This window comes from Schistocerca americana, chromosome 2 (genome assembly GCF_021461395.2).
Source record: "Schistocerca americana isolate TAMUIC-IGC-003095 chromosome 2, iqSchAmer2.1, whole genome shotgun sequence".
Taxonomy (NCBI): Eukaryota; Metazoa; Arthropoda; class Insecta; order Orthoptera; family Acrididae; genus Schistocerca; species Schistocerca americana.
This window is the reverse complement of record NC_060120.1, coordinates 1,335,592-1,448,738: the sequence shown is the minus strand read 5'-3', so window position 1 is coordinate 1,448,738 and position 113,147 is coordinate 1,335,592. Positions and strand designations below refer to the sequence as shown.

Below are 113,147 nucleotides of genomic sequence, written 5' to 3'. Positions count from 1 at the left end.
GTGTCACTTAAAACAAGTAACCGTGTAAACAAGTAACATTATCGACATGTCGGCTTGTATTGCGAGGTCTCGTTCTTCACGCTGGCCCGTTTTGCACGTGCAATGGCTTCGGCACGGGTTTCGTCGGACTAAACGGTAGGGGAAAGGGTTAGTTGGAGCTCAGTTGTGGGAGAAGTCATGAGCAATATTGAAAACTTTCATTAACTCTCTTGATAAATGTGGACAGTTATTTGCCCATGTAAAAATTTGTTATATTTAGATATAATGGAGTTTACTGGATTGTTGTATTTTCCTTGCGTGATGTATGACTGGCTAGAAGACTTCTTAGGTAACACAACCGAAAACGGTGTCCTCGAAGGCCAGGGTTAATCGGAGTGAAGAGTAACATCAGGAGTGCCCCAGGTAACAGCGTAGGACCGTTGCCATTTTCTATATAAATAACTGTAATGGCAGATAGAGTGGACAGCAGTCTGCAGTCGTTCGTTGATGTTGCTGAGGTGTGCAGCAAGGTGTCGAAGATAAGTGACTGTAGGTTGCTGCAAGGTGACGTAGACAAAATTTACACTTGATGTGATGAATGACAACTGGCTATTAATGCGGAAAAATGTTAGTTAATGTGAGTGAGGAGGAACAGCAAACCCGTAGTATTTGGATACAGCACTCCCTTCGTTCAAATCTCTGGGCGTAACGTAGCGAAGTGATGTCAAGTGGGACGAGCATGTGGGTGCGGTAGTAGGGAAGGCGAATGGTCTATTTCGGTTTAGCGGGAGAATTTTAGGAAAGTGTGGTTCATCACTAAAGGAGACCGCGCGTAGGCCGCTAGTGCGACCTATTCGTGAGTACTGCTCGGGTGTTTGGGATCCGCATCAGGTCAGATTGAAAGAAGACATCGAAGCAATTCAGACGCGAGCTGCTAGATTTGTTACCGGTAGGTGCGATCAGCATGCAAGTGTTGCGGGTGTGCTTCTGGAGCTCAGGTGGGAGTCCCTGGATGGTAGAAGACATTCATTTCGAAGAACACTTCCGAGAAAATTTAGAGATCCGGCATTTGAAACTGACTGCAGAACGATCCCGCTGCCGCCAACATATATTCCGCGTAGGGACAACGAAGAGAAATTAGGTCTCGTATGGAGGTATACAGACAGTCTTTTCTCCTTCTCTCTGCCTGTGAGTGAACAGGGAAGGGAAACGACCAGTTGTGGTGCAGGGTACCCTCCGCCACACACCGTATGGTGGCTCATGGGGTATGGCTGTAGATGTAATGAAATGTTTCTCTGGTAAGAAGAGAGATGTTCTGCCTGCTATCCGAATCACTTCAACAGACGACTCAAACCTCCAGACTTCCTGTACTTCGTTCCCTCGACAGCCGTCCACACACAGCCTTTTCTGCATGCTCTGTTCAACTAGCAGTCTCCGCACCAGTAGTAACAGGACTTAAGATATATCCGCTGAGTAAAATCGGTTTTATAGAATGAACGCTCTGCGCGACCAACATCTAGTTTGCGGTTACACCATCTGCCCTTCCTCTCAGGAATTTAACACAGTAATGTACACATATCAAAAAAAGTTTTGCATCACCTCGCTTCCGAGAGTTCCGGAACCTGTACAGCAAACTGCAATAGAGATCATCATAAACATCATTTCCGCCCTTTTTATTGCTCATGAAAACCACACATTGGACGTTGTACCACCATACAGCGAGACCTTCAGAGGTGGTGGTCCAGATTTCCGTACACACCGATACCTCTAATACCCAGTAGCACGTCCTCTTGCGTTGATGCATGCCTGTATTCGTCGTGGCATACTATCCACAAGTTTATCAAGGCACTGTTAGTCCAGATTGTCCCACTCCTCAACTGCGATTCGGCGTAGATCGCTCAGAGTGGTTGGTGGTTCTCGTCGTCCATAAACAGTCCTTTTCAATCTATCCTAAGCATGTTCGACAGGATTAATGTCTGGACAACATGCTCGCCACTATAATCGAGGGATGTCGTTATCCTGAAGGAAGTCATTGACAAGAGGTGCACGATGGGTGCGCGAATTGTCGTCCATGAAGACGAGTGCCTCGGCAATATGCTATTGATATGGTTACATTATCGGTCGAAGGATGGCATTCGCGTATCGTACAGCCGTTACGGCGCCTTCCATGGCCACCAGCGGCGTACGTCGGCCCCACATAATGCCACCCCAATACAGCTGGGAACCTCCACCTTGCTGCACTTGCTGGACAGGGTGTCTAAGGTGTTGAGGGTGACCGGGTTGCCTCCAAACATGTCTCCGAAGACTGTCTGGTGGAAGGCATTTCCGACACTCATCGGTGAAGAGAATGTGACGTCAATCCTGAGCGTCATGTTGTTGGGCCCATCTTTACCGCGCTGCATGATGTGGCTGCGAAGGTGGACCTCGCCATGGACATCAGGAGGAAAGTTGCGCATCATGCAGCCTACTGCGGACAGTTTCAGTGGTAACACGATGTCCTGTGGCTGCACGAAAAGCATTATTAAAGATAGTGCCAATGCTATCATGATTCCTTCGAGCCGTAATCCGTAGTTAGCGGTCATCTACTGTAGTAGCAGCCCTTGGGCGGCCTGAGCGAGGCGTGTCACAGACAGTTCCTGTCTCTCTGTGTCTCCTCCATGTCCGAACGACAATGCTTTGGTTCACTCCGAGACGCCTGGATACTTACCTTGTTGAGAGCCCTTCCTGGCACAAAGTAACAATGCGGACGCGATCGAACCGCGGTATTGACCGTCTAGGCATGGTTGAACTACAGACAACACGAGCCGTATACCTCCTTCCTGGAGGAATGACTGGAACTGATCGGCTGTCGGACCCCCTCCGTCTAATAGGCACTGCTCATCCATGGTTGTTTACGTCTTTAGGCGGGTTTAGTGACAGCTCTGAACAGTCAAAGGGACTGTGCCTGTGAAACAATATCCACAGTCAACGTCTGTATTCACGACCTCTGGGAACCAGGGTGGTGCAAAACTTTTTTTGATGTGTGTACAAAGAAGAAAACCTCTAATTTTTTTGTGTCATCAGTCTTCTGACTGGTATGATGCGGCCCGTGACGAATTCCCTCTCGTGTGCCAACCTCTTCATATCAGAGTTGCATTTTCAATCAAGTTTCTCAGTTATTTGCTGCTTATATCCCAATTTCTGTCTTCCTCTACAGTTTTTACACTCTACAGCTCTCTCTAGTACCATGGAAGTTATTCTCTGATGTGTCAACAGATGTCCTACCATCTTGACCCTTCTTCTTCTCAGTGTTTCCCAAATATTCCTTTCGCCGCCAGTTCTCCGGAGAACCTCCTCGTTCCTTACCTTATCATTTCACCTAATTTTCCTTCTGAATCACCACATATCAACTGCTTCGATACTCTTCTGTTACGATTTACTGTGCAATGCTGTTCTCCAAACGTACATTCTCAAGAATTTCTTCTTCAATTTAAGGCCTATGTTCGATACTATTGGACTTCTCCTGGCCAGGAACGCCCTTTTTGCCAGTGTTAGTCTGCTTCCTATGTCCTTCTTGCTCCATCCATTATCGGTTATTGCGCTACCACGGTAACTTAATTCCTTCATCTACTTCATGATCGCCAATGCTGATGTCAAGTATCTACTACTTGTCGTTACTTTTGCCTTTCTTAGATTTACTCACAGTCCGTATTCTGTACTCATTACGTTGTTGATTCCATTCGGCAGATCTTGTAATTCTTGGTTCAAATGGCTCTGAGCACTATAGGACTTAACTTCTGAGGTCATCAGTCCCCTAGAACTTAGAACTACGTAAACCTAACTAACCTAAGGACATCACACACATCCATTCCCGAGGCAGGATTGGAACCTGCGACCATAGCGGTCATGCGGTTCCAGACTGAAGCGTCTAGAACCTCTCGGCCACAGCGCTGGGGATGTGTAACGTGTTACCCATTGTGGCAAGCAGGTAGATAAGCACATACGAAAAAGAGAGGGGTGTGATGGATTGATTGAATAAACGGTACATCTATTACTAGTTTATTGATAACGGAACAATTTAATTTGATCCTAGCAGCAAGCTACACTTACTGATCTCACGAATACAATAACCCAAAACATAACAGCAACGAAGAGCGAATATTAAGTTTTGAAATTTAGCACTGTGTACAGTATTATAGGATAAACCAACCAACCGGTGTAGCGAGCAATTAATTCCATGAATAGCATTACTCGAAATCGAAAGATAACAAGACACTCAAATAACGTTTAGTTGGATTTTAGCACCGTGTTCAGCATGGTAACATAGGACACATACCAGCGTGGCAAGCCATGGAGCCGGCCGGAGTGGCCGTGCGGTTCTAGGCGCTGCAGTCTGGAGCTGAGCGACCGCTACAGTCCCAGGTTCGAATCCTGCCTCGGGCATGGATGTGTGTGATGTCCTTAGGTTAGTTAGGTTTAAGTAGTTCTAAGTTCTAGGGGACTGATGACCTCAGGAGTTAAGTCCCATAGTGCTCAGAGCCATTTGAACCAGCCAAGCAACGGACAGCACTGTATTCATTTTGTGAACACTCATTCAGCTAAAACAGTAAGGTAATAACAACAGTAAAGACAATAAGTAGGAATGAAACGTCCCTCTGTCGTGAAAACGCACTAACGGTTTTGAAATGTGCTTGGGTGTCAGGCTACGTCTTGCTTTTAAACATTTTCGGCTAATGTGGACGGAGCGACTTTTTTTACGGTGAAGGAGGATTAGAAATATTGGACTCAGCGTGAAGCTGTCTATCCGCAACATTTGAGCGAAGGGAAATAGCGACTGCACTGAGTAAATGTGAAACAGAAAGAGCAGTTTTCCAAGCGCCATATTGGGTGAACTAGAAAATTAGCTTCAGACCATAACATGTAGACGCGATAGCGAATAACGAACTCCCGAATTCGGTGGTCGTACTCTGGAAAATATGTCACACGTTAAACGCGGTAAGCAGGGAAGCAGTGACAGCAGAAAGGGTCAGACCTCAGTGATCTGGAAGGTGAACTAGTCATTGGATGTAACATGAGTAGAAATCCATTAGGAAGGTTTAAACAGTTCTAAAGATGCCCAAGCCGACTGTGGGTGATGTCAGTGTGAAGTAGAAACGCGAAGGAAGGACCACGCCTAAATCAAGACGAGTAAGACTTCATTTTACTGACGAACAGCGATTATCGAGTATTGTGGAAGATGATAGTAAAAAGTCGCCTGAAACCAGCGGAAGGAACCACTTGTGAGTTCCAGAGTGCTACTGGCAACCCAGCCAGTGCAATGGCTGGGCGCGCTGGGAGTTAAAAGTATTGGGGTACGTACAGTGGTCGAGCCGCTCCCCATAAGACTCTCACTCTTGTTGTTAAGTGACGCTTGATGTGGGCAGTAAATGACTGGAGGCGTGTGACTTGGAGTGATGATTGTACTTACTTCCAACATAAGACATGCCTTCACAAGAATTTGAATAGTTACCTGCAGTACGCAGCGTAAATTTCGTTTTTTGGTAGGGTCTTAAAATAATATTTTTGAACACAGCAACTTAAAAAATAAAACAAAGATTGCTCATGTCGTTCCAGCAATATCGTGATTATTAGCTGCGGAGCGCTACTTAAATTCGGTAAGGATAGGAAATCAGTTTTTAAAAACCTTCAAATAGAATTTGTTTTTTTTTTTTTTTTAATATTTTAGCGTACATCTTGTATCAACAAAAATATCAGTTAACACAAGGTAGTGGGAGACTTAAAAAAATTTAAAACCACAAATCATGATTTATGCTCCTTGCTTACAAATTAATACTATCAAAACATGTCATTTTTTTGTTTTCGATTCTTAAACATTAAACTGCTCCATCTAAGAGCGTGGAAAAATTTGCTGGTATAAAACAATGTATATTTTATTGGTAAATAATGAAATAAATTACACTTCATCACAGCTGTAATACAAAAATTAAATCAGTTGTCTTTTAGATGTTGTTAGCAACCCAAGTTTTACAGTGATGTCAGCTGTGAAGAAAAATCTTCTGTTACAATAGACAGTGCATTTAAGTCATATCTGTCCTTACAGCAGTGCTCTTAAACTATGACTTCACTGCATTTGCGATAGCAAATCAAATGTTTGAGCGTTGGTCAGGATACAGAAGTCTATTAACTACGATTCTGCCTGTTTACAGTTTTTAGTGGGAAGGCAGGAGATTGACAGAGCACTGCAGCGTTGTCATTCCGCTGAGAGACACAGCACAAGATGAAAGGTACCGTGGAAGTCTGTGCATTCTGTGAAACTCAGTAGACTATTACAGTCATAATTTAACGCATTAGTAAGTTACGTCACATCTTCCTCTGAAAGCCACTGGCGCATGTACCCCACTGCCAATATCGGTCAGGCAGTCGCATTCCATATGGCGTCATATCAATAGTGTACTGCTAGCACTTTGGTTCAGATAAAGCCGTCACCTCAGTCTTATTTTTCACAGAATGATGACAGAAATAATAACTGGACACGACAAGGCTATTCTCACAGCACAAATCGTGACCAAAACAGACACCATCCGTATGAAAACCATTGGCAGAATAGTAGTTACAGAAAAAGACCGCTTTTCCATAGTAATGAATGTGACAGAGACAACCATAGAAACAGACAATATGGGATCCAAAACAATTATTATCAAGGGAGACAGAATAACTTCAGACGCAACGGTCCACCACGCAGTTACTATTCCGGGAGAAATTCTCCACCACATGACCGACAAACAAGAAACTATGTAAACCACCGACAAAACGACAGACCTGAATTCCATCAGAACTGGTGAGCTTCAAACAGGGCAGGGCCCTCTCGTCAAGGTGAATTTGTAGAAGTTAGATCTCCTAATCCCAATAACGACGCGCGCCAACAAAGGAACAGACAATGACTCGCACCGCAGACAGCCGCGTGCGCCGGCTGGCTCAGAGAAAAATAACATAGACGCTAACCTTGAGAAAAATTTTAGCATTCCTCACCGACGTATACCGCATGATAATTCCGTTCAAGTTGAACCTCTGCGTACTAGGAAGAGTAAAGGTTTACACCACATTTCACATGTAAAATCGTTTATTGAAAGATAATTTGCTTTTTAACTTTGTCTTTGACATAAAACTTTTCACTTCACATTTCCAGTATGCTTTGTCAGACTTAAGAAATTGTTAACATGCAACAATGTTTGAAATTAAATATCCAGTCAAGAACCAAGAAAACTTATTTCAACAGAAATTATGAATGCATTGTTATAGTGAACAGACGACACAATGTTGTTATTTGTACATTCTTGCTTGTTAGTTGCACGATTACGTAACGACTATAAGGCTCACATACTTAGAACATTTGCCCGCATCTCGTGGTCGTGCGGTAGCGTTCTCGCTTCCCACGCCCGGGTTCCCGGGTTCGATTCCCGGCGGGGTCAGGGATTTTCTCTACCTCGTGATGGCTGGGTGTTGTGTGATGTCCTTAGGTTAGTTAGGTTTAAGTAGTTCTAAGTTCTAGGGGACTGATGACCATAGATGTTAAGTCCCATAGTGCTCAGAGCCATTTGAACCATTTGAACTTAGAACATTTACCAATACTGCTAATGAGATTTTAATGCAACATTTTGGTTTACTTGAAATTTGGTGTATCATGAGGTAAATACATTGGCTTCTGCAGAACTTAGCTTTCAGAGGACGATAACTACGACACTTCCACAGAGATTATCTTACAGCAAGACGCACATTTAGCGCTACAGGACACGTATTTGAGTGATTAATTTTGTACTTAAATCATTTATTTTTAAAGATATTTGAAGTACAATGATACAAAGGTTTTCTGTGATACATTTCATTCCATTGCTGTAATCTGTAACATCTGAGGGTATAATTACATTAATCCTCTATTTCTCCAACACAGAATTACACAGCTATCTGATTATTTAACAGAGAAATAAAAAAAAAAATTTTTATGTCAGTGACACATGTTTACGTAATTTCACAGTTGGATAACTTCACACTTATGAAATTGTATTTTGTCAGTACTTTGTGAACTCTTCATATTTTTTCAGAACCATTGTGATACTATGAGAGCTTTGAATGATGTATTTGGTATGGGATCATGATTTTTAAAGTACGTTTGAGGCAGATGACACTTTTGACATGAGCAGAGAATTTTTTTTAAGTTTTGAAATTATTGGAGGAAGCTACGACGATTTTGAGAGTTGACTGAGGTGTTATGATGTTATTATTACGATGACTATGTGTATTATGCTGTTGCGGTATGTTTATGATCAGTAAGCTGATGCTATATGAGTTATTTGATTATGCTACATATCTGTTATGATGAAATATTGAAGAAGTGTCGACAAATAAGGTAAGGAATAATGAGTAGTGGTTAGGGACTCTGGTTTGTGAAAAAGGTTGTTGGAAACCAAGAATCGTACTTTAAGAGTTATGAAATGCATGTAAATGCGTGAATGTATTACAATGCCAACGAAAATTTTTTGGACACTGTTATATCAATAGGATTTCGTTCCTACGGGTTTGTAACGCAAATTCTTGCCCTGTGAAATATTTTTATATGAGACTGTCACTGTAGCTGAAACTGCTGTCGTAAATATTTCAGGAAGAAAGGTAGGTCTCTGTAAGCACCCAGCTGCATGACAGACGCCTGAAAAAAAAAACCATTAGTGTGTGTGTTTCAGAGGCACAGGTGGAGAAAAAAAAAGGGAGGCCATTATCCTCGCTACTAACATTCCTTTGTAGAAAGCATCGTAAATACGACACGCTCAAACTTGAAAACATGATTACACTGTAGAGTTCTTAATTTATGATATTTACTGAAATGAAATGATGAGAAACATTTCACATCTATTGTCTTGCTAGTTGAAAGATTGTTTACTGCGTTATGAAATGCCATATGGCTAGTGAATGATGTTTCATGCCTTGCTTCACCTATTTTGTTTAATATCTAGTTTCTAGCTGCACTGCAGCAATGGTTAAATATAATATTTTATAGATGTACTAATATAAATATTTTCTGTCTACAGATCGAGTAAAGAATAAATTTTTTCAAACAAATGAGGGAGCACAAAAAGACCTTTACCTTCATAGGAACTGCATACATAATTTTCTTTTCAAGTACTTGCTAATTTATTTTGTAGAATAAGTTGTGGTGCACCACTTTAATGATATAGATATTAAGATGTGAATAGACATTTCCCTTATCTGCATTGTTGTCTTTAGTGTAATATTTTTTCTGCTTGATCTTTGCCATACTTAGGTATTAGTTATAGCATTTGCTGCTGCTGTTTGCCATGCATAGTGCTACTGAATGTCACTTTGTATTACTCTGTTAAGCTAGTTTTACTACTGATTTATTTTTCTTGCTGATGCACATTGGCTCATATTAGTGGTAAAGTTGCATTGCTTGGTAATTTAGATTTACTGTAGCTTGCTTTGCCATTTGAATATTTTGTCATTGCTGTTTGTGTTAATTGTTTTGTGCTGCTGCATTGCCTCGTCCCTTAGTTTAGCATCTGAGCTCAGTAGATTTAAGTTAGCTTAAGAGGGGGTAGACTATAAGAAACTAGCTATGATGGATTGGAAGAAATGCATTGAGAAGCTATAAGAAAATGGTTTGGCCAAAAAAAAAAAAAGCTGGTGTACAGTGGAGAAAAACTATTTTTGAAAGAGGATGTGAACAGAATACAGAAAGCAGGCTTAGATAGGACTTTTTGGGAATAATGATGAACGAAGGGAGATCTCCATGCAAAATACTGCAGTAAAACAAATCCTGTCCTTTCCTTTTGTGTCATCCCTCTATGTGTTATTACGCTATGTGAATTTGTGTTTTTCCTGTCTTAATGTGTTTAGCTAATAAGAGTTATGTTGTAGAATTTTTCTGTTAGTAAGTTATTTTCTTTGTAAAGATGTTTAGACATTATTTATTCTGTTCTGTTATAGTGCTCATGCGTGAAGTTGATGTTTCGAAAGTTATTCTGATCTTTTATGTAAGTACTCATGTCATAATTCCTGTAACACTGATGTATATGTTATTTCGATTCTTTTGTAAAGCCTGTACTATAAATGTTATCTGTATTGGTATGTTCTTTAATGATGTATTTTGTGCCTTTGTAATTGTATTCTTATGTTATAAAATTGTAATTGACACCAGTTCATCATGTTATTAACTTGTAAGTTCCATTTCACTGCACACGTTTCTGTTGGTCATAGTATATGGACAATATGTGTGAAGTAGGGACTGTTAGTGTTTGCACGTGTGTTAATAATTCAGCAAGGGACTGGATAACAGCATTGCTGGCTCTAAGGACAATTCCAAAAACTTTGTGAGTGCAGAAGCGGTGGTTATGGACTTGCTATATTGTCCGCAAGACTCTTCGATGGTGATTGTGCACCTGCACAGTCGCAGCAGATGGCTGCTGGCCATCTCTACAAGGACTGCAGTGGGTCTACACCTTTGATGATCCACCAATACCATTATTTCTACAAGGACTACAGTGGGTCTGCACGTTTGATGGCCCACCAATACCATTATCTCTACAAGGACTATTACACCTCTGGTGGCCCACCAATACCGTAATCTCTACCAGGACTACAGTGGGTCTACTCTGTGATGACCTACCTACCAATATTCTTCAAAACTTGGACTGACTCTGCTGTGGGTTTGCTCTGTTGTGGCCCATTACCTGTCTGCATGTCAAGAGTCAGCACTGTCTTTCCGTTGGAAGGACAACACTACTTCTTCAAGACAGCATGGAAATCCACTACTTCTGTGTGCATTTTCTTTTACTGCTCAGACTTTGAGAAAAACACTGCTATTTTACTGTGATGAACAATCAGGACTGTCTTTATGGACTGTAAAAAATTTTTAGCATTTCACCAACATTATATCAATAAGTGTGTGCATTTGATTTCTCTGTTACTGTAATTGTGGAAATTTTTTAACAAATACGTATTGGCCAGTGCCCAAAACAATTTGTAAATTTTTTTGTGGGGAGCATGGGGGCTATGTAAGTAGGCTGTTTCTATTTTCTTATTGGTAACGCCACGTAGCGCTCTGTATGAAAATCACTGGCTGTGCTGTGTGCAGTCTGTGGCTGGTTTGCATTGTTGTCTGCCATTGTAGTGTTGGGCTGTTGGCTGTTAACAGCGCGTAGCGTTGCGCAGTTGGAGGTGAGCCGCCAGCAGTGGTGGATGTGGGGAAGTGAGATGGCAGATTTTTGAGAATGGATAATCTGGAGGTGTGTCCATCAGAAACAGTACATTTGTAAGAAAGGATGTCATGAACTGCTATATATATATTATGACTATTAAGGTAAATAAATTGTTTGTTCTCTATTAAAATCTTTCATTTGCTAACTATGCCTATCAGTAGTTAGTGCCTTCAGTAGTTTGAATCTTTTAGTTAGCTGGCAGTAGTGGCGCTCGCTGTATTGCAGTAGTTCGAGTAACGAAGATTTTTGTGAGGTAAGTGATTTGTGAAAGGTTGCGCTAAAGAATATTGTGTGTCAGTTTAAGCCCAGTCACGTGTGTAATTTTTCAAAGGGGACGTTTCACTGCGTTCAGTTTTTCAAGGCCTATCCATTGTGCCAACTTATAACTAAATCTGAGGGGGGTGCGATAGGGAGGTTCCCTTGTAAGATAAATCGTAGGGTCAGCATTGCCTCACGTGTTCCAGCATTTCTATGGAATCCAAACTGATCTTCCCCGAGGTCGGCTTATACTAGTTTCTCCATTCGTCTGTAAAGAATTATGAGGAATAAATTCACTTGATTTTTTTGTCGTTCCACGCGGAAATTGCAGCTAATCTCGCTTTACACATAGCGATTTATCTGTCCTAGATACCACTGCGGCAATAAGCAAAAGACAAACACCCCACCATTTCGCTACCCCTGAGGTAACGTGGTCGCCTGTAAAGTAAACGCTCCTTTGACTCCTAGTTCCAGTTTGTCTGAGCGACAGATTTTTAGCTGTTCCATTGTAGAGATACAAGCAGGCACATTGAAAATCAACAAGGACATCTTAAGAAAACTTCTCCATGAAAAGAAGTTTCGCTATTTCGTGTATGTAATAGTGTAAGGGAGAAAAACTTATAATACTATAGCTTTCCGCTTCTGTCGACAAAATTTGCGGCATTTGTGAAAACACAATTTTGTTTATGAAATGCTGTATTTCCATACTGGTAGAGAATGACACAGGACAGCAAGTAAACACAGACAGTTTGGAAGCCGAAAGTAACGTCTTACTAGTTCATACCAATGTAGGCACACTTGTGTTACAGATACTTTGTTTCATTAGGATAGACTTTCGTCGTAACGTTACCGTGGGGAGTTGTACGGCCGGACGAGGTGGCCGAGCGGTTCTAGGCGCTACAGTCTGGAACCGCGCGACCGCTACGGTCGCAGGTTCGAATCCTGCCTCGGGCATGGATGTGTCTGATGTCCTTAGGTTAGTTAGGTTTAAGTAGTTCTAAGTTCTAGGGGACTGATGACCTCAGAAGTTAAGTCCCATAGTGCTCAGAACCACCTGAACCATTTGAGTTGTATTAGTACAGTGCTTATTTTAACAGCTTCCTTCATTACTTTATTAAACATAACAGTTAACATCAGAGAGAAATTAATCATCAACAACATATTTTCTTACCTTATATAAAAGTCTGACAATGGCCTGCCTGTTTACAGATTCCACACATGTGGAAACCTATGGTCCTGAATTAAAGATGTTGTCGAATTAGATTTGAAGTAGATTTTCGTCTAGAAACGAATTTTCTTGACAATTGTTGGATAAGGAGGAGGAAAGGTAAACATCTGAGAGCATAAGATCAGAAGGGTAAGTGCGTGAGGGATGACTTCCCAGTCTCCTGCATGGTTTTGCTTTTGAAAGCAGAATGTGTTATCGTCTAGTAGCAACAAAACAATACGTGATGCGGCTTTGTCGGTCATTTTTGTTACATTGCGACTGAAAGCTGTTGGCAACAAATACCAGCTGTGATGGACCCACGCCTGGGGAGGAGTTCCTAGTGCATTACGGCCTTCTTTAGTCAGCAAACGTGAAATATTTTGTACCCATTGACCACTGCTCGAGTATATGCCTATTTTTAGGGTCCGTCGCTAACTCATTCGCGAGGTGTTAGCACAATGGCATCATAGCTTATCACCAGTCACAGTATTGCATAGGAATGCTCAATGGGTTAACTGACGATGTTCAAGCAAAAACGCAGTAATAGTCACCCTTTTAATTTTTTTGTTTAATTTAATTTTAATAGCATGCATTTCTGTAACCTAACATCTTAACTCTGCCTATTGCATCTAAATGAAACAAAATGTTGAAGCCAAATCGACAATATGTAAAAAATTGTAGACCTTTTTCCACTTGTGATTCTATTTCTTAATGCTTAAGGGGAGCCGGATCGATGAAAATGACAAAATTAACGTATAAAATTATTTGGAGTTTTCTAAATAAAACAAATCAAATTTCACCTTTCTAAGTGAATTCTAACTGTGTTTTTTATCGCTGCATAGTTGACGCGCCACGTAAACGGTTGTAGTGACCCGGTGTGTCACCTCTGTCGGCGCCGCTTGCTGGCTGCAAGCAGAGTTAGACAGTGTTTTGTTTTCCAAAGTTGTATGGCTTTATCTCCGTGACAAGTGACTGTTCATATCGGTAAACATAAACGCTATACCGTGTGTGTTGACTTGTGGAGTCTGCTTTGTGTTGTTTAGCTGTTCAGTTTTGCGTATTTGACGAATTTTGCTCGTACCTGTTTTACGTATTAGGTTTGTGGATATCAATATGCCCCGTTTCAGCAATCGAGTGTTTAAGAAAAGGCATAGTGAGTGGAAGAACAAATATTTTGTTGTTTTGACGGGAGATGCTGGTCAGACTGCTTCACTGATTACTCCAAATGAATGTGATAGAACTTCTTCCAGCAAGAAACTTTGTGACAGCAAAGAAAAATTTGAAAACTATGAAAGTGACAGTAATGACGTGAATGAAATAATTAAAATTTCCTTGCTCTCTAATCTGTTTGAAACATAATGTATTATGCCAAGTTTGCAAAGAAAGAGAACTGGAATTGAAAATTACATCACACATTGGTTTCGCATGGAAAATGATATTGAAGTGTAACAAATGTGTTGCAGAAGTCTCGTTTTCTAATTCTAACAGTATTCCTCCTAGTGGTAATAGTGGAAAGAAGGTGTATGATATAAATGTTAGGCTAGTGTATGGCTTGCGTTGCATTGGCAAGGGCAGTGCTGCAGAGACAATGTTATGTGGAATTATGAACTTGTCAAAACCACCAACCAAATTTGGATTTTATAATGAATTGGTGTGGTCTTCTGCTGAAGATATCGACTAAGCAACAATGAAGAAAGCAGTTGAAGAAGCTGTGACAGATAATGGGAACTGTAGAGATTTAACTGTTGCTTTAGATGGATCATGGCAACGTAGAGGTCATAAATCTCTAAATGGAGTTGTGACAGCTACCATTGGAGACAGCTGCAAGGTAATTGATGTTGCTATTCTCTCAAAACATTGTAGATGTAAGGCAATACCAAAGACAAACATAGTGAAAGCTGTGAAGCAAATTTTCACGGCACGAGTGGAGCGATGAAAGTAGAGGGAGTGAAAGCAATTTTTTCCAGATCACAGGACTGCTATAATGTACGAAACACTATCTAGGAGATGGCGATTCTAAGGACTACAAAACTGTAAAGGAACTCAAATCTTGCGGCAATGAAATTCACATTAAAAAACAGGAGTGCATTGGACATGTGCAGAAGCGCATGGGGGCTGGCTTGCGCAAACTAAAGCAGACATTAGGATCCCAGAAGCTTAGTGATGGTAAAACCCTTGGAGGAAGAGGAAGACTGACAGATGAAGCAACTGATAGATTGCAGAGGTCTTATGGGTGTGCAGTTAGGCAAAATACAAGAAGCACTGAGCATATGAGGAGAGCAGTATGGGCATTAGTTTTTCATACTGCATCAACAAATTAGCACCCACAACATGAACTGTGCCCCACAGGTGAGTACTCACGGTGTAAGTACCAATCAGGAAAGGAATATGCCCATAAAAACAGTTTGCCAAATGCTGTAATTGATGTAATTAAGCCCATATTCAGAGATTTATCACAGCCAAGTTTATTGGAAAAATGTTTACACGGGAAAACAAAAACTCTAAATGAAAGTGTAAATAAGTTGATTTGGATTAGGATCCCCAAAACAGTGTTCGTACAGATAACGACATTGCATTTTGGAGTGTATGATGCAGTGGCAACACACAATGAAGGAAACATTATCAAATGCGATGTGCTGAAATGTTTAGGTTTCCAACCAGGACACAACACCATTTCCACAATGCGCCTAATTGATGAAGAGAGACTAAGAGGTGCAGGAAGAAGAGACAAAAGCCTACAACATGCAGCAAAAGGGAAGAAAAGACCAGTGGAAAGGAAACAAACACTGGAAAAAGAAGAGGGTGCTGATAATCCATCATATGCGGCAGGAATGTATTAAAAAACTTTGGAAGCCCTTTCCTGTAACTTCAAATTTTCCATCTTTGAGTAACATTTTCACAAAAACTGCTAATAGTATATCTATGAAATTCATAAACAATATTGTTTACTTCTTTTATTTCATTTTATAACAAATTGTAAAAGATATTGTATACTTCAAGAGTTATAGATAAAAAAGTACAAAATTTTAGAGAAAACAATACGCATCTGTTAAAAAAAAATTATATAAAAAAGCTATAAATATTTCTTGTATGGCATTGTAGCTTTGTAGATAAATATTCACTGAACATGTAGTCCAATTTTCAGAGCAATATGTTTAATGGATTTAGAAAAAATGTTCCTTCTATTTGCTAAAATTAACATGGAGGAGATGGATCATTCCAGCTCCCCTTAAGCAATGAAGTTTCAAATATGGAAACTGCAAGGTAAACACTAGAAACTCAAATAAGAAAATGGCACTTGATAAACACACTCACAGTGCTGTACCATGGGCGCCTGGTTGGACGGCACCTGACGTCAGGCAATGGGCGGTGTGTGGTCGGTGGACAGCCGCCACTGTAGGGCGAGGAAATCTCTGGTATGGACCATTCTGATCTTGACGCATCCATGAGGTATTTTGTGGGATTATTTGTGGAAGTGTTATACTGTTGCACGTGGTTAGAATTGCAGCGAATTATCCATAAAGTTACATCAGCCAGACTTAAGCAGACAGCCAAAATGCCGTTTAAAATCTAAAGAAATAAGTGACTCCAACGTGTGGCATTTTGTCAACATTGTGCGACGTTTTCCACTGGACAATAAGCTGATACAGCTCTGTAATATCTGGAGAATAAGACAATACTTGCTCTAGACACTTGCAGACCCTATAGTGTTACCAAATTAGGCACGTGGCTGGACTTGGAATTCTGAAGGGTGGCTGGTTTTATGGACCACCTTAAGTGAACACTCGGTCTTATGGCGGCCAACTAGCGGCCAAGTTTTATGTCTAAAACTGTACACGGAAAAGGTTGCCATGTCACAGACATCAGCGTTCCAATATAAGATTCCCTTACTGCAGTTTTGAACATCATACATTAATAACATTTACTTAAATTATCATGCATTCATTTAAAAGATGATACATACCATCTTTCATAATACCACCATTTCTTAAAAAAATAAAAAGTGAGACATAGCGTCAAAGACTAATTTAAATTTTCTAATATTTCCCAAAGAAATAATGTGACAGCAAAGGGAAGAGTATGTCAAGTCATAAGAATGGTACTGATATTTCTATTTCCAGAGCCACAGCCATCAACAGGGTGTATTTCCGATACTTCACTCATTGTCAAATATCGTTCAACTCAGACCGCGATCGTAACATTTAGTTGTAAGGTCAGGGATAAAATACATATGCGACCGATTTGTTAGGAGGATGATTCTACCTGTGCGTGCTCGGAGTGCAGCGCCAGTGACGGGAATGATTCAAGTTTCCCATTAACGGTAGAAGCTGTCCGAATGGAGAAGCCTGTTGGAGTGTAGGAATGTAGACGACTTAACCATATTGTCCTCTAGAAGACTGAATAGCGAACTAATACTTAGAATGTGTTGGGCAGCTTTCGTGATCAATTGGAAATTTGACAAGATTCAATACGGACATGTGTTTGCGCTGGGCCATTATTCCCTCCAACGTAAATTGTTCGGTTGACTGCATCTTAGCACTTTACTTTATTTAGTTGAGAGAAGACCGATTGTGGTGTATGCATCTAGCAGATGGAAGACAGTTTTGCTGGTTCTTTAGACATGAGAAATACGTTATTTGACTTTGTAAAGTATAGGGATACCAACATCAGTATTAGCAAGTGGAAATACCAGTTTTCTCTATTTTTCTTTTGTCGAGATTTTTCAAGTAAAGGTCTTCTCAGATGGGATAAGCTCCTATTTGCTCTACGGATTACAGTACACTCCACCTAGCTAAAGTTTCAGGTTTCTAGAAAAATAATTTCCAGTCTATATCTTCGGAATTATATTGCACAAGTGGTACTGCTATGCAAGCGATATTGATACGTGTTTGATATCGAGAAGTATCGCGAAAATGGTATGATGTTCTAGCAAGCCATGCGAAATTAGATATGATATTGTAATGACAGAGTCTGGAGATGTGTGTAGAAAAGCAAGCAAGCAAGCAGGTTCAGACCAGAAACAGGGAAAAACGAATCAGTCTTTGCACAACAGTTCTGAGAGTGACTTCTGCCTCGCAGAAAATATCTAGTGCCACGAGCATACCTACAGTGCATGTGCTTATGCTATCTTCGTGGTATATGTACGAATGATGTAAAAGGGGTGATTTTTTATGGCGCAGGATACGAATTGTATGTTTACTGCATCGACACGGTAAGCGGTGATATATTGCTGGGTTGGAGATTGGTTTCATGTTCTAATATTCAACCTCCTTTCCTCAGTCAGTTAGCAGTGTAATTGAGTAAGAGTCTTTCCGTATTTGACGATATGCAGGGCACTTTGCACGGTTTAATTGTGGGTGCAATATGGCTATCTGTAAAGAATAGTTTTTTGCAGCTGAAAGTCTCGTCTGCAGAAATTAAAAAAAAAGTGCACGGTTTTTCCACACTACTGGCATCAGTAATTCTGCTGCTAAATTCGATAAGAACCAATCATAATCCCCATTCATTCACAAGACATCCTTTGTGCTGGGATATAGGAGTATCTACATAGCGATGAAAAAGTTTATGTGTGTTGAAAGTAGGAAGGGTAAGACGTGATGGACAGGGTGCCAGGTTAGGACCATCAGGAGGAATGCATTCGGAGTTATTCCGCTATTTTCGTGAACAGGTTCTGTCAGGACAAGAACTTCCTTGCGGACAGGCTGAGAGAGCATAAAAGCTCCTACAAAAGCGACCGTTAACTATTTGTGGGGCACTATACAATTTCCGAGAGGTCGACTTGGCTCTTATTTTAAATAGCCATGTGATGTTAGTGTAACATTGAGAACCTTTTAGATGGTGAGTCGCCACGCGGACGTTTCGCAGCGATGCGTCAGTCAAGCTGGGGCGGGTAACCGTGGCTGGACGCAGCTCGTATGTCCCGTTAGGATCGCTAGGGAGAAAGCAGCCTGTACCATTCTGGAGCAGATTTCGATAGCGCGAACTGTGACGTCAGCATCTACAGGTAGAGCGTCAGCGACAGTAAACACACGTGCTGCCCAGGGGCAGGTCACCGGGCGAGGTGGCGCAGTGGTTAGCACACTGGACTCGCGTTCGGGAGGACGACGGTTCAATCCCGCGTCCGGCCATCCTGATTTAGGTTTTCCGTGATTTCCCTAAATCGCTCCAGGCAAATGCCGGGATGGTTCCTCTGAAAGGGCACGGCCGACTTCCTTCCCTGTCCTTCCCTAATCCGATGAGACCGATGACCTCGCTGTTTGGTCTCTTTCCCCAAAACCAACCAACCAACCAACCAGGGGCAGGTCACGTGTAGGACGAGTGTGAATCTGCCGTGGAGTTCTGTGCCGAGGTGGACAGAGATGTGTGCTGTACCTCACCTGATTCGCGAGGACGTGACGGCGGAGGAGGAGATGCTGCGGAATCGGGCTGCTGCGAGCAGCCTGGTAGCTGCAGCCCTAAGGCCGGGAACATGTTTAGCGTTTTTGTCCGACCGGAATACTTACCGTCGCCACTCTAACATTAATGTAGCGTTTACACACTGAGCGGTAAAAATACCGACGCCACATCAGTCGATCACTGACCACCGTGCAACAAGTGTCTATTTAACTGTCGATTTATCATGTTATAAATAGTGTTGTGTACAACATGAATAGAGAACAACTTTTTACATTATTGTTATATCGTCTATTGAAGAGGAAGCGAAAAAATAGACTTATTTGGGTTCGTCCAATTAATGAAAGGAGAGAGGAAGTCGACCCTTCTACACTTTGTTTCCTGATTTAAGAAGCGATGAAGAAAAGTTTTTCAGTTATTTTAGGATGTCAGTCTCGTCATTCGACGAACTGCACAACCTGCTGAAAAATCATATACAATGGAAAAACACTAGACTGAGGAATTGTATTCAACCGGTGGAAATGCTGGCAATAACTTTAAGGTAAGTAAAATTGAGAGTTGGGAATTAATTCACCACACAACTTTTATATTACAAAACCTCATATTTCTGTACAGAATACGCTAAAGCATTTTATTAAATGTTTCGCAATATTTGATCATTACGAATTACAGTTCAGAAAAATCAGTAGTGTTCGTTGAAGATAGTGAAGTTACTAAAGGGCTGGGAGATTGAATATTACATCCCTGGTCATTTCAGAATAATTTTCGTAATGATGAGGAGCAGAATTTATCTGCTGAGGTACGTTTGGAATTGGCTGGAAAATTGTGATTGGAGAGCAGGTCATTTGTTGTAATGGAACTGGACTATTTGTTAACTGCGATGAATGTATGTTATTCCTAAATGCTTGTTGAGGCGTCTGGGGAACACTGAAAGGTTGTGTAAAGTTAAAATTTGATGGCTGATTAAACTGCTGGATCTGGGAAGTAGATTAGTTGTGTACATTATGGGTTTGAGGTATAGAGGGGTATGTATTTTTAATTTTCGAAATGACTCGAAGAAATTCCATTTGGGATGGAAGCCACTGAGTGTCATCAAACCTGTCTACATGAGGCAACAAACTTTCGAAGAACGACATTCTGCCGTTTTTTTCTCAGGTTCTCTTTTCTGTAATGTGTATAAAATTTTTAAGTCGACTTCATCCATTTTTTTTATGTTGCCTTGCAGGTGATTCTGCTTTTGAAGCAAATGTTTCGGCTGTTCCTTCAACTGTAGTCACTGCCGGAGATACTGGTGAAGCACTTAGCTCTTCACTATCCTAGTCTTCATCTCCTTTGTTATACCTTTCTTCTGTTTCTCTTTCGTCGTATATTTTTTGCAGAAACTGTAGCTCATTGTTGAATATGTACTGTTTTTTCTTGGAGGCATGTGAACCACTTCATTTTGACTTTTTGTATTTTTTAGGTGATTTGATAAATGCATCACGTAAGTGTTTCCACCTTTTCATGACTTCTCTACCTGAAAATAAAATATTTATAAGGCGAAATAAGGAAGTATATCGAAAAAGTACAAGTTGTTAACTATAATATACGTGTTGCATAAAATAATGTTTTTAATGTGTGTGAAATCCTGTGGGACTTAAATGCTCAAGTCATTAGTCCCTAAGCTTACACACTACTTAACCTAACTTATCCTAAGGACAAACACACACACCCATGCCAGAGGGAGGACTCGAACCTCCGCCGGGACCAGCCACAAAGTCTGTGAGTACAGCACCTTAGACCGCTCGGCTTATTCGCACAGAATTGGAATATCTACAGCAAGATTAATTGTTCAAGGGGTCTGTCAAGCTCTATGGCTAGTTTTGCAAAGTGAGTGCATACCACCACCCACTAAAGAGATCTGGGAGGAATCAGCAAAGGGATTTGAATAAATAGCAAATTTCCCTCATTGTACAGGTACCATAGATGGAAAGCACATCCGTCTCGTGTGTCCAGCGGGAAGTGGCTCTATGTTCTAATATTATAAAGATTGTTATTCAGTTGTGTTAATGGCTATCACGGACAGTTCGTAGCGATTTACGTTCGTGAACATTGTAAGTTATGGAAAAGACTGTGACTATTGTATTTTCAAAGGCACTGAGCTGTGGAAATCAACTGGAAGACATGTGCCTACCAGCAACAGTAAGCCCGAAAGTACCTTATTTCTTTGTTCCTGACGCTGCATTTGGCTTAGATAAACATTTGTTGAGACCTTAGTCTGGTAATCACTTGACTGTTGAAAAGAGGATATTTAACTACAGACTGCGTAGAACAAAAAGGTTCATAGAGTGCGCTTTCGGGATACTCGGAAACAATGGCGAATTTCATCGTACCTCGAATGTACAACCTGATTTTGCTACTGATATTGTCAAGGGCTGTATTGTACTTCACAATTATGTTAGAGATAGAGATGGGTACGTAGCTGAGGATGCTATGTCAATTACAGGACTTGAAAACATCCAAATAGCGTGCTGTTCAAGAGGAGGTTTGAAAGCCAGCAACGTGAGAAACATTCTGTGTCAAGTGTTGGAAGCATTCTCTGGCAGATTTCAAAGATCTGAGGACCAGATACGTGAAACCAGGAAACATAATCATAACTACATACACTGTGGACAGGTTTGACACCGTTTGGCATAAAAAATACCTCCAATCTCACTTGACGACTCTATGGAGTGATGTGTGCACAACGACCATATATGTTAAATTAAAAGGAAAGTCAACAGTTGCCGTAATATTGATGTTTTATTGATGGCAGAATCACATAGTGATCATCTTCAGTGCTGATATGTACAAATTATTATTGTCATCGCTTCTCAGTTTTGGTTATTGATAACCTGATACCAGTGTCTGAGTTTAATTTACACACAATGTGTACGTTGCAATACTACCTTACGCGACACTACTGGTACGGCGGCGACGGTGAAAATTCCGACCGACCAAAAACGCCAAGTGTGTTCCCGGCCTAACCCGCTAGCCTGAGGGAGATCTGTCCATGGACGTCAGAGGCAGCCGCGGCTGGGGTATAGGGTCGGGGACAGGGGCAGTGGCGGGGACGGCGGCGGCGTCAGGTGTCGAGTGGCGGGATGCGATTTTCACTAGCGATCATTTGTTTAAACTGTATTACATTGATTTCACCGACCAATAGGATCTACGATTTAAAAAAAACTGCCCCATACATGTGAAAGATGTTGTTGTTGTTGTTGTCTTCAGTCCTGAGACTGGTTTGATGCAGCTCTCCCTGCTACTCTATGCGTGAAACATATCGATTTAATTAATTTGCACACATTTTTTATATCAATGTGGTGTTAGCGGTACAATAGTTAAGGGGAGGGTGTGCGTGAGTGGGTGACATGGAGCAGAATAGAAGGATAAGTGCAGAACGCTAGGTTAACTTTCATAATTTTTATGCAAATCGCAGTACAATAGTGTAAGGGGATGGGCGCAAAGAAGAACGCGCCAGAAATGGCGTTTAACAGCATGTGAATTTCGAAAAGTGTACCGTATCAGAAAATGGTGGGAGGACATAACTAATTACTTAATTTGGTATCAAAGGCGGTAGAATAGTTTAAGTAAATGGGGTGACATGGAAAACAACTTAACAGAACAATAGGTTAAGTGCCAACAAAGGGCCAAACATTAGATTAAGACACCCAGAACACAGTCCCAAACATTAGGTTATGCAACATGTTTGCTCCATATAATTACTTCTTCCAGGACCTACATGTTTCCATACAGCAGAGAACGATGAGCAAGAGAAAACAAACACCCACAAACCGATTTTTTTATAGATAAACAATATAAGGGCAGCATGATACGTCTCTTGTCTCCGAGCTCTTGACCGACACTACTTAGGATCATGCTTCCATGTTTCACCCTTAGATTGTTACTAGTCTCACAACAATGCTTAGAATCGCCCTCCCATGTTTCGCCCTCAGATTGTAACTATCGATAGCTGAGTGATTATTTATCTCCAATCATACACAATGCAAAGAATAGCGTTAAGTTCGCTATATTGTTTTTAATCTGATGGAGAGTTCCGACACACTCCTTACATAGTTAGTTTATTTATGTGAATGTTTTCACTGTGTCTCGTGGTCTGAGTGGTTTCATTTACATACTTTTCAGACTTTTCTATTATCTCTGAACTATGACTGACGTTGCCAAATTTGTTTACAGACGGAAATTGAATAAGTATGTGAATTGTCTTTGTCCTCCCGAAAGAGCATACTTCCATGACGTTGCTCAGATTGATTACAATTAAATCTTCGTTACGTGAGAGGGTCCCCATGAGAAACGAATAACCTTAGGAGAATGAAACTCCGAGGAAAAATTTGCTGGGACATGCAGAAGAGAAATAACGAATAAACCATCGAAACGAACACATTTTAATCCCCATATGAGAAGGTTCAAATCTGGTGATCTTGGTGGTTATGCAGATTGGAACCAACGGGCAATGGTTGTCCTCAAACTGAAAATCTTTGATCGCCCCTTATACTATCTATCTAAAACGTATGCTCGTGGGTTTAAGAGAGAATGTTCTGCCACCGCTCCCCTGTCACTGCGACTGACTGACTCTGGCGTAGAATTGAAGTTGCATGGAATGACGTACCACTCGTATCTAACACTCACACTCACTTCGACTTGATGCCCAGGGTGGGTTATACCCGTTATTACTCAGACGATTGATTGTTCCCAATTGTCCCCAAGTTACCTACAAATTTAACAATCTTTTGTTCCATCTCTATACATGGAAGAAGCCTGGAGATACTGACAGGTTTCAGATAGATTATATAATGGTAAGACAGAGTTTAAGAACCAGGTTTTAAATTGTAAGACATTTCCAGCGGCAGATGTGGACTCTGACCACAATCTGTTGGTTATGAACTATAGATTAAAACTGAAGAAACTACGAAAACGTGGTAATTTAAGGAGATGGGACCTGGATGAACTGACTAAACCAGAGGTTGTACAGAGTTTCAGGGAGAGCATAAGGCAACAATTGACAAGGATGGGGGAAAGAAATGCAGTAGAAGAAGAATGGGTAGCATTTAGGGATGAAGTAGTGAAGTCAGCAGAGGATCAAGTAGGTAAAAAGACGTGGGCTAGTAGAAATCCTTGGGTAACAGAAGAAATATTGAATTTAATTGATGAAAGGAGAAAATACAAAAATGCAGTAAATGAAGCAGGCAAGCTCGCATCTCGTGGTCGTGCGGTAGCGTTCTCGCTTCCCACGCCCGGGTTCCCGGGTTCGATTCCCGGCGGGGTCAGGGATTTTCTCTGCCTCGTGATGGCTGGGTGTTGTGTGCTGTCCTTAGGTTAGTTAGGTTTAAGTAGTTCTAAGCTCTCGGGGACTTATGACCACAGCAGTTGAGTCCCATAGTGCTCAGAGCCATTTGAACCATTTGAAGCAGGCAAAAAGGAATACAAACATCTCATAAGTGAGATCGACAGGAAGTGCAAAATGGCTAAGCAGGGATGGCTAGAGGACAAATGTAAGGATGTTGAGGCTTATCTCACTAGGGATAAAATAGATACTGCCTACAGGAAAATTAAAGAGACCTTTGGAGAAAAGAGAACCACTTGTATGAATATCAAGAGCTCAGATGGAAACCCAGTTCTAAGCAAAGAAGGGAAAGCTGAAAGGTGGAAGGAGTATATAGTCTATACAAGGGCGATGTACTTGAGGACAATATTTTGGAAGTGGAAGAGGATGTAGATGAAGATGAAATGGGAGATATGATACTGCGTGAAGAGTTTGACAGAGCACTGAAAGACCTGAGTCGAAACAAGGCCCAGAAGTAGACAACATTCCATTAGAACTGCTGACAGCCTTGGGAGAGCCAGTCCTGACAAAACTCTACCATCTGGTGAGCAAGAAGAACATAATACTTCCAATCCCAAAGAAAGCAGGTGTTGACAGATGTGAAAATTACCGAACTATCAGTTTAATAAGTCACAGCTGCAAAATAGTAACGCGAATTCTTTACAGACGAATGGAAAAACTAGTAGAAGCCGACCTCGGGGAAGATCAGTTTGGATTCCGTAGAAATATTGGAACACGTGAGCCAATACTGACCCTACGACTTATCTTAGAAGCTAGATTAAGGAAAGCCAAACCTACGTTTGTAGCATTTGTGGACTTAGAGAAAGCTTTTGACAATGTTGACTGGAATACTCTCTTTCAAATTCTGAAGGTGGCAGGGGTAAAATACAGGGAGCGAAAGGCTATTTACAATTTGTACAGAAACCAGATGGCAGTTATAAGAGTCGAGGGACAAGAAAGGGAAGCAGTGGTTGGGAAGGGAGTGACACATTGTCATAGCCTCTCCCCGATGCTATTCAATCTGTATATTGAGCAACCAGTAAAGGAAAGAAAGGAAAGTTTGGAGTAGGTATTAAAATCCATGGAGAAGAAATAAAAGTTTTGAGGTTCGCCGATGACACTGTAATTCTGTCAAAGACAGCAAAGGACTTGGAAGAGCAGTTGAACGGAATGGACAGTGTCTTCAAAGGAGGGTATAAGATGAACATCAACAAAAGGAAAACGAGGATAATGGAATGTAGTCGAATTAAGTCGGGTGATGCTGAGGGAATTAGATTAGGAAATGAGACAATTAAAGTAGTAAAGGAGTTTTCCTATTTGAGGAGCAAAATAACTGATGATGGTCGAAGTAGAGAGCATATAAAATGTAGACTGTCAATGGCAAGGAAAGCATTTCTGATGAAGAGAAATTTGTTAACATCGAGTATAGATTTAAGGGTCAGGAAGTCGTTTTTGAAAGTATTTGTATGGAGTGTAGCCGTGTATGTAAGTGAAACATGGACGATAAATAGTTTGGACAAGAAGAGAATAGAAGCTTTCGAAATGTGGTGCTACAGAAGAATGCTGAAGATTAGATGGGCAGATAACATAACTAATGAGGAAGTACTGAATAGGATGGGGGAGAAGAGAAGTTTGTGGCACAACTTGACTAGATGAAGGGATCGGTTGGTAAGACATGTTCTGAGGCATCAAGGGATCACCAATTTGGTATTGGAGGGCAGCGTGGAGGGTAAAAATCGTAGAGGGAGACCAAGAGATGAATACACTAAGCAGATTCAGAAGGATGCAGGTTGCAGTAGGTACTGGGAGATGAAGAAGCTTGCACAGGATTGAGTAGCATGGAGAGCTCATCAAACCAGTCTCAGGACTGAAGACCACAACAATAACAACAGCTATTCGCTAACATTCTTGGCGCTGCAGTTATAATGTCTAGCAACGTGTTTTTGCACGCCACATACCTTAGGTCGTCATTACTAGGGTTCTGTTTTTCCAGTTGCCTGAATCGGTAAAAATGAAACCTTACAGGGATCACTCTGCTGTCCGACTGTTAAGACACTTTTTTCGCAGTGGCGGTTACACGTATTAAGTTGAAATTAATGTCACGTACTATGGACAGCAGTTCCTTGGCGGTGTAAAAAAATTAAGATTCTACATCAATGAAATAAAAAGATACGGCCATTTATGTCGCATATTGTGATACAAACTGACTTGTCAAAACTTGTGTACTTCCCTCTGACCTAGAATCATGAAATTTGGCAAGACGTAAGGATTCACAGTACAACTGAAGGAAGTACTTCGATAATTTTTAATTTGTTATTATATAACACTAAAATAAATTGTCATTTGTTATCCGTCTCCATGACTGTCTGTCTGTTAAGACATCTTTTTCTCCGAGTGGGTTGACATACCACGTTGAAATTTATGTCACATACTGAGGTCTACACTGCTTTTGCGGTGTAAAGCATTTAAGCTTCTAAGTCATTACTGTCAAGAGATACGGCCATCTGTGTTACAGATTTGGATATCATGTTAGTATCGATGTCGATAAAAGGTAAAAGTCATCGAAATTATCGATTACCGGGACGGATGAACCATGTATATACAGTATATAGATAATTAACTGTGTACGGGACTCTTACTGCGCGAACCTCACTCGCACTTACCGAGACCTTTCTTTTCTTTTACTTTAGCGTTTTTCTGCCATACTCAGCACAATTGGGTAATCGAGATACCTGTAGCGCAGAAATTTCCGTTTTCCCACAGTTTACCTGTTCTTTATAATGACGCTTACCTTCTTTGTATCTCGACACGCCTTACCGACGAAGATGTGGCAGCCCAGGCGATGATATTCTTCTTCGCCGGCTTCGACACCGTGTCCACTGCACTGACGTTCTGCAGCTACCTGCTGGCCACACACCAGGACGTCCAGAGGCGGCTGCAGCGTGACGTGGACGAGCTGATGCAGAAGAGCGGGGGGCAGCCCAGCTACGGGCAGGTCCTGGGCTGCCAGTACCTCGACATGGTGCTCTCTGGCAAGCTGGAACCCTCTTCATGGAAATAGGAATCTATTGCATTGTCGGGAGTACACACTTTCACTGGCGGTTTTCGTATGTGAGGTGTTCCATGTTCTACATATGTTACTGAAACCAAGAACCAGTAGTTATATTTCTCCAACGTGCGTCAAAGGTTAAAGCAGCTACGCAAAGGAATCCTGTATGATCAGTCTCCATTGTCGGGTTTGACAGTGATCCACCTCGATAGCAGGGTGTGTTAAAGCGCTAATTTCAGGACATGGAAGTCGGTCGGCCCCAGATCGAATCCAGATGGTAAATTAACGAAAGGGTCGGTCTGCCACACAGCCTGGATATGGTTTTCAGACGGTTTCCCACATTCCACTATCTCAGTACCGGGCTGGTATCCAGTAACACAACTCATTCCACAATTATATACCTTTCACACTTCCCACAAACAACATTGTACACAGTTAGGGTAAACCCATTCCGCTCTAGGGGAAGGGGACAGAGGGGGGCGCAAGGTAATGGTATTTGACAGTAAAGACATCCACCCACCCCTTAGATTAATCGTGCCAAATCCGTTAATAACCATACTGACCCTGTGCAGATGTGTACAGAAGTCCAGGAAAAATAAGAATAAGGATTGTTGACAGTGACTGCTTGAATGCCTGCCATATTTTGCCCAGTCCCATTTACACTGACATGTGCCACATGATTAACATTATTGTATTCTGTTCTAATTCCCCTACTGTGTTTCTACCATACCCTAAACAACTGTGTAAACGAGGCTACTCATTACGCCGGCCGGAGTGGACGAGAGAGGTTCTAGGCGCTTCAGTATGGAACCGCGCGACCGCTACGGTTGCAGGTTGGAATCCTGCCTCGGGCATGGATGTGTGTGATGTCCTTATGTTACTTAGGTTTAAGTAGTTCTAAATTCTAGGGGACTGATGACCTCACCAGTTAATTCCCATAGTGCTCGGAGCCATTTGAACCATATGAACCTACTCATTACAAAGACATGAATGGCTTATCGAGCTCACACTATACTCCAGTTCTGAAACAACAGACTGAAGATATGATCTCCTTTTTAAAGCTAGGGTATATGAAAGAATGAAATGATTCTTTTTTTCTTGAGATAAATGTGTTCAGTACCGGTAGTCATTTAGACTGCTGCAGTTCGTCCACAGTCCTGCAGACCTGAAAAGACGTTTTTCTTTAAACAACTCCAGTTAAGTCACACAAAAGCAGTCAATCTCAAAGTACACTCCATGATGTACTATTCCTCATGAATGTGATGTTTCGTTATAGATAAACAACCAAGGTGCAGAAGGATCCATTAACGGATACCTGGTTTTATCGAATGACCATATATTTGATTATACTGCGGGTGTTTGTTGGTATCTGTATCAGTGCCATGTGGAGGCACCAGTATGCTATGAGGATGGCGATGTGGACCTGTCGAATGTCTTTCGGCACCGCGCGGAGTGGCCGCGCAGTTTGAGGCGCTATGTCATGGATTGCGCTGCCCCTTCCGCTGGAGGTTCGAGTCCTCCCTCGGGCATGGGTGAGTGTGTGTTATCCTAAACGTAATTTAGTTGAAGTTAGTTCAAGTCGTGGGTAAGTCTAGGGACGGATGACCTCAGCAGTTTGGTCCCTTAAGAATTCACGCCTATTTGAACTCTTGAATGTCTTTTGGCGCTAATAAGATGCCATTAGCATACAAACATATATTGGTTCAGATTTAAAGTTGAACGTCTTTTCATCAGCCGCAGCTGACACTTTGTACCAGTGACATGGGGGAATTCACCATGCTACTGTTTTCAGCGTTGCTCGGCTGCTACTCCAGCAATTTGGCATAAGTCTTGCAACCTGCCATCTGCCAGTTTGCAGGCGAAACCGCTGTGTGAGAATATGACCACACTTTTACAGTATCCACAATCCCACTCTGGATTATGACCATTACCCAAAATTACCCGTTGAGATGTAAGGCACTGCTGGAAGCCATGTAGCCGGCCGCGGTGGCCGAGCGGTTCTAGACGCTTTAGTCCGGAACCGTGCGACTGCAATGGTCGCAGGTTCTAATCCTGCCTCGGACATGGATTTGTGTGATGTCCTTAGGTTAGTTAGGTTTAAGTACTTCTAAGTTCTAGGGGACTGATGACCTCAGATGTTAAGTCCCGTAGTGCTCAGAGCCATTTGAACAATTTTTTTTAATTGGATGATTCTGGCTCCATCTGACAGTTAGAGACTAGCAGCTGGAAGTGCCTGCAGGGAGACACCAAAAGTGAACAAACACAAATATCTCACCTAGTGTCCTATCAGCATTTTTTTCGTTTGAGATCACTTACTGCCAGTGAGAACACTCACCCTTCGTCATTACGCTGTTCACAGAGACACTGTACATGTATCCAACGCTCTCTGCTTTGGACCGACAGTGCATGCGTCCCTACCAAACTGCCAGCGACTGAGACCCTGGCGGGGAATCGACCTCCGACCTGGAGACGTCATATGGCTAGCCATCCATTGCCACCCGAAATACTACATAGCGAAATACTACGGAGCGTTTCCACCCGGAACGCTTCAACCCAGAGAACAAACACCTCATCAAACCTTTGACGTGCTGCCCATTTGGATCTGGGCCTGGCATTTGCATCGGTAGGTATTTATCCTAATTTTCTCGTATTATGTAGCTTTTCTTTTTTATTCCTCTCACAAGATCGAACTCTGTTGTTCATTACATGCATTACTACACTGGTGCATAAAATTTAAGGATGAAAGTAGTTTTCATATGATGTGTCAGTTCCAAGTAGCATAGCTGGATGACACTTGGACCATACATCGAAAAAATCTGCAACAGCGTAGTACGCAAGCTAACTGAAAGTTAAACACAATGAGACGAACAGAAACACAAGTTGTATTCAAAGACAGTAATTACACTGTAGCCAGAAAGACTGATGATGGTCGCCTGGATATTATAAAAGCCGGGACACGGGTGTGTGACCACCACAGACGGCAGTGCATGCTCAGCAAGGCACTGCCGAGCTCGCCACAACATTGGTAAAGAGTTCTTGCTGTAAGGTGCAGGATTGCTCCACCAGCGTCGTTGGCGTTCACTGGATGGTCGCTGGTGCATGTGGGCGGGCTGGGCCGAGCGGTTCTAGGCGCTTCAGTCCGGAACCGCGCTGCTGCTACGGTCGCATGTTCGAATCATGCCTCGGGCATGGATGTGTGTGATGTCCTTAGGTTAAGCAGGGTTAAGTAGTTTCTAAATCTAGGGGACTGATGACCTCAGATGTTGAGTCCCATAGTGCACAGAGTCATTTGAACCATTTTTGGGCGTGCTGGAATACGCTTCCCCGACGTATCCAACACGTGCTCGATGGGATTTAGGTCGGTGTGATGGCCAGGCCATTCCATTCGCTGAAAAGCCTCTCATTGCAAGAAGAGTTCCACCATCTGCACTGTTCTCGGTCACTGTCATCCACAAAAATGAGGTCAGGGCCGAATGCATTTCTGGCACGTCGGAAACTAAGACAGTGTGGCAATAAAGTTGACTGGTGAGTGTAACATGTTCAAAGGTTTGGAGGTCAGTAAGCCCGTGCAGCATTATACATTCCCACACTCCAACACCTGGAGCACCCAGCCGGTCATGGTCCACGACGCTTGGCGTGCCCTCATAACCCCATATGGCGAGAGGGGGGAACGGGTAGCACGTAGGAACTCTTCAAAAAAATCACTTGCCAAACACAGGCACATTAACAGCATGAGTCAAGAAACATTTTGCAGTTTGTTCCGTATTTTAAAATCTTGGTTCAGTCATCTCTCCCGAGCAGTCCTTACAGTGTATTCTGGCTTGCAGTTCACCAGCGTCTTTTGTATTCTAGACTTGTAAAATAATGTTAGATGCTAGTTTCTTTCGTTCCAATATTTCATTATCTCCTCTTTCCGAGTAAACATCTTTCGCCTTTGTCTAACATCTTATTTCTCTTTCAAACTAGAGGTGTATTTTTAGGCACTCTTCTAAGGAATCTCGTCTATATGATCTCGAAAAAATTCTGTTGAGTTGCTGTTCAGTAGTCACAAAAATGAAATGAGCGTGTGGCACTGCTGGCCGGGAGGCCCCCGTTCGAAGAAGTTCGGCCGCCAAGTGCGAGTCTTACTTCAGTCGACGCCACACTGGGCGACTTGTGCGCCGGTGATGAGTTTGAAATGGTTATGAGGACAATACAACACCCAGTCTACCAGCAGAGAAAATCTCCAACCCGGCTGGAAATCGAAGCCGGGCCCGCTTGCATAGGTGCTAATAGCTTCGCTGACGAGAACCATAAACCAAATCCATCGACTCACTAACATACAATGTTAGGTCTTCCAGTAAAATAAAATTTGCCACCGATTCTTTACGAAGATTTTCATCACACGTTCAAGCCTACTTTCAAAAAATGTTCAAATGTCTCTGAAATCTTATGGGACATAGCTGCTAAGGGCATCAGTCCATGAGCTTACACACTACTTAACCTAAATTATCCTAAGGACAAACACACACACCCATGCCGTACCTTACTTTCCCAGTTACTCCCGCTCAGTTCGTTAAGCAAGTTTGAATTTAGATCAAGAACGATTCTTTTTCTGTTAGTGGAACTTGAAATTTACGGAAGTTCTGCTGTTCCAGGCCAGAGGTTCGCGCTCATGGAGTTGAAGGTGCTGTTAGTGTACCCCCTGTCCCGCTTCAGTTTCCAGATGGTCACCAAGACACCGATGCCCCTCGAGATCAAATCCGACAGCATCTTCCCCGCTATCAATGGTGAGTCCTGGCTTACAGTTCCGACACAAGTCCTGAACAGATTCTACAGCGCTGGAGGAACTATCAAGAAGAGATGTGCCAACTTCGAGCAGTTGTGGAAACCGACAGGCCGGCCGAAGTGGCCGTGCGGTTAAAGGCGCTGCAGTCTGGAACCGCAAGACCGCTACGGTCGCAGGTTCGAATCCTGCCTCGGGCATGGATGTTTGTGATGTCCTTAGGTTAGTTAGGTTTAACTAGTTCTAAGTTCTAGGGGACTAATGACCGCAGCAGTTGAGTCCCATAGTGCTCAGAGCCATTTGAACCATTTTTTGAAACCGACAGACAAATTTGTCCTCGAAGTGAATAACAGAAATGTATTACGATGTACTGTAGCAAAGATGAAATTAAGCACTTCTACTCCTTTGTACACTGAGTATGACATAATGACTACTACAGCCTTAATTAAGCACTACATAGTGTCTGGGAGATTGATTCGATGTGTCTATTTTTAAATTGTTCGTTGCTGCTTATTGATATTAATGGCTCTCTATAAGCCCTCCACAAATAGTATGCTACTGGGAGATGAAGCCCTAAGTCTTTAGGAGAGGGCGCTTTACATTTATGACGTGTTTAGTTGTGGCACTTACGGATATCTGGAGGATGGTTGTTTTTCGCAGACACAGATGGCAGTAAGAGACATGGGATAGGCGAGATTGCTAGGATGATAGAGAGTCCTGAAATACGTGTATTTTAATAGCGATGTTACTTTAGCTTGTTTTAGTTTACGCACAATTATCGAACAATTTAAGAGGCTGTGGTCTTGATGTCCTGCGACGTCTTGAAACATTAGCCAATTACATGGTGATATTCCACCTAAGACGATTGTTATCTTGTGTACAATTTCGTTGTTTCACGTGACATACCGTTCAGTCTTTTATTATTAGCTTACCAGTATGTTAACCGTGACTGTAAGTAGTCAGTTGCATTTTGTCTCTCATCATCTTTTACGTAGTAGTTACAGAAATGGCTTTTTCATCGTTTTCTGTTATGCATATCAATTGGGTGTCCTAGCAGTCTTAAAATTTGCTACATGAGAGCCCGTTAGACGATACAGAATAGTGTTAGACGCTAGCTACAAAGCTGCACTGCCGTTTTGACATTTAAGAAAAACTGACCTAGTCAAGGGCACACCTTGTTTGACAAGCACCCCAAGGGAAACGTGACTGTTCAAAAGGAAGCAGTAAGATGAAGCTGCTGCTTCATGTCGGCAACAAGAAAGACTGCTGTGTCATGCTACGTCATTTAATTGCATAAATCAGTCCTCGCAACACGGCAAACTGTGTCCCGACCTGTGAACGGTGATTTGTTTCATTTTGTTGCCACCTGTTACATTAGAAGCGGAAACGAATGCTGTACAAAAAAAAAAAAAATAAATAAATAAATAAAAAAAAAATAAAAAAAAAAATAAAGCCAGGAGCAGGTGTCGCTGCAAAGTTACAACAGAGCCCAGCGCCTAGGGTTTTCGCAGTATCCTTGCAATCTCTTTTACAGAGAAGACAATAGTGTTCTGTCGCTTTATGTAGTCGGTTCTTTATTTTTCAACTTCGGTAATGCATTAAAATTAGAGCATTATAAAGTCGGCATTCAATTATCGTTCCAAGTAAATCGTCCATACCAGATTATATGTTGCTTATTCTTCACATTGCCTTTAACGTGATGTTTGCGTCTTTTCATATAATTCCTGTGTTGTAAGTCTCCAGAACTGCTTAAATACGTTACCTTGTTTATGACAATAATAATCTTACTTTAGACAGTTAAGAACGCAATCCATTGCAGTTTGCCCCGATGTGAATGTAATGTGCAGTAGTTCAGTTACACTCAGTAAAAAAGTGTGACTGTATTTGGAGACCAGTTAATTACTGTTGCCTCAAAGAGAGTGTTCGCGCAGTGGTTCTGCTTGTTGTTTATTGGAGAACATGATCTCCGACACATCGATTGTGGTGTTACTTTCAGATCTCCCGAAAGTATCTAATTGTTTTAAGTGCTTTGTTGAAAGCAGAATATACTAATGAGTTAAATCACTGTTGACATACGTTTCAACAGACTTATCCTGAAAGTCATCAGTAACTTCACCTGTACGTGGAACTTTTGAACCTATGAACATTCATGTATTTTTGCTTATGATTTAAAGATATACTGATGAATTATTTCTTAGATACTATTTTTTTAAATAAAATGTTCTTGTAATATTTTGTACATGAATCTTCTGAACATCTCTTTACTATTGGTATCAGTTCTACAATACATTTGCTCTGGTAGTGTTACGTCTCCAACGACTGATGTTAAGGTTTCTACTGTATTATCTAGCTCCTTTTTTATAACACAATGTGTGGACTACGTCTTTTCTTACTAAATTATGGCAGCATTTCCTTCAAGATGAAGGTGTCTTTGCATGAACTTTCTGATTCTCGGAAGGTAGTTTGTCATGCTCTGCAGTGGATACCAGCACATCACTGTCACAAACTACATAGATGTAGTCAGGGCCTAGGAATGAGTGATAACTAATACGCATACTTATGAGGACTGGTATGCGATTCATACATTCACCATTGGATAATAACCTGGAGAACTGCATCCAATCTCTTTCAAACAGATGAAGGGCAAAGTGCAAACCGTCTGCCTTTGTCGTAGATGGATATGGTTTTGGACAAAAATACTGTACTTGTTGTCAATTGGATCGAGTTCCAGTAAATGTATGGAGTTGACTGTGTGGCAGTCGTATACTACCCCCATTTACACTAAAGTGCTCACTGGCCAGCTCTGTAGCGTTTTGCTCATTTCTATTCGCCTACTACAGACGGTTGTCATTGTGCGTCAGTAATGTTTGTATTTCTTTAGAGTACAGTTCGGTAATCAGAGTGGTATCAGAGTATAACGTTCCAAGGTTCGGTGTTCAAATTTCAGTGAGACTGTAACGCCGGAAATGCATATCCTCCTATTTCCATCTATTGTACTATAAAATTTTTCCTTATTTTGTTATCTGAAGATATAACATTTCTGTGTCTTTGTATATTGTAATTGTTATACTATTTGTATATATATATGCATTTATGTCGATGTATAATTGGTTTGTTTGGTGAATATTATTTGTATTTATACGCTGGGTCTGGCCTAGGGAAAACTATGCTATCGAACGAATACATCGATAGGTCGTGTGGAGAACGAAAGTGTTTAGGATCTTTGGTAGTGTTAACTCAGTCGCGTGGAGCGCGGGCTGAGCAGAAGGGGGTCTGACTGGGGTGGTGCAGTGGAGCAGGTGTGTTGTGTGAAGCTCCCGCGAGTTGCCGCGCTTTCGGGGTTGGGCAGCATGTAATTGCGCTCGACTTGCTATGATAGTTTCTGACACGGTGTCGCGACGGGAAGCATTAGCTGGCGCACATCAAGAGCCCGTTTCGCCTGGTGACCGTGTCGAGAAGAAGGCGCGCCAACATCCAGCTTCTGCAACAGCGACGGCCGACAATGAGTGACTGTCGCCACCTCCTCGATCGACGGCTTCAAACCTTCAATCAGCCAACAAGGAAGACTGGAAGCACGTAAAGTTTTAGAACTGTATGGCAGACCTCAGCTTTTCAAACTTTTAAAATTGTTGCATCACAAAATTACAGCAACTTAGCATGAACCTTTGTTGCTCATTGACCCAATTGCATTGCCAAGCAGGGTCCCTTCCTTTTCCGAAATGAACCCGAGTGTCGTTGAAATTCAAACGCCAGCATTAAAGTAATATAATTAGATTTCACTGCTTTAATTTCAAAGTTCAGTTAAAGTATTCATAGCTGGCTACAATATTTAGATTACACAAGCACAAATTAAGAGTGCTTCAGAAACAAAGTTCACTGTTAATTTCAGTCACTAAATTAACTTTCAGTTTTCCCTTTTTATTAATTCTTTTGCTAAATTAAGTCAGAGTGTAGCGAAATTTATTACTTCTGACAAACTTTCAGTTTTCACACTATACGTGTCAACCTTCAGTTGCCACGCTTCTAGTGCTAATTATATGTGTAATAACCTTTCTTTTTCAGTTACTGTAGTAATTGTCCTTAGGACTGGCGACCGTGATTTTACCCAAATCTCAAATTACCGCTAGTTAATTTTTGACGTAACGGCCGCACATTTACTTTCTTTATTAAATTTACCCCTTTTCAAAATTAATTTCCACCAGTTTCATTTGCATTTTTCCTTTCATTTAGATGTAACCCTTTCCTCCCTCTTTACCGACAGATTAACTTCGGTGAAGATTGCTTTTCCCAAATTTCCATTAGGTACACGCGGTTTAATTTTTCACTGTCATTAAGGTCGATAAGCGAGGGGAAGGTTACAAGTCCTGGGGTTTTTTTCTGCCACTTACCGACTCCTCTCAGGTTTTTATCAACCACTCTGTTTTCAGGTGGCTGGTGGTAAGTTCTTACGGGCCCAAACTGCTGAGGTCATCGGTCCCTAGCCTTACATACTACATTAAAAAAAAATCTTTATTAATACAATGCAATAATGATGATACAAAATAAATACAAATACAGTAGACGATACAATACAGTACAACACAGTACAATTCTGTAAGATGATACACAATAACCCACCACCTAATTAATTAGTAGGTCTTTTTATTATACAAAAACCAAAAGCAGTTTGTACTTAATTGAGCAAAGTTAATCTAATCCATTAATCTACTCTAATGCTAATCTACTCTACACCGTTACAGTTGTGCCAGACGATCGACAAACATACTTTTGTGGCCTGCTCACCGAGCTAACCCCAGTGAGCGTGCCCCGGGCACTGGGCTGGCCGAATTACTTAAAAACCGATGCAGTCCTTACCCGTGCTAGTGGCGTTAGTGTTCTGAGTTCTACCTACAGCTATTAGTAACTACTACCTAACTGGAAGTGCAGATGTCTCTTTTGGGAATTGATACACCTGCCTGCCTGATCCCGGCGGTTCCCGGTCGTGAGAACGACCGGTCAGTCCCACACCCGGCGGTATTGGGCGGGTGCACCTCAGTCTTCGTTGGTTCCTGTGTTGTTACCCATTTTGGTTTCTAATAAAATCCCCCGTTATCTTTTGTGATACCCTGTTTGCCAAACTGTTGAGGGAATTAAAGGTGTCAGCTCGTCGTATTAGTGCATATGTGTTGCTATTCTGTAACTGCATTCTTAATTCATGCGCCACCTCATCATAAACGGGCAGTAGATGACGTGTTCGGGTGTACCATCCAGACCGCCACAGTCACACGCCGGCGTCTCCAGTTTGCCAAATCGACATACCTAGGTATGTCAGATGTGGTCCACGTCCTGTGAGAAAGTGCAGCAGGCCCCTGCTAGGCTCAAAATAGCTCATCCCTAATCTCTCCTTGACGTTGGGCAGCTATTGGAATGCCCTTCTCCCCATTTCCTCATTTTCCCACAATTGTTGCCATAACTCTTCCCCCCTTCTTCTGACAGCAAATTTATCCCCTAACTGTACCCCCATGATTTCCCTAGTTCTTTCTATCTTCCCCTTGTTGAACCAGTACCACGCTGCCTGCTGCCTTATCTTTATGTCTAATGGACACAGCCCCATTATTACCAGTAAAGCCCCCCGGGAGTCGATCGGTATGCTCCAGAGGAATGCAATAACATGTTCCGCTGCGCCCTTCTCACACTCATGGCAGGAACCACCCTCGTGAGCCTGTGTGCCCAGAACCCGCACGCGTATCCTACTATTGACATGAGAAAGTTGTTATGATAAAGTTTGATTAAATTGGGTGGTAAATGGAATCTTTTGTGGCGTATATTTATAAGATTATTTAGGACTTCTCGGGCTCGTTGTGGTATGGTGTCTATATGTGCGGTGCAGTTCCATTTCTCGTCAAGTGCCACTCCTAGGTATCTTGCCTCGCGGCGCCGAATTACTGGAGTTTCTTCTATTCTAACTGTTGGGTTTCTGGTTAGACTACCTTTTAACAAAAGGTATGTACATTTATATGGTACAACCTTCATTTTCGCTCCTTGGCACCACGCAACAAGTGATGTTATTGCTCGTTCCATTTGTGGCTCAAGGTCTTCACGGCTACGGCCGCCAACCAACAGGAGGAGGTCGTCAGTGTAGGCTATCACGTCTAGCACGCCCTCGCAAAGTTGTAATCTCTCCTATAGTGGTTCCATGTTTACATCCCAATAGAGTGGCCCCAGAACAGATCCCTGGGGGCACCCCATTGTGATAGTTTCAGATATCTTCCCGCTAGGGGATGATAACCAGACCTCTCTGTCCATGCAATACCTCCCGAGACAGCCATAGAGGGGCCCTGGGCACTCCTTCTCACCCAAGCAGGAGAAGAGCGAGGACCGCCACAGGTTGTCAAAGGCACCACTGATGTCCACCATGATGCCTACCACATACCTGTGCGGGACTGAGCTGCAGACCTCAGCCGCCAGGACAATTGCGTCTGACGCCGATCGCCCCAGCCGGAAGCCGAACTGCCTGGAGCTCATCCTGCGCACTATCCTGCGTGCTCTCAGTCCAGCCGGAAGTCGAACTGCCTGGCCGGAAGCCGAACTGCCTGGAGCTCATCCTGCGCACTATCCTGCGTGCTGTCAGTCCAGCCGGAAGTCGAACTGCCTGGCCGGAAGCCGAACTGCCTGGAGCTCATCCCGCGCACTATCCTGCGTGCTGTCAGTCCAGCCGGAAGTCGAACTGCCTGGCCGGAAGCCGAACTGCCTGGAGCTCATCCCGCGCACTATCCTGCGTGCTGTCAGTCCAGCCGGAAGTCGAACTGCCTGGCCGGAAGCCGAACTGCCTGGAGCTCATCCCGCGCACTATCCTGCGTGCTGTCAGTCCAGCCGGAAGTCGAACTGCCTGGCCGGAAGCCGAACTGCCTGGAGCTCATCCCGCGCACTATCCTGCGTGCTGTCAGTCCAGCCGGAAGTCGAACTGCCAGGCCGGAAGCCGAACTGCCTGGAGCTCATCCCGCGCACTATCCTGCGTGCTGTCAGTCCAGCCGGAAGTCGAACTGCCTGGCCGGAAGCCGAACTGCCTGGAGCTCATCCCGCGCACTATCCTGCGTGCTGTCAGTCCAGCCGGAAGTCGAACTGCCTGGCCGGAAGCCGAACTGCCTGGAGCTCATCCCGCGCACTATCCTGCGTGCTGTCAGTCCAGCCGGAAGTCGAACTGCCTGGCCGGAAGCCGAACTGCCTGGAGCTCATCCCGCGCACTATCCTGCGTGCTGTCAGTCCAGCCGGAAGTCGAACTGCCTGGCCGGAAGCCGAACTGCCTGGAGCTCATCCCGCGCACTATCCTGCGTGCTGTCAGTCCAGCCGGAAGTCGAACTGCCTGGCCGGAAGCCGAACTGCCTGGAGCTCATCCCGCGCACTATCCTGCGTGCTGTCAGTCCAGCCGGAAGTCGAACTGCCTGGCCGGAAGCCGAACTGCCTGGAGCTCATCCCGCGCACTATCCTGCGTGCTGTCAGTCCAGCCGGAAGTCGAACTGCCTGGCCGGAAGCCGAACTGCCTGGAGCTCATCCCGCGCACTATCCTGCGTGCTGTCAGTCCAGCCGGAAGTCGAACTGCCTGGCCGGAAGCCGAACTGCCTGGAGCTCATCCCGCGCACTATCCTGCGTGCTGTCAGTCCAGCCGGAAGTCGAACTGCCTGGCCGGAAGCCGAACTGCCTGGAGCTCATCCCGCGCACTATCCTGCGTGCTGTCAGTCCAGCCGGAAGTCGAACTGCCTGGCCGGAAGCCGAACTGCCTGGAGCTCATCCCGCGCACTATCCTGCGTGCTGTCAGTCCAGCCGGAAGTCGAACTGCCTGGCCGGAAGCCGAACTGCCTGGAGCTCATCCCGCGCACTATCCTGCGTGCTGTCAGTCCAGCCGGAAGTCGAACTGCCTGGCCGGAAGCCGAACTGCCTGGAGCTCATCCCGCGCACTATCCTGCGTGCTGTCAGTCCAGCCGGAAGTCGAACTGCCTGGCCGGAAGCCGAACTGCCTGGAGCTCATCCCGCGCACTATCCTGCGTGCTGTCAGTCCAGCCGGAAGTCGAACTGCCTGGCCGGAAGCCGAACTGCCTGGAGCTCATCCCGCGCACTATCCTGCGTGCTGTCAGTCCAGCCGGAAGTCGAACTGCCTGGCCGGAAGCCGAACTGCCTGGAGCTCATCCCGCGCACTATCCTGCGTGCTGTCAGTCCAGCCGGAAGTCGAACTGCCTGGCCGGAAGCCGAACTGCCTGGAGCTCATCCCGCGCACTATCCTGCGTGCTGTCAGTCCAGCCGGAAGTCGAACTGCCAGGCCGGAAGCCGAACTGCCTGGAGCTCATCCCGCGCACTATCCTGCGTGCTGTCAGTCCAGCCGGAAGTCGAACTGCCTGGCCGGAAGCCGAACTGCCTGGAGCTCATCCCGCGCACTATCCTGCGTGCTGTCAGTCCAGCCGGAAGTCGAACTGCCTGGCCGGAAGCCGAACTGCCTGGAGCTCATCCCGCGCACTATCCTGCGTGCTGTCAGTCCAGCCGGAAGTCGAACTGCCTGGCCGGAAGCCGAACTGCCTGGAGCTCATCCCGCGCACTATCCTGCGTGCTGTCAGTCCAGCCGGAAGTCGAACTGCCTGGCCGGAAGCCGAACTGCCTGGAGCTCATCCCGCGCACTATCCTGCGTGCTGTCAGTCCAGCCGGAAGTCGAACTGCCTGGCCGGAAGCCGAACTGCCTGGAGCTCATCCCGCGCACTATCCTGCGTGCTGTCAGTCCAGCCGGAAGTCGAACTGCCTGGCCGGAAGCCGAACTGCCTGGAGCTCATCCCGCGCACTATCCTGCGTGCTGTCAGTCCAGCCGGAAGTCGAACTGCCTGGCCGGAAGCCGAACTGCCTGGAGCTCATCCCGCGCACTATCCTGCGTGCTGTCAGTCCAGCCGGAAGTCGAACTGCCTGGCCGGAAGCCGAACTGCCTGGAGCTCATCCCGCGCACTATCCTGCGTGCTGTCAGTCCAGCCGGAAGTCGAACTGCCTGGCCGGAAGCCGAACTGCCTGGAGCTCATCCCGCGCACTATCCTGCGTGCTGTCAGTCCAGCCGGAAGTCGAACTGCCAGGCCGGAAGCCGAACTGCCTGGAGCTCATCCCGCGCACTATCCTGCGTGCTGTCAGTCCAGCCGGAAGTCGAACTGCCTGGCCGGAAGCCGAACTGCCTGGAGCTCATCCCGCGCACTATCCTGCGTGCTGTCAGTCCAGCCGGAAGTCGAACTGCCTGGCCGGAAGCCGAACTGCCTGGAGCTCATCCCGCGCACTATCCTGCGTGCTGTCAGTCCAGCCGGAAGTCGAACTGCCTGGCCGGAAGCCGAACTGCCTGGAGCTCATCCCGCGCACTATCCTGCGTGCTGTCAGTCCAGCCGGAAGTCGAACTGCCTGGCCGGAAGCCGAACTGCCTGGAGCTCATCCCGCGCACTATCCTGCGTGCTGTCAGTCCAGCCGGAAGTCGAACTGCCTGGCCGGAAGCCGAACTGCCTGGAGCTCATCCCGCGCACTATCCTGCGTGCTGTCAGTCCAGCCGGAAGTCGAACTGCCTGGCCGGAAGCCGAACTGCCTGGAGCTCATCCCGCGCACTATCCTGCGTGCTGTCAGTCCAGCCGGAAGTCGAACTGCCTGGCCGGAAGCCGAACTGCCTGGAGCTCATCCCGCGCACTATCCTGCGTGCTGTCAGTCCAGCCGGAAGTCGAACTGCCTGGCCGGAAGCCGAACTGCCTGGAGCTCATCCCGCGCACTATCCTGCGTGCTGTCAGTCCAGCCGGAAGTCGAACTGCCTGGCCGGAAGCCGAACTGCCTGGAGCTCATCCCGCGCACTATCCTGCGTGCTGTCAGTCCAGCCGGAAGTCGAACTGCCTGGCCGGAAGCCGAACTGCCTGGAGCTCATCCCGCGCACTATCCTGCGTGCTGTCAGTCCAGCCGGAAGTCGAACTGCCTGGCCGGAAGCCGAACTGCCTGGAGCTCATCCCGCGCACTATCCTGCGTGCTGTCAGTCCAGCCGGAAGTCGAACTGCCTGGCCGGAAGCCGAACTGCCTGGAGCTCATCCCGCGCACTATCCTGCGTGCTGTCAGTCCAGCCGGAAGTCGAACTGCCTGGCCGGAAGCCGAACTGCCTGGAGCTCATCCCGCGCACTATCCTGCGTGCTGTCAGTCAAGCCGGAAGTCGAACTGCCTGGCCGGAAGCCGAACTGCCTGGAGCTCATCCCGCGCACTATCCTGCGTGCTGTCAGTCCAGCCGGAAGTCGAACTGCCTGGCCGGAAGCCGAACTGCCTGGAGCTCATCCCGCGCACTATCCTGCGTGCTGTCAGTCCAGCCGGAAGTCGAACTGCCTGGCCGGAAGCCGAACTGCCTGGAGCTCATCCCGCGCACTATCCTGCGTGCTGTCAGTCCAGCCGGAAGTCGAACTGCCTGGCCGGAAGCCGAACTGCCTGGAGCTCATCCCGCGCACTATCCTGCGTGCTGTCAGTCCAGCCGGAAGTCGAACTGCCTGGCCGGAAGCCGAACTGCCTGGAGCTCATCCCGCGCACTATCCTGCGTGCTGTCAGTCCAGCCGGAAGTCGAACTGCCTGGCCGGAAGCCGAACTGCCTGGAGCTCATCCCGCGCACTATCCTGCGTGCTGTCAGTCCAGCCGGAAGTCGAACTGCCTGGCCGGAAGCCGAACTGCCTGGAGCTCATCCCGCGCACTATCCTGCGTGCTGTCAGTCCAGCCGGAAGTCGAACTGCCTGGCCGGAAGCCGAACTGCCTGGAGCTCATCCCGCGCACTATCCTGCGTGCTGTCAGTCCAGCCGGAAGTCGAACTGCCTGGCCGGAAGCCGAACTGCCTGGAGCTCATCCCGCGCACTATCCTGCGTGCTGTCAGTCCAGCCGGAAGTCGAACTGCCAGGCCGGAAGCCGAACTGCCTGGAGCTCATCCCGCGCACTATCCTGCGTGCTGTCAGTCCAGCCGGAAGTCGAACTGCCAGGCCGGAAGCCGAACTGCCTGGAGCTCATCCCGCGCACTATCCTGCGTGCTGTCAGTCCAGCCGGAAGTCGAACTGCCTGGCCGGAAGCCGAACTGCCTGGAGCTCATCCCGCGCACTATCCTGCGTGCTGTCAGTCCAGCCGGAAGTCGAACTGCCTGGCCGGAAGCCGAACTGCCTGGAGCTCATCCCGCGCACTATCCTGCGTGCTGTCAGTCCAGCCGGAAGTCGAACTGCCTGGCCGGAAGCCGAACTGCCTGGAGCTCATCCCGCGCACTATCCTGCGTGCTGTCAGTCCAGCCGGAAGTCGAACTGCCTGGCCGGAAGCCGAACTGCCTGGAGCTCATCCCGCGCACTATCCTGCGTGCTGTCAGTCCAGCCGGAAGTCGAACTGCCTGGCCGGAAGCCGAACTGCCTGGAGCTCATCCCGCGCACTATCCTGCGTGCTGTCAGTCCAGCCGGAAGTCGAACTGCCAGGCCGGAAGCCGAACTGCCTGGAGCTCATCCCGCGCACTATCCTGCGTGCTGTCAGTCCAGCCGGAAGTCGAACTGCCTGGCCGGAAGCCGAACTGCCTGGAGCTCATCCCGCGCACTATCCTGCGTGCTGTCAGTCCAGCCGGAAGTCGAACTGCCTGGCCGGAAGCCGAACTGCCTGGAGCTCATCCCGCGCACTATCCTGCGTGCTGTCAGTCCAGCCGGAAGTCGAACTGCCTGGCCGGAAGCCGAACTGCCTGGAGCTCATCCCGCGCGCTATCCTGCGTGCTGCCAGTCTGTCACCCAATAGCTTCTCTAATAATTTCCCCAAGATACCCAGGAGACATACTGGCCTGTATGACTTGGGTTCCGTAGGGTCCTTGTCTTTTCCCTTCTTTATAATGACCACGTTCGCCCTTTTCCAAATATTTGGGAGTTTTCCAATCCTAAGGCATTCATTGAATAGCCCCGTAAGAGGTGCTATCAGCTGAGTGGCGAGGAACAGTACAACCGCCGCTAATATACCGTCTGGTCCTGGTGCCTTTCCCCTTTTGAGTGATTTTATGTGTGCATCAACTTCTTCCTCTGACAAGGGGTACACCATGGTGTCACTGGTGTACTCTTCCTGATCTTCCCTATTGATTTGCTGTTGGAGTTCATTTTCCCCGTTTTCCTCGTCATCTGACAACAGAGTGCGCAGGAGGACTTCAACAGTCTCCTGCCAGGACTCTGTCATTCGGCCACCATCTCTGACTGTTGAGAGGACCGCAGGAGATCTTATCTTCTCTCTGACCAGCTTGTATAGGACTCCCCAAGGGTCAGTGGTTAGCTGATTGAGTACATACCTCTCCCAGCTGTTCACCTTGACTCCATTCAATTCTTTTCGAAAGATTTCTCTCGCTTCTTTGCATTGCTGCAACCAATTCGGTTTTTCTCGCCAGACGGCACTTCGCTGGTAGTACTTCCACGCCCGTCTCACGGACTGGCGCATACGTTCTAGGTTGGCAGTCCATGGTGATGATGGTGATGGAGAGGCCGCAACAGCCCTTCTCCTGATTGGCACAGCAGCTTTTACCAGTTCTCTGGCGTACCTCTCAACGTCTAAGTCACCCTCAGACAACAGAGGAAAGTCACACTCTCGACCTAGACATTCCGAATCTGTATTATTGAAATTGTACTGGGTTTCCCACCCCAGGTCCCACCGGCACTCCTTGTCACGAAAAACGATCAGATTATGATCACTTGTAGTGGCATGATGTAAGACTTGCCAGTTTTTGATATGGCTGATGGCACTGGGTGTCGCCAAGGTGACATCTACGTTAGTCCCTGGTCCACCTCCTCCTGTGTTGCTGGGGGGTTACCTGGTTTGTTTGCCCCTGCAAGCTGGGAGGCCATAATTAATTCTTCGGCCTTCTCGCCGTTCGCGTCCCTGGTGCCGCTGTACCACGGGTGGGATTTGGCATTCGTATCGCCCGTGATAATAAACTTTCGCCTTCGCAACGCCGTGGTGACTCGTGTGAGGCGGTCCAGGAAATCCTCGAAATTTCCTCCATGTTTTAAGTACATGTTTATGATGTATACTGTTCCCACAGGGGATTGTAACTCCACGACGTTGCAATGACTATTTGGTAACTGCATTATTGTGGTGGCCCGCGCCGGCCGGGGTGGCCAAGCGGTTCTAGGAACTACAATCTGGAACCGCGCGACCGCTACAGTCGCAGGTTCGAATCCTGCCTCGGGCATGGATGTGTTTGATGTCCTTAGGTTAGTTAGGTTTAAGTAGTTGTAAGGTTTAGGGGACTGATGACCTCAGAAATTAAGTCCCATGGTACTCAGAACCATTTGAACCATTTTTTTGGTGACCCACAGGGCATTATTTGCTACAATTATGACTGCCTTGGACTCTTCTCCAGTGGAGATTACCTGCCAGGTGGTGGACATGAAAGAAATTTGCCCAGCTTGAGAGTATGGCTCGTGCAGGCAGATTGCATCCAGTCTCCACTCCTCCTGCTATTTGCTATTAGCGATTTACATAAACTACAGCAAAACCAGATCTGGATGATCGGAACTGGATTAAAACCGACGTCCTTCCGAAGGCGAGTCTAGACACGAAAATCACTGCGCCACGTCACTCCGCTCTGTAATTTACCCACCTGCGCCAAACGACCTTCACAGCACAAATAAAATCTTCATTACGTATATTGGTACAGATAAGGAATTGTACCTGGCATATTTGCGTTAGACCATTTATTAGTACTGCCCTTGGAAACTCTTACCTTGTGGACATCATGAACTAAACGGTATGTAGTAAGGCGTACCAAAGCTATTAATGTCGTCAGTCACTGCAAAAGCAAAAGTTGAAACATAGATCATAAGTGTGAGTTACAAGCAATCGGCAACTGGGGTGATGCCTATTTCCAAACAAGATTAACTTTACCGCAAGTAGTGATGGGGAGTTCGTGAATGAGTCTTTGAAATGAACGCTTCACTCCAGTTAAGTGTGAACTAACCACTCAATTTCAATGAACTGGTACTTCAAACTCTTCAAATGGTTCAAATGGCTCTGAGCACTATGGGACTTAACATCTGTGGTCATCACTCCCCTATAACTTAGAACTACTTATACCTAACTAACCTAAGGACATCACACACATCCATGCCCGAGGCAGGATTCGAACCTGCGACCGTAGCAGTCGCGCGGTTCCGGACTGAGCGCCTTAACCGCTAGACCACCGCGGCCGGCCTTCAAACTCTTTAGAGATAGCACACTCCACACTTTTATCTACTTCACTCACTCTCTTACCCCTTCCCTTTCTCACTACATCGGCGCTACGTCACTCTTCTCCCTTCACTTCAGTCCTCCCTCTACTGCCTGTCGACGAATCGCGCGGTGTTTGTGGGGAGCGACAGGTTTACGAGGGGTTATGGAGGTGAGGGGGCGAGGGGAAGGCAGCGTCAGCTGCTTCCTGCAGTGCTGACATCATTACCAGTGACTATTTGTGCAGTTATACTTCGCGTCTACGGGTAAGCTACCGTTGGCAGCGCTTGCAGACAAATGAATATTAAAGATACAAACGAAGAGGCTGGCTGTGTGAGCACGCACAGCCAACACGAAAATAAAATGCTTACCTTGTGAGTCTGGAACTGAAGCATGCGTGGAATCCACGCTTGAAAGATAATCGTTCATGTAGGAATATTTATCTCGTACACATTATTGAAATAATTAAACTAAATGTCAATTTCAGTATTGTCCTAATTAAATTTAAAAAATACATATGTATTTATGAATAAACATCATCGGATTTGGCGAATGTTCAGAGATTTCCGTCTAAAAACATGATTTGTTCCACTTTTTTCCTGTCAGGCGATTTCTTCTGTCAGTTATAAGGTGTCGCGCCTTCGAGAAAACTCTTTCACACGGCGTGGAGGTTGCAACAATACACAGTCGTATTTTCTCAAGTTCAAAGAGCGAGGGGTAAGCTGACAGCTGTTCAGACCACCACTGAAGTGGACTGCCTTGTCTCTGTAGCAGGGGCTCCTGTAAGTATTTGTCCACTTCCACTGCTGCAGCAGCTGGCGGGTGTGGATTACTCTGCAGCCTGGAAAACACTTCATCAAATTCGAGCCAGAGACTAGAAGTGGATTCAGTGGTTGGAACTGAGACTGTTGCAGTAGCAGTGGATGCGTTCGTCACAAATTTCTCACAGTGCCTGATCAGGTTTAATTTCACCTTCTCAGCAGAATTTTTATCAGAAAAACCGTGTAATGTGAATCGGGGATCCAGTGAAGTTTCTTCTGCGAAAATGTAATTTTCCTCTGTATTTCGAAATCGTCGTTTTAGGTCTTCAGCTACCTTTTGACCATCTGTTGCACGTCTACATAAATTTCACTGTTATTAACAAACCTGCAACACCATTTTTTCAACGAGCGACTGAAGAGTACAATTTTAGAAGCAGTGACAACATTTTTACTTGACGTTTCCTCGGTGCAGTCTTTGAAAACTTTCAACAGGTCACAGGCTTGTGTTACACTTGCAATGTCCTCTGCGGTCAGATTTGGAAGATCCGGATAATTCAGAGTGATAACTGTCATTAGGGAATCCATAACCTCGATTATTCTTCGCAGCTATCATAGGTTGAATTCCATCTTGTAACAGTGTCCGGTTTTAGTGTCAGAACTGGCTCTTTTAATTGTTCCTGCATATTTTTCAGTTTCGTGCAGGCCTGCGAACTTCTTTTAAAAAATTCAACATTTTTTTTTTACTTTATTCAGAATGGGTAGAATGTGCGGAAGCCCATTCTGAACAATTAAATCGAATATGTGTGCAAAGCAGGGGATGTGTTTCCAGGCTGTGAGTCTTATAGGTGGCACAATATTAGCAGCATTGTCGCTAACAACACACACGACTTGTTTTTGAATGCCCCATTCCCTTATGACACGTCGCAGTTCTTCGGAGAGTTTTCCTGACGTGTGCCTTTCATCGTATTTAAAGCACTCCAGGAGGGAAGACGCCAGCTCCAGGTCTTTAAGGTATTGCGCTGTCACCGACGTCGTTTGCCGGCCGCGGTGGCCGTGCGGTTCTAGGCGCTCCAGTCCGGAGCCGCGCTGCTGCTGCGGTCGCAGGTTCGAATCCTGCCTCGGGCGTGGGTGTCTGTGATGTCCTTAGGTTAGTTAGGTTTAAGTAGTTCTAAGTTCTAGGGGACTGATGACCTCAGATGTTAAGTCCCATAGTGCTCAGAGCCATTTTTGAACTGATGACCACAGCAGTTGAGTCCCATAGTGCTCAGAGCCATTTGAAGCTTTTTTTTTGTCACTGACAAATAACTCTCATTTGTGGTTGAGGTCCACCAATCCATTGTCAGCACAACCGCTTCCGCAGAATTAATTTTGACTCTCACAATTTCTTTCATCATGGCGTACTGTTATTGTAGAAGTGTATTGGAAATGGTCTTCCGAGCTGGCATTCTGTAAGCACCATTCAGTTTGCCTACAAAACTTTGGAAACGTTTGCTTTTCACTATGTTGAAGGGCAAATAATCCTTTACAACAGTCTCCAGAAGTGCGAAATCTATCTCCTGATTTCTTTTGTTCGAAAGAGGTTTCGGAAAATACATAGGTGATGTTCTGTCGTATTGATGTCTGCTGTCTGGTAATGAAGTGATACTGTTATTTTCTGGCACCGACTGCTGTTCGCTTCTGGCAATTGCTGATGTTGGTTCTGGATTGTCCGGGTTATTTGTCCAAGAAATATCGGAAGATGCTGGAGCAGGGGGCGCTAAGCGCCTGACTGACAATGACAGTGTTGGATGCAGCACTCGAACATGACGCGCTAGATTAAAGGGATTTCCTCCTTTATATGCAATACGCTTACAACAACAATTTCACTTTGCTTTCCCATTACCTAAATCGGGGAACAAACCCCAAATTTCACTACTTTTACGCGATCGCGAGTTACTAGCCATTGTATAAGAGTGAAAAGACACAAAAACCGCTTTCCGAATAAAATAAAGAGGGATTTTACCTGAAATCGTACCAATGACTACAGGTGACAGTTTACGGTTTGAATTTGGAGGGTTATAATTCTCAACGAAAATAAAAGCTACCGGAAAACTTCTGAATAATTACTTAAGGTAGGTATATAGACTTTGTGACAGTGGTAAACATATTTATGCTATTTTGGATTAAATTTTAAAAGAAACATAAAACTGGACTGCATTTCGTTGGTAGCCCTGGTTTTCAGTCCATGAATACAACAAATAGGGTTTCACTTAGCAGATAAAGACTTTTTTGGGCGCTTCATGAGAAGATGTCGAGCAAAATTAAATGTAATACCTTCTTTACATGTGACAGGCTTCTCTGTTTATCTTTCCTTTGTCCACTTCGACCATGCTCTAGTTAAATTAACTCAGACGCTGGGGCTAAGAAATGAAAGAGGAAGCTGCCTGGTAGAATTTTGCACAGAGCACAACATGATCATAGCTAACACTTGGTTCAAGAATCATGAAAGAAGGTTGTATACATGGAAGAACCCTGGAGATACTAAAAGGTTTCAGATAGATTATATAATGGTAAGACAGAGATTTAGGAACCAGGTTTTAAATTGTAAGACATTTCCAGGGGCAGATGTGGACTCTGACCACAATCTATTGGTTATGACCTGTAGATAAAACTGAAGAAACTGCAAAAAGGTTGGAATTTAAGGAGGTGGGACCTGGATAAACTGACTAAACCAGAGGTTGTACAGAGTTTCAGGGAGAGCATAAGGCAACAATTGACAGGAATGGGGGAAAGAAATACAGTAGAAGAGGAATGGGTAGCTTTGAGGGATGAAGTAGCGAAGGCAGCAGAGGATCAAGTAGGTAAAAAGACGAGGGCTAGTAGAAATGCTTGGGTAACACAAAAAATATTGAATTTAATTGATGAAAGGAGAAAATATAAAAATGCAGTAAATGAAGCAGGCAAAAAGGAATACAAACGTCTCAAAAATGAGATCGACAGGAAGTGCAAAATGGCTAAGCAGGGATGGCTAGAGGACAAATGTAAGGATGTAGAGGCCTATCTCACTAGGGGTAAGATAGATACTGCCTACAGGAAAATTAAAGAGACCTTTGCAGATAAGAGAACGACTTGTATGAATATCAAGAGCTCAGATGGAAACCCAGTTCTAAGCAAAGAAGGGAAAGCAGAAAGGTGGAAGGAGTATATAGAGGATCTATACAAGGGCGATGTACTTGAGGACAATATTATAGAAATGGAAGAGGATGTAGATGAGGATGAAATGGGAGATATGATACTGCGTGAAGAGTTTGACAGAGCACTGAAAGACCTGAGTCGAAACAAGGCCCCCAGAGTAGACAACATTCCATTGGAACTACTGACGGCCTTGGGAGAGCCAGTCCTGACAAAACTCTACCATCTGGTGAGCAAGATGTATGAAACAGGCGAAATACCCTCAGACTTCAAGAAGAATATAATAATTCCAATCCCAAAGAAAGTAGGTGTTGACTGATGTGAAAATTACCGAACTATAAGTTTAATAGGTCACAGCTGCAAAATGCTAACACGAATTCTTTACAGACGAATGGAAAAAACTAGTAGAAGCCAACCTGGGGAAGATCAGTTTGGATTCCGTAGAAACACTGGAACACGTGAGGCAATACTGACCATACGACTTATCTTAGAAGAAAGATTAAGGAAAGGCAAACCTACGTTTCTAGCATTTGTAGACTTAGAGAAAGCTTTTGACAATGTTGACTGGAATACTCTCTTTCAAATTCTAAAGGTGGCAGGGGTAAAATACAGGGAGCGCAAGGCTATTTACAATTTGTACAGAAACCAGATGGCAGTTATAAGAGTCGAGGGACATGAAAGGGAAGCAGTGGTTGGGAAGGGAGTAAGACAGGGTTGTAGCCTCTCCCCGATGTTGTTCAATCTGTATATTGAGCAAGCAGTAAAGGAAACGAAAGAAAAATTCGGAGTAGTTATTAAAATTAATGGAGAAGAAATAAAAACTTTGAGGTTCGCCGATGACATTGTAATTCTGTCAGAGACAGCAAAGGACTTGGAAGAGCAGTTGAATGGAATGGACAGTGTCTTGAAAGGAGGATATAAGATGAACATCAACAAAAGCAAAACAAGGCTAATGGAATGTAGTCTAATTAAGTCGGTTGATGCTGAGGGTATTAGATTAGGAAATGAGACACTTAAAGTAGTAAAGGTGTTTTGCTATTTGGGGAGCAAAATAACTGCTGATGGTCGAAGTAGAGAAGATATAAAATGTAGACTGGCAATGGCAGGGAATGTGTTTCTGAAGAAGAGAAATTTGTAAATTTGTTAACATCGAGTATAGATTTAAGTGTCAGGAAGTCATTTCTGAAAGTATTTGTATGGAGTGTAGCCATGTATGGAAGTGAAACATGGACGATAAATAGTTTGGACAAGAAGAGAATAGAAGCTTTCGAAATGTGGTGCTACAGAAGAATGCTGAAGATTAGATGGGTAGATCACATAACTAATGAGGCAGTATTGAATAGGATTGGGGAGAAGAGAAGTTTGTGGCACAACATGACCAGAAGAAGGGATCGGTTGGTAGGACATGTTCTGAGGCATCAAGGGATCACCAATTTAGTATTGGAGGGCAGCGTGGAGGGTAAAAATCGTAGAGGGAGACCAAGAGATGAATACACTAAGCAGATTCAGAATGATGTAGGTTGCAGTAGGTACTGGGAGATGAAAAACTTGCACAGGATAGAGTAGCATGGAGAGCTGCATCAAACCAGTCTCAGGACTGAAGACCACAACAACAACAACAGACGCTGTAAGAGCATGAAACGTTGCGTGCACGTTACTGTATAGTTCGGCCATCTGTTGGTAAAAGTATAAAGTATTACGAAGCTTTATTGTACGAGCGAGGCGAAGCGAGCGTAGCCGCGGCTCAGCGGCGAACTGGGCAACTTCGCCAGACTTCCGTACTTCATGAATCAACTACTTCATTTGAACGCTTGAAGTAGTTCACGGAAATAAACGAGTTCGACCCATCTCTAACCGCAAGGCCTTTCGCGTGTCTTCGCGAATACACTAGCCAGTTAACCTGGCATAGCTGTAATATTTTGTTACAATAATTTTGTATCGCCAAGAAGTTAAGATCTTTTTATGTGAAAATTATGACCGCAGGTCATGCGTGAGAGCACCGACGTGAAAGCGTATTTCCTGACGTACGGCAAAGGATTTTATCAACTATCACTCTTTAGGAAGTTTTGGTGGTTAATTAAAGGTTGTAAAGCGCAAAGAATTATAGATCACCCGTAGAGAATGTGTTGGATGTGAAGCAGGAATGTGTGAGAGCTAGTGCCGTTCTCTGGCGCACAGTGCAGCACTGTGATGCGTAAGAGAATTTGGAACGGCCTTGGCGTGACGTCAGCTCCTTCCCCCTCCACGCGGGCAGCAGCAGCGGGCGGGCCGCGACAACAGAAGCCCGTTCCAAGCCAGGCCGCTGGTTTGCACACTGTTCACAACAAGGACAAGGTGAGTGACCGCTAACCTGCTCATATCCTTGTTACTGAATGAATGAACTACAATTTTTCGTCGACTGTTGCGTTTCGCCGTTTGATCTGAAAATGTTTACTGTGTTTTCGCATCGAGACGCTCACGGCGTTGTCCTTGACAGTAGTCAGTAGCTGTTTATCGTCTAAAGGGGCTTATCTGCGCACTGTCTGCGTCTCACTGGGTCAGGCAAAAGAGCGCAGAAGATGTAATCCTTGACGAAAAATTAAGGAATTTACGTCGCCTCTGCGATGGGATAGTTCGGTACGTCAAGTGACAAGGCTGTCATCAGAACTTCCACTGGAAACCAGTATGATGGCGCCCGCGGGCTGAGGAAGATGCTCGATATTGGTGAATTTGATCACAATCACACTATGCCTGGAATATGCGTATGACATTTTTGCCCGCAAATCTCCTTCTGGGGAGTTCGACCACCTGTTGCAAGTCAAGTCCTTTTAGTTGACGCCACTTGCCGACTTCAGCGTCCAAGATGATGACAACACCCACGCCCAGAAAATCGCCAACCACGCTGGGAATCGAAACCGGAGTTTCGTGATCAATATTCAGCAATGCTAACCACAAAGTCACAAGGTGGTCACACATTTTGATTGTCTTATGCATTGAACACTTCGACTCTGAGGTCACAGAGGCACCGACGTTTTCACATACCGCCACGTCAAAGGCTGTTCGTAAGTGGATCAGTCCGGAGAAATCAGCCGCAGAAAGTGTTGTGGACAGGGCTGGGCTGGTCGTCGACAGTCTAGGATCGTTACAGACGTGTTTCGCAAGAAGACCACTCAGTACTACGATTTTTGTAATTTTTTATGTTTGTGTTGCATGAAGCACTATTCAAATGCCAGTTTACCAATTCTCAAACATTGTGGAGAAAATCGGCTTTGAAGTTTCCCGAGCATCTTTAATTTGCTAAATCTAGTTCGGTTTTTCAATGGGTCACGTGATCCTGTAATAGACCGATCGCCTGTCATGGCGGTGGACCGGGTCCCCTTTCTGGTTGATGCAAACTTTTAAAGAAAGTTGCGTGTTCTACGAGCATTTGCATGAATAATTCCCCAATACAAAAAGCGGGAAAACATTAATTTTATTTTAGTTTAAAAAATCTTTACTAACAATATTTTATAAAAGATAAGTACTTAATATAAAGATAAAACTGGAATGAGGTGTGCAGTGTGTAATTAGAAGTAATAATACGCATTATTCATAGCAAATTAGGATAACATATTTCTGTTAATTGATATGTATTTCTTAAATTTTATATTTAAATGGTGTAGTTATTCGAACTGAAAGGAAAAAAGCGAAAAATATTATCAGCAAAAAAAGACTCGCTCTAGCGAATAGCACTCTCGAGCGCTGCCGATTGTTTCATCCTTACGTATTTCGTGCTTCACGGAAATGTTCGTAGGAGATGTACCTTTCTTGAAAACATTGCATCAGCCATGAATCAAACCGGGGCTGCTCATATGGCAGGGGAAATCCCACAACGTAACCGGGTCATCCAACGAGGGAAAAAAAACCTTCTAGCTTTTGCCTTTACGGAACTAAAGATGCTCGGAAAACTTCAAAGTCGTTTTCGTCGAGGAATTTTGAGAGTTGCGTTGAACAGTTTCGCTGACTGATATTTGAGCTGTGAGCTTCACGTGACAAAAAAATCACAAAAATCTGAGTGCCATCTACTCTCGTTGTCAGTGCAGAAAGTCGCTTGCAAACTCGTTGCAAACAACTTCTGAGGAGTCATTCTAGTCGGACGCCGCGGCTCCACGGCCATACCTCTACTCACCTCGTAGCACAAGGCGTAGAGATCACCAGGAACGCAAGAATACCGCTACTGGACGCTCAGACGATGATAACATCTCGCCCGGATGCGGTACACGCCCATACGAGGTGTCTAAGCCGAAAGTCGCAATATGGCGATGCCTCATGTTTGTCAAAAAATTACAATTCAGGCAAGGAGAGTGGTATTCTTAAGTAGGGGTAACTGACCAACATATCCAATACTTGTTTGTGGGTATATATGCATGACATTGTCTTCTGATGGAGAGTGGCATACACAGCTGTACAACAAGGCTGTCTCTCCAACCAGATAATAGCTGTACCAATCACACTCATTTGTGACTGACAATGAAGGCATTCTATAGTAAGTCTTACATAGTTGTTGAATGGAATACGCAATTTAGTCAGCGTATGTGTTTGATTACAAGTGCATGCGAGACTGGTAGGGGAAAAATAATAACGAGTTGAATAGCGAAATTTGAGGAAACTTTTAGAGGCAGACATCAGAAGGCGGTTGCCGCAAATGATTAAATCACTATCCAAAGACACGAAATTAAGATTGGGCAGAGATGTGTGAAGAAAAGGGATGTATATGGAGAACAGCGAGGGGTGCTAAAAAGGAAAGACCGAAGGGCAACCGTGTACGGATGCGCAAAGAATCAAATTTAAAAAATAGATAATCGTGTATTCTACCTGCACTAACGAGGAGACTATCACATGGTAAGAAGGAAAAGGGGAAGACACATAAGGAAAGAGTGGTAACTGAAAACATACAAAATATCTGTTCACTCTGTAAAACAATGTGTACCATACAGTGATATAATGGAAACAGACATGGAACCATTACATTATCTTCGTTCACCAGAACGTATCGTTGTGCGGCGAGCAATTCCTGGAGTTTGTTTGTCTTCAATTAGTCCCACTTGCGCCTGTTGCGAGACTGACTTTACGTCTCTCTGGAACTGTAACCTCTGAGGTGATGTCCATGAGACTGAGTTAAGTTCATGAGAAATGTGCAGTTAAAAACTACGGAAGCTGTACAAATTGAGCTAAAGGAAAATTTATGCATTTAACCTATGTTGTGCAAATGGAGGTGTAAGGGGAGTTACACATGTAACTCATGTACGTAGCTTTCTTTATAGCGTATTTGCGCAACTTCCGTAGTTTTAACTGAATCTGCTGATGACCTGCTCTTGCCAGTAATTAGGTTGATGATGTTTCATTTTTTTGATTCTGTAGTCCCACGTTTTGTATTTCTTAAGTCACATTGCGATCAGATCTGTATTAGTGCACCTCTTTCTATTCTTTCATTAGATCTCTGGATCTCAGGACAACCCGTAACAAAGGTGGAATCCGGTTAAAACATTCAAATTGTCCCAGACGGTATATTTATTCATTACAGGTACGGAATTGATCTTGAAGCTCACTATTCGATGTGAGGGATCAGATTTCATTTATGAAACGTCAAGAAGTGGTACGTTTCGTAACGAAACGAAGCACTGTGACTGACTAGTTATCCAGCCAGACTTTTGTACCCGAGGTCAGTAATACACGCTTTTGCGGTGGTGCTCTGCAAATGGAGACGGCTCAAATACCGCTGGTAAAGAAGAGCTGGCATAGTGAAAGGCACTGAATTTCTGATCTTCAGAGTTAGCACTAATCTTTGGGATTAAATTCCTAGCCTCTCTGCAGTGTCTCAAACAGGGAGTGTATCTGACACTGACGTCGCTGATTCGTAAGTCGGATGGCGGCGTTAGATTCGGTGGCCCTGTTGGTGCTGTTCCACAGGAACAAGCTCCTTGCTGGCAGCCTTGTCTCTCTCACTGCTACCAACAGCACAGGCACGTCACTAGAACTCCACACACGCTCAGTCACGTAGACTAAACTGATACGTTTAAAACGTAACGCTCACATCAGGCGAAGGAAAAGAATCTCTCCATTACGTCGCTGACCACATCCCTTGGGATAACAATGTGGCACGTATTTAAAAGCAGAAATAAACAACATTATTTTTCAAATTAATTCGCTGAATGCGAATTTCTCGACTCCAGCTATGTCGAGTGTAGATCTACTACACAGAGTAACATACCAAAGTGTTCTCGGCCGGGAGTCGAACCCGGATGTCCTGCTAATTCCGAGCGATCGCCTTCATAGCTTCGGCTATTCGTCCACGCTCCTCTCACCGACCCGGGCGCGACATGTCACAGTCTCCATATTTTTATATAGTAGCCATCTAAATTCATAACCTAAAGCTCTCATCATTACCTGGATTCGCACAACAGGGAAAATGAGACAACGAGGAATAGAGACAATCTTGTTATGGTTAACAGTGTATGAACTTCACACATGCAAGTCTTGCAACCCTATGCAGGCACGCGGCACTAACAAGGATCACAAACAACGCGAATGAAACTGTTCAAAATGGTTCAAATGGCTCTGAGCACTATGGGACTTAACATCTGACGTCATCAGTCCCCTACAACTTAGAACTACTTAAACGTAACTAAGCTAAGGACATCACACACATCCATGCTCGAGGCAGGATTCGAACCTACGGCCGTAGCGCTCACGCGGTTCCAGACTGTAGCGCCTAGAGCCGCTCGGCCACTCAGGCCGGCAATGAAACGGTAATATTACCACATACGACAGTGACTCCCAACCAGACACGACATTTGACGTTACTGCAGTTAGTACACTGGTTGTGTTACTTCACTTGCACCTTGACCGCCGGAGTATCCCCTCGATGTCCTCAGATGGCTGTGGACTGGTGGACGCTGCTGGTGTCCCTGGCTGTGGGCGCCGCCGTCGCGGTCGCCCTTTGGTGGCGCCGCTACTCCACGCACTTTGCCCGCCGCGGCCTGCCCTCCATCCCCCCGCTGCCCCTAGTGGGCAACATGCTGGACCTGGTGCTCAGGAGGAAGTCCATGGCCGACACTCTCGCCGAACTCTATCGCAAGTTCGAGCCGCATCCGTACGCTGGCGTCTACTTCACGATGCCATTTGTGATGGTGAGAGATCCCGATATCATCCGTGCCATCACTGTCAAGGACTTTGACCACTTTACCGACCACATGGAGTTCTTCAACGCTGACAAGTCGAACACCCTGGCACAAAGGATGCTTACCGGTTTGAAAGGTAAGTTGTCTGTTTAAATTTTTATTTACCAGTCAGCGTTACCTCTTATGCTCACTGTGACAGCGTAATACTTTTCTGTCATCGTGCACGATTCAGTTTAACTCTAAGAACTGACCAGGTGCGAGTGGCACTCTCGCAGTGAGAGTTCCTTAAAAGCTTTACTGTGTGTGTACAGGCAGTTCATCCACCCTGGGAATCGACACAGTTCCTGGTAAGATCCTTGGGAGTTTTCGTTTAAATAATATAAATCCCAAATAAAGTCATGCAGGAGGCTGACGACCATTATTGCAACAAATCAGTCTCATTGGGTCTCAATGGTAAATGTCAAATATTATACAAGGAATGACATTATTGCTTAGACCAGGAACGATATCTGATGGATAAATTCCGAAACGCATCGTATGAGCAATAAAGTCATTCCTTGTCTAATATTTTACATTCAACGTTGCGACCCAACCAGCCTGAATGCACAACTACTGACTGTTTTGATTTCAAGTTTGACATTGAAAATTTTATTTCATGTGAAATAATTACATATTAACAATTTTCGGATTCTTTCCTTTACTTATACTGTGAAACCTAGCTTCTTGCCAAGTTTCATTATTCTGGGTCAGTGGGAAGTACCCTATAGGTTCTGATGAGTGGATTTGCGAGTGCAGAAATATGTGACATAAATGGCCATACCTTTTGATTACATTGACTTATAAGCTTCGATGTTTTTCACTGTCGAGAAACCGCAGACGTCAGTATGTGACATATTTCTGCTTAATATGTCACCCATTCGGGAGAAAAAGGGATTTTAACACTCGGACAGGTAGACAGACAGATAGATAAGCCGACAACAAAGTGATCCTACAACGATTCCGTTTTCGTCGATTCAGGTACTAAAAGCTAAGAATGACCTATCTGGGCTCGTCCGTATACTGCGAAGTATGAATATTTGCTTACGTTTATGTCAATGGCGTAATGATACTGGGGTGCGACACGAAAAAAAATTAAACTTTCCCTATTTAACACGTTACGGCACGGAAACTGATAACCGTACGAGTACCAAACTTGGTAGCATTAACGTCAGGGAAATGGGAAAGAGAAATAATTCAATTCAACTGAAACACTTTTAATGTGCTGCTGTGGTACATAATACCATTACATACCGTTACCATTACTGCTACAAAAGGGGGTCAATATGGCACAGCAGAACAAAGCACGTCATTAGCTATGGTGGTTACGCCTCTTGGCATGATGCGCTTTGGATCAGCACGCGTGTGAACGTTCCCCTGGTAAACCCTGTCCTTCAGGTACCCCCGCAACCAGAAATCACAGGGACTGAGATGAGGTGATGGTGCCGAACAAGCATTTGGAAACGGTCGGCTTGTAAATCGTTTCCAAATGTGTTTCGGAGAAGCAGGTGAACTTCACGAGCGATGTGCGTTGGGGCCCCATCTTGCATGAAAACTATTGAGTTCAATGCGTAATGCGTCTCTCTCTCCTGTAGTGCTTGTATGACCTGCTGGCGAAGCATATCGCAGTAACGCTGGCCAGCCGCTCTGCACGTCTTTGGTTCTTGAGGGCCAAACTGCTTTTTAGAACTGGCCAATGGTGAACGTAGCCGTGAAGCCACACCACACTGTGACACGTTCACCATACACAGGAACTTCATTCACAGTGACTGGAGGTGAAGATCTCCACACTCGGCAATTCTGCGTATACACCTCACCAGTCAGAGAAAAATGAGCTGCGTCTGTCCATAGGACGGTCCAGGGCCAGCCCTCATCAACTTCAATCCTTGCGAGAAAGTTGAGAACGAAGTCAACACGTCGTTGTGCGCCCTGTGGTGGAAGCTGCTGTACGATAGGGATCTTGTATGGATATTGTTCGAGAATGGTTCGAAGCACATTCCGTACAGTGGACCACGGGATGTTCACCTCTCGTGACAAAACACGCGCACTGCCTGACGACTGCCAATTGCACGCAGCACTGTCTGGAATGTTGTTGTTGTCTTCAGTCCTGAGACTGGTTTGATGCAGCTCTCCATGCTACTCTATTCTGTGCAAGCTTCTTCATTTCCCAGTAATTAGTGTATTCATCTCTTGGTCTCCCTCTACGATTTTACCCTCCAGCTGCCCTCCAATGCTAAATTTGTGATCCCGTGATGCCTCAGAACATGTCCTACCGACCGGTCCCTTCTTCTTGTCAAGTTGTGCCACAAACTCGTCTTTTCCCCAATTCTATTCAATACCTCCTCATTAGTTATGTGATCTACCCATCTAATCTTCAGCATTCTTCTGTAGCACCACATTTCGAAAGCTTCTATTCTCTCCTTGTCGAAACTATTTATCGTCCATGTTTCACTTCCATACATGGCTACACTCCTTACAAATACTTTCAGCAACGACTTCCTGACCCTTAAATCTATACTCGATGTTAACAAAGGTCTCTGCTTCAGAAACGCTTTCCTTGCCATTGCCAGTCTACATTTTATATCCTCTCTACTTCGACCATCATCAGTTATTTTGCTCCCCAAATAGCAAAACTCCTTTACTACTTTAAGTGTATCATTTCCTAATCTACTACCCTCAGCATCACCCGACTTAATTCGACTACATTCCATTATCCTCGTTTTGCTTTTGTTGATGTTCATCTTATATCCTCCTTTCAAGACACTGTCCATTCCGTTCAACTGCTCTTCCAAGTCCTTTGCTGTCTCTGACAGAATTACAATGTCATCGGCGAACTTCAAAGTTTTTATTTCTTCTCCATAGATTTTAATACCTACTCCGTATTTCTCTTTTGTTTCCTTTACTGCTTGCTCAATATACAGATTGAATAACATCAGGGAGAGGCTACAACCCTGTCTCACTCCATTTCCCTTTTTAAATTTTCTAACCTACCTGCCCGATTAAGGGATCTGACATTCCATGCTCCGATCCGTAGAACGCCAGTTTTCTTTCTCCTGATAATGACGTCCTCTTGAGTAGTCCCCGCCAGGAGATCCGAATGCGGGACTATTTTACCTCCGGAATATTTTACCCAAGAGGACGCCATCATCATTTAATCATACAGTAAAGCTGCATGCCCTCGGGAAAAATTACGGCTGTAGTTTCCCCTTGCTTTCAGCCGTTGGCAGTACCAGCACAGCGAGGCCGTTTTGGTTAGTGTAACAGGGTCAGATCAGTCAGTCATCCAGACTGTTGCCCCTGCAACTACTGAAAAGGCTGCTGCCCCTCTTCGGGAACCACACGTTTGTCTGGCCTCTCAACAGATACCCCTCCGTTGTGGTTGCACCTACGGTACGGCCATCTTTATCGCTGAGGCACACAAGCCTCCCCACCAACGGCAAGGTCCACGGTTCATAGCAATAGCGATTTCATCAGGAGCCACGCGCGCTGCAACCGGCCTTCGGCCTCTTCCTGGAGCGACGCACATTTATCCATTTGATTCGGATTTCTTCAATCCGCACAGCAAGTGGAGGAAGAGGACCCTTCCGTAATCTTTTCAGCCGGCGACTTTCTCGAAACGCAGCTGCAGCGTTATTGTTGTTTTCATAATGGAACTTCACCATCAGCGCCCTGCTCCTTTCGTCCAAGCTCATCTTCACACGTAAACAAGTGCACTGCGACTGGTCGGGTGTGTGAGACTGTGAATCACGGTGGCTGATGACAGCACCTGGTGGCCGTAGTTGGAACTGGACGTTGGCGCTGTGACGCATCGAAATGACGCTCCCCATACTCTGGACATCAATGGAACCAAGTCTGGTACTCGTACGGTAATACGTTTCCGTGTTGGAACGTGTTAAATAGGAAAAGTTTAATTATAACCACTCAGTACATAACTTCAGTGACAAGTGGTGTTTTGAGTTGCAAAGAAGTTACTTGGAAGTGAATACACAGGTGGATGTCCGATTAGGTCCAATCTGACCTGTTTGATTGATGAGACATAGTAACCTAGTCCATTGTACTGTTGATGTGTTCCTAGGTCTTGATTACGTGAACCAGCGCAGCATCCTGCTTACTGGATCAACACAAGTCGGATTCTTGCGGGGAAAACACATTTTCTCCGAGATAAATGTTCATTCTAAAAGTCTCCAAATACCATTCTTTCCCCAGAAAAATATTTTAATGAAAGTCAGTTGAATGGACGATACTAACTTTCTTCACCGCGTCTGTTTAATTTTATCACTTAACATACAGAACTGCGTATAGATGTAATGTATTACGTATTTGTATTTCAGACGCGCCCGACAGTCTTGGGTGCCAAAGTGCTGCTTCTGGAACTGGGAGAAATTTAGAATTTTATATGTAGTTGTCCACATTTTAAAGATTTCAGTTTTTCTTATAACTCCTGAAAATTAACCATTTTTTTGTCATTTTGGCTGCCATCACATGCTTGTATGTTTCAAAATACCTACTCTCTGCCTCAACGCCCAGGGCGATATTACGATGCTCTTAAATCTGATTTGCAGAGTATCCATGTAGATGTAGATGTTTAGCTTACACCATCACTGAAGCTAAACACACAGGTCCTTTCGTTTACACGTGTAACCTGTCAGCTTACATGCTACATCCGTAGGTGAACTCCAATGTTGTTTGGCTGTCAGGAGAAGGAGAATGGACCTCTCCAAGATGTACTGCCGAGCAAGGGCATACTAGCAAAGACCCGTGTCTCTTGTGTTATTTCTGGACGGTAGGCTAGCTGCTAAAACAGTTATTCGGCTTTTCCTTACAGCATGAACATGACACTATATTCTACATGCATCATCTTCAAAAATCATGTATCTTCGTTTAAGAAAGACTTCTTGGAGTGAAAGAGATAATAATTACAAAGAAAAACAATCTTGCAGTTTAGATGGATGAGCTCATCTCTTGGGAAATACCAAAAAAAGAAGAAAGGAAAGGAATCCCATACGACATCATTGTTTCTTCAGACACGATTCTCGAAAAGAAGCAAAAAAAAAAAGTAATGGATTAATACAACTCCAGGGAAAGTAATGGCAAAATTAGCTTAGCTCAAGCGCTTCAGCAATTCCACAGTACGGACTCATGTGACTTTTCTATGAAGACCGCACACCAGTCTCACAGTAATGGCGATATTCATAAAAACAGCTCTTGAAGGAAAGCAATCAGCGTCTTTTCCTGGAGAAGCTAACATTCTCTAAGAAAATCGTGCTGTATAAAGCTCTAAAGGCCATGATAACCTACCTACAAAAGAAATTTTTTACACAACGAAAGAGTTTAAATGAAAACTGAAATTGTTCCCCCTTCATAGATACAATTATACTTTGCACAAACATAAGTATTTATCAGCTTTCCAATGATCATCACGTAGTGATTCAATAGGGTTGTAGCAGAACTGAAAAATTACAGTGATAACGTCCAGAGTTTCAACTGTAAGGCTGCCTTACGGTATGCGCCTTTTATACTGTTCCTCAAAGTAGTTAAGAGCCATTCGGGTTGATGTTACTTATTTGTATTTAATACTGCCATTTTTAGTGTTCTATTCATTTTAAATTTCTATCCTTTTCCTGTGTCAGTGTTCTATGTATCGCGTAGTGACTTCATGAACTGTATATTACGTGATCCCAAAAATCCAGAAAAAAATTCATTAAACGTTGTGGTATGAGCACTCCTATAATTAAAATGCAAAACTACTGCAATTAGTATGTATTTTCCATATATTATTTATTGCATTACAATCTATAAAACAAGTAACTTAGTGATTTACTATCTAACTTGTGCAGTAAGTTTTATTCATCTTAAAAATCATTGATGACGCATCAAAACATTCCAGCAATTAAGAAGCGCTGTCGCTAATAATTTGCAATGCTTAGCGGCACGTTCTACCCTAATTATAGTGTGCTCCAGTTACGAATGTTATCTTATGGTTTGAATGTTTCCTGAATAAACCATTTGCACCTCGATTCCCATGTACTGGTCGCAAATATTTAGGAAAGTACGTCATAGTTTTCATCCTCGAAAAGTAAAAATTTATTGCTCGAAAAGTGACTGAAACACAGCTGTTAAAACAGTTCTTTCAACTGCATGTCAGTTACGCAAAACTTAAGTCTGCTCCCTCTCCTCAGGAAAGGAGTGGCACGGTATGCGGACCACACTCAGCCCGGCTTTCACTACAATGAAGATGAAGAACATGTTCACCTTGATGACAGAAATCGCTCACCAGGCAGCAGACTATTTGGCTGTGAAAGCGGCTGATTACGAGGGTGAGTATTTACTCCACACTGACAGTCCCTTGTTCATCGACTATAAGCTAAAACATATTCCACGTGTTATACAATTTACTATATTACTTGTAGTTACGTAGCTAATTGCGCCGATGTCATTTTTTTCCAGTCATCAGTCTTCTGACTGGTTTGATGCCGCCCGCCACGAATTTCTCTCCTGTGCCAACTCTTCATCTCAGAGTAGCACTTGAAACCCACGTCCTCAATTTTTACTCTCTAAAGCCCCCTCTAGTACCGTGGAAATCATTCCCTGATGTCTTAACAGATGTCCAGTCATCCTGTTCCTCCTCCTTGTCAGCGTTTTCCTCAGCGATTCTGCGGAGAACCTCTTCATTCCTTACCTTGTCAATCCACCTAATTTTCAACATTCCTGTTTAGTACCACATCGCAACTGCTTCGATTCTCTTCTGTTCCGCTTTTCTCACAGGACATGTTTCACTACCACACGATGCTGCTGTGCTCCAACCGTACTTTCTCAGAAATTTCTACCTGAAATTGATGCCTATGTTTGATACTGGTAGACTTCTCTCGGCCAGTAATGCCTTTTTTGCAAGCGATAGTCTAGTTTTTATATCCTTACTCCGTCCATCATGGGTTATTTTGCTTCCCAGATTGCAAAATTCCTTAACTTCCTCTACTTCATGATCACCAATTCTAATATTGAGTTTCTCGCTGTGCATTTCTTTTACTTTTCATTACTTTCGTCTTTCTTCGGTTTACATTAAATTCACATTCTGTACTCATTGCACTGTTCATCCATTCAACGGATACAGTAATATTCTTCTTCAATTTCGCTGAAGATGGCAATGTCAACAGCCAATCTTATCGCTGATTTTCTTTCACCATGAGTTTTAATCCTACTCTTGAATCTTTGTCTTATTTCCGTCATTGCTTCTTTAAGGTACAGATTGAACGGTAGGCGCGTAAGACTATATCGCTGTCTTACGCCTTTTTAATGCGAGCGCTTGGTTCTCTGTCTTGTGGTCTCATTGTTCCGCCTTGGTTCTTGTACATACCGTATATTATTCATCTTTCCTTATAGCTTATCCCTGTTTTCTCAGGATTCCGACCATCTTGGACCATTTTACATTGTCGAACGCTTTTTCCAGGTCGACAAATCCCATGAACATGTGTCGTCATTTTTCTTCAGTATGCTTCCATTATCGACCGCACCAAATGAGAACTGCCTCTCTGGCGCCTTATCTTTGCTAAAGTCAATCTGATCGTCTTCTGACACATTCTCAATTTTCTTTTCTATTCTTCTGTAAATTATTCTTGTCAGCATCTTGAACGCACGCGCTATTAAGCTAATTGTGCCATAGTTCTCGCACATATCTGCTCTTGCTGTCTTCACAAATGTGTGGCGGATGTTTCCCCGGATCGCCAGTGTCACATACTCTAGACATCGACGTGCGTAATCGTTTTGTTGCCACTTCCCCCAATGATTTTAGAAATTGCGTTGGGATATCATCTGTCCCTTATGCCTTATTTGAATTTAAGTCCTTCGAAGCTCTTCTGAGTTCTGATTCTAATACAGGATCTCCCATCTCTTCTCTATCAACTCCTGTTTCTCCTTCTACCACAGAGGTCTTCAGTGTGCTCTTCCCACGTGTCCACTCCCTCCTCTGTATTTAACAGTGAAGTTCCAAATGGATTACTGATGATACCGCCCTTGCGTTTAACTTCGCCGAAGTTCGTTTTGACTTTTCTGTATACTGCCTCAGTGCTTGTGACAACCGCGTCTACTTAGATTTCTTCAAATTTCTCACGCAGCCATTTCGCTTTAACGTCCCTGCACTGCCTACTTCTTTCGTTCCTAAGTGACTTGTATTTCTGTATGTCCTTCTTTCGACAATCAGTTGAGGTATTGGTTCTGATAACCTTGGTTTCTTTGCAGCTACCTTCCCGTCAAAAAAGGTTTTCTTTCCAGCTCCTGCGGTTGCCTTTTTTATACATGCCCACTCCTCTTCAACAGAGGTGCCTACTGAGCTATTCATTATCGCAGTTTCTACGGCTTTGGAGAACTTCAAGCGTATCTCTTCGTATCCCACTTATTTGTGCATTGCTGCTTCCTGACTAGTCGCTTGAACTTCGGCCTAACCTTCATCACTATAGTAGCTACAAAATTGTGATCTGAGTCCATATTTCCTCCTGGGTTCAGTATCTGATTCGGGAAGCCCTGCCTGACCATGATGTAATCCAGCTGAAACTTTACTGCATCTCCCGGCCTTTCCCAAGTACACTTTCTCCTCTTGTGATTCTTGAACACAGTATTCGCAATTGAAAGCTGAAATATATTGCAGAACTGAATTAGTTTTTCTCCTCCACCATTCTTAATACCAGTCCTATATTCTGCCTCAATCCTGCCTTCTATACCTTCCTCTACAACCACTACATTTTGTGACATCGTAATGACACCAAACATAATGAGTATGCCAAATTAAAGTTTTTCTGCAAGTATCTGGAATGTACACACACCAGTTGTCACTAGGAACATTACATCTGTAGGAAAAAAAAAAAAAAATTGTTTGAATTTTCTAATGCTGTAAATTTTCTGAGGAGGCTTCTGTGCCTGGAGAGTCTTTATTTTATGCCACCTGTGATCTGGACCTTGTAATGTAGCCATGTTGTTACGCATATATAAATAGCATTGTCTGTAATGTGTGTCTTTCATGAACAAAATTCTGTATTCGGTTATTTGTCGTGTTAAATCCGAAAGATCAGTCAGTCTTGCGGTACATGCAACAGAGCGTCAACCAGAACATGGTTCTAACGTTTTAGATGCTGTATTTCGAAACAACGCTGAGGTGACGTAAGTCATGAGACAGCGATTCGCAAACGTACAGAAGGCGGTAGTGTCGCGTACACAAGGTGTGAACGGCAGAACGTTGGCCCAGCTGTCTTTTGCACTCAAGAGAATAATGTGACGATGTTTCCGACGTGATTATGGTCGCACGACGAAATAACAGACTCTGAATGCGGAGAGGTAGTGGAGCCAGACACAGTGGACATTCTATTTCGGAAATGTGAGGGAACGGAATATTCCGAGACATACAATGTCAGGAGTGTGGCGAGAATACAAAATTTGGTTCGTACCACTCACCACGACCGAGAATAGCGACTTCTGCGTAGAGATGTCAGTGCTGACAGACAAGCGACAGTGAATGACATAACCGCAGGAATCAGTGTGGGACGCACGGTGGACGTATCCGCAAGGACACTGTGGTGAAACATCCCGTTAACGGGCTGTGGCAGCAGACGACCGACGCGAGTGCCTCTGCTAACAGAAACCGCATCGCCTGCAGCGCCTCTCATGGGCTCGTGACCACATCGGTTGGACGCTGGACGACCGGAAAACCGTGGCCTGCGCAGGTGAGTCTCGATTCCATTCGGTAAGAGCTGATGGTAAGGCTCGAGTGTGGAGCAGACACCACGGAGCCATGGGGACCCGAGATGTCAACAAGGCGTTGTCCAAGCTGGTGGTGGTTCCATAATGGTGTGGGCTGTGTTTACGTAGAATGGACTGGGTCCGAAACGTTTATGTTCTCCTACTTGCAGAAAATTTGCAGCCATTCGAGGATTTCATGTTCCCATGACGATGCTCCATGTCATCTGGCCACAATTGTTCTTGACTGGCTTGAAGAAAATTCTGGACAGTTGGAGTGAATGATTTGTCCACACAGATAGCCCGACATGATTTCCATCGAACATTAATGGGACGTTCGCGTACAAAATCCTGCACTGGCTGTACTTTCGCAAATATGGACTGCGGCTATAGAGACAGCATGGCTAAATGAAACTTCCTGAAAACTGTGTGCCGGACCGAGACTCCAACTCGGGACCTTTACCTTTCGCGGGCAAGTGCTCTACCAACTGAGCTACCCCAGCACGCCTCACGCCCCGTCCTGACAGCTTTAATTCCGTCAGTTCCTCGTCTCCTACTTTCCAAACTTCACAGAGGCTCTCCTGTGAACCTTGCAGAACTAGCACTCCTGGAAGAAAGGATATTGCGGAGACATGGCTTAGCCACGGCCTGGGAGATGTTTCCAGAATGAGATTTTCACTCTGCAGCGGAGTGTGCGCTGATATGAAACTTGCTGGCAGTTAAAACTGTGTGCCCGACCGATAATCCGTGCAACATCAAAGAACATCACCGCCCAGAGAAGTATGTATATTGTATGTGCAAACATTGACAGACGAAGTGACACTGCATACTTTTGTATAAAATGTAATCCACCTTTAGGTTTGAATTATAGTTTCGTAAGATAACACACTTTGAAGTTATCGTAATCTAATAACCCACATAGTTTTTTCTTCCAATACAGAAAATTTTTGAAAAAAAAGTATTCCTCTGTAAAGCTTAAAAAAGAGACAATTTAACACGATAACACTGCATTTGGCGTCTTAATTTTTTTCTCAACAATAACGATGGACTGCTACACTCGTATGTATGTATGTACACGCACCACTGAAAATTACGCGCACGTGGCAGGCGGCCGCTCGCACTATGAGAGGGATTAAAGGACTCCCTTACTTGCTTCTACGAGAGTGGCATTAAAGCGATTACATGTCGTTAGGGGAAGTGCGAAATTGATTTTGTGTTTATTTTTATCATTAAAATTCTCTTCCTGATGGTGATATTTTCAATACAAACCAACATTCTAAGTGAAACAGTACAATAGCATAACGAACTTTTGCGGTCGGAGTGAAAAGAAACGTTTTTACCAACCGTAATCTACCAGTAATCATGTTTTGAATTCTGCATGAATCACTGTTTTTGTTCAAAATTAATTTTACCATAACTTCTTTGATTCGTCGAGAGGAAGTTATATAATACAATCCAGTTTTCTGCGACGGTTTTGCAATTTACTTGTCGTTTGCGTCTATCCATTGTCAGTCAACAAAAAAAAAAAAAAAAAAAAAAAAAAAAAAAATGTTTCAAATGGCTCTGAGCACTATGGAACTTAACATCTTAGGTCATCAGTCCCCTAGAACTTAGAACTACTTAAACCTAACTAACCTAAGGACATCACACAACACCCAGCCATCACGAGGCAGAGAAAATCCCTGACCCCGCCGGGAATCGAACCCGGGAACCCGGCCGTGGGAAGCGAGAACGCTACCGCACGACCACGAGATGCGGGCGTCGGTCAACAAGTCACCATGCAGTGATCTGGATAATTTGTTCACAAAATGATTTGCTGCTTTTTAGAAGAAAGGTATTTCTTCATCTAACGTGAAAACGATGAGCAGTATTTTGAGACGGAAGTACAGAAATGAAACTTCAAATTTATACATGTTCCTAAATTTGCGAATGCAAGCTTTAAGGTTTGTTTTCGATTACAATAATATGAACAGCCCAGATAATGAAATGAGTACATCGAAACATCGTGTTTAAAGTAACAGAAACACTTCATCGCGTACACTTATACTTCACTGTTGCCTCACGTTTTGGCTACGTTCTTTCGGTGTACAGCTACGAAAGAGGGAAACCAACCTATGAAGGAGACTCCAACGGCGAAATGTTGGTTCAAGTTATAAAGGAAGGCGACACTTCGTAATAGCCCAGTAAAGTTCGACAGGCAGAGGACTACTATAAACCGAATATCGCATATTATAATTTCCGTAAATGTAGCAGAACACTGGATTTAATTGCACAACGTCCTCTCCAAGAATGAAGGGAAATGAAGGACGTATGTGGCCGTCAATTTCCACAGAACAAGAAGTTCATCAGTATTGTGTATTTTCTTTAAGCTTCTTCTGGCGACAAGGATTTGCTGACTTTGGAGATGAAGGACTTTTTCACCCGTATCACCAATGACGTCATTGCGACTACGGCATTCGGTGTGAAGGTGGACTCCCTGTCAGAACCGGACAACACCTTCTACCGCATGGGCCGTGACGTCACCAACATCGGAGCGCTCGTCGCCGGCGGCTTCATGATATCCCCTAAGCTCATGCAGGTGAGCGCCTCACATCAACCTGTTACCTGATCGTTGTGTGCTACCTCCATTCTCGAAACGTGTCCTAATTTCCATGTCTATCTCAGCTGCTGGGCATATCATTCTTCGACCGGAAGGCGATGGAGTTCTTCAAATCCATGGTGTACGAGACTATTCGTACGCGAGAGAAGCACGGAATTGTTCGCCCCGATGTGATCCATCTACTGATGCAGGCAAGCCGTGGAGAGCTGGTTTCCGAGGAATGCAAGAAAGACGGGACCACCGGCTCCAGAGAGAGATGTAAATACAGTTCAAAGATCTTTGCCGCTCTTATCCAGAAGCCAGTGTACAAATTCTGACCGTAGTTTAATTCTACACTAATGGCCATTAAAATTGCTACACCAACAAGAATTGCACATGATAAACGGGTATTCATTGGACAAATATATTATACTAGAACTGACATGTGATTATATTTTCACGCAATTTGGGTGCATATATCCTGAGAGAGCAGTACCCAGAACAACCACCTCTGGCCATAATAACGGCCTTGATACGCCTGGGAATTGAGTCAAACAGAGCTTGGATGACGTGTACAGGTACAGCTGCCCATGCAGCTTCAACACGATACCACAGTTCATCAAGAGTAGTGACTGGCGTATTGTGACGAGCCAGTTACTCGGCCACCATTGACCAGACATTTTCAGTTGGTGAGAGATCTGGAGAATGTGCTGGCCAGGGCAGCAATCGAACATTTTCTGTATCCAGAAAGGCCCGTACAGGACCTGCAACATGCGGTCGTGCATTATCCTGCTGAAATACAGGGTTTCGCAGGGATCGAATGAAGGGTAGAGCCACGGACAACTGAAATGTAACGTTTATTGTTCAAAGTGCCGTCAATGCGAACAAGAGGTGACAGAGACGTGTAACCAATGGCACCTCAAACCATCACGCCGGGTGATACGCCAGTATGGCGATGACGAATACACGATTCCAACGTGCGTTCACTGCGATGTCGCCAAACACGGATGCGACCATCATGATGCTGTAAACAGAACCTGGATTCATCCGAAAAAATTACGTTTTGCCGTTCGTGCACCCAGGTTCGTCGTTGAGTACACCATCGCAGGCGCTCCTGTCTGCGATGCAGCGTCAAGGGTAACCGCAGCCATGGTCTCCGAGCTGATAGTCCATGCTGCTGAAGACGTCGTCGAACTGTTCGTGCAGATGGTTGTTGTCTTGCAAACGTCCCCATCTGTTGACTCAGGGATCGAGACGTGGCTGCACGATCCGTTACAGCCATGCGGATAAGATGCCTGTCATCTCGACTGCTAGTGGTACGAGGCCGTTGGGATCCAGCACGGCGTTCAGTCATTGGATCTCGACCAACGCGAGCAGCAATGTCGCGATACGATAAACCGCAATCGCTTTAGGCTACAATCCGACCTTTATCAAAGTCGGAAACGTGATGGTACGCATTTCTCCTCCTTACACGAGGCATCACAACAACGTTTCACCAGGCAACGCCGCTCAACTGCTGTTTGTGTATGAGAAATCGGTTGCAAACTTTCGTCATGTCAGCACGTTGTAGATGTCGTCACCGGCGCCAACCTTGTGTGAATGCTCTGAAAAGCTAATCATTTGCATGTCACAGCATCTTCTTCCTGTCGGTTAAATTTCGCGTCTGTAGCACGTCATCTGCGTGGTGTAGCAATTTTAATGGCCAGTAGTGTATTATTTTCCCGTCTTCTTATTAGTAACCATTATCATGACGTATCCCTTTCACCAAACACGCTAATGGGCGTGGAAGACGTTACATTCATTAGGAGCTACCTACACTGCCACTCATGACCGTGTGTCACATCAAAGGAAAATATAATTAATGGAAAGAACTTGATAGTCGTAAAATTGTGTAACGTAAACACAGATCGCAATGCACAAATTCAGTGAGAAGTAGCATCCCCGCCCGTTAACGGAGATGCTGGCGACATTCGATAAGACAATCCATGTCACAGTTTTACACTGCGCTCCTCAGGTACACTTGAGCCAGCAACATGGGTGAATAGTTCTGGTTCAAATGGCTCTGAGCACTATGGGACTTAACATCTATGGTCATCAGTCTCCTAGAACTTAGAACTACTTAAACCTAACTAACTTAAGGACATCACACAGCAGCCAGTCATCACGAGGCAGAGAAAATCCCTGACCCCGCCGGGAATCGAACCCGGGAACCCGGGCGCGGGAAGCGGAATAGTTCTGGCCCGAGTCAAGACTGACAGTGGAACAAACGACTTATAAATTCTGGATATTAAACGCCCTTAAGGAATTCTTTCTGTTCACCTTTGAGCTTCATAAATGCACCTGCATGTGTGGAGGCGTGCATTATAATGCTGCACAGCACTGGTGGGCAGCAGCAAGCAGTGGGGTTCAGAGTCTCTACGAACCACCTCTGTGACCGTAAGAAACACCAGACTCTGTCAACTGCCGTGAACGATGCTCGTCCAGTTGGACGTACAATCAACGGATTGCTGCGCCTTCCAACTTACGTCACTGCGGCCACCTTTGTCTATATACATGTTAAGTGTCCTGGCTGCAGTACCTTTACGAAGCTCTATGCGATCTCTCGATGAAGGGGCCTCATACCTCTTGACGCTTCGAACGGCCTTCAGACGCAGAAATGTCATTCTCCATCTGCATCTGTTTGGGCCTTAGTAGCAGTGTGGACGGTCACCATTTTGGTCCCGTTATTGTCGGTGGAGTGAAAAGTATCTGCGGTACAATTCTGTTTAGAAAGAGGCTTCGATGAACGTAGCGATTTTCATGTTTATCAGTGTACCACGTCTCTACATTCAAAGGAGGAGTAATCTATAATTCTGTTTATGTTTTCTGTCCATTCCAAATAAATGCTTTAAATGTGTTCCATTGATGACATATCTAAGACATTAAAACGAATCTATTTTCTGAAATTTTTTAGTCATGACATATGTCATACAAAAAAGAACATATTTAGTCTACATCGCTTTCATTCATATCTCGTAGACATTTTACGTCCATATGCAGAGTGTAAACGGTAAAGGCTGCCAAAATTATACACACGGTATATCTCAGTGGGCTAGACAAAAAAGGTCTAATACAATAACGTTGTATTGTGTTCTCTATTTTTGTATTCGTAAAAGACAGATATTTGTAGAAGTGATAGCACACGCATTTCTGTTTACGGTGTCAACTGACAGTGCACGATCTTGCTTGTATGTTACCGCCATCGATGGGTAGGCCAGAGGAAGGTAACGGACGATCCGCAGAAGCGCAAAGATTCGACGCTTACAGCGAGGCGTCGCAGTGGTCAAGTGCTACCCAAACAAGCAGTGTAAACAGTCATTTGGGTTGTCAAAAAGGTGTAATTCGTTTTACGTAAACAATTAACTACAACCAGGCGTTTTGTCTATTACAACATTACCATAGCGAAAGTCGTGGTAGTAAAAAAAAAGCTGAATTGAATAAAACGTGTTTCTCGTGAAAAAAAATAAACCAATTACTACGTAATTCGTTGTGATTAAATATAATGAACTGTGCCCTCTTGTTACAACATTAGCATAACGAAAATTGAATTCAGATTATTTTCTTTTTGCACAAAAGTACCGTCCTCACTGAGGATGACACGGTGGTCGGATGGTCCCGATAGGCCACTCGTGGCCTGAAGACGGAGTGCTTTATTACAATGGTACCGTAAGGAAAATCAAACTCACATTACTTTGTTTCCTCTTACACCCATACTACAATGAGTGTTCAAAATGCCCAAAATTCGCTTCGATGCATGCTTCATTATGTGGAACCCAGTTTCGTCGCACTCGTTCACACACATCCACATTTGCCTTCCTTGTATTAGCAGCATCGAAAAACTTTTGCGTAAGTTCTTCCACATTACCAGCTGAGCGTAAACAAGTTCCTTCATATTGCCTCAAAAGTAAAAAACCAGCGGATTTAAATCAGGAAGGCGTGCTTGCGATCGACGTGGCTCAAAACGTTCTGTTCATCGTCCTGGAAATCGTCTATTAAAAAATCTTCGTAGCATTATGTTGGAGGAACCATGTATTATTACGCACGGCTAACGGAACATCTTCTAATCAGATTGGTAGCAATGTTTCCTTTAGAGAGGTTCGGTAACTGTTACCAGTCAACTGGGCAGGTAAAACATAAGGATCAATAATGTAATCATCCAATACACCCTCCCACACATTTACGGAAAAGGAGCGTTGAAAATTTGTTCCTACTACTTGGCGCGGATTGTGTACACTCTACGTGTGCATGTTATGGAAGTCAGTTATTCCGTCGCGATTGGAAACACGCTTCATCTGTGACGAGTACTTTGCTTACAAAATCATGCTGATCACTTTGTTACAAAAACCACTCTTACAGTTCTAATCGCGGAGGGAAGTACTTCTCTTCCAGCGTCTGGACGCGTTGAATGTGCTAAGGCCGCAGACGCCTGCTTCTCTGTCTCAAAGTGTGACGAACGACAGTGTGCGACACACCCACCCGTTTGGTGATGCTTTCAGTATTCTGAGCAGGAGTTTCGTGGACGGACCAGAATTTGTTCCTCAGCTTCCAGTGTACATTCTTGATGTTGTTCGCCTCTGACTTCAACGCGGGGCAGGAAAGTGACAGCATCTCTCGGTCTATGCAACTTAAATACGTACTCGTAAGTCGTATTCTGTCATGATTTATTTAATAATGAAACGGAAACAAATCAGAACAAACAAGTTTCACATACAGAATTAAATGTAAAAAGGTAAAGATAGCTACTATATTTTGTTACCAATGAACAGCAGAAAAATCGATTAGAAGTAGAGAACTATGATATAATTGTTTGGTGAACAGGAACAAATGTCGTTCGCGCAGAAAGTCTTCGTTGTGGGAAGCGTTTTCGAAAAATTCGTACAGCTGCTCTATCAACACCTTTTGCCTTCCCGTAAATTAAATGAATATCGCGTAGTTCAGCGATAGTAGATTCCCCTCCCATTCTAACGTTTAACAAAGCTGCAGTAACGTCTGCGCGGGTAACCGAAGACAGTCGCCGACTGGCGTACTACAATGACTCAATCACGCAGGCCATAGTCAGTACGCACAGCGGTAGATAACACGAACCGACTGCTTACATAAATGCACCGGTGTTGGGGGACGGGGTGGGGCAGGCACCCCATATTGTTTCCATCTTGTTTAATGAATTCTCCCAGTCTACTGTGCATAATGTTTACACAGGTCGCGTCTAACCCGCGCACACTGCCCAGTGTCTACTGGTACAAAAACATTGTCCCGCGGTAAAATGCTTCTTTTTTTCTGAGACAGCCAAAGGAAATGGACAAACGTGTTACTGGACGTTTTAAATCAACAGTTACTTGCATTTTACTAATAGGATTTTTTTGGCAGCTTATTCCGTTTGTAACACGCCCGGGTGTACGAATGGGTGGAGATGGGGGGTGGGGGACCTTTTAAATTGACTTCTCGTTTCGTGACCGTGCGCCCTGTCCACACCACGTACCTGGTAATTCCGCGACGGTCGTACTGTTCTGCTCCACACTGCTGCTGTCTTGCCTGAAATTATCTGTCGAAATATGCGAGCGGGTTTAGGGGAGCCACTCAACGACGTTAAAAGCACAACACTGTCATACGTCTGGTATGAACATCTATATTCTCAGACGATATGGAAACCACAGGTTGCACTGTTTACACTCTAAATCGTAAATTTTTATCCCAATTAACAATCTTGATGATTAACAGTCCAAAATATAATTCAGACGAGCGTATGCGTAACCGACACGACGCGGGTGATTGTTGATGATGCGGAAGCCGAATGATCGAACGACAGTTCTTACGCTCGTCACACATACAGATACCTGGTAATAGTCCTCCTTGTCACTAGTAATGATATAACACTGGTCGTATAGTTAATTTTTCACTTCTCAGTTCTCACTCGTACGAGCGTGCGCGTAACCGTCGCGGCGCGGCTGATTGTTGATAACGCGGAAACGCGATGATTGAACGCACGTTCTCACGCTCGCTACAAATCACTGGCACTTGACTGCACTCTTTTATGGTAACTAATTTTTATTGATTCACATCAGTTCATTCTGGGAGACCGAACACGGCGCGGATGATCGATGCTATGCGACACGCAACGAGAGGAAACACAAATACGTTATTAACGCCACCGCTCATTTTCAATTACTTTTTGACGCACTTACCTCTGAACCATTTCCATATGTCATCACTTTACTGTAATAGCACTTGTACCAACACTTCAACCTGAACACTAAAAATGCTTCTTGCATGCAGAGCTACACACTACACAACATAACAGTTTCGTGTCCCGTTCTCGACTCTCTACAGACACGGCTGCTCGCAAAGATACTCCACAACTAAGCCAGCGATATGACAATACGCTTACACTTTTACACCCCATACAAACGACTAAAGCTTTGCGAAAGTTGTAAACAATTTTTATAAAACAAAAATAGTATTAGAGGAACCATATAATATTTTCAAATGAAACTATATGATTCCACCCACCTTTTCAAGTCTCAGACATCTATGATGCTTATAAGCAGGCTGAAACCAGAAATGAAAATTTACACCGAGGACAGAATTCGAACCTGCGTCTGCTGCTCTACTCACTAGGCAGATGTGCTAACCACTACGCCATTCTGGCACAGTGGCTTTGGACAACTGCACGGGCTAACCTAGCACGCCTCTGTCCTCAGTCCAAAGTCCCATTCATGCCTCAGGCTCTCCCGTCTCGTTCATGGCTGAGGTGCGTTTCCAATACAGTTGGAGAGACTCTGCAGTGCAATGCAGTGCTGTTCCAGTTTAAGGGGATACGAAGCAGGCTGAGGGGCGAATGGGAATTTAGTATGAGGAGGGAGGCGTGCTACAGCAGTCCGTGCAGCGCACCTGCCTTGTGAGCGGAAGAACCAGGTTCGAATCCTGGGCTTTGTGCAAATTTTCATTCGTCGCTTCAATCTGCAACATTTTTATGTTTTACGACTGTCCAAATCTTCAAACCGTATCGTTCCTGAAATCCCTGGTTGCGTGCAGCTTACGCTTTCCCATCAACCCACAGAAGAAAGTTGTGGGAGCCGAGAAGATATTGACCGGTGAACTTGGTTTCATCTTTGAAAAGGATCCGCCGTGGGAAATCGGAACCGTCCACACCATGGTGCAAGAACCATCTGCAGAAGAGACTTCATGACGCAAAATCTCTTGTCTGCATTGCCTGTACTTCTGACAGAGAGGGTGGGGGGGGGGGGGGGGAGGGTGGTACTGACGCAGCTGTTGCTCATGCAGAACACTCCAGACTATTTGGTGAACCACATTAGACCACCCGCTATGTTTCTGATACTCGTCGTTGCATTCTCTTCCACTGCACGCAGTACAGACTCTTCAAATTCGGTGTCTGCTGCCTCAGTCGAGGAGAACAGTCGGCTCTGCTGATGATGACTGTATTCCCTCCGAAACGCGCTGGTACACTGTAGCAAATACGGAGTGGCGCTAGGGAAGACGCTGCACATACAGCTGACGAGCAGCATCCCCACTGCGCCGAGATTCTCCGTGCAGTATCATCATGAGAACGTATTCCGCAAGCGTCATAGCCAACAGCAACATTTTAAAAATGCAGCAGTGAATGACTCCCATCGTACAGTAGAGTGGTACAGGAAACACAGACCACAGGCACAAAAGCAAGGACAAATCTCTCTGGACCTGTTCAGTAGTACAGTATGAACAAAGACCACAAGAATAGTAGCAGGTACTAACCTCTTTAGGGCAGATCACACACTCAGGTGTATGAACTTCAAAATTTTGAAATGGTTGTCTGTATTTTTGTTATTCCAATACGTCTTACACATTTCCACACTACACCATTCTCAAAGGAAAATACCTAATGTTGTTACATAGAGTAGAAAAGCGTTAGTATTGGAACAGTAAAATTTTGGTCAATACACCTCAATGTGTTCAAATGCATCCAATGGCTCTTTTATCTCACAATGATTTTATGCAAATTATAGCTCAACTTAGCTTAGTTTTAATTTACATCCGCTTTTACTTCTTACTTACTTTTATAACGGTTGTTACAGCGTTCTGTTTCGTGCGTCTACCCTGGCATTCCTGCTGTGTACAACAGTTTTATTCTGACTAAGCTTTTTCTGTTAAGATCTTGTTTTGACTGTTAAAGGCGAGGCCAGACATGGTTACCGATATCGGAGGTTGCATTTTCATTCTTGCATCCCTCAGCTATCGTCGTCTTAGTGCTCAATTTTTTGATATTGTTTTGCACCCTATCAGTACCCAAGATTTCGTTGCCTTTTTCTTTTTTTTTTTTTTCTTTTTTACTGTCATACTTTTTGTCATTTTGACTTTTAGGCATTTGCTGAGAAAACTGATTTTTTTGGAGTACTGTATTCATTGGCATAAAAAGGTAACACTCTCGTGTATCTAAAACAGTTTACTTCATTTCGTTTCAACAACTCAGTCATTGCATTAATCCTATTGTAGTCCAACTACAGGGATTCCATACACGACACATAGGCCTAATTTCTTCACTCGCTGTCGCTAGTCCAACTTCATGGCTCGTCTTGCCTTGTCGCATGTTTTTATTACGTCTGGTACTGTGTGGGTGCCGAGTACTATCTTATACGTGCCCGCCCGGTTAGCCGAGCGGTCCAACGCTCGGCTTTCCGGAGTGGGAAGGAGCGCCTGGTCCCCGGCACTAATCCGCCCGGCGACCTCGTTTCGAGGCCCGGTGAGCCGGCCAGTCTGTGGATGGTTTTTAGGCCATCTGCCTCGGCGAATGCGGGCTGGTTCCCCTTATTCCGCCTCAGCTACACTATGTTGGCGATTGCTGCGCAAACAAGTTCTCCACGCACGCGCACACCACCATTACCCTACCACGCAAACATAGGGGTTACACTCGTCTGGTGTGAGACGTTCTCTGGGGGGTCCACCGGGGGCCGAACCGCACAATAACCCTGCGTTCGGTGTGGGGCGGCGGAAGGGTGAAGTGGACTGCGGTAGTCGTCGTGGGGTTGTGGACCACTGCGGCTGCGGCGGGGACGGAGCCTCTCGGTCGTTTATAGGTTCCCGGTTAACATACAACATACAACTGTCTTATACGTGTACATCGCTATTCCGTTTGCGTTTATCATTTTAATCCTAACCAAGCGTCTTACACTAACATGTTTTTGCTGTTTAAAACGATCTATACATGAGTACCGATCCAAACAGTTCGCATCATTCTCGCGCCACGCCTCACCTCTTGTTGTGTTATTGTTCAATTGTAGACATATTTTAACAAATCGTCGGTACCTATTGTTTTAGTTGTATTTTTTTCTTATAGCTCTTTAATCTGATGTATTCTATCGCGCTGGCCTATAGTCATTTTTGCGATTTCTCATATTTGTACGTTACTATACACTGAAGAGCCAAAGAAACGGGTACACATGCGTCATATAGTGTAGGGCCCCAGCCAGGTCGCAGAAGTGCCGCAACACGACGTGGCATGGACTAGACTAATGCCTGAAGTAGTGCTGGAGGGAGCTGACACCATGAATCCTGCAGGGCTGTCCGTAAATCCGTAACAGTACGAGTGGAAGGAGATCTCTTCTGAACAGCACGTTATAAGGCAACACAAATATGCTCAATAAGGTTCATGTCTGGGGAGTCTGGTGGCCAGCGGACGTGTTTAAACTCAGAAGTGCGTTCCTGGAGCCATTCTGTAGCAATTCTTGACGTGTGGGGTGTCGCATTCTCCTGCTGGAATTTTCCAAATCCCTCGGAATGCACAATGGAGGTGAATGGATGCAGGTAATCAGACAGAACGCTTACGTACGAGTCGTCTGTAAGAGTCGTATCTAGAGGTATCAGGGGTCGCATATCACTCCAACTGCACACACCTCAAACCATTACAGAGGCTCCTCCACCTTGAACAGTCCGCTGCTGACATGCAGGATCCATGGATTCATGAGGTGGTCTTCATACCCGTTCACGTCCATCCGCTCGATACAATTTGAAACGAGACTCTTCCGACCAGGCAACGTAATCCGAGTCATCAATAGTACAATGTCGCTCTTGACGGGCCCAGTCGGGGCGTAAAGCTTTGTGTCATGCAGTAATCAAGGGTACACGAGTGGACCTTCGGCTCCGAAAGCCCACATCGATGTTGTTTCGTAGAATGATTTACACCCTGACTCTTGCTGATGGCCCACCATTGAAATCTGCAGCAGTTTGCGGAAGGGTTGCTCTTCTGTCACGTTGAACGATTCTCTTCAGCCGTCGTTGGTCCCGTTCTTGCAGGATCTTTTTCCAGCCGCAGCGATGTCAGAGATATGATCTTTTATCAGATTCCTGATATTCATGGCACACCCGTCAAATGGTTGTACGGGAAAAGCCCACTTCAACGCGACCTCGGAGATGCTGTATCCCATCGCTCGTGCGCCGGCTATAACACCACGTTCAAACTCACTTAAATCTTGATAACCTTCCATTGTAACAGCAGTAACCGATCTAACAACTGGACTATGATGCCGACAACAGGTATTTTCGTTGAGAGATCTTAACTTTGTCTGCCATGCATATGTATACGATATGGTGTTTTTTAGTGCATTTACCAGACAAAGACCAAAGATCACTAGATTGGATTGCCCAATACGGTGCCACAGCCAGAAGCCACTTAAAAATTTAGCAGTCTGGGGAAATGGTTATCGGCAGCGGCCCGCCAGAAGGGAGCTTGGCCCCACACCCACTTCAGAGCAGGATTACATGCTTGGGCATTGTTTTTATGCATGACAGTTGATGGACGGCACTCCTTACTTGTCTCTTACAAAGCATATCTATGGATGTCCATAGCAACTTGCTGCAATCTTCGAATGTGGTCTAGCAAGTGGCTTAAGTCAACGTCTATCTGGTTCAGGATGCCGATGCTGATGACAACATCATACACTTTGGTTACTTCATCAGTGTGGGTATGATCATCAAAGTGCAATAAGTTACACTCACTCTCCCTACCACATAGGGTGGTCTCAGAATGGTCAGTGTGCGGGTTAGAGCAGCTGCTCTACATGCCATCATCATGATGGAGATCTAGACTCGCCACCAGTGCAGCTTCTCGGTAACTCTGACTGAAGAACTGACCCCCACGTCTCACGAACCACGAGTCGCAGTGGCGCATATTTCCCCAACACTGTCTCACCTTAAGGAGTTTTTTTGTGGACTTCAGTTTTGTCGAAGCTGACCTGCCAAGTGAGCGGCTGGAGACGGTACACGATGTTTACTGCAGGATGATGTGAGGTCATCCCCAAAATCCAACGAAAAGCCAGTCGGTGGCCTGGCGTTCAGTGCACAGTGCTTTTCTCGATTGCCTAGTATTTCGTGATCAACGACAAATATATGAATCGCCAGATTCCATTCCATACTATGACAGATTTTCCATTGTGTCCCCTGGCCACCTACCTATATGGATGGTCTGGAATGTGAGTCTGACGTGGTGGGTGGAGGTTGATGGATCTGATGTTGGCACCGACCGTAACATCAGTGACTACGACGTCCCTTCTTCTACATCTACATCTACATCTACATCCATACTCCGCAAGCCACCTGACGGTGTGTGGCGGAGGGTACCTTGAGTACCTCTATCGGTTCTCCCTTCTATTCCAGTCTCGTATTGTTCGTGGAAAGAAAGATTGTCGGTATGCCTCTGTGTGGGCTCTAATATCTCTGATTTTGTCCTCATGGTCTCTTCGCGAGATATACGTAGGAGGGAGCAATATACTGCTTGACTCTTCGGTGAAGGTATGTTCTCGAAACTTCAACAGAAGCCCATTCCAAGCTACTGAGCGTCCGTCCTGCAGAGTCTTCCACTGGAGTTTATCTATCATCTCCGTAACACTTACCCCAGATATGTATTTTATCCATGTACTAAGATGAATGTAGTGATTTGGATAAAGGGTTTGACTACACGGTATCTTCACTGGGATGGTGACAAACGCTTGATCGATTCTTGCTCCTTCTTATTGGAAGGATTCACTCGTCTGTAACACCACCTGCGCTACCTCCGATACTCTGCTAATAGCTGCATAGTGTCTTCTTGGGTCCCCCACACAGTTGACATGTGCCAGGTATGAGAAGTCAACTTTACATGCACGTACATTTTGGGAAACGGACCGGAACAAGTGACAGAACCATCTGGACCCCTCCATTGTGAATACGTACCGGGCCTCAGTGGCGGGTTGGAGGAGTCTACGGCCGTGTTGCCCGATGGCAGCGGCGGGTGTCTTGTCTGAGGGTGCGCACAGGAAGAGTGTGGGTTCCCTGCGCAGGGGGGCCCTGTGCGAGGTGGCCTGATCCAGCGCCCAAAATATCCCCCGTGGCAGACGGCTGGCGACGAGCCGGAATGGACTTTCCTTACTTGCTTTTGGCGTCACGGTTGACGACCCTTTGGTGAGAGAATCGAGGCGCACGGTCTGCAATCTTTCTCAATTGTTTTTCGGAAAATAATCGTTGAAAATTGATTTTCACGGCACATATAACTTTATATGTCAGCTTCACGGAGAAATGCTCACAAATTGGATAATATTCTTAATTAAAGTGATATTCACACCCAAGTACGACACTGCGCAAAATTCGGGAAGCTTGCAATGAAAAATAGAGGGAGCTAGGATTTTGCGTTTGGTACATATTACACCATATGTTGCTGTAACTGAAATGTAGCTGATATTTAATTTTTCTTTAGACGTCGCAGAAGCTCTGTATTTGTGTCCAGTCTCGAGAAAACGCAATTTATATAGCACGTTCACTTCCGCAGCACGCGTGCGAGGATGAAATATTCATAACATCCCTTATATCTTCGAAACCGTTCGAGTTATTGAGACGAGATTTTGGTGACTGATGGCACACAACGACGAGAAGAGTATTTTGTCGCTTATTTAACATACGGAACATTCTTATCTACGTCGCTATAGCCGAAGGTACAGACATTGTTTAATTTTTTTTTCAATTCAGTACTGTAATTTCTTAAAAGTCATTCATAGATAGTGAAAAGTGAATTTGCTAATACGAAAATAAACGCAGTTCCTTCTCGCATGTTGAAGCAAACGGACACAATGAAGTTTTCCGCAAGGTGTCGAGCTCTCTGGTCGCCTATTGCTTGGTTAGGAAAACACTCCATTTCAATATTATTTCGCAATAGCAAGGTTAGTTTGTGCAGTATATGTTACGTTTCGGCAAAAAAACAAAATTTAACGTGGCTGATGATACGTATCTGAACAAAAAAGTTTAAGAACTCAGATGAAAACAACCAACCAATTGTACGAGGTGCATTCATGTTCTAGGGCGTCCGATTTTTTTTCTAATTAACTACTCACCCGAAATCGATGAAACTGGCGTCACTTCTCGACGTAATCGCCCTGCAGACGTACACATTTTTCACAACGCTGACGCCACGATTCCATGGCAGCGGCGAAGGCTTCTTTAGGAGTCTGTTTTGACCACTGGAAAATCGCTGAGGCAATAGCAGCACGGCTGGTGAATGTGCGGCCACGGAGAGTGTCTTTCATTGTTGGAAAAAGCCAAAAGTCACTAGGAGTCAGGTCAGGTGAGTAGGGAGCATGAGGAATCACTTCAAAGTTGTTATCACGAAGAAACTGTTGCGTAACGTTAGCTCGATGTGCGGGTGCGTTGTCTCGGTGAAACAGCACACGCGCAGCCCTTCCTGGACGTTTTTGTTGCAGTGCAGCAAGGAATTTGTTCTTCAAAACATTTTCGTAGGATGCACCTGTTACCGTAGTGCCCTTCGGAACGCAATGGGTAAAGATTACGCCCTCGCTGTCCCAGAACATAGACACCATCATTTTTTCAGCACTGGCGGTTACCCGAAATTTTTTTGGTGGCGGTGAATCTGTGTGCTTCCATGGAGCTGACTGGCGCTTTGTTTCTGGATTGAAAAATGGCATCCATGTCTCATCCATTGTCACAACCGACGAAAAGAAAGTCCCATTCGTTCTGTCATTGCACGTCAACATTGCTTTGCCACACGGGCAGCCGTGTGGTCGTCTGTCAGCATTCGTGGCACCCACCTGGATGACACTTTTTGCATTTTCAGGTCATCATGCAGGACTGTGTGCACAGAACCCACAGAATTGCCAACTCTGGAGGCGATCTGTTCAACAGTCATTCGGCGATCCCCCAAAACAATTCTCTCCACTTTCTCGATCGTGTCGTCAGACCGCCTTGTACGAGCCCGAGGTTGTTTGGGTTTGTTGTCACACGATGTTCTGCCTTCATTAAACTGTCGCACCCACGAACGCACTTTTGGCACATCCATAACTCCATCACCACAGGTCTCCTTCAACTGTCGATGAATTTCAATTGGTTTCACACCACGCAAATTCAGAAAACGAATGATTGCACACTGTTCAAGTAAGGAAAACGTCGCCATTCTAAGTATTTAAAACAGTTCTCATTCTCGCCGCTGGCGGTAAAATTCCATCTGCCGTACGGTGCTGCCATCTCTGGGACGTATTGACAATGAACGCGGCCTCATTTTAAAACAATGCGCATGTTTCTATCTCTTTCCAGTCCGGAGAAAAAAAATCGGAGGCCTTAGAACTTAAATGCACCTCGTATTACAGCTTCATGGAAATCTTGCAACCCAGTGTATCTTTAAGAATGAACAGCTGGGAATGAAACTCACCAAACGATTTTCTTTCTGCACTTCACTTATATTTCACATATGAAAAAGCACAGCAAATAGTGTACCATCTATCCATTCCTGTCTCTGTGCGGAGTGAGGGAGAGAGTTTTCTTACCACACAAGTGAGACGGACTTTGACGAATAACTGACTAGGTTCTTTCAAGTCGTCAATGTGATCACAGCTTCAGAGCGATGAAAGAGTTTTATTCGGTCAATTCTTCTCTCAAGGAAAAATGCATCATTGTTCTATTAGAAATGACAAATCTGGTGCCTATGTAATTGGGGATAACTAGGTTACAAAAATATGATAATCGTTACTTTAATAACCGGCTGAGACTATTCCTTAAGGTTAAAATAGATTACAAATTTATTTAATCCACAGCTAACACATCAAAAGACAATTAAGGTAAAGAACATCACCACTTCAGTCTGAATGGGGATGGAACTAAAAAAAAAAGATGGGGTACGCTATTTGCTGCCAATTATTTCCCTATTTCTCAGATGAAGAACAAGGAGAAAACCGTTTTCGTAAGTTTCTATTGCCAGAATTGCAACAGAAGTGACGAGTTATCTTTGTGATCATTGTGAACCTTTTCTCATTTCAAAAGAATCATCAGTTATGAGTAACGGCTACCTTTCTCTTACTGGTAGGTTTAATTTTGCTTCTTTTACCACGATACAGAATAATTTAGACAGACTTGTCTTGTAGTAGCTTCTGCAGCATAATCTTGAAATGGAGTGTCTTGTTAAACAAGGAATTGGTGATTAGAGAGGTCAATACCTTACGGAAAACCTCATTGTGTCCGTTTGCTGTAACATACAAGAAACACTTGCCCGTTTATTTTCATAGTAGCAGATTCTCTTTTCACTAGCTGTCAATGACCTTTACGAAAACTACACTACTAGGTTGAAAAAAATATTAAATAAAAACATTAGCTTCGGCTATATAGATGTAGATATGGAAAAATACTCTCCTCGTCGAGTGCTATTATTTACCAAAATCTCTTTTCGATATCTCGAATGGTTTAGGAGATATGAGGATGTCATTCATATTTTATTCTCGCACCGATGCAGTGAGCAGCGAGACCGTAGACATAGACTTCTTCCCCAGTCGAAAGAATAATTCAATGTCTTAGATAAATTTGCAAAGTCATAGCGACCCATATTTTTCATTGCAAACGTTTTCGAATTCGGTGAAGCGCCGTACTTAAATGCAATAATCACAATAATTATGACCATTAGCAAGATGATGGGCACATCACCCCGAAGCAGACATGTAAAGCTATACGTAAAGTAAAAATAAAAATTTCAGGTCAATAGTTCCTCTAACAGCGTATGAGAAAGACTGCAGAACTAACGGAGGGCGCATGACGTTCTGCCTGTAACGGCACTGGTGCACGACGAACCAGCGTCCTCTGTGTGCACCCCTAGGTGCCTGTAGCCGCTCTGGATACCGTAGCGAGTCGGCACGCTGACTGCCGGCTTCCTTTCTGTTCTCACACTAACCCTGTTCCACCGGAAGGCCGGTCTTTATATTTATACTTTAATATTTTTGCTGTTTTGTTATTTTCTTTACCCATAGAACGCCACCGTTGTACGAATAAAGCTGTTTCATTTAGCCCACCTTCCTGTTAAAAGAAAAGAAAAAGAAAAGAAAAAAAGTGGTGCAGGAGCATCGCATTAGCTTTATATTATAGTTTTATACTGACGTGGAATCGAGTCTCTCCACTGACAACTTTTTTTTATTTTCGTTCGTTAATTTTATATAATATGTCTGTGATATTTTTGTATTTTACCTACTGTGTAGCACTGTTAAGCCTAGAAAGACAGATTAATGCATTACCTGAATAAATAAAATCTTTTAAGCAAATCACAGTTTGGTTTCCGAAGTGGCAAAAATACGGAGTCAGCCATAGTAGAATTCACGGAACAAATGCGTAAAATCAAGACACAATTTCAAACTCCAGAAAAGAGCCATAAGAATAGTAGTCGAGCTCATTGCAAGGAGCTGTTCAAAACAAATTGGGATTTTAACTGCTCCGTGCGAATACATTTAGCAGTCAGTTGTACACATCAAAAATAGCATCGGTAATTACTGCACAAACAGCTCTGTCCATGACCATGGAACAAGAGCTAGACTCAACTTACATTTACCAAGAAAAAATAAACATGACACTCAAAACAGCATTTTCTACCAGTAAATAATACTGAACAATAAATTACCAAAAGAGATTAAAGAAATTGCAAAAATACACTTATTTAAAAAGGCAGCTAAAAAGTATCTATTATGCAATACATTTTATACATTGAAGGATTACTTAGATAAAACAGAGTAGGGGTTTGGTAAAAGAATGTTATACAAATAAATAATAATAACGATTACACAACATCCAATATTGCACATAACACCTTCACATTACGTTTTTTTTCCTTTTGTAGAAAAACTTACCCCCAAGCTATGCAAAGCACAGTACTAGCACCTCTTCCTATTTCTGAGCTCAACATCTCACTCATTATAGACGAATGCTGACTCAGTTCTTCAGGATAGCAAATGGGAAGTTGCGGTACCGAAAATGGCCCAGAGATCACCAGTGTGTGTGCGTGTTTGGTGTGTAGTGAGTGAATTATTATGAAACGATGTGTGTATAGTGTGTGCAGTGACTGATAGTGAGATATGAGTGAACGGTGTGGCATTACATTATTTAATAAGTTATTTGTAAAAAAAGTATTGCGTACCATGAGTAAATATAATGATTGTCTCTAACTAGGAATCTGTAAATGTATGTATATACGAATTAGCTTATTCTAAATTGGTTAATACTTTGACATGTCCTATTGGCTTGTAAAAGGAGATGTACGGATGGATGAAGCTACTACTACTACTACTACTACTACTGCTATATGAAAGACACATGTTGCTAGGTCAGGCGAATAAGGTGGGTCGGCTAACACTAGAGTGCTCTAGCCCACTAGAAACCTGTACGAGCCAGTGCGCATCTTGATGCAGAACCTGTGAGTTGTTCTTCAACAGTTTGGGCCTTTTTCGTTCTTATTTGCTCATGGAGTTGGGCAAGAACCTCAAGATAATTATATTGGTTAATACTTTGACCTTCTGGAACCAAGTGATGATACACAACTCCATGATTGAATCTTGGTTTGCTAATTCGAGCTTTTTTGCTCTCGGTGAAGCTGGACGGTCCCAGTATATGAATTGGCGCTTAGTTTCTACATCATAAGTGATACGCCAACATTCGTCACCTGTTATTAAACTTTCCAAAAAATTAAAATAATTTTAAGTGGTGTTCAAAGTACGAATCGCAGTGCCCGTGTTGTTAAGAAGAACGATGCTATGCTCCTTCGGACACGCATTCATGTTCGAGGGAAAGTTGCATCGTTCTCCTTAACAACACAGCCACTGTAGTCTTGTACGTATCCGCCGATACCAGGCAGCTACTTTCAGTTAAAAATGTACTGCACTGCATGGAAATTAAACTACTGGCCATTAAAATTACTACACCACGGAGATGACGTGCTATAGACACGAAATTTAACCGACAGGAAGAAGATGCTCTAATATGCAAATGATTAGCTTTTCAGAGCATTCACACAAAGTTGGCGCCGGTGGCGACACCTACAACGTGCTGACATGAGGAAAGTTTCCAACCGATTTCTCATAAACAAACAGCAGTTGACCGGTGTTGCCTGGTGAAACGTTGTCGTGATGTCTCGTGTAAGGAGGAGAAATGCGTACCATCACGTTTCCGACTTTGATAAAGGTCGGATTGTAGCCTATCGCGATTGCGGTTTATCGTATCGCGACATTGCTGCTCCCGTTGGTCGAGATCCAATGACTGTTAGCAGAATATGGAATCGGTGTGTTCACGAGGGTAATACGGAACGCCGTGCTGGATCCCAACAGCCTCGTATCACCAGCAGTCGAGATGACAGGCATCTTATCCGCATGGCTGTAACGGATCGTGCAGCCACGTCTCGATCCCTGAGTCAGCTGATGTGGACGTTTTCAAGGCAACAACCACCTGTACGAACAGTTCCACGACATTTGCAGCAGCATGAACTATCAGCTCGGAGACCATGGCTGCGGTTACCCTTCACGCTGCATCACAAACAGGAGCGCCTACGATGGTGTACTCAACGACGAACCTGGGTGCACGAATGGCAAAACGTCATTTTTTTGGATGAATCCGGGTTCTGTTTACAGCATCATGATGGTCGTATCCGTGTTTGGCGACATCGCGATGAACGCACATTGGAAGCGTGTATTCGTCATCGCCATACTGGCGTAACAGCCGGCGTGATGGTATGGGGTGCCATTGGTTACTCGTCTCGGTCACCTGTTGTTCGCATTGACGGCACTTTGAACAGTGGACGTTACATTTCAGATGTATTACGACCCGTGGCTCTACCCTTCATTCGATCCCTGCGAAACGCTACATTTCAGCATGATAATGCACTACCGCATGTTGCAGGTCCTGTACGGGCCTTTCTGGATGCAGAAAATGTTCGACTGCTGCCCTGGCCAACACATTCTTCAGATCTCTCACCAATTGAAAACGTCTGGTCAATGGTGACCGAGCAACTGACTCGTCGCAATACGCCAGTCACTATTCTTGATGAACTGTGGTATCGTGTTGAAGCTGCATGGGCAGCTGTACCTGTACACGCCATCCAGGTTCTGTTTGACTCAATGTCCAGACGTATCAAGGCCGTTATTACGGCCAGAGGTGGTTGTTCTGGGTACTGGTTTCTCAGGATCTATGCACCCAAAATGCGTGAAAATGTAATCACTTGTCAGTTCTAGTATAACATATTTCTCCAATGAATACCCGTTTATCATCTGCATTTCTTCTTGGTGTAGCAATTTTAATGGCCAGTACTGTACTACATAACGTTTGAAGGTGTACAGGGTGTGACGCAGGATCTAGGAAGTGTGGAAGTTTAGGTACAAAGCAGATAACACGACCGCTCGCGTAAAGTGGGGAATCCGGGTTCGAGTCCCGATACGGAACAAATTTTCACTATCGTCATTGCCTCATACATGCCAGGGCTGTTCGTTCGGGCAACTATGAGTACATTTCAGGTATTCAGTACAGTGTCAGTACAAACATTTTCACGAGCTTCTGTCTGTTAGATTGTGAGAATTTTCCACAACAATTCGCATTCACTTTTTTCACGTTAAACTGACTATGTACAATTTGCTAACGCATTCTTTGTCTATTCTTATAGTTTCACCCATCGATCGAATACTCAGTCGTCGGTCGAATCGAATGAGATCACCAACTTTGTAGATATTTTCATCAGTTTCTGATGTTGAACGTCGTCCCGGGCGTGAGTCGTCCTCAATGTCTTCTCGGCCGTCTTGGAAAGTCTTGAACCACTCAGAGACCCGCGTACGTTATAAACATTTGTTCGACCAAAAGACAGCTTTCAGTAGCTGTTTTTTCGAGATTCTTATGAAACTTAACGACAATTTGTTGCTGTATCATTATACTTACCGTTTTTTCTACAAAAAATAACAACTTTTAAACAAATGAAGGCTACGGCAACACTGATTGCTCTACAGACATCAGAGATAGCACATTCGACTGAGAAGGCTTTACGCTTCACAGCTATTGGTCGTTCATGTTTGGTGCATGCGTACTTACTCTGTGACAGCATCTGTTTCGTTATTTTATAGCCATACTTCGTATTCACCTCGCCCACACACCTTTTCTTGCACTTCCGAGCCAATGATTGTAAACAAGCGGCACTAAAGAAGTTACTGAACTCAGATCGGACCTTCTTCAGCTGCACATCTCTTCCTTCTTCCGCAGAAAACCACAGCCCACACTAGCTGTCTTCGACATCCTGTCACAATTAACAAATCCTTAAATATGTCACATGCTTAAAACAAACAGTTACTCAGAAAATGTGTAGTCTATGACTTACATCTACCTGTCTGTTCCACAGACCACTTGACGATGCTAACCGGATAGTATTTCTGGCACTGCTGTCGTTTTCCATTTCTGTGTTGCATCCGTGATAAACTTCCGTATCAGTTCTAATCTGTCTGCTTTTTTCGACTTCCTCATTTCGCAGACGCCTGTCTTGTAGCGACCCCCACAGGAGCTTATCGAACATTTCCGTAACGCTGTCGCGGTGACTAAAGGACCCCGTAACGAAACGCGCTGCTCTTCATTGCATCTTCCCTCTCTCTTCTGTTAATCCTTAATCCAACCTAGCAAGTGTCCCAGCCTGATGAACAGCACTCAAGACCCAGTCTTAGACGTCTTCTGTGAGTCATTTCTTTTGATTAGATTGGTTGGTTGGTTTGGGGAAGGAGACCAGACAGCGTGGTCATCGGTCTCATCGGATTAGGGAAGGATTGGGAAGGAAGGCGGCCGTGCCCTTTCAGAGGAACCATCCCGGCATTTGCCTGGAGTGATTTAGGGAAATCACGGAAAACCTAAATCAGGATGGCCGGACGCGGGATTGAACCGTCGTCCTCCCGAATGCGAGTCCAGTGTCTAACCACTGCGCCACCCCGCTCGGTTTTTGATTAGATTAGATTAGATTAATACTAGTTCCATGGATCATGAATACGATATTTCGTAATGATGTGGAACGAGTCGAATTTTCCAGTACATGACATAATTAGGTTAATTTAACAACATACTTAAGTTAATATAACAACTTTACTTTTTGTGTTTTTTGTTTTTCTTTATTTTTTATTTTTATTTATTTTTTTAATATTTTTCTTTTTTTTCTTTTTTTTCTTAATTTATATCTAAAAATTCCTCTGTGGAGTAGAAGGAGTTGTCATTCAGAAATTCTTTTAATTTCTTCTTAAATACTTGTTGGTTATCTGTCAGACTTTTGATACTATTTGGTAAGTGACCAAAGACTTTAGTGCCAGTATAATTCACCCCTTTCTGTGCCAAAGTTAGATTTAATCTTGAATAGTGAAGATCGTCCTTTCTCCTAGTATTGTAGTTATGCACACTACTATTACTTTTGAATTGGGTTTGGTTGTTAATAACAAATTTCATAAGAGAGTATATATACTGAGAAGCTACTGTCTGCAGGATGATCTTGGGTGGACTCCAGCTATTATTCTGATTACACGCTTTTGTGCAATAAATACTTTATTCCTCAGTGATGAATTACCCCAAAATATGATGCCATATGAAAGCAATGAGTGAAAATAGGCGTAGTAAGCTAATTTATAAAGATGTTTATCACCAAAATTTGCAATGACCCTTATTGCTTAAGTAGCTGAACTCAAACGTTTCAGCAGATCATCAATGTGTTTCTTCCAATTTAATCTCTCATCAATGGACATACCTAAAAATTTGGAATATTCTACCTTAGCTATATGCTTCTGATTAAGGTCTATATTTATCAATGGCGTCATACCATTCACTGTACGGAACTGTATGTACTGTGTCTTATCAAAATTCAGTGAGAGTCCGTTTACAAGGAACCACTTAGTAATTTTCTGAAAGACAGTATTGACAATTTCATCAGTTAATTCTTGTTTCTCAGGTGTGATTACTATACTTGTATCATCAGCAAAGAGAACTAACTTTGCCTCTTCATGAATATAGAATGGCAAGTCATTAATATATAATAAGAACAACAAAGGACCCAAGAACAACTACGTTTATTTGAGATTCTGTCATTTGATTACAGACTGGCGTTTGCTTTTCCTAGCGTTTTTTGGTGTGCTCATTCCACTTTACGTTGCTTCGGATGGTTATTCCCAAATACTTTACTATAGTGGATGTATCCAGTGTTTTTTCAGTAGTATTGTAATCCGAATAGTAGTGAATCTCCTCACCTAGTTGTGCACAGTACGTTAAATTTATTTACGGTCAACTGTCAGTCTCTACTGCACTCCTGAAGTTGTCTTTACGCCCGTCGATTCCGTCTTGTGAAGAACAACGTATTGAGTTCTACATGCTAGAAGGTGACAAATATTGTTAGATTATCGAACAGTGTCGAATCCCTTCCGGAAGTCAAGGAACACAGCGTCAATCTGAAGACGTTTGTACGCAGCGCTCTGAACTTCATGGAAGTGCTGAGCGAGCTGCGTTTCGTAAGATCTCTCTTTATGGAATCCATGTCGATTTTTATAGTTGAGGCCTTCGATCTCTAGAAAGGTTACAATGCGTGAGCATAGAATATATTCCACAACTAAACATCAGTGATATAAACCTATAAATATGAGCAATCTCAGCGAGGATCGGTCTCGAAAAAGAAAATGACTTCACTTTTACCAATCGCGATCTTGGATAAACTACTGTTAGAAGAGCGTAATCTCTCTAGGATCTCACAAATATCTGTTTACATCCAGATATCTTCCACTTTGGAGCGGTTTTAGTTGTAAGCCAATTACTTATGTAATCTCCAGTGCCACACGGCAGGTACAAATGTGTGCAGCTTGCAGTTTTCAGCAACTATGCGAAAATTTTTATGTCATAGTAGAGAGATAATGAAGGTTGTGTATATCAGTATATGTCGTTCATCTTTGAAATGCAGAGAATCAAAGATTTTTTATGTACCTTGGAAATCCACTCTAAGGCAAAAAAAAAAAATGCTCATCACGAAGGAATTATCCGAATGAGACGAAAATCGGTAGATAGGACGCACATGTAAAGACAAACAAATAATTACCAGTTCAGAAAAATTTCTTGATTTATTTAGGAGAAAGAGCTTTAAAATTCGTCAAGTCAATAACGCATTGGTCCACCTGTGGCCCTCATTCAAGCAGTTATTAGGCTTTGCATTGATTGATTGATATTGGATGTCCCCCCGTGAGACAGCGTGTCAAATTCTGTCCAATGAGCGAGTTAGATCGTCAATATCGCAAGCTGGTGGGAGGACGCTGCCCTTAATGCTCCAAGAGTCCCCAATTGGGAAGAGATTTGCCAATCTTGCTGCCCGAAGTAGGGCACGAAGACCAACAGCACAAACTCTTGCCGTGTGCGAATGGGTGTTGTCTTCCTGAAATGTAAGTCCAGGATGGCTTGGCATGAGGGGCAACAAAACGGAGCGTAAAGTATGATCTACGTACTGCTGCGCCGCAAGTCCGCCGCGGGTGACGACAAGTGGAGCTCTGCTGTGAAAAGAAGTGCCGTCCCAGACCACCACTACCTGGAGTGCGACAGTCACGTCGCTCTGCCGCTGATGTCTGGGGCGTCTTTGCTGGTCATTGGGGGCTCAGTTCGGACAGGGACTGACCACTGAAGGCGATTCTCCGCCAGTCAATGAAATTACAGGCCGGATGTGTAGACACCACTCTAAATGGGGCATACTGGTGTACAGAGGTCAATGGTAGCCGGCGCAAGGGGCGCCGAGGCCTCAGCGCCCTCCTGTGAGCCGCTCATTAGCAGTCCTTGCCGTCACTCAAGCACCAGTTGCACGTCGGATCGATGACAGTGATGAATCCGTGGCTATGAGTACTTCTTTGACGTTCCTCTGTCCTCTCGTTCTGTCTTTTCTCTAGCTCGGCCGGTTCCTTGTTGACGTTATGTTCGGCCACAGTGCACTCATTCCAGCCAGTGTCCAGCCAGTGGCATAGCTCTCACTCAAATGTCGAGCGATCCGCTGATAACGCGAACCGGCTTCTTTGAGCCCAGTTACAAGTCCTCCTCTCTCAAACGCAGACATCAGCGTACACTGTTAACGCGCCAGTCTCCGAGACACAGTTACTGCCCAACTCATTACGCGGAATGAAATTCGCAAACGCTTTATATCCTGGTATCTCATGTCCCCTGCCTACTGTCCCAGGCAGCTGGCCGGTGGAATTCTTCAGCTGCATCACGCTTTCAGCAATCGGCGACCGAAATTCACAATTTTGCATTTACCGTCGATACCTGTGTGAATATCAATTTGGGACCAATTCATGCAACTCCTTCGTGATGCGCGACTTTTTATTTCGTACAGTGTTTTTGCTGTTCAAAGTAAACGGGCCAGTTGTGGCGTTAAGCGTTTGCAATGTAGGAATAAGCGTTTGCTATAGAACTGAATACCACTTCGTCACATATTTAATTTATTTTTGCCAGAGTGCCTAAGTTTGAGAGTATTTACGAGATTGGTACGGAAGCTAAGGGGGCATCGACATTTTGAGGGGCCGGCATTTATTTCCGAATGCTTTAATATGAAACATTCTTCCCTGACGCAGGTCTCAGCGATGAGGACGTGGCGGCACAGGCCATACTCTTCTTCTTCGCCGGATTCGAGTCAGTAGCGACGCTGCTGACGTTCTGCAGCTACCTGCTGGCCACGCACGAGGACGTGCAGAAGCGGCTGCAGAAGGAGGTGGACGAGCTGATGCAGAAGAGTGGGGGGCAGCCCAGCTACGAGCAGGTCACGGGCTGCCAGTACCTCGACATGGTGCTCTCTGGTGCGTGCTCTCACGTTCTTGGATATATGAAAGTTTTTGCCAGAAATGCTCTGCTTAACACTTTTCGGAAAACAAAGAATTTCGCATCCGTCGATACTATCTGATTGTTATTACTGCCCTTGGTAATCACTAGCGTCCCACTGTTGCGCAAAAGCCTCTCCGAATTCCTACCATTGGTCTCTCCTGTCCTCCATAGGTGTTCAGCCCATCTGTCTTCCCCTCCTTCTTTTCCCTTCTATAGGAGTCCATGCTGTCGTTATTCTGCTCCATTTGTCACCCTGTTTGATTGACCTCTCCACTTCCTTTTGTCTGGTTCAGGTCAAGGAGTCTTTCATACCGCTTTTATTTTGCATGAATTTATTTTACGAATCTACCTTTTATTTTTACACTCGGCCTACTGATTGCTGTCCCCGTGCGTGTCACTCTGATTTTGTTTTCTATTTGTGTGTAATCCCAAGGTCTTTTATACAAAACCACAATCGCCGGCGCCTTCTCTAAAGCCAGGCTCCAAAACTGATATGAATAACTTTGGTAAAGCTACATTCTGTGTTTGACTCCTCTTTACTTGTTAATTCCCTTGCCTATACTCTGTTCATCAAAAGAATAAACCTGATGTAAACATTACGTCATGTATTCTTATGCACTTGCTCGAATCTCATTGGATTTCGCTTCACTTGAAGCGGAATCCAAGCTGTGACCAGTACAGGCCAGTAGGACCATAAGGATTCGTTTTATGCTGTGTTACACGCACATAGGCCGAGCGATAATGCGGCACAATCAGCTTTACCGTCGCATTAAAGTTGGACACCACTCGCCAGCCAGAGGTCCAAATAACCTGCCATGATATGAGCAGTTGCAGTTCAGACGTAAAAATAGAAGAGCAGAGAAGCAGTGTAGCTTCGAATGTCACTTAACTTTTAAAGAGAATGAAATTGTATTCCCAGAAACTCCAGCACTACAGCGCGCTTCTCAGGTGACCAGACGGAAAGCATAAAATGCACTCGTTCTCACCTGCCATAGTATTCTAATTACAAACAAGAGTGATGAAAATTTCCAACTTCAACATAGGGCAATTTTTCTGAGAGAGGTGTGTTTAATGCAAAAGCATACTGCAGGGATTTCACCGTGCTGCCCAATACTGAAGCCATTGAAGTTTTAATTACAGTCAGTCGTCTGACAATCTCTTATCTCCTTCCTTATCCGAATCCGAGCATTACATTTCAGTTCTGGAAGTGTCACCTGCTACGTTGATAACGAGCCACGAAGCCAACCAGGCGCCGCATTTTCTCTGCTTCTTTTACAAAGAGCCGTTCTATATCCAGCCAGCGTTCGGCGTTGACACGTGAAAAAGCTGCGTGCGTGCGTCAGTCAGTCAGTTCTAGTACATCTGGCAGTTTAACAGTCTTGTTACAACTCGGGCCAGATCCCGCAACTTAGCTTCAGATGAGTTCCATTGGGTTCATAATGTAATGGTACAGTAGAAAATTTAAGAAATGCAGCATCTGAATGACGTGCACTATGATGTGAAAATGATTGTTTCTCATGTGTCTACGAGTACGATAGTTATCTACCTGTGTGGCATAAAACGATGGAAAAAATCCAAATAAAGAGGATTTGGTTTTTCATTTTAGCCTTAAAAACTGTTACGTTTTCCTAACTTAAGCAACTGTTATGAACAGTCTTTCGTAAAACATCTATAATTAAGAATTTGTATTTGAAATGAAAACAGGAATTTCGCGGGCAATATGTAATTGGGAACAAGAAGATGTGCTTTATTCATAAAAAATGGTGATGAGTTTTATAAGTACAAGATGTAGGTGTTTCAAATTGAACGAGGAAAAAAAAAGATACTGGAGATATTTGAAGCAACGAACCATTATCTGGTTACTATTCTACTACGCTACTGACTGCTTTTTCTAAGTACGATGTGTGTTTGTGTGTCAACTGTATTACATACAGTCGCTGGGAAATTTTCAAAGCCGATTATCTCAGTAAATTCATGAAAATCATTAAAAACAGCCAATTTCTCGGCGCTTTTTAACCGTACTCCACAGACGTGTTTCACTGCGGAACAGAAACCAGCCTCAGGCAGTTTCATACCAGGCATTAACAAATCAGAGCACAGCGTTGCTGAGGCTATGACTGTATGCGATTTTTGAAATAAAAACTACGCAGCTAAAGCTTGATGGCTGTTAATACGTTTGAATATCTTAAAGTTTCATTTAAGGTAACTTAGTAATAAGATATCTAATACATAAGTAGGACCTACTTCCAAGAGCGCAACAACGCCAGTGTACGTGTGCTACGACCAATTATCGCGTTTGTGTTTCTTTACATCGGGTTTATTCTTATGATGAAAGGATTATAGTTGTTCCTGCACTGTGATGCTGGAGTACACATACTTTATTACACTAATACACTGAAGAGACGAAAGTCATGGCATAGCAATATCCACATACACAGATGGCAGTAACATCGCGTACACAAGTTATGAGACGGCAGTGGATTGGCCGGACTATCATTTATACTCACATGATTCATATGAAAAGATCTCCGACGTAATTCTTTCCGAGATCCGTAGTGTGCCGTGAAAACCAAATTTCAGGCGTCACCTCTCACCGCGGACAACGAAGTGGCCGACGACCTTCACGTAACGACCGAGAGCAGCGGCATTTGCGCAGAGTTGTCAGTGCTAACAGACAAGTAACACTGCGCGAAGTAACCGCAGAAATCAGTGTGGGGCGTACGACGACCGTGTCTGTTAGGCCAGTGCGGCGAAATTTGTCGTTAACGGGCTGTGGCAGCAGGCGGCCGAGGAGAGTGCCTTTTCTTACAGCACGACGTCGCCTCTCCTGGGCTGTTGACCGTATCGGTTGGACCCTAGACGCACGGAAGAGCGTGGCCTGGTCAGGAGAGTCGCAGTTTCTGCTGACGGTAGGCTTCGAGTTTGGCGCAGACCCCACGAAACCCCTGAACCAAGTTGTCAACGAGCCACTCCATAGTGGTGCAGCCCAAGTTTGCATGGAATAGACTGCGTCCTCTGGTCCAAGTGAACCGATCATTGACTGGAAATGGTAATATTTAGCTACTTGAGGACCATTTGCAGCCATTCATGGACTTCATGTTCCCAAAAAAGCATGTAATTTTTATGGACGAAAATTCGCCATGGTACCAGGTAAGAGTTGCTCGCGATTGTTTTGAAGAATATTCTACACAGTTCGGGCGAATGATTTGGCCTCCCAGACCGCCCCAGATGAATCCCATCCAACATTTATGGGACAAAAGTGGGAGGTCAGTTCGAGAAAAAATCCCGTACTGCCAACACGGCTATAGAAGGATCATGGCTCAATATTTCTGCAGGGGACTTCCAACGACTTGTAGAGCCTATGCGACGTCGAGCTGTTCCACTACGCCGGACAAGAAGGTGGTCCGACACGATATTAGGAGGTATCCCATGACTTTGTCACCTCAGTTTATAACCTACAGCTATATTTATTGAGGCTTCTAGTATATTTTTATGGTACAGAGAAGTGAATTCCTTTGTAATACCAAAAAATGGGTAATATAGTGTTATACGGTCGACGGGACTCTGTTACTTTGCAAGTTTCATTTTTAAATAGTATTTTCGTGCTCTGACGAGCACCGGCGTAGTATTTAGTTAATTCCTCTGCTATAAGAAGCACTACCTGCAGATGATCAGTTAGAGAAGAGCCATTCCTGAAAAGCACATGTTCTGTGGTTGATGTTGTTGTAGATTTACTAAAATACTCTCCTGGATTAGTTTGATTAATAGTTGATAATTCCGATATGTCCAACCAATTGGGTGGTTGTTATTAATTCCAGTTTTGCGCCTTCTCTGCATTTGGTGTACAGGAGTTTCTGAAAGAACAATATTTTTGTGTTTTGTATCTTGTTTAGTACTCTGATGTGGTCAGGTAGTGCAGTATGACCCATTTTCATTATCCTATATGTTATTCCCCCCGGGTCAGGACTTTCACTGTTCTTTATTTTCTTCATTGCATACTGAATACCTTCACTTGCTATAGGCTTAGGTAATTGCGAACAGACTCAGTTTTTTTCTCACCATTGCAGTAGCTAAAAAGACAGATCTTTACTGAATGTTATGGATTCGTTCAAAATGTTACTGTTTCCCTCCATACGTCCCATCCACTCAATTACTGTTTTCGCCTTGCGTATACTCCGAGCTGTTTTGAGCAGCAATTTCATTTTATGGGTTCTACAGCTACGTTTACATTCTTCTGCCATAAGAAGTTTCTTGCACTTCTTGTACTCAACTTATCCACGTACCTACACAAAAGCGGCGAAAAAAATAGTCTCACTCTTTTACTGGTGCAAGTCTTCCGATTTCCAGGAAAATCTGCATGGTATTCACTTCTCTTACAGTTTAACTATACAACTCTTTCTTACATTCACAAATGGCACTAACGGACCACTAATAATTCTGGACAAGAACTGTAGAAAACATTCGTGAGCAAACCGTTAAAGAGCAAGCAAAGATACGCCGAAGTCTAGGATTTATCTTCGGCGGCCCTCTGTTATTGTATGCAGTAATCACAAACCAGTTTTGTGAATCGCCACTTTAAATGAAATTGTGAATGAAGTCGGCTAGTCAAAGTTTTGTAAATTTTCAGATTTGTTTAAAATATAACATAATTAAACACCCGATTGTACGGACCAGGAGCAATCACAGAGCAGCAGAGCAAACAAAGTTTGAATCTAAACCTCAGCTTTCGCCCGAAGCGATATAGGCGATATGTTGGAAACCTATTTGGATCTGTCTGGGAAAAGATTTCAACTTTCTCCTGTCAAATACAAGTCCAACGTCTCAGTCAGTGCACCAACTGGCTTTGTCCATTCCAAGGTACGTTTCATATACCTTCAAACATCATTCAATCAAACGTAACAACAAAAAATCCTCCTAACAAGTATGGACTCTGTCTGAGATCAAAACAAACGAAAACTATTCGCTGCGGATAAGTTTCCCCATACATTGCAAGAAATTGGGTATTTCGTGGATGTAAGATGTATCGATAATCATTGTTAATAAAGTAATCTAAATCGCCTAATATACATATCTACTTACAACCAAGTTTCGGCTACTGTCATCATCAGAACAAAACTAATAATTTCTAAAAAATGTTCAGTATCAGTTGCAATAAAAGCTATTCCTAAGCGCGGCCGCATAAACGTCTTTGTAAATAAAGAATTATATTAAGCAATATAGACGGCTTGATTCGGAAAAATCAGATTAATTTAGGAAATTTATTTCAATTATTAATATGTATCTATAATGTTAAGTGACACTATTGTACTTTTGTGGGCGTGACGACATCCTCATTTAGGCATCCGTGTTTTCCGTGAGGCACTGTAACGCCCTTCGGAGAGGGCTCACACTGCTCGGTTCTCCTCCCATCCTGATCCACCAAAAGCTGCTGCTATCATCCTACACTGCTGGGGGAAAAAATTCCACATCCACTCAGAGCTTTCCAACTTACTCTATCTACATCTACATCTACATCCACATTTATACTCCGCAAGCCACCCAACGGTGTGTGGTGGAGGGCACTTTACGTGCCACTGCCATTACCTCCCTTTCCTGTTCCAGTCGCGTATGGTTCGTGGGAGGAACGACCGCCGGATAGCCTCCGTGCGCGCTCGAATCTCTCTAATTTTACATTCGTGATCTCCTCAGGAGGTATAAGTAGGGGAAAGCAATATATTCGATACCTCATCCAGAAACGCACCCTCTCGAAACCTGGATAGCAAGCTACACCGCGACGCAGAGCGCCTCTCTTGCAGAGTCTGCCACTTGAGTTTGCTAAACATCTCCGTAACACTATCACGCTTACCAAATAACCCTGTGACGAAACGCGCCGCTCTTCTTTGGATCTTCTCTACCTCCTCCGTCAACCCGACCTGGTACGGATCCCACACTGATGAGCAATACTCAAGCATAGGTCGAACGAGTGTTTTGTAAGCCATCTCCTTTGTTGATGGACTACATTTTCTAAGGACTCTCCCAAAGAATCTCAACCTGGTGCTCGCCTTACCAACAATTAATTTTATATGATCATTCCACTTCAAATCGTTCCGTACGCATACTCCCAGATATTTTACAGAAGTAACTGCTACCAGTGTTTGTTCCGCTATCATATAATCATACAATAAAGTATCCTTCTTTCTATGTATTCGCAATACGTTACATTTGTCTATGTTAAGGGTCAGTTGCCACTCCCTGCACCAAGTGCGTATCCGCTGCAGATCTTCCTGCATTTCGCTGCAATTTTCTAATGCTGCAACTTCTCTGTATACTACAGCATCATCCGCGAAAAGTCGCATGGAACTTCCGACACTATCTACTTGGTCATTTATATATATTGTGAAAAGCAATGGTCCCATAACACTCCCCTGTGGCACGCCAGAGGTTACTTTAACGTCTGTAGACGTCTCTCCATTGATAACAACATGCTGTGTTCTGTTTGCTAAAAACTCTTCAATCCAGCCACACAGCTGGTCTGATATTCCGTAGGCTTTTACTTCGTTTATCAAGCGACGGGGCGGAACTGTATCGAACGCCTTCCGGAAGTCAAGGAAAATGGCATCTACCTGGGAGCCTGTATCTAATATTTTCTGGGTCTGATGAACAAATAAAGCGAGTTGGGTCTCACACAATCGCTGTTTCCGGAATCCATGTTGATTCCTACAGAGTAGATTCTGGGTTTCCAGAAATGACATGATACGCGAGCAAAGAACATGTTCTAAAATTCTGCAACAGATCGATGTCAGAGATATAGGCATATAGTTTTGCGCATCTGCTCGACGACCCTTCTTGAAAACTGGAACTACCTGTGCTCTTTTCCAATCGTTTGGAACCTTCCGTTCCTCTAGAGACTTGCGGTACACGGCTGTTAGAATGGGGGCAAGTTCTTTCGCGTACTATGTGTAGAATCGATTTGGTATCCCGTCAGGTCCAGTGGACTTTCCTCTGTTGAGATTCGAGTTGCTTTTCTATTCCTTGGACACTTATTTCGATGTCAGCCATTTTCTCGTTCGTGCAAGGATTTAGAGAAGGAACTGCAGTGCGGTCTTCCTTTGTGAAACAGCTTTGGAAAAAGGTGTTTAGTATTTCAGCTTTACGCGTGTCATCCTCTGTTTCAATGCCATTATCATCCCAGAATGTCTGGATATCATGTTTCCATCTACTTACTGATTTAACGTAAGACCAAAACCACGGTGGGTTTTTCCCGTCCCTCACAGTTTTACTCGGCACGTACCTGTCTAAAACGCATTTTACGATTGCCTTGAACTTTTTCCATAAACACTCAACATTGTCAGTGTCGGAACAGAAATTTTCATTTTGCTCTGTTAGGTAGTCTGAAATCTGCCTCTTATTACTCCTGCTAAACAGATAAACCTTGCTCCCTTTTTTAATATTCCTATTTACTTCCATATTCAGGGATGCTGCAACGGCCTTACGATCACTGATTACCTGTTCTGCGCTTACAGAGTCGAAAAGTTCGGGTCTGTTTGTTATCAGTAGGTCCAAGATGTTATCTCCACGAGTCAGTTCTCTGTTTAATTGCTCGAGGTAATTTTCGGATAGTGCACTCAGTATAATGTCACTCGATGCTCTGTCCCTGCCACCCGTCCTGAACATCTGAGTGTCCCAGTCTGTCTCAAGGCTCGTTATTAGAACATTGCGTGAGGAGTGCGTGAGATGATTACGTTTACAGATCAATGGCACGAGCAGTTCCGAGGTACCAAGAATCGACCTATGCTGAAGCACTCACATCAGTATGGACGACAATGCAGGTGCTAACGCTGGCACCCAGTCGATCGTACAGAAGGCGAATACTCTCCTGGGACACTTTATCCAACGCCTGCTCGACCTGTTCACGGAGTTCTGTGAGAGCTGCTGTAGCACGAGCCACTTCTCGTCCCATCATACCCCACTCGTGCTCCATTGGAGATCGCCTCGGCCAGGGCAGTCGCTGCACGTCTTGGAGAGCACTTTGTGTTTCAGGGGCATTGTGTAGGCTAGCGTAATAGTTTTGGAACAACTCATCGCCGTCCTGTCGCGAGAACGGCAAAAAAAACGAGTTAACAACATTATGCACGTACCGAGAGCAGGTTAGTGTCCGCTCCAGAAACGCCAAAGGTGAACGCCAGCTGTAGCTCATCGCAACCCAAACCTTAGGGCCCGGGGTGGGGTCAGTACGTCTCGGACGAATGCACTGTACGAGACAGCCCTCACCAGTCCTACATCGTTCGCCCAAACGACCATCACCATCACTTACACGCCAGCAGAATCTGCTACCATAGCTGAAGATGACGTCGCGCCATTGTCCCTCTGACTGCAAGAGTCGAGCGGCGTCCGGCGTCGCTGTGACGCTGCTGGAAGACGCGCTGGAGATGTGCGTGCCCGCAGTCTCACTGCTAATAACCGGTCCACAACAGTTCCTGTTGACGCGTCTCGGCTCACAGGTCCTGTTAACTGTGTCGTGGTGGCCGTAGGATCTGCCGCTGCCGCCCTTACAATACGACGCTTCTGGTGGGCGTCTGTACTGCGTGGACATCCAGCACCTCGTCTACGGGTGTGAGAATGTTCACGTGACTGCTGATACCAACATCTTCGCACATCTGACGCAGCACGTACAACCCGTGTGGCAATTTTCCGAAAGGATCATCCCGCCACTCGAAAGGTCACAATTTGACCCCTTTCAAACTCGCTCGGTTGGCTGCAGCAAACGCGAGCGCGTCTCCCTGGCACGGTTTCCCGCTTGCTTCAAACATTTGCCCCACACTGAGATTTCTGGCTGTGAGCTCTCCCTATTAAAGGATAGTCAAAGGTGGCGCTCTGGTAGCTACGCCACTACGCCATCTGTTGGCGGACGACATTGAAACCATTTTCAGTGCATCTACTATCCCCCAGGTCGCCTAGGGTGTCATCAGATCAAAATTGTCATCGGCTTTCCAGGTGTACTAATTATTTTTTTCCGATGGTGTATTAACAATGATATCTATAGGACGTCTAACCCGAAACTTCCTTCCTTCTTCGTACGTTGACAGAGACTTATAGAGAAATTTACTTTTTTCCATCATAACGTGTTTTCTACAATTAACAGAGTTCCTTTTATGCCCACAGAAACACTGCGGATATACGTGCCCGGCACAGCCTTGGACCGCGTGTGCGTGCGCTCCTACCAGCTGCCAGCCGCAGACGGCGGCCCTGGCGTCTGGCTGCACCCTGGTGACGTCATCTGGGTCCCCGTGCACGCCATCCACCGCGACCCCAAGTACTTTCCGGAGCCCGAGCGTTTCGACCCGGAGAGGTTCAGTCCAGAGAACAAGCACCTCATCAAGCCATTCACTTACTTTCCGTTCGGGTCTGGACCTCGCATCTGTATTGGTAATCAATCTGCAGTATACTTACCTTTTTAATATTTGTATCACGTTACTTGCCGTCATGGCCGAAAGCGAAGTCGCATTACCGCGACGATATGACACGACGGCGGTAGGCGGCGTAAATCATGCTGACGCTGAAGATTTAGCCTCCGGATTTGGCCAAGAGGAGGAGAAGTAGAAACCCGAACATTTACAGCGTGTTTCAAAATGCTCTGTACAACTTTGATCACGTATGTTTCAGAAAGGGGAATAGGTATAAAGATATGGTTTGCGGCATATTGTTCACACACACCTAAAATTTTGTTTGTATTTTGTTTCTGCAGCATAGTATTAACGAGAATGGTCACTCCCCATCACACGGTACAGTGTCGGGAATATTTGATAGAGACCAAATCTGACACCCAGGCTTAGCGGGAATTCCGGATAGGTGAGAGAAGCGCATCACCATCACTTCCGACCATCAGACAGTGGTACTCGAGGTTCAAGGAAGCCGGAAGTGCTGCGCAAAGGATGAGTTTTGGGGGTGCTAAGGACGAGTGAAACAGATATGGCGAGGGAGCAACACGCATTTATCTGGAGCCCAACCAAATCCGTCCGTGAATTATCTCAACAGTTGCAGCTACGGCCAACCACGGCGCGCTACACAAGGGGCTGAACCTTCATGCCTACAAGTTGCAGCTGCTGCCTGCGCTTCAACCTGATGACACGCCAAAGCACAAAGCGTTTGGGATGCCGAGTCGCATCGACAACGACCCAGACTACCTGAGAAATGTTATGTTCTCGGAACAAGCCTGCTTTCATGTGTCCAGGATGGTCAGCTGACACAATTTAAAGATGTTGGACTATGAAATCCCACTTTACGTGAAAACTGTGAGCGACAGTCCAAAGGTAAACTCCCCCGTCGGATGTTCGAATCCTCCCTCGGGCATGGGTGTGTGTGTTGTGCTTATCGTAAGTTAGTTTAAGTTAAATTAAGTATTGTAGGAACGGATGACCTCAGCAGTTTGGTCCCACAGGATCTTATCACAAATTTCCAAAATTTCCAAAGGTAAGCGTGTGGTGTGATCTGCTTCACAGTCCTGTGATGGGACCGTTTTTCTTTGCAGATGCGTCAATAACCGCGACTGAACATGTTGGAACAGTTTAAATTTTCACAGGTCGAAGAACTGCAACATGATCCCATGCTACAGCATGATGGTGCCCCTTCTCACTAGGGCTCTATCGTTGGGAAGGCTTTCAACACATTTCCGTGTCGCTCGCTTGGCAGAGGCGGGCCCATCTCCTGGCCCCCCAAAGTCTTCAGACATAAAGCCATTAGATTTTTTTTCCTTTGTGGCTTTGTGAGGGATGCTGTCTACCAGATCGCGATGCAGGACCTCCTGGATCTGCAAGGTTGCATCAGAACGGCAACGGCACACCTTAATGACATGCTAGCCTGGCCATGGGAGGGACTAGACTATTGGCTAGATTTCCTGCGTACCACAGATGGCGCACGTGTTGGACTCTTGTTATAAGGCCACTGAACCTTTCGGTGGATGTCGCCTTTATGCTTCAATACGCCACGCTGTGTGGCCGCGCGGTTTGAGGCGCAATGTCAAGGATTGCGAGGCCTCTTCCTTCAGACGTTCGGGTCCTCCGTCGGACATGGGTGTGTGTGTGGTCCTTAGCATATGTTAGTTTAAGTAGTGCGTAAGTGTAGGGACCGATGACCTCAGAAGTTTGGTCCCTTAGGAATTCACACACGTCTGAACATTTTATACTGCAATACGCACCTTTCTACGTATCCCCATTTCTAAAATAACAAAAAAGGCGTAAAGATGATTTTGGAACACCCTAAATTTTCGATAAATGGATGATGCACTGTTATAATCAGGAATAACACAATAACCTCTTCAGTCTGGTTTATTAAATCAAAAATCACTTTTTAACAATTATGCTAGCCAAGCGTCTACCCAGGCTCACACTCAGAAGTAATGCAGAATTAAAGTTTGGTTATACCAATGTCCGAATGTACATGGGGGGTGCACGTTCCGTAATTATTCCCAAGTCCAGTGAAGTTCAGTCTCTCCAAGTGAAGTCGCAAGATTTCCGCCGAGCAGCCAGGTAACCTCGAGTGGTGCGGCGAGTCATCCACAAGCAGCTGGAACACGGCGTACTGCACTTCCCGACGAGAACTGTCGTTTTGCGGCGGCGGCCGGGCTTATATAAGGCATGCTAGTTAATGGAGCCGTCGGCTGGGGTCGCTGTTTTCCAGGGAAAACCAATCGCAATGTTTCCTGGCGTAGCCAATCGCTGTGTGCTGACAAACGTGCGCGCGCGAAGGCGGCCAGCGATGGTAGCCGCGAGCCGCCCGGAGAAGTGCGGCCAGCGATGTATTTCTCGGCCACGTAAGGGAGCGTGCGTGTGAAGACGGCCAGCGATGGAAGCAGCGGGCCGCCCAGAGAAGTGCGGCCAGCGATGTATTTGGCGGCCGCGTACTGGAGCGCGTTGTTCGGTGTTTGTTAGAAGTGGTGTGTACCACAGTGCACCATCCCCATGGACCAATTATAAACCTCTTCTCAGTGTTTACAGGCCCAATTGACGGAGACTACATACGCTGGAGGATAGTCTGCCGGTTAGGGTGGCTTACATTTGCGACACCTGTCACGATTTTCGGCAATATTTTATGCCAAGTAATAGTTGCTCCTATCTGCAAGGTAAACCGCACTGATGAACAAACTGTGCAAGATTACTGCAAATACTAACGATATAAGAGATATAAAAATTCCAGGATGAAAAACTATCAAACAAAAGTACAACTATTGTTTTCGTAACCCCATTGCTGGTGACTTTCCGATTTCCATTCATACAGTGGCTGTAAATAAATACATAATTTCCTCTGTGAATATACCGAGCGAGGTGGCGCAGTGGTTAGCACACTGGACTCGCAGTCGGGAGGACGACGGTTCAATCCCGTCTCCGGCCATCCTAATTTAGGTTTTCCGTGATTTCCCTAAATCGCTTCAGGCAAATGCCGGGATGGTTCCTTCGAAAGGGCACGGCCGATTTCCTTCCCCATCCTTCCCTCACCCGAGCTTGCGCTCCGTCTCTAAGGACCTCGTTGTCGACGGGACGTTAAACACTTATCTCCTCCTCCTCCACCTCCTCTGAGAATAGCTTACGCAGTAATTTTGACTTCGACTTCGAGAGTACTTCATGCAAATGAAACAGAGAAATACAAATAGGAATTAGACTCTTATTTGAATAACTAACATACAATTGATACTTCATATCAACAGACACACTGGCAAGGGTTGATTTACACATTTCACGCTTAATGCCTCATGTCATGATCAAATATTTCGAACAGTTTCTAGCATCCATATAATGCAAAGTTTCAATCCTTACCTTATGATGGCCTAATAAATCGAAAACATTTTAGTAACAATCAAATATTAGTGTAAAAATACGCAAGTTGTTTGCTTTCAATTCTTGAGTGTGAAATGGTTCTACTAACAAGGGAAACTCCCCATCGCTCCCCTGTCAGAGTTCGTGGTAAGATGGGCAAGTGGACAGCCCGACAAAAACTGAACACAGATCAAACAGAAAGAAGGTGTACTGAAGTGTGAAAAATAAAAAGCAAAATAGAAACAGTGAACAGCCCAAGAACGAGAAGTTTAATAAAGAGTAGCGTGAGATCAGCAATGGTGTCGTGATTAATTGATTATGGTGTTGGACTACCGTTCTGGCCAGCTGTGTTCAAAGCTGACTCCTGCTTTTTTTTTTTACAACATTACGAACTGTCGTCTGGTCATTGGAATGTTTATTCTCTTTCTGTAGTCTCTGCAGTGTCATACTATACACTGGTTATAGAATATGAATCATGTGGTAAGAATTCGTTGCCGTCGCAAGTAAATGTTGTGAACAATGGGAGCAGACCACATAGACGTCTCACAGAAATGAAAACAACGAGTAAACGGGTGTGAACTATGTTACAACAAAGGAACTCAAGGGTCAAGACTTCCAAAACGAAAAGGAACTTCGAAAACGTTAAAGACATATGTTTTGACAGAGCGCAGACAAAATGTGTGATTGTGAAACTGTTGCGTTCATTTGTTGCAGCTTATGTGACAAGCTATTATGTTTTCATCATTTCCTAGGGACTGAGCACATTCACATTCATACGGACACCTGTGTCGCACAAGGAGGCATATCTCGCTCACTTACCAGTCGTACAAATTAGGTGCGTCGATAAGAGATACCTGTGGTATCGATAGTAACGGTGCCACATAGTTTCAAAGGTTGGCACTACCACGAGACACCGACGGCAGAGCCCTCTAGCTGGTGCTGTGCAGCTCTACGAGCTCCGCTACAGATTCTGCCCCATTTCATCAGGTGCAGACAGCCAGGACACTTCGCTTCAGCTTTGCTCTACATACGACGGGTCCAAGACTTCGCATCTGTACAAAGTTATGTATTCTTTCTTGCACTAGTAAACCATTTTTACTCACGGCAGTACCGACGTAATTTTCCTGTTCCCATTCCTTACCCACGCGCCGCCTCCCAGGAGGGATACAAAAATTCCTGTCGCATGACAAACATACTGTCACTAATGCTGTGGCTGACACAGCAGTAAGCCTGATTAGCTCAGTGGTAACGTATGTGGTTCCCCCGCAGCGGGCACGGGTTCGATTCCTGGTCGCGTTGGAGATTTTCTCCGCTCGTGGACGGGCTGATGTGTTATCCTCATCATCGGCACGGAAGTCGTCCAATGTGGCGCCGACTGAAATAAGACCTGTACTTGGCGGTAGAACCCGAATGGTACCTCCCGGCCAACAACGCCATACGATCATTTCATTCATTTTTTGATACAGCAGACGTGTTTTCCGGTGGACGATTCGGTTGACTTGTCACCTTGTCGTCAAATGTTTGCGGTTCCCATTCAAAAGCCTTTCGGCTGCTAAAAGAGTAGTTGGGCAGAATCAACTATCATTATAGGTCCATATCTTACACTTCGCCCTTGCAAACTGACGTTACACCATGTCACGGACACACGTTTGAATAAAGGGCACAGCGAAAAAGGGAAAAAGCAAATTGGCACAAGGGCGGTTTAAACAAGGCTCGCGCGCGTGGCAGTCCAACACCGCAACCACTTAACAACGACGCTATTTCTCTACCAGATTGCTCTATATTGCACTTCTTGCTCTTCGACCGTTCACAGTTTCTATTTCGCTTTTTTATTTTCGGAGTCCAGTACACTTTCTTCAGTTTCGGACGGGCTGTCCGCTGGGTCCTCTTACCACTAAATCTGATGGCGGTGCGACGGGGGGAGCTTCCCTTGCACGAAGTGAAGGAAGAAGCAATTAACACGATCATGTGTTTACCTCAGAGTTCTCTTGTTCCAGGCCAGAGGTTCGCGCTGATGGAAGCGAAGGTGGTGCTGGTGCACCTGCTGTCCAGGTTCAGCCTCCAGGTGGTCGAGAAGACGCCGGTGCCGCTCAAGATCCAGCCCAGCAGCGTCACCCTCTCTATCCAGGGGGGCGCCTGGCTCGGCGTACGGCGCAGGGCGGCTCTGTAGGAGACAGGGCAGTCGTAGGAGCCGCTGTTGAGTCTAGCACTGGGCAAATCTATCACGTCGAAAGATAATGTAATCCGTTTGCATCTGCAGCAAGCTGTACAACGCACCAAACCCGCTCGGGATCGATATACTTGATAACCAACCGTTAGGCAACAAGGCAAACACATCTAAGTCTTCCACTCACCTAACCCATAACAGATTTTACGTTTTCGTTGTTCCGTATCATATCGCTTCTTAGAACTACTCCCAAATATTTAAACAATGTATCATCTACAATATGTTCGCCACTAATCTTGTAGTCAAATACTGTCGGATTCTTTCTCTCTGCTACAGGCATTATGTTGTATTATTAAGACACATTTTAGAGAGTTACCATTCATTATTCCTAGCGTTCAGTATTGACAGAGTCTACCCAAATACATCGTCCATCACACTAAAACGGTCCTAACTTCTCCTTGGTACTGCTTTTCGGTTAAGACAGTCTATGAAAAGTTGCAGCCACTCTCGCTCGGCTGTGTGATCTGTAACGATATTCACAATGTCCTACAAGCAAATACTCAGCTAATACCTTCCCTCACCTTGTCAATTAACTTGTAAGATTTCAAAGAGCCTTCTTGTACGTAACACGTAAAGTTTCTGTAATAAGACGTTCACCAAAATACCTCGTGAAATGTTGTGCTTAAAACGTCACACACCTGTTCATGTAATCCAACTCTTAAGCAGACTGCTTCTGTCCCGAACTAGCCTAATATTTCTAATCATCTGTTAGGTCTACGTCTGTCTCTAAGAATGACTGGCTGAGATACCAGATATGGAACACATACACATTTCAATCACACACAATATAAATACATGTTAGTGGGACACAAAAACAGATAAAATACTATTTAGCAAGAGCTACTGTAACGATAAACAACTCTGAAAATGTATGTAGGCAGTGCCAGTTCGTTATACGGAAATGTCCTTTCGTCAAAGTAAATAATTTGGTGGGTATGGACTTATTAATGCTGGCAATTTAGATCTTTTAAATTTCAGAATATCTTTGGTGAGAAATTTTAATTACTGATACAGTAACAAACAAACAAATAAATGATACCAGATTGCAATAAAGCTAATGTCAGCATTAGAGAATAGCCGTACTTAACTGATCGTAAACGCTTAGGTATAAAAATTACCTTAACACACTTCTTTATGAGCCAACTAGGTAAAATTCTGGCATTTGAAATAGCCTTTTACTACAGAGAAGTTTAATCTGAGGTGTTATTCGACAAGAACTGTTGAACGCTAAACTGGGAACGGACTTGAATTTACTAATGCACTTCAGAATTTACTAATGCACTTCAGTAATGTTAATCGATGGGAATCATACTGACGGCTCGCAGTAATGCAATGTCGGTTGACAATCGGCAATACGATTACAGACATGTGCGTACACCTGCTTCATACCTGAGACGACTTCTGTAGGATCTGTGACGTCGATGCTACGTTACCTCGTTGTTCGCTGTCCCACCGAAATACTCCATACAAAACTTTTGTGTTTCAGGACGGGACAGGCCAATCGAGTAAATTCGATATTAAGAACACAGTAGTGGACGGCTGGCCCTTACGTGCAGCCTGAACGTTTATTTTTCAGAAGGCCAGAATTAAATTGTTTAGGATCTCATCGCTGACATAAATTTGAGAAACAGTTGTGAGCATGAAGAACCTGATAATACACAGTTCACCGCCTGAAATGACGCCATTCCATCTCACTCGTACTGTTAAGCTTTGCTCGTAATCGTAACATACTATCACTCACTGCCGCTCCTCAACTGTCTCTCTGCGGCACTCTCCACAGATATTAATCTTCCAAGCGGGCCGAAGCTTCTCGAATTACAACGAAATTAACTATTATATGGGAACAAAATTACATTATAAATAACAATATTAGTTCTAAATAATACTTTACGTCGCATCTGTGTATATAAAATCATTATAATCCAATACAAGCAACGTTGAAACACAAAACTACGGATAAAAATTACATACAGACTTCATTAATGTTCCAGAACGACAAAGATCAGTAGCATTAGCTGCAACATATAAGGACGTAAGCCAAGTAAGTCCTTTACAACTCTCTCAACGTGTTACCTCTAACATTTTTTAAATAAAATGGTAGTGGTAAACAAGATCAAGTCAGATAGATAACAAAAAGAAATTAAAGGCGCTATTCATAATGGTTTAGGACTGCCTTTCTTGCTGCAATATCTTCACATACAGAATGAGAAAGGAGATAAAGTTTAGTTAGATGTAGTTTTTACAGGCCAACTGCTTTTGCGCGTATGCTAATAACTATTGCTAAGAATTTGTAATTTCCTTTCTATAACATATGCTCTGCTGTTTAGCAATAAAGTATATTTTGTTCGTAATAAACAAGTGTCTGCTTGTGACACGCCGATCACATCTCTGACTGGTTATTTGTCTCCCTGCATCTTAGCACAACAATATGAGCACTTTCAGAGTTCCTGTGTTCAAACAGTGCTCAAAGGAAAGTTCCTCATCGAGCAGTTTACGGCTTTTGTCGTGTATGCAATAAGCCATCATCCTGATGCGTTTACTCAGTGATTTAAATTAGACATGGAAGTACCTGGAATGCTTTCAAAATGTCAGCTGTGTTTTTCAGACTACAGAGAACTAATTTTACGTATGGTAATTATAAAACTTTAATTCGTTATAGATGTGGAAAAGTGTGACTGTGATGACTAAACTTTTCGGAAATAACTCTAACTAGTCACGTTTTGTGATGGTTCAGTTTTTGTCACACCATGACCGGTTTCTAATCGTCTAGCGACTCGTCTTCAGGTGGTACACCTTTTTGTGGTTATTCGTTAGCATTGGGGGAGAGGTCGAGGAGTCGTGTAACAGTGGCGCGTGCCGGTCATAGTGTAATGAAAACTGAAACGTCATAAAATGTGACTGATTGCGTTATTTCTCAAAACTTGTATGGTAAATATTGTTATTGGTACGATTAATATAATTTTCCAAGGAGAATTATAACTGAAAATATTAATTACATACTACAATTCCTTTTTTTTGTTTCGTGTGACACTAGTTATCAGTTTTGTGGATCCTCACTGGAGGATTAGTCACATACTTATTATAAATTACTGTTCAGTTGGCTGTAGTACC

The 113,147-nt window shown here is 44.2% G+C and overlaps 1 protein-coding gene across 1 annotated transcript; it reads left to right on the top strand.

The window, feature by feature from the left end:
* The first annotated feature begins 52,669 nt into the window (after positions 1-52,669).
* Positions 52,670-112,889, top strand: LOC124594887 (cytochrome P450 9e2-like). The gene is made up of 8 exons (XM_047133359.1): positions 52,670-52,733; positions 57,293-57,674; positions 63,754-63,891; positions 69,667-69,875; positions 69,962-70,154; positions 94,775-94,996; positions 104,163-104,426; positions 109,807-112,889. Exons 2-8 carry the CDS (start codon positions 57,293-57,295, stop codon positions 109,977-109,979), a joined length of 1,581 nt encoding a protein of 526 aa, XP_046989315.1. The 5' UTR covers positions 52,670-52,733; the 3' UTR covers positions 109,980-112,889.
* Positions 112,890-113,147: the final 258 nt, after the last annotated feature.

Bases quoted from the DNA above. Each gene is read 5' to 3' on its own strand.
- LOC124594887 (XM_047133359.1), top strand. From the start codon at position 57,293: ATGGCTGTGGACTGGTGGACGCTGCTGGTGTCCCTGGCTGTGGGCGCC. The intron at 63,892-69,666 runs GTGAGTATTTAC...ATTTTCTTTAAG, and splicing joins GAAAGCGGCTGATTACGAGG to CTTCTTCTGGCGACAAGGAT. The intron at 94,997-104,162 runs GTGCGTGCTCTC...TTATGCCCACAG, and splicing joins CCTCGACATGGTGCTCTCTG to AAACACTGCGGATATACGTG.